General features: G+C 41.8%; 1 long non-coding RNA gene across 1 annotated transcript; it reads left to right on the top strand.

The window, feature by feature from the left end:
* Window positions 1-25,556: 25,556 nt before the first annotated feature.
* On the top strand, window positions 25,557-86,354 carry LOC309861810. Its single transcript, XR_014310214.1, has 3 exons — window positions 25,557-25,605; window positions 74,796-74,893; window positions 86,055-86,354. It is a non-coding gene; the product is annotated as an uncharacterized lncRNA (long non-coding RNA).
* The last annotated feature ends 57,825 nt before the right edge of the window (window positions 86,355-144,179 follow it).

Below are 144,179 nucleotides of genomic sequence, written 5' to 3'. Positions count from 1 at the left end.
GCCCCTTCCAGTGGGGCCACCTCCCATTTGGCCCAGCTTGCTGGTTTGCCCTATTGATGTTACCTGTGAAGACCGCTTACGTATTTGAGTTTGCTGCTCCTACTGCAGGCAGTCATTTTAGGAATACCTGTCATAGTCTTGGAATTGATGATCTCCAGAAATTTAAGCAGAAAGTCAAGTCCTTTGAAGATGGTTCTGTGTAGGTCATTGCTTTGTTGTTGATGCCATCTCGTAGAATTATTCATATCTTTATTACATCTTTAAGGAGGATGTTAACCATTTATTGAGTGCTTACTCCATTGTTCTAAGTTGTTTGGAGGTACTAACTTCTGGAAAATTACCTCATGAATTAGGCCATGTGTTGGTTTTCTACTGCTGCTTTAATGCCATTTTCCCACAGACTTAGTGGCTTAAAGCAACACAGATTTATTTTTCTAGAGCTCCATGGGTCAGAAGTCTGTTTCAACAGCTTTAAAATCAAGATGTTGGCAGGCCTGTGTTTCCTTTCTGTGAGTTCTCTGTCCTGTTTTATCGGGCGTTCTTCCCTAGCTTCTGGAGACTGCCTGCATTCCTCTCTCAGGACCCCCTTGTCCATCTTCAAGCCAGCAATGGTGGGCTGAGTCCTGATGTCTGCACTCCAACTTGCTCTTTGCTTTGCTTTGCTTCTTGGAAGGATTCAAGCAACTAGAAATCATCTCTGTCTTTATGCTATACCCTTCCATCTGTAAAGTCTCTTGGCATGAGATCCTACATCCGTAGGTTCTGGGAGCCAAGATGAGGATGTCTGTGGGGGTCATTCTACCAGTCTGCCCTCTTGCTCCCAGAAAGCCAGGTCCATTCTGTGTGTAAAGTAGATTGACCACATCCCAGGGTCAACTGAAAGTTCAATATTTTGCCCAAATCTTATCCTTTAGGTATGGATAAGACTCTGTTATAATCCATCTGGAACACCAATTGGTCCCCATATTTAGAACTGTTAAGCATGGTTTAGAAACTTACCAAATTTGGGGGGCCTGGGTGGCTCAGTGGGTCAAAGCCTCTGCTTTCGACTCAGGTCATGATCTCAGGGTTCTGGGATCAAGCCCCACGTCAGGCTCTCTGCTCGGAGGGGAGCCTGCTTCCCCCTTTCTCTGCCTGCCTCTCTGCCTACTTGTGATCTCTGTCTGTCAAATAAATAAATATTTATTTTTTAGACAGGAGTGGGGGGGCTTAGACTGGGGGCAGGGGCAGGCTCCCTGCTGAGCAGAGAGCCTGATGCGGGGCTCAATCCCAGGACCCTGGGATCATGACCTGAGCTGAAGGCAGAGGCTTTAACCCACTGAGCCACCCAGGCACCCCAAGGATCCTGTTTTTATAAAAGCCAGAGTCTTCTTTGACTGGGCCCACTTCAGTGGCTATCTTTTGGTGTAGCTTCATCAATCATGTCCTTAGACAAACCAGCTGATGGAGGAATAGCTTTTAGGTGTGTTTCATGGGAGGGGACAGCATTAGTGATTCCATTTAGCAATGGGGCTTCAGCCTTTTTTTTTCTTACTGACTTCACAGAGCACTTGGGAATGCTCAAGTTCAGGGCCAGCACATCACAAATTGGCATACAGTTTCAGAAAAGGTTCCTAGACCTCCACCTCATCAAGGTCCCTGGAAGTCCCAGTTAAAAAACCTCGTTTAAGTGAGCCTAAGAGCGTGGGCAGTAGTGGCCATTTCAGTTCATTTTGGAGGCGGGGAGGGCGTTTACCTTTTAAAAGTTACAAAGTGGTTTCCAGGAAACATCCGAAACCCGTGCTGCCTTGTCCCAGGCATGTCCACCTATTTCACAAGGTCTGTTGTTCTCTGTGTTCCTAACAACACGAAGGACACTTCAGACTTTCACAGTTTTAAGGATCCAGTTCGTAGATGTGTCCTTTAAAAAGTGTATAGGAGAAAATAATACATAAGTAAAAATTTTTTAAAAAAATTAAAGGGGGATATGGAAGCCAGCTACAGAAACACAAATACTGTATGATTCCACTGTTACATAAGGTACCTAGACTAGGCCAATTCATAGACTGGAGACTGGAGGGGAAGTTAGTGTTTCGTGTGTCTAGAATTGGGAGTCCTGAAAGTGATTTGGGTGTAGATCGTGGTGATGGGTATACAACATTGTGAAGGGTGTACCTGGTGTCATTGAATTGTACATTTGGGATGGTTAAAATGATATGTACATTTTTCCATAATTCCAATTACTTCTACTGGTGAAACTTACAAAATGCCCCATCATGAAAGAGGGGAAGGGGAATAAGAGCATCCTTGTCATGAAACAGAAGAGATGAACATTGGGGAAGGGAGAAAAACAGAAAAAGAGAGGGAGGTAAACCAAAAGAGACTCTTGACTGTAGAGAACAAACTGAGGGTTGATATAGGGAGGTGGGTAAGGGATGGGCTAGATGAGAAATGGACATTAAGGAGGGCACTCAAGATGAGCACTGGGTCTTGGATGAAAGTGATGAATTCTCCTGAAACCAGTATGTCAACTAACTAGAATTTAAGTAAAAACTTAAAACAAGCAAAAGAGAGTATACTTATGGCAAACAGTGGAGAGATTATTTCTGGGGAAAGGACAATGAAGGAGTGGGTTTTATTTTTTTTTCAAAGATTTTATTTATTTATTTGGCAGACAGAGATCACTAGCAGGCAGAGAGGCAAGTGGGGCTGAGGATGATGCAGGCTCCCCGCTGAGCAGAGAACCCAATGCGGGGCTCGATCCCAGGACCCTGAGACCATGACTTTAACCCACTGAGCCACCCAGACACCCCAAGGAGTGGATTTTTTAAAAAAGTTACACTCAGGGGCGCCTGGGTGGCTCAGTGGGTTAAGCCGCTGCCTTAGGCTCAGGTCATGATCTCAGGGTCCTGGGATCAAGTCCCGCATCGGGCTCTCTGCTCAGCAGGGAGCCTGCCTCCCTTCCTCTCTCTCTGCCTGCCTCTCCATCTACTTGTGATTTCTCTCTGTCAAATAAATAAATAAATAAATAAATCTTAAAAAAAAAAAAAAAGTTACACTCACCATGATGAGCCCTGAGCAATGTATAGAATTGTTGAATCATTGTATTGTACACCAGAAACCATGTTTATTAGTTATATTTGAGCTATATATAGTGAACTGTTAATTATACTGATTTTTTTTAATTTTTAAATTATTTTTATTAGAATTTATTTTTATACTTGAATTTTTAAAAAGATTTTATTTTTAAATAATCTCTAGACTTAACTTAAACTGGGGCTAAAACTCACAACCCCAAGGTCAAGAGTCAGATATTCTACTGACTAAGCCAGCCAGGTGCCCCTCTTCTTGAATTAAAAAAAAAAAAAAATCACTAAAGACAGAAGTTTACAGATAGACTCATGGGTGTTCCCCAAGGAAAGGTACAATACATTTTTTTTCTTTTGTTCAAGATTTAATTTAAATTCAATCTAGTTCACATATAGTGGAATATTAGTTTCAGGAGTATAGTGATTTCGTCTGTTGCCTATAACACCCAGCACTCATTACATCACATGCCCTCCTTAACGCCCATCACCCAATTACCGAATCCCCGCTGGGATTTAGCGAGTCCGCAATAAGAAGCAGGGCGGCCTTAGAGCCGGGATTTAGCAAGTCCGCAAGAAGAAGTGGGGTGGCTTTAGAGCCGGGATTAACTTGTACAAGTCCGCAATAAGAAGCCGGGGGGCCTTAGAGCCGAAATTTAGCGGTGAGTCTTTAACGTCCGCGTCTGTTGTCTGTGTATTCATAATGGGATCTGAAGTATCTAAAGTGCGGTTGGAAGGGTCTTTAGAAGACCTGCTGAAAGCCAATGGAACTCCACTAAAAGCAAAAACTGCTCGGGCCTTTTTGAATACAGTGGAAAAGGCGGCTCCATGGTTCCTAGATGAAGGCTTGCTAAACATACCTCAATGGGACCACTTAGGGGAGGATTTGAAGAAACAGGATGCTTTAACTCTTCGCCTCAAATTTAACATAAATTAGCACAGGCACAGGACATAGTAGTCTCCTGTAGAAATTGCGTGATCTTACTACCTGCACCGACCTTGGGGGTTAATCCTAAGGGTTTGTTACCTAATCATATATGGCAAATGGATGTCACACATGTTTCAGAATTTGGAAAGTTAAAATATGTTCATGTCTCTGTAGATACCTGCTCTGGAATAATTTTCGCCTCAGTGCATGGGGGGGGGGGGGGATCCAGAGATGTTATCGCCCATTGCCTACAGGCTTTCGCAGCATGGGGAAAGCCACGCCAATTAAAGACAGATAATGGTCCAGGCTACATCTCACAACCCTTTAAAGCCTTCCTACAACAACTTGACATTCACTTGATACATGGAATACCCTATAACCCACAAGGACAGGGTGTTGTGGAGCATGCACATCTTACAATAAAAAATGTGCTTTATAAACAAAAAGGGGGAAGAGGGGACACCTTCAGGTCCCCTAAAGATAGGCTCAACACCATTCTCTTTATTTTGAATTTTTTAACGTTGGACAAAACGGGTAAATCAGCTGCAGACAGACATGCAAGTGATGCTGCTGCTTCCCCTAAGCCTTTAGTACTTTGGAAGGACATCCTCACAGAAAAGTGAAATGGACCAGATCCAGTGTTAGTATGGAGTAGGGGGTCTGTATGTGTTTTTCCACAGGAAAAGGAGGCTCCAATCTGGATCTCAGAGCGGCTGGTGCGTGCAGCCTTGCCTCCAAACACCAGTCATGATGCTGAAGATGCTTATGATAACTCTGGGGATGCTAAACCTCCTGCGGCAGACTCAAGCCAGAGAGCTGTGAGCAGTAGTTAAAGCATGGCCATATCCTTTATCGGTGACTGACTCTTCTCTCATATTCCCTCCTCTCCCTCTGATGCATGGCAGGTCTGTAACTTGCTAGGAGCATGTACTGATATCTCAGCAGTGTCCATGTTAAATGGTGGCAAATTCCTCAACTGTTCTTATAAACAAAATGACTCTAGTATTTTTGAGACAACAGTTAATGTGTCTTGTCCCAATAATATTACTTATCAGCCCACTCCCATATGCGTCTGGCCACCGTTCCCTTTCCTCGTAACAAATGCTAGCGAGCTGAATGATACGTTGAATTGCACTAAGAATTGCTATCTTTCCCAGTGCTGGAATGTCACGGCCTTCAAGCTGGCTGTGATTATGCGTATCCCTACCCATGTTCCTATCCCAGTTTCCATTCCAGAGGACAAGTTACCGGTGGTGCTATCCAGAAAGAAGAGAGATTTTGGTATCACAGCTGCCATTGTGACAGCATTGGCTATATCTACAGCAGCTGCCACGGCAGCAGCAGTCTCGCTTGCTGCAACTATACCCACTGCGGAAGCTGTGAACACCCTTGCAGAAGGAACGGCGGCTGCCCTTCAAACACAGACTCAGATCAATGCACATCTGCAAGCAGGAATCCTGATAGTCAACCAGAGAGTGGATTTGGTTCAAGAACAAGTGGACATATGGGGGGGCCCTACTGGGACTGGGATGTATAGTACCCTTCCCGGCAATTTGTGTAACTCCCATAGCCTATACTAATATGAGTGACTAACAGAATGTGTCCCGACAGCTCTCCCAATACTTGCGGGGGAATTAGTCCACAGAATTCCAAAACTATACTCAGCACCTGCTACTAGGCATAACAAGGATAAATAACACCGGAGTTGAGCTTGCAACCCTCCCAGAGATAATCAAAACATTGCAAGATGTGTTAACCTTTACGAAACAATGGGCTAGCATAATTGGTCTGATGATAATCCTCGTAGTGGGCCTGATTCTGCTAGTATTTGGAGGCACAGCAACCTAGGCAACAGCAAGCCATGGTGCAGGCCTTGTTAGCCATCGAGGCTGGAACATCCCCCCAAGTGTGGCTAAGTATGCTGGATCGGTAGTCAACGACGGGTAAGATTGGTGGGGGAAATATACCAACCTAAGACAGGACGCAGATCATTGATATCTGCCGTCTGATGACGGGTAAGGATATTCCCCGCCACTGACAACCTAAGACAGGCACGATCCCTGCCATAAAAGAAAAAAGGGGGAGATGTCGGACGCAGGCCCCTGGCCAGGGCGGCCTCCGCCATTAAAAGATGGCGCCTGGCGAGCTGCCAGGTTAGGATTGCCTCGTGAGACTAAGGGGAACGCCCAAAGAGGAAGTAAACAGCATTGGTTGCTAGCGAAGTTGTTCGTTTAGGTGCACAGCCTGATTCGCTCCCTCCTGTACCCTGCTCGCTGATTGGTCATGTAAGTGTATATAAGTGTGTAGACTTGCGGAAATAAAGAGAGAGAAGATGCATCCGAACCAGGGCATCTTGTCGAACCAGGGCGTCTTGTTGTCCTTGCGGGGCGAGGGCGATAAATGGCACCCACCTCCCCTCCAGTACCCTTCAGTTTGTTCCCGAGAGTTAAGAATCTCTCCTGCTTTGTTTGCCTCCCTCTCTGCTTTATCTTATCTTTCCTTCCCTTCCCCTGGGTTCGTTTGTTTTGTTTTGTTGGTTTTTATTTTTAAGATTTTTACGTATTTATTTGTCAGATAGAGAGAGAGAGAGAGCACAAGCAGGCAGAGTGGCAGGCAGAGGCAGAGAAAGAAGCAGGCTCCCCACTGAGCAAGGAACCAGATGTGGGACTCCATCCCAGGAACCTGGGATTATGACCTGAGCCGAAGCCAGTGGCTTAACCAACTGAGCCACCCAGGTGTCCCATCTGTTTTGTTTTTTAAATCCCACATATGAGTGAAATCACAGGGTATTTTTCTTTCTCTGAAAGCTCCAATATCTTAAAAAAAAAAAAAATAGAAGTGTGCGGGGAGGATGGGAATGTGTGTGTGTGAGTGTGTGCGTGTTGCAATGGGTGACACATACAGTCTTAGAAAACACAAACAACATAAAAAGCATATGGTAGAGAGCATCCTTCCCGTTCTTGGACCCAGGCTCTCTCTTTCCCTCTCTAGAAGTAACCTCTATTACCACTCTCTGTGTTTGCCTATTTATTTTTATTATTTAGATGCAGGGTAATGTTCTGAAGTCCAGGCTGTGCACTTACGAGGAAAGCTTTCCATATCAGAATGCCAACACTTCCTTCTTTCTTTTCTACTGGTGGGGTCATGGTTTTCCACTGTATGAATGTACCATAGTGTAGCTCATCGTTGGTGGACTTTGACATGATTTGCAGACCTGTACAATTACAAACAACTCCGATGAATAACCGTGTGCAGAATGTCATTTCACAAACATCAGTTGACACATTCTGTTTTTACAAAACCAACAAGCTAGCTCAGCACCCCCACTCCGGGAAATGACATAACAGCACAAGGTCAGGGCCAGCTGCGCAGGCTGAAAAGTACCCCTCCCTGGTGGGACTGGGTCCCCTGATGTCATCCCTTTTCATTTTAGTGTTTCCGCCCTGTTCATTGGTCAGATGCGTTCACGGGAAGCCTCTGGCACTTCCAGAAGCTTGAAGCTTGCAGAGATTACTTATCATAAGTGAGAGAGCCTGGGGAAAGCCCACGTGTTCTTGAGAAAATGAATGATCTAATCATGGTCAATTTAGAATTCTGCTGCTCCACAGGAAAGTCAATGCTTTCCTGATGTCGCTTTCATCACCAAGGTTTTTTGGGTAGTGAAGATGGGAGACGATGTGATAGCTTCGAAAACATGCCTCACAGTTGCTTCATGGGGGGCATTTTGTTTGTTTTTCAAGGAACTCACAAAAAGTCATAAAGGAAGTGCAGAGACTTAGATCTACTGAATGTGGTTCTGAACACTGATTTAATCCTAAATTAGTGGTCTGAGGGACATCCTTATACAAACTCAGGAACTGATAGTTTAAAATCGTTGTATTTCAGGTGCCTGGGTGGCTCAGTCAGTTAAGCCTCTGCCTTCAGCTCAGGTCATGACCTCAGGGTCCTGTGATCGAGCCCCACCTCAGGCTCCCTGCTCAGAGGGGAGTCTGCTTCTCCCTCTCCCTCTTCCTGCTTCTTCTTCTCCCTCTGCCTGCTGCTCCCCCTGCTTCTACTCTGCCAAATGAATAAAATCTCAAAAAGCAATGTTTTAAAGTAAATAAACAAAATATTTATATTTATATATCCATACACTATAGTGATATGTATACTGTTTACCCAAAAGTGCAACCAGAAAAATTCCTTGCACAAGAGTGGTCAAAATATTATAGAATTAGAAATTAATGCAGTTGAGGATTGATGAGCTTTCAATGTCAAGGGCCCTCGTAAGCATGCCGTAGCTAAGATAAAAAGTGTCATTATAATTGTAGATCACCACAATGCAACTTCCTTTTTTTATTTTTTTTTAAGATTTTATTTGTTTATCTGACAGACAGAGATCACAAGTAGGCAGAGAGACAGGCAGAGAGAGGAAGGGAAGCAGTCTCCCTGCTGAGCAGAGAGCCCGATGTGGGGCTTAATCCCAGGACCCTGAGATCATGACAGGAGCCGAAGGCAGAGGCTCAACCAACTGAGCCACCCAGGCGCCCCTCACAATGCACCTTTCAGGAAAAGCCATACCATTGTAAATTTTTGCAAGATTTATCTAATGGATAAATATAAAATAATGAGATCATGCCATTATGAAGATGAAATGTACTTCGGTGAGCATTTATCCAAACAGGTCTTAGTATAAATGAAACCGAGTCAGATGAGACAAAGCTTGACCAGTATTCCTGAACAATGTCATGCCCGTACAGGTCCACACATGGGAGCTGAGACTCTGGAATTTTGCAAGCTAATTGGTGGATGAAAACTGACAAAAGTGGGAGTGTTCACACTGTGGGCAGCTGTCAATGCTGTAAATCAGGGTAGTAGTCTTCCCTGAGAGACCCTGTTAAACATTTGCTGACGGACCAAAGTGTGTAAGGTCGTTCAACCAATTCAAAATAAAAACAAGTTTTGCCTGGACTATGTGAGTATACATTTTCACCTTTTTGTTTTTATTACGCTTTACAATTTTTAAATCATGTTTGCAGATACAGACATATAATTTTCACTTCAGAGAAATCTTTGAAGTTAAGGCAGGAATATTGTGTCTCACCACCCCATTTCAGAGTTGAGGATATTTAGGCAAAACGGAGATGAAATATTTTGTCCAAGGACACACTGGTAGGTAATGGAAAAACCAAAACAGATGGTTCTGCTCAGGACACCTTGGCCCTCTGGCAAAAGAGAAAAACTATTGAGTAAGGACAGAAAATCAACAAGGTGCCCCATGCAATGGTGACCCTATGACTTTCCTGTCTGAAATCCGTCAACTTGTTGTGACGTTATAGTTAAAAAAAAAAAAAAAAAAACCAAACAACAGAAAAACACTGTTGAGGACCTCAGTTTGGATGGGCCAGGGAACCAGTCTTCTTTTTCCCAAGTGGATACAATGAGTTATCATGTCATAGCAAAGGCTGGGACCGGGCTGTGCTTTATTCTTATTTAGGGTTATAATTTTTAGGGCTGTGTTTATAGTGAGACCCTATGGCACCAGATCAGGATTCTAGGTTGTTTCCATTAAAATTCGTTCAAACACAAAAAAATAGAAAAACTAATAATAAATGAATAAATATATAAATAAATCATACTTCTTCAAATGCAACTGCCTAAATGTAACCCACACTGGCTTGAACAAAACAAGGTCATGGAACTGTGAGGTCCAGGAGTTCAGGCAAGGGTGTATCAAGGGATCCAAACTGATTTTTAGGACTCTGTCTTGCTCTCTCTATTTTTTTTTTTTTTTTTAATTCTCGAGTTCTCTCTTGTGGTGTTAATGTCTCCAGGCTTATGACTTCAGTTTCAATTTTGGAAGGATAAAGGGTTATTTCTTCATAGTCTCTCTGTAGCTGTTAAGAGACCCAGGTACATGGACTTTGATTGCATCATATGACCATCCCTGACCCATTTGCTAGGGTATGATCTCTGCCCTGGCCTGAGTCATGTGTTTGCCTCTGGAGTCAAGGATGGAACAAGTTCCACCAAATCAAACGTATTGGTGTGGGGGTTGAGGTCACCAAAGACAATTAGAATTCTGTTGAGAAGAAAGAAGGAAGAGGAGACTACATGCTAGGCAGAAAATCAACAGATTTCCACTACACAGGAGCTCAAGAGATGTGTTGAATTTATGAATGTAGGAATGACGGAAAGATCACAGCAACTAAAATCATCATCACCTTTCTACCCCTGATAATACCATTTTAATCAGTGCAAAACTAGTGATTTTTCTTTCTCTTCTTTTCCTGATGAAACTTGGAAAACACTCCATCGCTTCAAAGACAGAGGACTTTACAAATAGACTCATGGGTGTTTTCCAAAGAAAGCGCCAAGATCTAAATATCTTCCATCAAGCCCATGGCAAAATTCTTCCACCAGAATTACAGCCTTGTAATTCTTGTAATAGGAGGCAAGTGGGTCTTTATCCATCCTTCCAGAATCTAACTGAGTCTTAAGGCTGAGAACAAAAGATATCAAGAGCCCTCGTATTCTAAAGAGGACAGACAAGAGCCACTAAGAGGTTGGTGTCAGGCATCTCTGTTCAGAGCTCATCAGGTGTTGGCAGATACTGCTGTCCTAGCAGCAGCCCTATCCCATCTACACCCCAGTCTAGAGAAAATAAGGCAGAGGAGTTGGGAGTCTTTACACTGCCATCGTGGATTGGTCAACGCGCTCTTGGAAATGTTCATTGGGAATGTTCAATGTTCCTTGGGAATATTCTTTCCCAAACCAGGTCTGAAGTTAAGTCTGTTAGAAACACATCTGCCTTCGGCTCAGGTCACAATCTCGGGGTCCTGGGATCGAGACCCATGTTGGGCTCCCTGCTCAGTGGGGAGTCTGCTTCTCCCTCTTCCCCTGTTGAATAAATAAAATCTTTAAAAGGAAGGAAGGAAGGAAGGAAGAAAAGGAAGGAAACACATCCCAGCTCCTGTTGTGATCACAATGGCCCCTCACCCACCCAAGGAATCTTCTATTCAGATCTTGGGCCTCCCTGAGCTTTGGCCAAATCACACTTTCCTACCTCACTGGCTTTGTTCTTCTGTCTCTGGCCTGAAATGCACCGTGCCCCAGGACCCTGCCTTCTGGAAGAAATAGCAGCTCCTCTCCAAGGTGATACTCCTCTGGTCAAGGATCATGTCTTCCAGAAGGTGCCCCGGGGAGGGAATCTCTCCATCTCTGGGATTCCATCATGTTTCACTTTCACTTTCTGGCAGCTCTTGCCAGGTCAGCTCTGCCACAAGAATTTGTGTTTGATCTACTAGCAGATAAAAGACTCCTGAGGGCTGCCCGGCCCCTAAGGAAGAGCCTTATTCAGTGGGCCCCAGCTTACTCTTGTACTGAGTTGTAGCAAGACAATTTTTTTTTAAAAAATATTAATTTGTGTCTTGCTTATGCTACTTTAGAGAAATCAGAAAGAATGCCAGGAATTGGGTTTTTGTTTGTTTGTTTCTGATTATATTTTCCCTCCCTTATTCCAAGAAAGTAGCTGCCTTTGAAACTCTTGCCTCAGGGGCTAAAGAAGTGGCTTCCAGATAACCTCTCCTCCTGGCCTTTTTCTTCCGCTAAAGCCTAAATTGATGGAAGAGATGATGGTGGGTGTTCAGGGGTTGGGGAGGCTGGAGAGGCAGGCTCTTTAGAAGTTCTTTGTGGCTGGTAGCTGAGTGGGAAGGACACGATTCTTCTTCGTGGATGTTCCTCAAAAGGCTGAAAATAGAGCTACCCTATGACCCAGCAATTGCTCTCCTGGCTGTTTACCCCAAAGATACAAACGTAGTGATCCAAAAGGACACCTGCACCCCAATGTTTACAGCAGCAATGTCCACAATAACCAAACTATGGAAAGAGCCCCGATGTCCATCAACAGATGAATGGATAAAGGAGATGTGATACATATATACACACAATGGAATTATGCAGACATCAAAAAATGAAATCTTGCCATTTGCAATGATGTGGGTGAACTAGAGAGTTTATTATGCTAAGCAAAATAAGTGAATCAGAGAAAGACTTTTATCATATGATCTCACTGATATATGGAATTTGAGAAAGAAGGCAGAGGATCATAGGGGAAGAGAGGGGAAAATGAAACAAGATGAAACCACAGAGCGAGACAAACCATAAGAGACTCTTAATCTCAGGAGACAAACTGAGGGTTGTTGTGGCGGGGGACAGGGTGGTGGGGTGACGGGCATTAGGGAGGGTATGTGCTATGGTGAGGGCTGTGAATTCTGTATGACTGATGAATCACAGACCTGTACCCCTGAAACAAATAATACATTATATGTTAATAATAAGTGAACAAAAAATTAAATAAAGATATGCATTTGCAAATATCTTCCCATCCCAAAAAAAAAAAAAAAAAAAAGGATGTGGTTTCTTTTAGTAGGACCTGTGCTCATTCCCTACTAGTATTTCAAAAAAGAGTAGGTCTATAGTGCACCTAAAAAGGCCAGACTCGAGGAACTAGTGTCTTGAGCCTTGGCACAAAGCAGGATCTTTCCCCAGACTATACAGATTTAAGGAATAAGCCTATCAGTGACAAGCAAGATGAACAGAAGCCTGGAGATACTTGGTCCATCCGTATTTACCTTTTTCAGTTCTTCTACTGTCCTGAGATGGGAAGGAGCTCCCTCCAATAAAAACTAAAAGTCTGGTAGGATGTTGACCAAGAGTTGAAATTCACTTGCTCTATTAAAAAAATAAATAAATAGGGGCGCCTGGGCGGCTCAGTGGGTTAAGCGCTGCCTTCGGCTCAGGTCATGATCTCAGGGTCCTGGGATCGAGTCCCGCATCAGGCTCTCTGCTCAGCGGGGAGCCTGCTTCCTTCTCTCTCTGCCTGCCTCTCAGTGTACTTGTGATTTTTCTCTGTCAAATAAATAAATAAAATCTTAAAAATAAATAAATAAATAAATAAATAAAGTAACACAGCTTTCAATGTTGGGTACGATCTTGGCTGTTGAGCCGAATGCAGAATCGAAAGGGATTTTCTCCAAGCTGGGATCAGATTCATTGACTTGCACTGCCCTGGACCCCAGCCCGCTTCCTCCTCTCTCTCTCTCTGCCTACTTGTGATCTCTCTCTCTGTCAAGTAAATAAATAAAATCTTAAAAAAAAAAAAATAGAGGATGGTATCATTTAGGGATCAGGGGAGCTCCCGCAAGCTGTGGGGCTGAGAGATGCACTTTCGCTTCCTTCTGGAAAGGGGCATTTTGCAATATGGCAGCTCATAAAATAGCCAGTCTTGGTCCTTGGCAGGCAGGCAACAGGCACTTGTCAGAGGTTCCAAATGCGTATCATCATCATTCACAAACACAACGGTGGTTAAGTACTTTCCTATAAATACGTGTGACACATAGAACTTCCAATTTTTCTCAGGTAGAAGAGGAATACATGTTATGGGATGCCCTGGGGCTTTTTTAGAACTTTGATGACAAAAAACTGGGGGAAAAGTATGGTTTAAAGTTGTAAGCACTTGGGCAGCAGAGTAGCTCAGTCAGCTAAGTACCTGCTTTCGGCTTAGATCATGATCTGAGGGGCCTGGGATTGAGTCCCACATGGGGCTCCCTGCTCAGCGGGGAGTCTGCTTCCCCCTCCCCCTCTCCCTGCTGTTCCCCCTGCTTGTGATCTCTCGCTCTCTCTCTGTCAAATAAAGAAATAAAATTTTTAAAAAACAATAAAAATCAAAATAAAATAAAACGGAGTCTCCTGATTCTCCCTCTAATGCCAACATTGTGGGATGATTCAGAATGACTCTTTATTATTCTGGATTCTGAACCTTTGTGTGTCTATGTGCCAACTGCTGCTGTTCAATGAGCCTTTGAGGCAGCAGTTTGCTGCCTTCCAGGTGTTCTCCTTGCCCTTGGTGAAAACAGCTGCTGTGCCATTTTTTTCCCCTCTCCCCTTCCTCTTCATCTTGCTCCCAGAGCCTATGGGAGGCCAGATGCCAGAGAAGGATGTTGGCCTGGAGTGCAGTTGCAGAACCGTAACAGGGTGATGGTTAGAATGTTCTTCATTGTTAGGAGTGGTCTCTTAGGGTTGTTTCCATTTGAGATGTAAATATCGATTTGATGGAAAAGATAATCTCCTTTCATCCTGACAGCCCATGCTGGAATGTTCTTGTCCCTTGGTTTCCTGACTCACTCACTGCACAAAGAGGGGAAGCTCTAGAAGCCAGCCAGGCCACAGACATGGAAAACAGGAGCGTGAGAGCTGCAGAATGCCCTCTTGAACCAACTGACTCTCTTTGCCAAGAAGGAGCCACTGAGCTGAAGGTGAGGCCAGTGTTTCTCACCATTTCTTAGCAACTGTTCTGAAGTTCACCCTGTGCCTCTTTGACTTTCCTTCCCAGCTTATACCAAACGTAGATCTGTTCTGGAAGGAACAGAAAGAACACTCAGGAGCTGGGTTCTGGCTTTGCTCTGCTAGCAGTTGGTTCTAGGTTATTAGACTTCTAAGTTCTTCCGGCCTTGGTTTCCTCCTCTTTCAATTAAAGGAATCTTTTTTTTTTTCATCCTGAGCTGATTTTCCCCTAGACTTAATTAATTTATTTTTAAAGATTTGATTTAAAGATTGATGGATGGTTGGATTGAGTGTATGAGTGGGGGGAGGGGCAGAGAGAGAGAGAGAACCCCAAGTAGACGCAATGCAGAGTGAGGAGCCCAATGTGGGGCTTGATCTCACGACCCTGAGATCATGACCTAAGCTGAAATCAAGAGTTGGATGCTCAACCGACTAAGGCCCTCCCCAGACTTAATTTAATGATAAACAAAGATTTAATGAGGGGCGAAGGATAGGCTGGTGGTCTGGGATTAAGCACATCTTTCCTTCCCCCTGTACCTAACACACACACACACACACACACACACCACTCAACTCTGGGGTGCCTGGGTGGCTCTGTTGGTCAAGTATCTGCCTACTGCTCAGGTCATGATCCTAGGGTGCTGGGATTGAGTCCTAAGTCAGTCTCCCTGCTCAGCGGGGAGTCTGTTTCACCCTCTCCCCCCTGCCCTTCCCCCTCATGCACTCATGTGTGCTCTCTCTCTTTCTCTCTCAAATAAATAAATAAATAAAATCTTTCAAAACAAAATAACACCAAATTCCTCCGACAACCCAACCAGCTTGGCTTTGAAATTTTACTTTATATCTTGGAATTCTACTAGTGGTTTTGTTTGATCTGGGGAGAGAACTCACTGCTGATTTTTGGTTCTGTCTTGTTTTAATCCGTAGGACTTTAAAAAAGGTCTTTAAAGAATCCCTTTGCTCTCTGGTGTCTATGCTTCCAGAAACCCTAAATGGAATCCATGGCACTTGTTTGAGGGAGTCTTTTTTTTTTTTTTTTTTTTTTGGCCCATGCCATATCCGATTTTATTAAGCTGGAGAGAAAGGACTCAATTCTGGGAAGCATGTTGTATTAAGAGCCAAAGGCATGAGTGGGTGACATGGGCATTGTAACAATGTCCACTAGGAAGTCAGCTCATGAGTCCCTTACACCTACTCATCAGAGGACAAGTGTCTATTCAATTCTGCTCAGTCTCCAGCAGAGTTAGTGCTGCCCTTCCGTGTTACCCCCATCACAGTCATGTCCCTGATGACCCCCTTCAAGCAGTGGTGTGGACAAAGGCAACAGACAGTGAGCCGTTGACTGCCTGGGCATTTAAAAGCTACAGTTCCACTCCGAGAGGCATCGTATCATCTCAAAACAAGATAAGACAATCCCTCTGAGTTCTTTCTCTCTGTCCTAGGACACAGTGCTATTGCCCCAGCAACGAGGGCAGCAAACAAGGGAGACCTCCTCCCAGGCTGGGCAGCAGTGACCCCATCCACCGATGGCAACGTATTAACCAGTGAGGGTGAGGCACCGGCGAGGTGGAAAGAGTTCTTTCTTTGGCCAGAGGGACTGGAGGACTGAAGGGACGAGTGAGTTCCATGAATGGAAGAATCCGTAGGTATCCATCCCGTTCGTGTGTAGAAATGAGGACAGTGCAGTGTAAAGAAACACCTGCTATTTCTGGACATGATGGAAGGACACCGGTGGCACCTGCCCCGGGTTGTCAACGGTGTCATCTTTTGGGAAGGGCTCTGTCCTCCCCATGAAACACCTTCTCTGCAGAACACAGCCTGACAGCCACAAGCACCAACCTGATCCTGGGCTGATCCTGGGCTAACGGGTACACACACCATTCTGATCATCTCCTGGCCAAGAGGACATCAGTATTATAGGCAGCCCCCGAGTTGGCAGTTTGGATTGCCACCAATAGAAAAAAAAAAAATAGATCACTCCCACCAACCTATTAAAAAACCTTGCTTACCTATAATTAAAAGCTTTATGATGCAATAAACTTTGCCCAAATATCAGGGAACTCTATTAAGAAACTAAACGTGATTACATAAATGGCAGAAGGAACATCTGCTTTGGCAAAACCCAACTCAACCAACGAATTCATGGGTTCACTTATTCAATGGACATCTCTTGGCCCCTCTTGGGTGCCAGATGTTGTGTGAGAAGTTGCAGGAAATCTTGACAGAACACAGCTCCCATCCTGATACATTTACACACTCACAAAAAATATCAAACTGATAAGGATGATGTCATGACAGATACAAACCAAGCATGTGGAGACTGAGAAGGGGGAGGTCTTCTGTGCCAAGGATGGGTAGGAATTTTACAGGTAGACACAGAAGGTAATCTATTAGGGAGAAGAGAAGTCTCACAGTAGCCAAGGCTCACAGCCTTCTGAGTTGCATACATTTATATATATGCATACAGATATATATGCATACATATATATCTATGTGAGTCATGTGAGATGATCTCTTCTCAAGTCATTCTACCATTTAGGAGAATCCTGGACTCAACTGGACTACAGGGCAGGGTGGGAGTGGAGGAGCTGAAGTAAAGGCTGAGGACTTGGGGCTTCATTCTCAAAGCAATGGAGAAGTGATCTGAAAAGAATAGTTATGTGATCAGAGATGGGTAGTAGGACGTTTGACTGGGTTCTTGGTGTGGTGAGTTGGGGGAAGGAAAGAAGCGAAGAAGACAGGAAGGCCATTTTAGAGGGACCCTGCAGGAGCTCTGGCCAGGGAGGTCTGGATCAGGAGTTGGCCCTGGAAATAGACAGGAGGCTAGGGACAGAGGAGCCATTGCTCAGGCTGAATCCTCAGGACTTGGTCCTGGACTGGCTTGAGGAAGCCAAGTAATGAGAGGTGACAGGAACTCTCTACCAGGCTCCGGGGAGGAGGGACCTGATGTATTTAACACAGAGAAGTCAGGAAGAAACATATCTTGGGGAGATAAACTTGTTTGGTTTGGGGGAGTTGCTTAGGGGAAGAGAATGAGTGCAACTGCCCTGCCTTCTATTAATTCTCTTATCAAACTGAATTGCATTGCTGTTATCAGTAGAATAGAGCCTGAAGGGAAATGTGATTGAGCTTAGGGTGAGGGAAAATCCGTGCGCCCGCTGAAGGAATGAAAAATGCTTTATGGGGACAGCCTATTCTGGGTGATTGACCCAGATAAGAAAGTACAGATTCACTTAATTTGCTTTTTCGATTTTATTGATAACTATTTTTTTAAATTTTACTTAGATATAATTGATGAATACCACTGTAATATATTTAAAGTGTACATACGAGGGTGCCTAGGGGGCTTGGTCCCTTGGGCGCCTGACTCTCGATTTCGGCTCAGGTCATGGTCTCTGGGTCATGCGATCCAGCTCCGTGCTGTGCTCTGCATATGCTGGGGAGTCTGCTTGAGATGATCTCTTCTTCACCCCCTCCCCATCCCCCACCCTCTCCCTTTCTCTCTCTCTCTCTAAAATAAATAACTTAAATTTTTAAAAAAGATTTTACTTATTTATTTATTTGTCAGAGAGAGAGAGAGAGAACACAAGCAGGCAGAGGCAGAGAGAGAAGCAGGCTCCCCGCTGAGTGAGGAGCCTGATATGGAACTTGATCAGAGGACCCTGGGATCAGAACCCGAGCCGAAGGCAGTGGCTTAACCAACTGAGCCACTCAGGGGTCCCTAAATAAATTTAAAAATATATATATATCTATGTGAGTCATTAAAGTTGGTTTTAATGCTGCATGAAAATCTAGTTCTATTTATTTTGCTATGCCTCTTCTTCAAGATAGAAACTTGTCTGCATATTTTATTCGGCCATTATTTGCAAGACCCTCCACTTTTTTTTTCTTTTCTTTTCCATTTACGATAGTTTAAGATCAATGCAGTTAAACCACTTTGGATTCTGGTGTGCTCTTTCTTGACCCATCCCAAACACTGGCAGGAATTTGCCGTGATCTCAACAGGGAGAAAATAATTTGCCCTTAATTTACAGGTTTCGCTGTTAGTCTGGGAAGATCGAACCCAACTTCATGTTTTTAAACTTCAAAGGCCAAAATGGCTGGAAACAGAGCTCTTTTATTTTATAGAGTAATTTCCACATGGTTTTTCAAGAAGAACCACAAAATAAGCTTTTTTACTCTCTTTACCTTCACTCTACAAAAGGCAAATACACTGATGAAGAAATTCATCTAAAGATACATTTTTTTAAGATTTTATTTATTTGACAGAGATCACGAGCAGGCAGAGAGGCAGGCAGAGAGACAGGAGGAAGCAGGCTCCCCGCCAAGCAGAGAGCCCTTTGAGAGGCTGGATCCCAGGACCCTGAGATCATGACCTGAGCTGAAGGCAGAGGCTTAACCCACTGAACCACTCTGGCGCCCTCTAAAGATATTTCAAAGAGGGGCAAGTGAGTGGTTCAGTGAGTGGTTCTGCCCTCTGCTCAGATCCTGATCCCAGGGTCCTGGGATGGAGCCCCACATAATGCTCTCTGCTCAATGGAGAGCTTGCTTTTCCCTCTGCTGCTCCTCCTGCTTATGCTCTCTCTCTCCCCCTTTTCTCAATTAAATAAATAAAATCTTAAAAAAAAAAAAAAGTCCAAGGCAGGAGTTGAAAGCCTTGGGTCTCAGCATGAGAGGGTGGTTTGGGGTTGCTGAGCAAAATCATACACAGAAGCCAGCTAAAACAGGGCTTGTGGTCCTGGAACCAAAGCCCCTGGCTAAGCAGCGGCAGGGGTGGGGGTGGGCGCCCTGGACCCCCAGACTCCAGAGCATCTGTAGGCTGGGGTAATCCCAGGAAATAATAAAACCAAAAATAAAAGTCAGTATCATTACTTCTTGGGGCACTGGGATTCACAGTGGCGCTCCTCCCGTCCACAGCAGCCCTGGGAGGGTGAGGGTGGTGTTTCTCAATCACATTTCACAGATAAGGACATCAAAGGCTCCCAGCAAGCTGCAAAGTGGCAGATTTATGATCCCGACCGTTTTGTCTGACTCCAAATGGTGCGCCTGCCCCTCCGGCCAGTTTTTCTCATACACTTGAGCGGGAAGCCCGCTAAGAATCTGGGCTGTCCTGGGCTGGTTTAGAAGCTCCGGGTCAGCAAACCCAGCCCTTGGGCATAGAACGGAGACTCTTCCCACATTCTTCCAGGGAAGGGTTCTTCGCTTTAGAAGTTCTCACTTTTCCATTCATCTGGAGGTTTTTTCTACTTCCTCCTGCTCATAGCAAAATATTTTTCTTGGGTTCTATGAGAACAAGCCGCGGGATTCTGCAGTCCTTTGACTAATCCTCCCAATGGTTTTGCTGGCAGGCGAGGAGCTTTCAAATGCTACTCCTTTCCTGTGTCCCACTATCTCCCGATTGCTGCTGATTGAGATCGTCTGGCCATGTGTGTCTTCATTCTGAGACTCTTTGACACTTGGATTGCACGTTTCCAAGCTCTCCCCAGCAGCAAATTTAGCTCCGACAATGTGTGCTTTGGGACACTTGGGTGGCTCAGTTCACTAAGCATCCGCCTTTGGCTGGGGTCATCAATCCAAGATCTTGGGATCAAGCCCCACGTGGGGCTCTTTCCTCAGCACAGGTTGTGGGGCGGGGAGTCTGCTTCTCCTTCTGCCCCTCCCCCTGCTCATGCTCTCTCTCAAATAAATAAAATCTTTAAAAAAAAATTTAACAACGTGTGCTTTAAAGTGCAATGTTTATCACTCATGTATCTTCTCTTGAGCTTCCCTTAGCTTGAAATGCTCTTTGTCTGTTCCTCAGCTAGGACATGTGTGGCATATATCATCTAAACCAACACATATTTATCAGTATTTTTCTTGTCATTCTGGGAGGCAAAGGACATCTCAGCTAAGAGCAGACTATTTATTTATTTTTAAAGATTTTATTTATTTCAGAGAGAGAGAATGAGCACAAGCCTGGGGGAGAGGGAGAAGCAAAGCAGGCTCCCCATTGAGAAGGGAGCCCCATGTGAGCCTCGATCCCAGGACCCCGAGATCATGAGCTGAGCTGAAGGCAGACACTTAACGGACTGAGCCACCCAGGCGCCCCTGTTCCTTTCTTTTGAAAGGGTCCGTAGACAAAAGGACAAGACTGATACAAAGCGAAGGTCAAGCAAAGCTTTATTTCGCTCCAAGCATGGAGAATCAAACTGACCGGCCAGGGCGAGGCGACCCCTCCCAGCCTCACAGACTAACTTTTATAGAGTGAAGGCCATGTGGTTGAGCCTGGCCACACACAGGTGGCCAATTGAATTACAATTCACCCCATGATAGTCATTTAATTCAGCCTATGACCTTGGCTGGAATTGGTGCCTTTGTCTGGCGCCTGATAGGCGGGGCTCACACTCCTTGGCAGGTAATACGTGAACTTTCACTGATTGGATGTTTCCACCTGGCAGGACACGTCCTTGTATGTGGGCTCCATTATCAGGGGCTGGTCAGTCATATTTCACCAGTTCTGTTTCTAAGCGCTTTTCTCTTGGGGGGAAGGGGCAGGTTCAATCCAAGTTTACTGCATAAACAACAAAATGGCTCACTCTGGCTAAGTAGGCCCTTACACTTTCTACTTTTTTTTTTTTTTTTTAAAGATTTTATTTATTTATCAGAGAGAGAGAGGGGGAGAGAGTGAGCACAGGCAGACAGAATGGCAGGCAGAGGCAGAGGGAGAAGCAGGCTCCCTGCTGAGCAAGGAGCCCGATGTGGGACTCGATCCCAGGACGCTGGGATCATGACCTGAGCCGAAGGCAGCTGCTTAACCAACTGAGCCACCCAGGCGTCCCCGGCCCTTACACTTTCAATGCTCAATATTATTCCATGGTCTCCTGCCTTCTGTTGTTGCCATGGAGTCCTAGTCTAGGGCTGATCAGATACTCTGTCTTTTGTCCGGAAGCATGTAAAATTTCTCTTTATCCTTGCAACTCAGAAAACTAACCCAAAGATATCTAGGAATAGACATACTATTTCTCTAACCGTGCCTGGAACATGCTGAACCTTTTTTAAAAAAACATTTTATTTATTTATTTGAGAGACAGGAGAGAATGAGAGAAAGTAACCATGAGAAGCAGAAGGTCAGAGGGAGAAGTGGAACTCTGCTAAGCAGGAAGCCGGGTGTGGGACTTGATCACGGGACTCCAGAATCGTGACCTGAGAAGAAGGCAGTTGTTCAACTGACTGAGCCACACAGGTGCCCTTGCTAAATCTTTTCAAGGTGATGACTTGAGTTCACGTAAACCAGAACGTTTGTTCTTCGTTTTGAGATATTTCTTCTGCTTGGCCACCACACCATTAATTAGATTCTCAATTTCACGTTTTCTCCCTTTTTATGTTTTCACTGAATAACTTAGCTTCAAAATCATGCTTGTTCGACCCAGAGAGTGATCAAGTGAGTGCTTATTTATTATTATTATTAGGTTTTTTTTTTAAAGATTTTATTTATTTATTTGACAGACAGAGATCACAAGTAGGCAGAGAGGCAGGCAGAGAGAGAGGAGGAAGCAGGCTCCCTGCTGAGCAGAGAGCCCGATGCGGGGACTCGATCCCAGGATCCTGAGATCATGACCTGAGCCGAAGGCAGCGGCTTAACCCACTGAGCCACCCAGGCGCCCCTTGTTTTGTTTTTGATTAAAGCTAACTTCTGTCTCCTCTGGAAATCAGTGTAGCAGAAGCTAATCTAATTCTGGGTGTTTCTGTGGCTCTTTATTTTTTGGCTGCTGGATTGACTAGGACATTTCATTCTTTCCTTTTTAAATTCAAGTATAATGGACATACAGAGTTATATTGGTATATACAATGTATAATATAGTGTTTCGACAATTCTGTACATTTCTCAGTGCTCATCAAGATTCTAAGAGCAGGGCACCTGGGTGGCTCAGTTGGTTAAGCAGCTGCCTTCGGATCAGGTCACAATCCCAGGGTCATGGCATCAAGTCCCACATCGGGCTCCTTGCTCATCAGGAGGCTCCTTGCTCCTCCCCCCTCAAATAAATAGAAAAATCTTTAAAAAAAAAAAAAAGATTCTAAGACCATTTCTTTGTTTGCTCTTGGGTCTGTCTGCCCCTGAGGATATGTGTTAAGCAGAGGGAAAGCTGTTTGATACTGCAGAGGCAGGGGTAGACCTGTGATGAACAAGCAGGCAAACCGTTGTTAACAGGATTTTTTTCTCTGATGGTGCCCACGGTTCTTGGTCATGCTGCTTCCAAGAATGAAGAGGTGGACTAGACAGAGTGGGGAGCAAAGCAAGGTTTATTGAGCGATGGCAACGTGATAGTACAAGGCTTTCAAGGAGGGAGGGGACCCAAGAGGCTTGCCAATGGAATTTCTAAGTCTGGGGGTTTTTATGGGCTTGTTGGCGGGCTGTTTTAATCTTGTTAACTCTCCCTGTGCCTGTCTTCCACTCGGGTTTTTGTCACCTATCTATCAGCTGGGAAAGACTGGAGGGCTCCTTCCAGAGTGGTGTGAAATCCTTCAAAGGGTGGTTTCCTTTAAGGGTGGGTGCCCCTTGTCCCTGCCTGCCTGCTTTTCAACCAGCCTTCATCACCGTGACTCTTTCCTTGGGCCAGCACTAGAGATGACCTTCCTGCTTCCTTTCCTTTCACCAGTTAAGGTTCCTCAGGGAAAGAGAGAAGGACATGCACTGTTCAGCTGACCCAGACATTCCAGTCCTGAGTAACAACCTAAATGGAAACAACCCAAGTATCCGTCAACTAGTGAATGGATAAAATGTAATCTATCCATACAATGGAATATTATTTGACCATACAAAGGAATAAAGTACTAATACTTGCCACAGAATGGATGACCTTAAAAATATCATGCTAAGTGAAAGAATCTAGTTACAAAAGATCACATATAATCCTACTTATATAAAATGTCCAGAATTTGAAAATTTATAGAGACAGGAAATAGATTAGTGGTGCCCAGGGCTGGCTGTGGTTGGTGGTTGAAGGCCATGGAGGGGTAGAGGGAGAAGGAGGGGGCCAAAGGAATAGCTAAAGGGTAAATGTTTCTTTTGAAATGCTGAAAATGCTCTAAAATTGACTATGATTGTGGTTGTATATCTGTTTATCAGTGTATCTAAAATGCATGGAATTATATCTAGAATACATAGTATGTTAACATACTGTGTTCAAGCTCTTATAAAATATATCCTTTTATAAAAAAAATAATAATGTGGCTAATGATATTGCATAAGGACAAAGATTAAAATAACAACAAACCTATATAATCAATAAAAAGATAAGCAATGTTCTCAAGTCTTCAAAAATGGGCAAAAGTACAATGTACACATTGGTATACGAAGTGCTACAATTTGTTATAAACTGTATGAATATTATACATAAAAATAAAACTGAAAATTTAAATGTATCTAAATATAGAGTTTCAAATTTAGCAAATAAAAACTCAGGATGACCATTTAAATTTGATTTATGTCTAATTGCCTAGATGGATATATATATATTTAGATAAATGAAAAATGTTGCATGGGACACACCTTACTATATTTTTTATTTATCTGAAATAAATTACAAGCATCAAAATTACACACCACCTTCTTTAATTTTATTTCCCCGATGACTTGGCTCTTCTTCTTTTTATTTTTTTTAATTTTATTTATTTGACAGGCAGAGATCACAAGTAGGCAGAGACACTGAGAGGTGGAAGCAGGATCCCTGCTGAGCAGAGCGCCAGGATGCAGGGCTCCATCCCAGGACCCTGGGATCATGACCTGAGCCAAAGGCAGAGTCTTTAACCCACTGAGCCACCCAGGCGTCCCTCTTCTTAATATTTCCTTGCTTTGCCAAATTTGTTTATAAAATTCCTGTGGTTAGGGACACCAGGGTGGCTCAGTGGGTTAAGTGTCTGCCTTCAGCTCAGGTCATGATCCCAGGGTCTTGGGATGGAGTTCCATGTCTGGCTCCCTGCTTTGTGGGTAGCCTGCTACTCCCACTCCCTCTGCCCCTCCCCCTCATTTGTGTGTTCCCCCTCTCTCTCTCTTTCAGATAAATAAATAAATAATACCTTAAAACAAAAACAAAATTCCTGTGGTTACAGTCTATATTCCATTTACACCGTAACATACCATATACAGTGGTGGTCATATTCAGCTTTATTCTTTTGTCATACTCAATATTAGCATTAAAAGCCAGTATGCTAAATATATACCAGCATAAAGCTAAAATTCTGATAATTGCTCTTCAGCTTTCATTTGTTGAAGCACATGCCATCTTTCATGGAATAATTTGCTTTTATTTATATTTATATTCACTTATTTTTTTCTAGTAAGCTCTGCATTGGATTTGGGTCTTGAACTCATGCTCCACTGACTAAACTGCCAGGTGCCCCCATAATTTTTTTTATATTAAGATTATGCTGCATCTCTTGATTAGTAACTATTTGTTTTTAAAGATTTTATTTATTTGACAGAGAGAGAAGTTGCAAAGAAGCAGGCAGAGTGCAACAGACAGAGGGAGAGGGAGAAGAAGGCTTTCTCCTGCTGAGCAGGGAGCCCGATGTGGGACTCTATCCCTGGACCCTGGGATTATGACCCCAGCCCAAGGCAGACACTTAACCCACTGAACCACTCAGGTGCCCCTTGATCAATAACTTTTTAAAACACTGTCCCTTGATGTAAAAGAGGATTGTTGTTCATTTTTATTTCCTTCTTCTTTGACAATACACATGATTCCTCATATTCCCATGCTGGGGAGAAAGAACATTTCCTAATACCCAGTAAAAGAATCAAATTCTTCAAAGGATAATACCGACTTCAAAACCACGTTAGAACAAGGGCCCTCATAATTTTCTACTTCAAGGTGGAATTCCTCTTCCTGTTCAGAAGTCATGTTGCCCTTTTCAGGAACAGCCTTGGTAATGAAAGGGATACATTTGTCATCGATTCTTTCCTAAGACACCCAGCAAGTTCCTTTAAACAATGGACTACGCTGAAAACACTGTTGCTCTTTCACTTGGCATAATCGTCTAATTAAGGTGATTGAGGGCTATAAACAAGAAATTGGTAGCTTTCACTGGAGAAATGATGCTAGTTCCCCCGCCCCTGATCCGGGATTTGCCTTTCCACAGTTTTACTTCTGGGCAGTCAACCCCCACCGGAAGCAGAAGGTCCTCCTGGCGGGAGGTCAGAAGGTCACCAGGAGCCTAACGCCGCGTCCCTGACGTCACAGCGTCTGCGTCATTCCCCTCACGTCATCTTACCCCGCGGACGTTATATCATCTCGCATCCTCACAGGAAAGGTGAGTACAGTTCAATAAGATGTTTTGAGAGACGGAGACCGCATTCCTGTAACTTTTGTTATAGTGTATTGCTATCATTGTTCTATTTTATTACTAGTTATCGTTAATCTCTTCCCGTGCCTCGCTTATAAATTAAACTTCATCGTACCTATGGAGGTATAGGGAAAACATAGGATCGGGTACTATTTGCGGTTTCAGACTGGAGTTCTTGCCATGTGACCCCTGGGGATGGGGGGCGGGGGTGAACCTACTGTATTAAAACTCAACCACAATTGACAGGTCCCCGTCTTCATAATTAAGGTATGATGTTATGCTCTACATGATAAACGGAGAATTCCTTCAAATGCGTGTGTTAGAGAGCCAGGAGCTGTTTTGAGAGATTTAAATAATGCCAACAAAGTTATGTCTTTAATTGCTCAGTACCAAGAGCATAATGCTGCTAAGAGCATTAGTATAAATGCTGAGGTCAGAAAACATTTTCCCAGTAGTGCCGTGATAGTGTCATTAGAAAGAACCTCGCGTGCTGTGAGAGCAGCATTATTCAGAATACGGGCAGGACAGCCAATGCTTTCTATGGAATTGGTCTATGCTTTGCTTCAACTCTGAATAAACTTTTTCTGCACCTTTGCCCAGACAACTGCGGGGTCTACATCAAAAGCAATACAATGTATCTCATTAACTCCCGGCTTATAAGGGAGTCCCTGTTAAAATTTTCTAATGTTTCTAAGTCTCCTCTAGAAGGGGCTTTATTCACAAAGGCCTTATAAGCAAGCCTCTTGCTCAAGGGAAATACTGTGCAAGCGAAAGGAAAACGTTTTCTGATCTTGGTTATTTGCATTCCTGACTGTGCTGCAAAAAGTTGAGGCATTTAGATCTTTGGTAACCTATAGTAATGAATGTGATCGTTACACTTTTTAGTATTGCTATAGACTTTGTCCTGGCAGTTGAATATTTGCTCACCGTTTTGAAATCAGAAAATACTTCTGATAGCAGTACATTTAAAGACGCATTCAAGCTGAATGTCTGAGGATATAGACTGTGAAAGGTCATTACAACCTCTGTCATGACTGATTATTTTATCCTCACCTAAATTCCACTAAGTAAAAAAAAAAAAAATCATCTTATCATTTTCTTTGGTACAAATTGAGGAAATCATTCATGTTTTATATTCAGTATATGCTGCTTTATATCTGACAGTTTTTATATTGAATGAACAGTTGAATATTATATAAAAAGCTTCAAAGGACTTTTACTTTCCCATTTAATAAGCATCTGTGGTTCAGAAACTCATCATAAAAAGTTTGTGTTTTGGCATTTGGAGTTTCAAATATATGAAAATGACACATCACCAATTTGCTATTACAAACTGCTGCAAAATTTGATGGTTGAATTTGTTGAACCTATAGCTGTATCAATGCCATCGGTCACTCAAAAGTCTGAACTCTTATGACCTGTAAACAGAGCTGAAGGGTTGCAAGCTTGCCAACTAACAATAAATTGAACTTACTGACCTCTAATGAAGAAAAGGTAAACTTGCTATTTGCCTACAAGGGAGATCTATACGGTTAACCTTTGAACAACATGAGTTGGAACTGTATGTGTCTATTTACACGCAAATTTTTAAAGATCAATAATGTAGTGTACTATAAGTGTATTATCTCTTCCTTGTGGTTTTCTTTCTTTGTTTTTAAGATTTTATTTTTAAGTAATCTCTACACCCAACCTGGAGCTTGAACTCACAACCCCAAGATCAAGAGCCTCACCTTCTTCCGACTGAACTAGCCACATGCTGTCTTTAGTTGTCTTAATAGTTTTAGTTGTCTTAATAGTTTTAGTTGTCTTAATAGTTGTCTTAATAGTTGTCTATTTTAATATAAAATAATTTTTAATAGTTTTCTTAACTATAAAACTTTATAGTTTTCTTATTTTTTCTCTAACTTATTTTATTGTAAGATTATAGCATATAGTATGTATAACATAAAAATATATGCTAATCAACTAATGCCTTTTAATTTAAATTCAGGTAACATATAATGTATTATTGGTTTCAGAGGTAGAGGTCAGTGATTCTTATAATATCTAGTGCTCATTGCATCATGTGCCCTCCTTACTGCCCATCACCCAGCTAGCTACCCCATCCCCCTACCCCCTCTGTTTATGTTAACAGTAAAGCTTCTTGTCAACAGTGGACTATTAGCCATTATATTTTTTAGGGAGTCAAAAGTTATATACAGATTTTTAACTGCAGGGTCAGTGCCCCTAACCCCTAGATTGTTCAAATGTCAGCTGTGCTTGTGAAGATACTGTTTGCTTGAGAAAGCCCAAGTTGATCTTGCATAAGGTTTTGAGAAGCTTGGCTTTCAGGGATTGGTGGGCTTTCAGAAGCAGGAGTGTGTAGAGATGGAAGGATGTTCAGTTGCATTAGTGTGGTCATTGGAGAAAGGCTGTTGTTGACCAGCTAACCATGACCTTCAGGAGCATGTCTCCTGGAGTGAGGTCCTTTCTGAATGGCTCTAGTTGGGAAACTTGGGCTGTTACAGATGGTAGACTTTTGGAATGAAGGAAGGGGGTGGAGGGGAATGGTGGATGGAGGGCGCGGTTATCACTGAATGGCTTTCAGGAGCTTGGGGCTGCTCTTGATTTGCTATTTTAGACTCTTGGAATCAGGTTGTTGTTAACTGGCTGCTTTCCAGAAGCAGGGCCAAAGGAGGGAGGCTCTGGCTGTTTTGCTGGTTTTCTGAGCATGGGTATTGATACAAAGTTAACTTGAATTAACAGTGCTTACTTGTTCACAGTTTGGGAAGTCTTTCCTTGAGTATGAAAAATAAATACTTTTAATTCCGGGGTTCCCTGGTTGGTCTCCCTGAAGCCAAAGCTGCAGGAGAGACAGTAAGAAATTGTTCACATGTTTGCAAAGGTATGGTTTTTTCAGCTGGTCTTGCCATGGGAGTGATGGAAGCACCAATCACTGGGGCAGAAAAATAGCTCTAACTGCTGAATTTTGTAATTTCTTAAGTAAAGCTGAATACAGGGCACTTGAGGTATCATGACAAATATAGGACACAGGACAACATAATTAAGTATGGGGCATGTCCTATGTATATAGGATAACCAGCAACCCCACCTAAAAATAATATTCTAGCTCTAACAAACACAAAGCAGTTTACATAACAATAAAAAGATTTGCTCTCCAAAATTTAAGAAATTTAAAAAAATATATCATTTGAATGGTCTGGGTGTCTTTAAAAACATTAATTATATTGAGCTTTTGTCTTTTTCCCCCCTCTATCTCTCTCATTTAATCTCCCCAAACTATATAGAGACATTTAAGAGCTGTTTTGTAGAAGAAGGTGCTTAGTTTTTCCTTTTGTTGGTGATGGTAATAATTTCCCACTAAAAGATTCTTAAAATGAGGTCTGACTTTGCGTTTAACCCTTTTGCTTTTGCTTATCTCTTTGCTTTATTCAAGACTCTACCCTCTCTGTGATCAATAAATACCACCAGGCATGTGAATAATGGGTAGTGTTGCTTTTTAAAAAGTAAGAATTTCATATTTCTTTAGAATTCTCTTAAAGTAGCTTATGCAAATCATAAAGCAAAAGCATTTTTAAATAGTCTTCAAGAAATCTCTCATAGATCCCTTAATGGAGACCAAATCATAATAATACTGATATAAATGTGCTTTATTTTATTCTATATGTAAATATTCTAGAAGAATAGTTGTGGTTTAGAGGAAGTCTATTATAATTCATTTTCTGGGACCTAATTATAGTTCCAGGAACCTGCAAGCCCATTCAGCAGAGGCAATGGAGTCAAAGGAGGTCATGGTTATTAATTAGGGAATCTTGTGTGCAGAACAGGGCAAAGGTTGGCCTCTCCCCCTTTCCCCACTTACACAAAGCAGTGGCAACAGCTCTTGACCCCCATGATGGACCCTAGGTCTGAAACAGGAGAGCAGTGCCCCACACAGCTGCTGACTCACAAGAGGACTCTCACACAGAAGACATGTATTGGGACATCTCCAGCCACATGTCCTGCCCCACCCCACAATCCCTGGAGGCAAGATGTAGGAAACAGAAGCCAAATGCACAGACATGTATACACAGAACCTCAGATACAGAGTTAAGCACAAAACCAAGAATCACCATTTGAGTAATACTGGAAAACAAAAGCATTAGCCCCAATGAAAAACCAACACTTGGAGAGAAGATTCTAAGATAGTTCTAATGAATATCTTTGTGTAAGAGGAATACAGATATATATGTATACATATATATCTGTATTCCTCTTACACAAACATACATATACATATATATACACATATATATGTATTTCATATATAATATGTACACACATATATACATATATAGTATATGTACACATATATACATATACATATACACACATATACACATATATGTATATATACATATATGTATTTCATATATAATAAGATATGCAATTATGAATACAAACCATTCTTAGAAGTCAAGAACATAATCATAGAAAACTTGAAAACTCAGTCAATAAGTTCTATAGAAGAATTGACAGAAGTGAAGATTAAATGTTCATAAGAAGATCTATAACTTAGTTATAAGCAAACTTATATATATAAGTTATAAGTTTGCTTATAACTAAGTTTAGCACAGCCCAGAAGTCCTGATGTCTACCTCAGGGGAGGGAAGATGGGAGAGAAGGAAAAGAGGGGCTTGCCAGAGGGAGGAAGGCTCTAAAAAATAAAGTCTTTGAAGAAATATTTAAGTAAAGAATTGATTAAAATAGTTAAATAAGAAGTCTTTAGTAGATATTAACAAGTATTACTGCATTTTATATATTTATTCAAAGACCTCCTTGGAACACAACCTGTTACCCCTTCTCAGATAAATATAGTCAGATGACCAGACTTCTGCAGGAGTAGCATGTAAATTGAAGCATTTGGGGAGGTATGAGAAGATTCTGTCAAATTGTGCCTCTGTGACTTGTTGAGAGACATTGAAGTCTAAATTCATGCGGGGAATGAAGGCTTTCTTTGAATGGGAAAAACGCACTGGTCACATGAGGTGAGGGATATGTGTTGTGCGAGAACAGATTCCAGACCCTTGAGTGCTTACAGATGAAAGTTATTTCCTCAGCTTTGCCTTTTTGAGTTGATGATCTCATCCTATACTTCTGTTTAATGAGTTCTAGCATATTCTTTTCCTTTCCTTCTTTTTTGAAGAGGATTTTTTTTAATTTAAAGATGTATTTAGGGGCGCCTGGGTGGCTCAGTGGGTTAAACTGCTGCATTTGGCTCAGGTCATGATCTCAGGGTCCTGGGATCGAGCCCCGCATCGGGCTCTCCGCTCAACAGGGAGCCTGCTTCCTTCTCTCTCTCTGCCTGCCTCTCTCTGCCTGCTTGTGATCTCTGTCAAATAAATAAATAAAATCTTTTTTTTTTTAAAGATTTTATTTATTTATTTGACAGAGAGAAATCACAAGTAGATGGAGAGGCAGGAAGAGAGAGAGAGAGGGAAGCAGGTTCCCTGCTGAGCAGAGAGCCCGATGCGGGACTCGATCCCAGGACCCTGAGATCATGACCTGAGCCAAAGGCAGCGGCTTAACCCACTGAGCCACCCAGGTGCCCAATAAATAAAATCTTAAAAAAAAAAAAGATGTATTTATTTATTTTAGAGAGAGAGAGAGCACAGAGAGAGGGACAATGGGAGAGGGAAAACGAACTCCAAGCAGGTTGTACGCTTAGCCTGGAGCTTCACGGAGGACTTGATCTCATGACCCTGAGAGGATACTTTCCATATTATGAGGATATTGCATAATTTTAATGACATTATAATTTTAAATCTGTGTCTTTACAGAAAACAACAGGTATGGTAGAAAAAATAGAAAATCAAAATAGACCAGTATTTATGGGGAAAATAGGAAAAAAATTTCTAGAACCAAACATTTATCCACGAAAGTATCACCAAGCCACATTATTCTGTTGGCAAATTATCCCAAACATTCAAGAATAGATCATTCAGGTTCTAGAAAGTGACCCAGACATGGATGAGAAGTTCCCTACTTCATTCTGTTGGGCTGACCAAACAAAACCAAACAAAACTATAAGCCAACTTTAATCGGATACCCAGCTGTAAAAAGCACAAATGAAGTATTAGCAAATGAAATGCACCAGTGTATTAGCAAGTAGAGTTTATCTCAGGAGTGTAAGGATGGTTCCATATTAGAAGATATATTAATGTTATTTACAAAAATAAGAGATCAGAGAGAATAAATTTTATGATCTTGAGGTGAGAAAGACATCACTAGATGTCTTTCCTTTCCACACAAAACTAGGTGTCTTTCCTTTCCACACAAAACTCAAGAAAGACCGCTTTGGCAAATGCCTTTATGTCTAAAGGATAAGACATATCCTTTTATCCTTTAGAACAGAGTTGATTTTTTTTTCTTCTTTGGGGGGGGGAGCAATTTGGCTGAATCTATTAACACATTAAATGTGCATACTTCCCGAGTCACTAACTGTACTTATAGGGTTCTATCCTAAAGAAGTTCTAATTGCACAGGTTCTCAAAGATGTATAGTTCAGTGAGGTAACAGTTTGGAAACTGGGACTTTTTTTTAAAAGATTTTATTTATTTATTTGACAGAGAGAGAGATCACAAGTAGGCAGAGAAGCAGGCAGAGAGAGGAGGAAGCAGGCTCCCTGATGAGCAGAAAGCCCGATGCGGGACTCAATCCCAGGACCCTGAGATCATGACTTGAGCCAAAGGCAGCAGCTTAACCCACTGAGCCTCCCAAGGCACCCTGGAAACTTGGACATTTTGATTCAGTTTTTGCAATATCCGGAAAGCTACAGAGAAATTTGGGGAAGTGACTCCGGGTCAATTAGGGTGACTGAATGGTCTAAGAGTAATTCCCACTCCCTTGCCCTTGATTGGCTTAGAAATGGGCGGGTGACCTACACTTAGCCAATCAGATGTGAGGTATCTTTAGAGCCGATTTCTGGGAAAGTTCTTTTTCATTCTTAAGAACTAAGGGCAGCTAATCTCTTAACTCCATTTGGCTGTGCAAATAAGGAAGTATGTAATTCTGTCAGTCATTTTATGTGCAGAGGTGAGCCAGACTTGGGATGAAATCGATGCCGAGAATGGCAGGGTAGAGAGATGGAAAGCACCGGCTCCACGATGGCTTTGTTGAGCCAATGCATCAGCAAGAAAGCCTGCTTTGTGTCTCAGATTCTGGTTCCGTGAGCTAAGAACTTCTTTACTGTTATAAAGCGGTTTGAGTCAGAGTTTCTATTACCTTCAGCCAAATGTATCCTAACTGATGGAGTGTACAATGTAGAATAAGGAGACAGCCAAACAACCTAAATGCTTCTAAGCAGGAGAGTAGTTAAATAAATTATAGAATATTACTCATTGTGGGATATTAGGCAGTCACTAAAATAAGGGAGATCTGTGTGTATGGATTTGCAGAAGTCTTCAAGATATTAATAAGTGACTAAAGCAAATCTTGAAACAATACCTGTACATGATCCCATTGATATTTTGAAATCTATATACATGTAAACATTTGTTTTCAAATGTATACAAATAGAACTGAAAAGACGCATAACTCTGGAGAAGAAAGTGGAAGTATAGGGGTGGAAATGAAAGATCCAAGTTTTATGTTGTATTTTTCATCTTTATGTATTTTTTAATATTTTACAGTGTGAGAGAAGCCATACATTTATCTTGTGTTTAAGGAAAATGCTCTATTTATGGGCACCCAGGTGGCTCAGTTGGTTAAGCATCTGACTCTTGATTTTCGTTCAGGCCATGATCTCAGGCCTGTGTTAGGTTCCATGATGGATGTGGATTCTCTCTCTTCCTCTCCCTCTGCCCTTCCCACCTCTCAAAAAAAAAAGAAAGAAAGAAAGAAAAAAAGGAAAATGCACAGTTCATTGTATTACACAAAGCTGCATGATCCTTTTAATTCTACTTCTTTCATAACTTGCCTTAAGATCACGTAAGTCTAAAAATGTTTATTTTTCCTTTTCTTTCGATAAGTGGTGACAGAGAACACATCAGTGGTATTCACTGTATTTGACAATCACTAACACTTGTCTCCAGGAAAGGTTCCATGCTGTTAACTAACTGGAATTTAAATACCAACTTAAAAAGAGTAAGATTCCATGCTTTCTCTAAGTACAGGTGTCTGACTGTAAGATCTGTCTTTTCGGTGGCTGTGATCCAAATGGTTAATACTGTAGGCTAAGGAAGATAGGGCCTCCACACCTGTGGACTCTTTCACTGATCCATAGTGTGAGTGAAACCAGAAAACACTATGAATCAAAATTAACCTGGGAAATGTTCCAGAGCAAGTTGGAAGTGTCTAGCTAACTTTAGGAATAAATGAATTCCAGATTCCTCTGACTGTTGGGTCTCTTTACTAATCTCATAGCTAATAACTAAGAACTACTATTGAGGCTTTTGTGTATGTGACTTTGTTGGTCCCGCTTCAGGATACCATGGCCCTGACTATATCCCTTAGGACATCATAGTTGTTTTGCTATTTTGTAATAGTCTACTTATATATCTGCTGCTTGCAACATGTCTTATATAAAGAAATTCCCTGCAATAAATCCTCATATATGTGATATATAATCTCCTGTTGATTCTGTTCTCTGGAGGAAACCCAACTAACACCCATATGTATGATGTGATACATGTATGTATGTGATACAAGTATGATGTAACTCAGTGTTAAGCAAAACAAAGGTGGAATTGCAGTTTAGTGTTGGCAGAAATAGTAAATAGGTAAGCTGTATGTATTTTCAAGTGGTGTGTACCAAGAAGGAAAACAGACAGACAGGTTATTGAGTGGAAATTATAGAAAGGACCTAATTTAAACCAAGTGGTCAGGGATGGCCTCTCTAGGGAGGTGATGTAGAGGGAGAAATGTGAAACAGTATCAGGCTCAAAAAATGCAGAGAGGGTCATAGGCAGAGGGAACAAACAGTATGTGCAAAGGCCCTGGGAGCAGATGAGTGCTGGCCTTCTTCCTGGGATTACCAGAAGATTGGAAAGTACTAAGTATTCTGACCTCTCCCTTGAGACTCTGATACTACACCAATCATCTGTTTGACATACCTGTGTAAATGGATTTTTTGTTTCTTTCCCCTCCACTAAATGAAAGTTCCATAAAGGCCGGGATTTTTGTCTGTCTTGTTTTACTGCACTGTCTTCAACTATGTTGGAAAATTCATGCCTGGGATGCCTGGGTGGCTCGGTCAGTTAACTGGCTTCCTTCAGCTCAGGTCATGATCCCAGGATCCTGGGATTGAGGCCCAGTCGGCTTCTTGCTTAGCGGGAAGCCTGCTTCTCCCTCTGCCTGCCTCTCCCCCTGCTTGGGCATTCATTCTCTCTCTCTCTCTCTCTGACAAAAAATAAATAAAAACAAGCTTTAAAAAGAAAAAAAAAAAAATAAAAGTTCCTGCTACTTAGAAGGTACCCATAAATATTGAATGAATGATGGGTGGATGGGTGCATGGATGGATGGGTGGATGGTTAGGACAGTTAGAAAAAATCGCAAGGGTCCAGATTAGTTAACATGGAAGTGATGAGGATAGAGAAGGGTCAACATGTTTGAGGTACCTTTTGGGGCTCATCAGTAGCACTGGCTGACAGGTGGGAAGTATGATAAAGAAAAGGAAGAAGTCCAGTGGCTCATAGGTTTCCAGCCTGAATGGATGAAATGGTGAATTTAATTGCCATCAATGTGTTGAACAAAAGTCAGTTGCCTTAATGTTCACTGATTTTCAAGTCTTTATTTCAGGTTTACTTTTTCCTTTATGTATTTTTCCCCCCATAGGCTTTAGCTTTTTCTAGAAAAAAAATTTGTTTCTTTCATGGTATAAAGTAAGCATCTTCATAGTTTGAAGAACTGTGTTTGGATGACTTTAAGGGACTTTTAGCTATAGTGATATCTAATGAACAGGAAAATTCCACATGTCACCAAGAATACTCGTTCTTGGTGCAATAAGCACAGAATGTTATTTGATTATTTCATATTCATTCTCCCATGGATGTGCAGTAGTTTTCCAGAGGTCAGATGATGAGTGATCTCACAACAAACTGAATGCAGAAGCAGACAGGAGGACCCAGATTTCTTCTATTAAGCCAGACATTAAAGAGATTTTCAGGGCGCCTGGGTGGCTCAGTGGGTTAGGCCGCTGCCTTCGGCTCAGGTCATGATCTCAGGGTTCTGGGATTGAGCCCCACATCGGGCTCTCTGCTCAGCAGGGAGCCTGCTTCCTCCTCTCTCTCTGCCTGCCTCTCTGCTTACTTGTGATCTCTGTCTGTCAAATAAATAAATAAAATCTTAAAAAAAAGAGATTTTCAAAATATAAAACAATGCCACTCTCCTCATTATGTATTTTTTGTTTTAAAAAACACAGTTTTCAGAAAAATGCTGTTGATGTTAACATGTAATGCATTTTACTGTTATTTTAAAATAAGTTAATACATGTTTTTAAAATCACTGTTTTAACTTCTATACAACAAATATCAATAGATACAATTTATATACACAAAACCTGTTTGGGGCATTCAGTTTTTTTTGAGTAGGAGAGGGGCAAAGGGAGTTGGAGAGAGAGAGTCTTAAGCAGGCTCCACACTCAGCACGGAGTCCCACCCAGGGCTCCATTTTCACAACCCTGAGATTGTGACCCAAACTGAAATCAAGAGTTGGGCTCTTAACTGAGTGAGGCACCCCAGGTGTTCAATAATTTTTAAGACAGTTTTCTTTTCCTTTTTTTTTTTTTTTTAAGATTTTATCTATTTATTTGACAGAGAGAGACCCAACAAGAGAGGGAACACAAGCAGGGGGAATGGGAGAGGGGGAAGAAAGCTTCCTGCTGGGCAGGGAGCCTGATGTGGGACACTCTATCCCAGGACCCTGGAATCATGAACTGAGCTGAAGGCAGACGTTTAGCGACTGAGCCACCCAGGCACCCCTAAGACCATTTCTTTGAGCCAAAAAGTTCGAGAATTGTCCCAGGTTTATTTTTCCTCTATAAAAGAATCTTATGGGATCTGAGTGAGTACTCTTTCTTGCTTCCCAATCTCCCGTGCATTTCAATTCTGTGTGGCTTATAACCAACCAAGCTTGACCAGGTGGACAAATATACTGTTAGGACTTTGGAGAAGCCTTTTGTCTATTCAAGGGTAAACAGTGGTGGTTTCCATGAAGACTAAGTAAAAAACTGGAAAAACAAGCTCTCAGAATTCCATTCGAGTAGCCGAGTCTAGTCAACACTGAAAGAGGAACAGATGGGGCATTATTAAAACAAAGATGTTTTAGGCATGCATAATATGACACAGTAAAAACAGCATTGTCCTTGAAGCAAGCATTCTTGGACTTAAGATTTCTATTTCTTGCTCTCTGTTTTTTCTTGGGAAAAAAAAGAAATCAAACCTCTCTGGGCTGTAACTTGCTCATCTGGAGTTTATAGTGGAATCTAACATTCATTCATTCATTCATTCATTCATACATTTCTTTCTTTTTTTTTTAATTCAACAAATATTTACTAATTATCTGCTTGGATCCAGGCACATTAAGTACTGGCGATACAGAGGTAAATAATTTAATATCTGATGCTGAGGTTTTCACAGGCTACAAGGAAGATAAATGTATTTAAATTATTTAAGTTACTCTGACTTTAAAACAGCTCCCTGTATCCACAACTGTTTATCTCTTTACCTCCCCAGGTATTTCTTCATAGCCTTCATCATCACATGATACATGTTTCTGTATTTATTTTGAGGGGAGGATGCTTCTTATCTTCCTCCTCACCAAACTGTAAGTTACAGGAAGATAGGCACTTTATCTTGTTGACCAATCTTCTTCCCAGTACATGAGTGACATTCGATAACTATTTGTTGAATAGTTGAATAGAATGTTGAATAGAATAGAATGAATGAAAGTTGAATAGAATAGAATGAATGAAAGAAAATACTGGGGAAAGGAAGAGAAAAGAGAATGCATAGGAAAACAAATCAATGTATTTATTGAGAAAAGAAGGAGAAGTTGATATTATATGATGTTTCAGAGAGACAGAAAATGTTCCAGGCAGAGGGAAGAGCATGTATGTACAAAGAGCATGTACATCAAAATGTGGGACGTTCAATAAAGACAGCTCAAGCACGCGATCTGTAGGGCAGGGAGCAGCGTGTGAGAGATGGGAGGCTCTAACATTCTGTTAATCTATCAAGGAATGAGTGGCTCTCTACCATCCTTCTACGTGCCTACCAAGGCAAGGTGGACTTGACTGTGAACTGGACTGAGAGATCCAGTGTTTGTGTGGGGGAGGTTATTAGCCATAAAAGGAAAAAACTGTTGTTTCCCTTCTCACACTCAGTACTCTGAATATCTCACTTCTAGTCACTGAACATACGGAGTTTTTTCTCACACTGACCAGTTCTCCAACACCAGCCGGCATCCTACAATTTAACTCCATTCTGACACTGTCTGCCTGGAGGTAGGGTCAGATCCTGCAAGTTAGAGATCCACCCCCACAAGACTGCCCCCCACTTCAGACGCCAGCTGCAAGGCTGCTTTGTCACCTTGCTTTGGATGGCTATAAATTGGAAGTTCCCACAGCCTCCTCCTCAGGTTTGATAATTTGCTAGAATGGCTCACAGAATTCAGAAAAACAAAACAAAACAAAAAACAAAAAAACAGTTTTACTTAGTGAGTTACTGGTTTACTATCAAAGAATACAACTCAGGAACAGATGAATGTAGGAGAGATGCATGCAAGGGCCAGCTATGGGGGAAGGAGGCAGAGCCCCATATCCCCTCAGTCATACCATCCTCCCAACACCTCCACGTCTTCACCAACCCAGAAGCTCTCTGAACTCCAGCTTTCATACTTCGGGGTTTTTTTTGTTTGTTTGTTTTGTTTTATGAAGGCTTCTTTATTTAAGCATGATTGATTAAATCATTGTCCTTTGGTGACTAAGTCAACCTCCAGACCCTCCCACTCCGTGGTGATTAGAGGTCAGGTTGAAAGTTCAAACTCTCTAGTCACAAAGTTGGTTTCCCTGGAAACCAGCCCCCATTCTTGTTATCTGAGGGCTTTCCAAAATCCACTCCAGGAACTCTAAACTCAGAGGGGTTGATAGGGGATACTTGTAAATAACAAAAGACACTCCTTTTACCTTTATGCTCTGGAGCTGTTTTGGGAAGTAGTACCAAAGAACAAAGGTGCTCTAATTTCTCTGATTATTTAGGAAATGACAAAAGTTTTAGAAGTTGTGTGTAGGAGTGGAAGACCAAATTTATATTTCTTATTAACAATCACAGTATCACAGCCATCATCTAACAATGTTGATAACGTTGTTGTGATTATGGCTCATGCATACTGGGTTCTTACTAAGTGAAAAGCACTTGACATATATTATATAATTTTCAAGCACCTTCAGGAGTTGGGAGACTATTATGAATTCCCATTGTATAGATAAGGGTGTCAGTGCAAAGACTGACACCTTCAGTCTCTGGGAACTATGGGACCTTCTCAAAGTCAGTGGGGAACTATGATGGCCGGCCAGTGTGTCTATAAAGGCTCTCAGTGATCTAACCCCAGGCATTCCCACCCTTCTGTTGTTTACTCCCATCTTAAAATCAGACCTGATCTGAATAAAATCAATAGAACATGATATAAGTGAGAGTGTATGACTTCAGAGGCTAACTGAACTCAAGGGGTTTGTCCCCATCATATTGAACGAAATACAAGAAGTGTTGAAAGCAAAGAATTTTGTATTAACTTGTTACAGGTAAGGAGACAGGCAGCCAACTCTCAGAATACTTGTCTCCTCATGAGGTTAGGACAGGAAGATTTATTCAGTGCATTGGGCTGGGGCAGGAAGCTCGCATAGGCTCTTTGGTTCAATTGTGCACGATTAGCCTGCCCACAGATAAGTACATATCATATGTTCAAAAAATGGGAAAAACTCTGCCCAGAGGAGGCGATCTTAGTATTATAATGAGATAAAGTTAACTTCAGAACAATTCAGGGGGGCTTTTGCCTGGATCCTCAGCTCCAGTCCAGCTCAAACTGGCTCCCATGAGGGGTTATCAGGTGAAACACCTAGCTAGCTAGCTGGGTATCTCCTTGGCTGGGACTGCTGGTTCTCCAAACCAAAACACATTCCTTCCCTGCTTTTGTCCCTTGCCTTCCTTTCTGCAGATAGCTTTCAGCCCTCTTATTTGAGTGACTTCCTGCTGCAACCCAGCTAACAATTATAGCTTCAAGCTTGATCTTTTGAATTAGTCTGGATGAAACCATGCCGTGAAGACACTTGAGCAGCCCTGTGAAGAAGAACTGAGATCTCCCATGAAAAGCCAGCATCAACCAAAGGACCCACCTCACAAGAGGCTAAACACAATCCAAAAGCAAGCCAAAAGCACATATTCACATGACAGCAGGCCTGCATTGTTTTGCATTCCTTCAGTATGGGTGTACTTACCTGACTGTCAAAATTTAACCACTTACTGTATGGTTTTGACAAATAATATTAAAAGACTTGCTTACAAGAAGGTTTAATTATAATTCTGTGGTCATATTCCCAGGAATAATGACTAAATCTTTGTTAATTTATTTTCCTCCTTTGTGTTTGAGTGCATCAGGGACCCTCTGTAGGCTGCCAATATTAGTATTGATGCAGCACTTACCCAGATAATACTTCATTTTCCAAATTGAAACACCTGCGATAAGACCTTAGAGTAGAAAGACTTTGTGAAATCTGAAATGTGAGGCAACTTCCTCTTTTCTGATGATCCTTAACTTCTACTTAGGCATTGATAAGCATCAGAATAAGTCTGTGAGACTGGTATTCTGGATCTAGGTGGAGTCAACAGTACAGAGTTTGGCCTGAGCAAGGGTTTCTCTCTTTCTAAGCAGGGTGGCTTCCTTGGGGACAGAAATTAAAGGTCAAGTTAAAAGGAAAAATGCAGGGCACCTGGGTGGCTCAGTGAGTTAAAGCCTCTGCCTCCGGCTCAGGTCATGATCCCAGAGTCCTGGGTCCTGGGATGGAGCCCCGAGTCGGGCTCTCTGCTCAGCAGGGAGCCTGCTTCTCTTCCCCTCTCTGCCTGCCTCTCTGCCTACTTGTGATCTCTGTCAAATAAATAAATAAAATCTTTTTTTAAAAAATGGAAAAATGCTCTTGGACTTTGAGATAAAAGTCCTAATGCAGAGGCAGTTTTCTAGAGAAGCAGCTGAATTCAATTTATGGGGACAACAGCCCGATAGAGGCTGGGTCTTCATTTCAGCATAAAGGCAACTGGATGGAAAGTGCTAGGAGAATGGGAGTTTCCTTCCAAAAACTTTGGGCTTTGTGTTTCTAGAGTAGCATGAGGTGGGACTGTAGTTATTCATTTGGGAGTTATTGGACAAGTTGACCCTAGAACACTGAAGGATTGGGGAGGGACTGGGGTTTTATCTGGAAAATCACCTAGCACCTGTATCTGGCATATGGTAGAGATCCACTGTAGGCTTGTCATATGTGAACCCACGTTTGTTTGACTCTACCCAAGGTAGGTTCTTAGTAATAGAAAAGCTTATCCAGAATCTAATTCAAAGCAACCATCTTGTCAAGACAAGTGCTCTGTGTAAATCTCCCCAATTTGAATTGAGGATTCAGTGTAAACACATAGGGAGCCTCTGCTTTGTGCCCGACACCGTGTTCTGTACTTTTATGTACATGTTTACCTGTTCCTTGCACCAGTCCTCACCTTAGAGCTTTACTCTGCTCTGCCAGCAGAAACAGAAGCCCCACTGCTGCTCGCCGGCAAGACCTCCAGTGCTGATGGAGCCCAGAATGTTCTACCTCTGTAGAGGAGCTGACCCATGGGCTCTGAGTTCCCTGTCTCCCTTTCCCCACAAACCTTCTGGGTAAGAACAAATTGTTTGCTTCTCTGTGGTACTGTTAATTGCTGCTCAAGAACTACTTTTAAGCCTAAAAAAATTGATACCCTATGTTAAATCCATATCTTTCCACAGAAAAGAGCAGTAACCTATTCATTTCCCCTGATTTTACATATCATTTAAAGAGAATGATTTCCCACTCATTTTGTGGAGAAACTGAGATAAAGGGAGACTAATCCCAAATTATACTTAGATTTTGTAATTAAAAAAATGTTTTAATGTACTAAATTGATATTTCTCAAATTTAAGAATTATATTAATCTTTTTAAGGGGAAAGAATTCTCATAAAATCCCAAGAATATGCCTACTTATTTCAGTGGGAAAAACACTATCTTACAAAACAAGTCCTGGGACGCCTGGGTGGCTCAGTCGGTTAAGCATCTGCCTTCGGCTCAGGTCATGATCTCAGGGTCTTGGGATCAAGTCCCATATCCGGCTCCTTGTTCGTGGGGAGCCTGCTTCTCCCTCTGCTTGCAGCTCCCCCTTCTTGTGCTCTGTCTCTCTCTCTCTCTCTCAAGTAAATAAATAAAATCAGAAGAAAGAAGGAAAGGAAGGAAGGAAGAGAAGCTCTTAGTATGCAAAATATATGAAGAACTTATACAACTCCATATTCCAAATCTACAAATAATCCTTTAAAAATGTGCAGAAGACACAAACAGATATTTCTCCAAAGAAGACGTATCGATGGCCAACAGATGCAACAAAATGGTCAACCATCATTCATCATCCAGAAAATTCAAATCAAAACTACAGAGAGATATCACCTCCAAAGCTTAAGAAACAAGTTTTGGCAAGGATGTGGAGGACAAGGAACCCTCATGCACTGTGGGCAGGAGTGCAGACTGGCACAGCCACTCTGGAAAACAGTATGGAGGTACCTCAAGAAGTTAAAAATAGAGGGGTGCCTGGGTAGCTCAGTGGGTTAAAGCCTCTGCCTTTGGCCTGGTCATGATCTCAGGGTCCTGGGATCGAGCCCTGCATCAGGCTCTCTGCTTAGCAGGGAGCCTGCTTTCCTTCCCCTCTCTCTGCCTACTTGTGATGTCTCTCTGTTAAATAAATAAATAAATAAAATATTTTTTAAAAAGAAGTTAAAAATAGAGCTACCCTACAATCCAATAATCACACTATTGAGTCTTTAACCAAAGAATACAGAAACACTAATTTGAAAAGCTATATGCACTGCTGTAGTTATTGCAAAATTATTGACAATAGCCAAATTATGGAAGCAGCCCAAGGCTCCATCAACTGATGAACGGATAAAGAAGATGTACTAACTATATATATACAGGGAAATATTATTCAGCCATAAAAAGAATGACATCTTGCTGTTTGCAATAACATAGATGGAATTAAAGGATATAATACTAAGTAAAATATGCCAGCCAGAGAAAGACTAATACCATATGATTTCACTCACATATGGAATTTAAGAAACAAACACATGAACAAAGAAAAAAAAAAGAAGTCTGAAAAAAAGGAACAAAAGTTTTCTCCAAAAGAAGTTTTTCATATATGAATTATCACTGCAAATGGATGATCTCTTTATAGCCAATAAAGGATTTTTTATACCATCTTTAAAATGGAAACTCACCATTTAGACTTCTTCACAAAACACTCAAGCCCTTAGGAATGCTGCTAAGTCCCTCCCCTCTACCTCCCAGTTTGAGAAAACCTATACCAACAGCAAGATTATTTCTATACAAAACCATTCCCAATCACACATGGGTCTTTGGAGGCCGTGACAGGGTAAGGCACCACACCCATTTTCTTCTATGTGGATTTAAAGGGAAAAAAAATCCCAGCACAATGCTCTCGATTTATTCCTGTAAAATACAGGTAGTCTGCATTCCATTTTCCAGCTTTGCTGGGTGTGTGGGTGGCTGATGTCATAGCAACAGGCAAGGTCTTCATCTCTCTTTTGCATGAGATTTCAAGCCACACTTGCATTTTCAAGTGTCAGACACCCTCTAGGGTAGACTCTGTTATGTGGAGATGCTCATTCCAGCAATTACCAGTGGTACAAGAGCTCCAAGGCCATGGGAGAGCCTTGTCCTCTGCAGACTGGCTGCCCAGAAATCTGCTTTTGTGATGACATACAGTTACCTGCCATATGGGGTCACAATGGGTCTGGGATCTTTTCCTTCAAGAATTCAGCAGAATTGCTGAATTCCATGACCTTGGTACTGAAACACATGAATGCGTGACCTTCAGAAGCACCATGTGGAAATGGGGCAATCCGTGTGGAGGAAGGCATGGAATCACCCATTATGGGGCAAAAGCAAGGGAAAAACTGGCTGGGATTCCCAACCACAAGTGGGTGGTTGAGAAGACTCATCATAGGACTGTTCAAAAATGTTGGACAGAAATTTCATTTATATGTATTAACAGTTCTATTTGGTTCTTATAAAAACTATTGCTTCGGGCGCCTGGGTGGCTCAGTGGGTTAAGCCGCTGCCTTCGGCTCGGGTCATGATCTCAGGGTCCTGGGATCGAGTCCCGCATCAGGCTCTCTGCTCAGCGGGGAGCCTGCTTCCCTCTCTCTCTCTCTCTGCCTGCCTCTCCGACTACTTGTGATTTCTCTCTGTCAAATAAATAAATAAAATCTTTAAAAAAAAAAACTGTCTGATGATATTAAAAAAAAAAAAAACTATTGCTTCAAAAAATACCAATGATTAAAAAAAAAAACCTCATTGAAAATGTATTGTCATTCTTATTACCAGAAGGAACAGTATTAAATCTGTGATGTTGTTTTTCACTTTTTAAAAAATATTTTATTTACTTATTTGAGAGAAAGGGAGAGAGAGTGCGCACGAGCGTGAGCTGGGGTGAGTGGCAAAGGGAGAGGGACAAGGAGGCTCCCCACTGAGCAAAGAGGCCAATGTGGGGCTCAGTCCCAGGACCCTGAGTTCATGACCTGAGCCGAAGGCAGACGCTTGACCGACTGAGCCACCCAGGCGCCCTGTGATGTTGTTTTTCAGTGGTAGGATAACAAGTAATTTTTGTTTCCTGCTTCTGTATATTTTCTGTACTTTCCAGATGAGCTGTAATGATGCCAAAAGCATAGACTCAAACAGTTGGCCCCACCCCACTCTCCAAAGCCCACAGAGCCTGGGGCAAGTTACTAATCCCACTCTTCTGCATTTCCTTCTGTAAAAAGGGGCTAATAGCAGTAAGACTATCTGCCTCCACAAGGCTCTTATGGGGATTAAACAAGAAAATATAAGAGTATGAACAGTGCCTGGCACATAGTAGCCACCCCCAAATCTTATAGCCATCATTACTATTACCTTTCATTGATTCTAAGACTTGCTTTTTTCCTCTTTCTAATTTACAACTTCTTCTAATTAGGATGGATCTTACACTTGATGACATGAATGGCTTACTGGACTGCATTTTTTTTTTTTAATCTTGGTGATACATAAAACAGAAATGCATCATCAGCTGATTACTCTGTGTTTGGTCATAATTCTTGCCCATTCTTATACATCCCGTGAAGGATATGAAGACCTAGCTTTCAGCCCCGATGCTTCTGGTCTTGCATCTGGCCCCCATGAAGTGGTGTGGTTAGAGCAGGCCTGCAGAGACTCACCTCTTTCTTGCCTGGTCCTCATGGGACTGCAGTTTGGAGAGGGCAAGCCCCATGCAGTCAAGTGTTTGCAGCAGACCTGGAAGAGGAGCTAAGAAGTAGAACTAATCTGGGGAGCCAAGTGGCCGTCTTAGAGGGACACTTTAGGTGAAGGCAGATCACGGACATTTTTCACCATGGGGGTTTGCCACAGTGTATTTGAACAACTATACAACAAACTTTTAATGCTACACTCGGGTCAGCCTTCTTTTTTCTGGTGCATTTTGAACTTGCAGGTTCCTGCTCTCCAGGAGGCTCTAGACACAAGCCAGTGGTTGTCTGGTGCAGAGGAGAGCTCAGCACGACCTCAGCAGACAGCCATGAGGGTGCTGGTGGGCAAGAAGACCCTGGCCCTGCGATCCTCAGGGAGTGTCCTGTGTCCACATGGTGGCTTCACTCTGCAGGCTGCAGCTGGTCCTGTGATTACACAGGCATCCGTGTTCTGCCTCCTGCGCTTTCTTGCGATTTCAGTAGGTCGCAGAGGGATTCAGAGCTGGAGTTGCTGAGGCAGTGGTCCAGTTTGAGGAGAAGAGATTCTTTGGTCATACTTTGAAAGTGGCGTTCTACTGCTGATTTGAAGTGCATTGCCGCGGAGTTGCGCGGGGGTGTGCATGTATGCCGTCGAGAGTCCCAAGTATCCCAGACCTTTGCAAGGAGCTCTAGCAGAGTTGCCTCAACTCCATCCCGCCTCCTGGACCAAGGAAGTATCCATGAAGGAGCTACCCTCAGATTAACAGGCCTCGTGCTTCAGATTCTAGACCCACTCCTCACCATGGGATCCTAATACACCTCAGATTAGAAAGCAGAGTTCTTAGGACTAATGATCTGATCAGGCAGCAGGAGGTAGGACAAATAGCTTCTTAAAGGCCAAAGACAGAAAAATTCTGCTCATCTGTAAATGTGAATGCCCTATAACTGGCTGGGGCCAACATTCAATTCAATGTTGACATGCTACTGAGGAAAAATGGACAGTCCAAACTATGCAAACCATACCACAGTTCTTGTCTCTCCTCATGGAAATAATTACCCTTACCTCTTATCCTGTGCCGAACCCAGTTTTGCATCTGTGCGTTCGTGTCAACATTCCCGACTCCATAAACATTCGAGCTCCTTTGACTTCTCATTTGAACCAGATGCCTGGTCCTTCAATTTAATCCAGGAGTTAAATAAGATCTTTAAGACCTGTTAATTTTATATCTGTACTTCAGTCAAGATGTTGCTTTTTTTCAAAATAGCCTTTAACACTCCGAAACATGGAGTTCACAGGAGAAATGACAAAGTTTTTAACATACTGGATGGGAAAGAAATGTACCTTAAATAAGACTGGGGATACCACTGGGTCAAATTTCTAGGCTTTCCTCAAAGCAGCAATATCTTAAGTGCTCGTCTTTGTCAGAAGATGGTTTGCATCAGCAGATTTTTTCTCCCCATCTAGAAAATTCGTAGTTGCAAAATTAATCTCTTGCCAAGAGATATTTCCCAATTGATTTGAAGATCACAGGGCACATCTTTTGGACAAGAGGCATAAATTCTGGTACAGCTCAACCCAAGGAGATCTACTCCTCCTTTCAAGGCCCCTGAATTTCTGTGGCGATCCTTGCCAGCTCTCTTTGGTTTAAGCAAAATATTGAGAGTTCAGGGAACATAATTTGGCTCTGGGCTAACTGCCCTAGGGACTAGAGATTGAGTCATTTTCTAAATTTGGTAGATGTGGGGCCAGTGCTATGGTAATCTTGTGTGTCCTGCTAATAATTAACTGGACTCTTTTTGTGGGTGGTTTGTGAAAGATTTAGCATTAAGTGGTACCAAGTCTTATGATCTACATTATTTATTGTAGAAAACAGCCTAAGATTAGCTGCTGGAAGGGCCCTCACTTTACGGAAGAAGGGAAATCTATCTAAACTGAACAAAATAAGAAATTGGGAGAGGTGCACTGTGAACATTAATGTCTTTGAACTTTTTCTTTGGAAGATTTTAGGGGGCACCTGGGTGGCTCAGTCCGCTAATGTCTGCCTTTGGCTCAGGTCATGATCTCGGGGTCCTGGGAGAGAGCCCCATATCGTGCTCCCAGTTCAGTGGGGGAGTCTGCTTCTGCCTTTCCCCCTGCTTGTGCTCTTTTTCTCTCAAATGAATAAATTTTTTAAAAAAATCTTTAAAAAAAAGATTTATTTATTTGAGAGAGAGTGAGGGAGAGATCCTGAGTTGGGGGCGGGTAGAGGGAGAAGCAGACTCCCCACTGAGCAGGGAGCCTGACACATGGCTCGATCCCAGGACCCTGGGATCATGACCTGAGCCAAAGGCAGAGCTCAACCAACGAAGTCCCCCAGGCATCCCTAATGTCTTTGAACTTTAACACTGAAAGTCATGGAAGGGAGTTTATATTCATGTGACTGTGGTGACCATTTTCTGTTGGACCGTACTAATGTCATCTGCTGTTGTTGTGAACTGCTAACAAGCTGTGCTGGACAGTAAGGCTGCTCAGAATTTGTGATGGGAAACAGAACAGGGAGTTAACTGGTGTAATTGGGTGGCAAGTGGTCTCAGCCCCAATATACCAAATGTATTGTTCTGACGCATTTATGAGCCTTCTGGAGGCAAAATCAAAACTGCCCGTAGGTGGTCCCAGCATGCTCTTTACAAATATCATATCAATCCCTTTGGGATTGAGGTGCTCATTTACCACTTGTGGGACTCCATGGGCAGACTGTTGGTATTTTCCCCTGAGGGGGTGGCTGTACCCTAGGATTCATGGTAATAAAACCCCAAAAGAGAGAGTATGTTTGGAAAATGCCCCTGATGTTTCCTTCCATGTGAAGGATATTTATTAGGTACCTCTCCACTCCAGACCCATGAGTTTGGAAGGAGAAAATGGGCATGATAGCGCAGTGTCCTTTTTCCCTTCCTCCTGAGGGTGAACTGCCAAAAGAGAACACGCGTCTTCCTCTTTCCTGTGCAGAGGACAGCCTGATCCACTTCTAAGATCAGGAAGCTTGCTCCTGCACAGATACATGCTCCCTTTTCCAGCTTCACTTTTATCAGTGATGAAAGGGATTTGGGGATCTCCTATCTGGTGATTGTTGTTTGTAATCTTATTTCAAAACTCAAGGAGAAGAGTGGCATTTTAGGGCTGTTCTCCAAATCCCAGTATTGTACATTACTGTTTTTCATGGTAAATACATTTTATTTAAAATTATCTCTTAATTATTCAAAACTAACTGATCACATTCCAAAGAGTAAACGGGCTCTGCTGAAAAACAATGGGGTTTTCCCATAACTGCATGACCTTGAGTGAATCTGGAGAGTCTTCATTTTGGGCTCTTTGTCTCAGCTACTCTGATGCCTTTGTGATTTAGCTCTTGGGTGACAGTTCAATTTCCTTTGGGTCTGATTTTTCCATGACAGTCCTGATGTTCTGAAGAAATATATTAATAGTGTCCTCTTTCATTCTCAGAATTGTTCCAGATAGGATCATAGATTAAATGGTCACCTTACAGATGAGTGACCATATCCGCATGACTAAACAGTGTATGCTAGTTTCTTTTTCGAGAGATCTATGTATCAGGATTATACTAAGGTTCATAAAAAAATTAAAAAGAAAATATAAAAATATAATCATGTTCACTTTAAATATTCCTAGATTTGTCTGCCTAATAGAAATATATATTTATATATAAATAATAATGTGTAGTAAATATATTATAAATAATTTATTTATTATGAATTCATCATAAATATGTTCACATATAAATAAATATATCTATATAAATACAAATATATAAATATATTTATTTAAATACATTTAATTATTAACTATATTTAATATCATTAAAATATTAAATTATTAAACATAAACCATCAATAATTGATACCCAATAGTAATATTATTAAATAAATAATATTAATATAATTATAATATCATTGATGTTATTAATAACCATTAAATTAATATTATTAATAATATTATACTAATAATATTTATTCAATAACATTATTTATTAATGATTTAATAATAATTAAATATATTTAATATTGTTAAATTATTAAAAAATTTTAAAAGATTTTATTTATTTACTTAACAGACAGAGATCACAAGTAGGCAGAGAGGCAGGCAGAGAGAGAGGAGGAAGCAGGCTCCCTGCTAAGCAGAGAGCCCGATGCAGGGCTCAATCCCAGGACCCTGGGATCATGACCTGAGCTGAAGGCAGAGGCTTTAACCCACTGAGCCACCCAGGCGCTCCAAATTATTTAAATTATTAATCATTATCTTGGTAAATATAAATAACTGATAATTTATTTAAACATATTTAAATAAATATATTTTTATATATTTGTTTAAAGATTTTATTTTTTTATTTGAGTGAGAGAGAGAGACAGACATGAGTTGGGGGAGGGGTGGAGGGAGAAGCAGACTCCCTGCTGAGCAGGGAGCCTGAAGCAGATCTTGATCCCAGGACCCAGGGATCATTCATGACCAGAGCCAAAGGTAGCTGCTTGACCCACTGAGCCACCCAGGTTCCCAAACTAATATATTTTTTGAAAGATTTATTTACTTATTTTCAGAGAGCGTGAGAGAGTAGGGAGGAGGGGCAGAGGGAGAGGAGAGAGAGAATCTTAAGTAGGCACTGTGCTGAGTGTGAGCCTGAAGTGAGTTTTGATCTCACAACCCCGAGGTCATGACCTGAGTCAAAATCAGAGTGAGAGGCTTAACTGACCAAGCCACCCAGATGCCTCAAAATGCAAACTAATATTAATACCCACTGTTGACTCAGATCTATGTTAAACACATTCACATTTACCAAACTTGTTTAATTCTCAAGATAGATATAATTCCCTTTTGTGGGAAACGAGTCTTCAAGATTTAGCTCATAAACCTCAGGGATGACAGAAGAAAAGGAAAGAAAAATTTTGTGCTGCGGATGGATTTAGGTCAGATTCTTTCATTTCTTCCCAACCACAAAGAACCTCTTCCTGGTAACATTGTAACATCTTCATATTTGGTTAAAGGGCAGAGGTAGGGTGGGGGGAACAGGCTTCATTTCATTCTGAAATGTTTGGAAAGCCTTGATTTGAGGAGGTGTTGAATATTATAGCTTTAGTTAACTGTAAACCCTCCCAGTCTAATTACTGCTCTAGTTTCTAAGCCATGTGTCTTTGAAGAACATTTTCAAGCATGTAATGAGGCAATGGAATGGAAAATTTTGGGGGGAAAAATGGGACTTTACCCATTCTGGGTGTATCAGAGAATGTAAGCATTCATTTGAACAAATGAAAGTTTAGGGCACAAAATAATAGGATTCTAAGGAATATGGGCTAGTACCCAGTCAATACATAAACATGTTGCAAAATGTATTGGTATGCTAGGTCACAAGCCCTTGTGTTTTTTGTATTTTTTTTTCCCATTTCCCTGTCTTCTTTTTTCTGCCTTTCTGCAGATTATTTGAACATTTTTGGAATTCCATTTTGATTTATCTAGCATTTTTTAGTGCATATTTATATTATAGCTTTTTTCACAGTTGACATTATAGGTGCATAAATGATCAGAGTCTACTGGTATCAGCATTTTACTGGTTCTAGTGAAGTGTAGTTCTAGTTTCTTCCATTTATAATATAATCACCATAAGTATTTTCCTCTATAAACAGTGAAAACCATATCACACACTGTCATAATTTTTGCTTCAGTGGTTGAACATAATTAAGGAGCTCAAGAGAAGGAGTGTCTATTGTATGTACCCATATTTGTACCCTTTGTATTGTTCTTCCTTCCTGATATTCCGAGATTCCTTTTTCTCCCCTTTTCCTTTCTGTATCAAGAACCTCCTGTAGACATTTGTTAAGGGTAGTTTTGTTGGTAACAAATCCTCCTCGTTTTCCTTCATTTGAGAATCTCTTGATTTCCCTATCATTGCTGAAGGATATTTTTCTGAGTAGAGGATTCTGGGTTGACAGCCTTTTAGCACTTGAGAAACATTAGCCACTTCCTTCGGGCCTCCTTGGTTCTGTTGCAAAATCTCCTATCAGTCAAATTGTGTTTCTTTTATTGGTGAGCATTGCTTCTTTCTGGTTGATTTCAAGATTTCGCCTTGTCCTTGGGTTTTAGAAGTTTGAATATGATGTCCTGTTGGGGTTTTCTTTAGGTTTATCCTATTTGGAATTCATGTAGCTTCTTGAATGGTCCATGTGGATGCCAATCTCTCTTGCCAAATTTGGGGAAATTTTCAGCCATTATTTCTTCAAATACTTTTTTGTTCCCATCCTTTCTTTTCTCACCTTCTAGGACTCCAGTGACACAAATGTTAGCAATTTTGTTGTGGTCACATGGGTCCCTGAGGCTCTATTCTTTTCTTTTCCCTTTTTCTTTTTGTTTTCTCTCTGCATAGCACTGAGTAATTCCATTGTTCTATCTTTAAGTTTACTAATTCTTTCCTCTTTCCTCTTCATTGTGCCATTGAGCCCATATATTGAGTATTTAATTTTAGTGATTGTATGTATTTTAAATATCTCTTTGGTTCTAGCTGGAACAAATAATCCTAAAATTTGTATGGAATCAGAAGAGACTCCGATTGCTAAGGAAATGTTGAAAAAGAAAAATGAAACTGGGGGCATCATGTTACTTGATTTCAAGGTTTACTACAAAGCTGTGATCACCAAGACAGCATGGTACTGGCATAAAAACAGACACACAGAGTAGAGAGCCCAGATATGGACCCTCAACTCTATGGTCAAGTAATCTTCGACAAAGCAGGAAAAAATATACAGTGGAAAAAAGACAGTCTCTTTAATAAATGGTGCTGGGAAAATTGGACAGCTATATGTAGAAGAATGAAACTCGACCAATCTCTTACATCGTACACAAAGATAAACTCAAAATGGATAAAAGAACTTCAATTTGAGACAGGAATCCATCAGAATCCTAGAGGAGAACATAGGCAGTAACCTCTTTGATATCAGCCACAGCAATTTCTTTCAAGATATGTCTCCAAAGGCAAAGGAAACAAAAGCAAATATGAACTTTTGGGACTTCATTAAGATCAAAAGCTTCTGCATAGCAAAGGAAACAGTCAGCAAAACAAAGAGGCAACCCACAGAATGGGAGAAGGTATTTGCAAATGCCAGTACAGACAAAAGGTTGATATCCAGGATCTATCGAGAACTTCTCAAACTCAACACACACAAAACAGATAATCATGTCAAAAAATGGGCAGAAGATATGAACAGACACTTCTCCAATGAAGACATGCAAATGGCTAACAGACACATGAAAAAATGTTCATCATCACTAGCCATCGGGGAGATTCAAATTAAAACCACATTGAGATACCACCTTACACCAGTTAGAATGGCCAAAATTAGCAAGACAGGAAACAACGTGTGTTGGAGAGGATGTGGAGAAAGGGGAACCCTCTTACACTGTTGGTGGGAATGCAAGTTGGTGCAGCCACTTTGGAGAACAGTGTGGAGATTCCTCAAGAAATTAAAAATAGAGCTTCCCTATGACCCTGCAATTGCACTACTGGGTATTTACCCCAAAGATACAGATGTAGTGAAAAGAAGGGCCATTTGTACCCCAATGTTTATAGCAGCAATGGTCACAGTTGCCAAACTGTGGAAAGAACCAAGATGCCCTTCAACGGATGAATGGATAAGGAAGATGTGGTCCATATACACTATGGAGTGTATATTCATCCTTTCTGATGGAAATACCCAACTTTTGTATCAACATGGACTGGACTGGTAGAGATTATGCTGAGTGAAATAAGTCAAGTAGAGGGAGTCAATTATCATATGGTTTCACTTATTTGTGGAGCATAACAAATAACATGGAGGACATAGGGAGATGGAGAGGAGAAGGGAGTTGAGGGAAATTGGAAGGGGAGATGAACCATGAGAGACTATGGACTCTGAAAAACAATCTGAGGGTTTTGAAGGGTGGGGAGGAGTGGGAGGTTGGGGGAGCCAGGTGGTGAGTATTAGGGAGGGGACAGTATTGCATGGAGCACTAGGTGTGGTGCATAAACAATTCTGTTATACCGAAAAGAAATTTTAAAAATCTCTTTGGTTCTTTTTTTTAAAAGATTTTATTTATTTATTGACAGACAGAGATCACAAGTAGGCAGAGTCAGGCAGAGAGAGAAGAGGAAGCAGGCTCCCTGCTGCACAGAGAGCTGGATCGATGCGGGGCTCCATCCCAGGACCCTGAGACCATGACCTGAACCGAAGGCAGAGGCTTTAACCCACTGAGCCACACAGGCACTCCTCTTTGATTCTTTTTTATATCTCCCCCCACAAGACTTTCTCTTTTTTTCTATTTGTTTCAACTATGTTTGTAAATCTCATCAATACAATGTTATGAAAGCTGTTTTAAAATTCTTGTCATATAATTCAAACAACATTGGTGTCGTGTCAGTCTTGGCATGTGTTTACTGCTCTTTCCCATTAAGTTGAGATTTTCCTTATTTGGGTAAGAAGAGTCATTTTTTACTGGGTGTTTTGGACATTTTGGATATTATGAGAATCTGGATCTTAAGTCTTCTGCTTTGGCAAGCCTCCCCTGACATCACACCAGTTGGGCAAAGGGAGGAAGTTCTGGGTAGGGTTGGAGATCTAGGTTCTCAATTCAGTCTCTTGTGAAATCCTCAGAAGTAGAGGGCACCTTATTACAGCTGGGTGAGGATGGAAGTGTTAGACACCCCACCTGGTCTTTGCTGACAAGAGTAGGGTAGAACTCTAGTTTTTTTTCATGGTATTTGGCTGGAGTTGGGTGGCTGTCAAAAATTTTCCATCTTGGGGCACCTGGGTGGCTCAGTGGGTTAAAGCCTCTGCTTTCAGCTCAGGTCATGATCTCAGGGCCCTGGGATCGAGCCCCAAATCAGGCTCTCTGCTCAGCAGAGAACCTGCTTCTTTCTCTGTCTCTGCCTGTGCCTGCCTACTTGTGATCTCTCTCTCTGTCAAATAAATAAATAAAATATTTAAAAAAATATTTCCGTCTTGCTGGCCTGGCGCTTTCTTGATTCTTTGGCTGGGGTAAAGAAGATTTTTCTAGGCTTTCTTTTCTTTTTTGGGGGGGGGGTGGCATTTGTGCCTGATGGTATTTCTGTTTCCAGGCTTCTCCAGTACCCAGTCCAGAATATGAAAGGCCAAAAAGGAAATCTAGAGAGTTGACTTCCGTGTTGTTTCTAAGGTTTCTAGGTCTCTAGCGGATCTGTCTTCTTCTCTCAATCTTTTCAGCTCTTCTTTTTTCTTGAGATTTTATTTATTTGAGAGAGGGTGAAGGAGAGCATGAGTAGGGAGTGAGGTGGAGGGAGAGGGAGAAGCAAACTCCCTACTGAGTGGGGAGCCTGGCAATGTGGGGCTCCATCCCAGGACCCTCGGCTCATCACCTGAGCTGAAGGCAAACACTTAAGCAACTGAGCCGCCCATGCGCCCCTCCTTCCAATTATTCTTCTGTTTGTTTTATATGCAATGTATAGATATAGGATTCCTTTTCTTTCTGGTTCTTGGTCACACTCCTTTGAAGAATGAAGTAGACCGGATGAAGAATGGTGGGCAGCAAAACAAAGTTTATTGAGTGACAGTAAAACTTTTTGAGTGAGAGTAGAAAGCTCAGGAAGAGGGAGGGGACCCAAAAAGTTTGCTATGGTAGTTTCTAAGTCTAGAGACCTTTATGGGCTTGCTGACACCCATTGTTTTAATATGATTAGCCCTCCTACACCTACCTATTATGTGGGAAAGGGTGGAGGCATCATTCCAGGGTGATGTAAAATCCTTTTAAGGGTGGCTTGCTCTTAGGGTGGGAGACCCATGTCCCTGCCTGTCTTTCTTCCAACTGTCCTTCTTCACAGGGATCTAGCTGTATACCTAGAAGAAGGAATAGGAAGAAGTGTGTCTGCTGTCTTCTAGCCATAATCTTTTAACTCGGTTTCACGCACCCCCAGGGTCCAGATATTTTGAAGCAACTGTGAGCTCTTCCAAGTTCTATTACCAAGGTGGATCTATAGATCCCTGTCAGCTGGTCCCACCAAATATTCATATATATTGGAGATGTCGTTATGACTGGAGATATTAATTTAGGGGACAACTTATATTGGCTGACTTAACTGGGTCTAATTTGCCTTTTCAAATTGCATTCTGCCAGATTACTTTTGGCCATATTTCCCCTCCCCCACCCCCCAAATCATAGGGCAAAGTCTTACCTCCTGAGTGAATATTGACTTTTTTCCTGATTGGTGAAGCAATTTCAGGAAAGTTTGTTTGGGTTTAGAAGTGAAACTGAAAAGGTCTCTAGCTGCCTCCATTTTGATCTCAAGCTTTCTAGTTGGGTTCTTTTTCCAGCTTGTCTCTTGGCTCAGGTAGAAGATGTGAGGGCAAAGCATCTGCTGCTGGGAAGGGAAACTAACCCTTGAAGGAGTAAGTACTGCCTTGAGCCAGCAAGACCCCATGTGACTGACACCAAGACAATGATCAATTGCACTACAGGGTATTTACCCCAAAGATACAGATGTAGTGAAAAGAAGGGCCATCTGTACCCCAATGTTTATAGCAGCAATGGTCACGGTTGCCAAACTGTGGAAAGAACCAAGATGCCCTTCAACGGACGAACGGATAAGGAAGATGTGGTCCATATACACTATGGAGTATTATGCCTCCATCAGAAAGGATGAATACCCAACTTTTGTATCAACATGGACGGGACTGGTAGAGATTATGCTGAGTGAAATAAGTCAAGCAGAGAAAGTCAATTATCATATGGTTTCACTTATTTGTGGAGCATAACAAATAACACTGAGGACATAGGGAGATGGAGAGGAGAAGGGAGTTGAGGGAAATTGGAAGGGGAGATGAACCATGAGAGACTATGGACTCTGAAAAACAATCTGAGAGTTTTGAAGGGGCGGGGGGGGGGGGTAGGAAGTTGGTGGAGCCAGGTGGTGGGTATTAGGGAGGGGACAGTATGGCATGGAGCACTGGGTGTGGTGCATAAACAATTAATTCTGTTAAGCCAGGAAAAAAAAAAAAAGACAGTGATCAGCTTCACCTTCTCTGCCGACCTGCAAGATCTTATGAAGGATAATTAGAAGGCAGGCAAGCAGGGACAAGCCCCCACCCCCATCCTGACCCCACCCCAAGAGAAAACCACCCTTAAAAGGATTTTACACCACCCTGGAAGGAGCCCTCCAGCCTTTTGCATGTAACAAAAACCTGATTGGATGACAGGCACAGGGAGGGTTAATCAGATTAAAACAGCCAGCCAACAAGCCCATAAAAACCCCTATACTTAGACACTCCCTGGGCAACCCTCTTTGGTCCCCTATCTCATTAGGGGCTTTGTGCTCTCACCTTGGTATTGCTCAATAAATCTCGCTTTACTGCCTACCACTCTGTCTGGTCGACCTCTTAATTCTTTGAAGCAGCGTGAGCAAAAATCTGGTAGTAGCCTCACTGAAATAAATCTGTTTCTCGATTCTCTACCACTTTGTCTCTCTGCTGTTGGCTTTTGTCACTGGCCGTTAGCTAAACCTGGTCTGTTTGGGACCACCGAGCCAAGGGTTCTTGTGTCCCTGCAACAGATCTGCTTTCTGAATCTCAAAGTTCATTTCGAATATGGTCTCCATTTACAGAGTTTACCTGTGAGGTATGGTTGTCGAGTAAATTGCAGAATGTTGTAAATTCCTTGTCAAGGGATCGTAAGTCTTGATACAGCAATAAGCATTCTGGAGTAAGCCCTGTCCAGACGGAGGACATAGATGACACGCCTGGAGGGCATCTCCAGAGGCAAAGGGGATCGCAGAAGAGCGCAGAAGAGCCTTGAGGGATGGCAAAGGGAGGGAAGGGCGTAGCATAAGCCTCAATGGGAGAACCAGTAATGTGGGAGAAACCCCAAAGGTTACAGAGAGGAGCCCACCCAAGGTGGCATATTCCTAAATTAGTCAACGTGACTGATTTTGCCTATCCAGATTGAGGAAGCCAGGTTATTTTGTTATGTATTATGATAATAAGAAAAACCACATGCCAGGAATTGCAAATTCAGATGGCCACAGGCACCGTGGTGATGACACGGTTATAAAGAATATTTCCCTTCCTTCTTAGCTCTCCCATAATAACTGCAGCCTTTTTATCACTGACAAAACTCTACAAAGGCGTCCCGTCTCACCCAATAAATGACAGATTTCTGTCAGTAATCTGGGAGACCGTATCCTACCTCTTCCATAGTATCTCTCCAATCTCTTATTTTATGTTTTCTGCTCCGAAGCAGAGTTGCTTTTTGTTGAAGACATGGGGTAAGCTCCCCTGGGCGGGGAATCTGAATCTTTCTCCCCTACCTTTTTTCCGGGTGGGGCTGTTGCCTCTGGCTAGAGCACTGTTCCCAGGATGTGCACACGGCTCCCCCCCGCCCCCCCCCCCCCCCCCCGTTCAGGTTTCTTCCCAAAAGTCTCCTCTGACTGAGGGTCCCTGGCTCCATAGGTAACATATTAGCCCTGGATTGCTCTCTACTTCTTCCTGGACTTTTTTACTTGGTACTTATCTCATCCAATAAACTATATATTTTACTTATTACATTGTGTGATATCTGTCTCTTTCCAACCCCACTAAACAGAAACCGCACAAAACCTCGTGATGGTTAGGCATTTTTGCCTGTTGAGTCCCTGCTTTATCTCCAGTACCTAGAATGAGGTACTGTACTAGGTCTGCCTGCACTAGGTTCTCAGTAGATGGACAAGTGTTAAGTGAATGACATGGAGCACGTTGTGAGTGTTGGGTAAAGAATAGTGAGTGGGAAACCTGCAGCAAAGCAGAAAGGGGGTGTGTGTCCCATTTCCTGTGATTTGAGGGCACATGAAAATCCAGATCAAATGATGCCAGACATTTGGATTTTCAGGAAAAGCTAAATGTCTCAAGTCATATGTAAATGTTCCTAATTTTCAATTTTTCTATTTTATTGGGGTATTCTTGATGTATAATAAAGTGCATTTATTTAAGTGTTCAATTGATGAGCGTTTTTAAAAGATTTTTTATTTTTTTTTTAAGTTTTTATTTATTTATTTGACAGAGAGAAATCACAAGTAGATGGAGAGGCAGGCAGAGAGAGAGAGAGAGAGAGAGAGAGAGGGAAGCAGGCTCCCTGCCGAGCAGAGAGCCCGATGCGGGACTCGATCCCAGGACCCTGAGATCATGACCTGAGCCGAAGGCAGCAGCTTAACCCACTGAGCCACCCAGGCGCCCCTTAAAAGATTTTTTAAAAAGATTTTATGTATTTATCTGTCAGAGAGAGAGCGTGCATAATGCATTGGGAGCGGCAGATGGAGAGGGGGAAGCAGGTTCTCCACTGAACAGGGAGTCCAATGTGGGACTCAGTCTCAGAACCCTGGGATCCTGACCTGAGCTGAAGGCAGATGCTTAACTCACTAAACCACCTAGGTGTCCAAAGATTTTATTTTTAAGTAATCTCTACACCAACGTGGGACTCAAACTTATACTCCCCAGATCAAGATTTGCACACTCCACCCCTCCATGAGTTTGGCTGTGTGTGTATGCAACCATCGTCACAAGTAAGAAACAGAATATTTCCATGGCCCCAAATGTTTTCTTGTGCAGCTCTGTGGTCCTTTCCTGCCACCTCTCCATCCCTGAGCCACTTATCTGCTTTCTGTCAATGCATACTGGTTTGCATATCCTTGAACATTATACAGATGGAATCATGCAGTGTATGCTTTTGTTTTCTGGCCTCTTGCACTTAGCATAATGACCTAGAAAGTTAATCATAATGTGTATATAATTCTTTTTTTTTAATTGTCAAGTAGTGCTTTCTGGGATGAATATGCCACAATTTGCGTATCTGTTCACCTGGTGATGGACATCCGGGTTGTTTCGGTTTGGGCAATGACAAAGCTGCTGTGAATATTCATGCACAAATGTTAGAGGGGAACTGGGTTTTCATTTCTCTGTAATTCTCCTGATTTTTAAATATTGGTCACTAGTGTAAAAAAATTTTTTTTGAACCCAAGCAGGTCAATAATGAGTGGTTCAAACAAAACACAGCTGCCAGCCAGATCCAGCCTGTGGCTGGCTGATTTGCAGTAGGTACTAGTGTTGTATGCTTTTCTTTTTTTTTTTTTTTTTTAAGATTTTATTAATTTATTTGAGAGAGCGTGAGAGAGCACAAGCAAGGGGAGGGGCAGAAGGAGAAGCAAACTCTCCATTGAGCAGGGAGCCTGATGTGGGACTCGATCCCAGGATCCTGGGATCATGATCTGAGCCAAAGGCAGACGCTTAACTGACTGAGCCACTCAGGCACCTCTATGCTTTGTTTTGGTGACACATATATCCTGTGGTTTTTTAATTACACTGGCTTGAGACTGTAGCCTAGATGTCCGCATTCACCATCCAGAGGTTAGGTCATGGGGATGCCATGAGAGGAGACCATCATTTATGACCTTGGCAGTGCTCCTCTGCCTGGGAAGCCTCCACGGGGCCAGCTGTAAGGAGTTGATCCTTCCACAGGGTTCTAGGGACAGGACCCATCAGGACAGTTGTCATAAGTATGTTTGGGGTACTTACTTGGGGTACCTCTGTCTGTCCCCTCACCATTCCACCCAAAAAGCAGCCTGGGAGTCAGACATGCCTCTTTCCTTTCTGTGTGGGTGACCTGCCAGTTCCTTAGCTCCGGCAGGTGGCCTCCTAAGGGCCAGCAGTGAGATTTCCAGGAAGGCCGAATACAGGGATCTTTTGTTCTCTTTGACATGAGGAGGAGGGAACATTGCAGGACTGGGCTGAACATGAAGCTCTGTTTATTTATTTTTTATTTCCTTTCTATCAGAGGTAGAAAGAGGGGAAAAGAGGTCACTCCCAGCTCTGGAAGGTAGCAGAGTCCTCCGTGCAAAGGGAAAGTCAATAGAGGAAGGTCAGTTTGGGCAAAGATAGGGGATGGTGGCCTCTTGAGAGCTTCAGTCCCTTGGCTGAGATGCTGTCAGGAACCCACCAGCAATAGGGCAGAGATCTCTGAGGACCACGTGAGGACGGCTTCCTGCTGGGGTACTGGCAGGGGACATTGCCACAGGGGAGGTGGCAAATGGGAGACCCCATGGTGGCCGAGACGGTGCTTTCAGGGTACACGCAGGACACCCCCTGCAGACTCCTCAGTGTGGGATGAACTTGAAGGGGCTGGATTCTGCAGATCAGGTGTGAACAGGCCCAGAGGAATATTGCTTTGTTATCAGTTTTATGCCTCTATCCTTGAAAATTAAAAAAAAAAAAACCCACACAATTTCACTTTCTTCTTTTATTATAACAATAGTACACACTTGTAAAAATTTCAAAACATTTAGAAAAGTATGAAGAATCATGTAAAAGTCATTGGAGTTTCCACTATGTAGAGATACCCATTGTTAAGTTCTGAAGAATATCTCCCTAGATTTTTCATTATTCAGGGAGCCAGGATATATCACATCTGCATTATAACATATATAGTATGTAATATGTAATACACTGTATATTGTATACACACATATATGTATACATGCATACACATACATAAGCATACACATATTTCACGATGAAAACGTCTTATTCTGTTCCCTTCCTCTCAGGGCTGGATGTGGGCTCACACCAAGCCTTCCTGGGAATCAGGCAGGAAAAAGGCTGAGGGAATCTAAGGGCTCACCACAGTACCTCTGAAGCCTTGAATAAAGCCAGCAAAAACTCAGTAAAGGCTTACGGGGACTGGAGTTACGGTGAAGGACTAAGTTTCACATTGGAGTTCGAGGTGAAGTAAGACCCCTGCATGTGGGTACAGAGGTGCAGTGGCAGGTGGAAGGGTAAAGTAAACCACCAGGAAGGAGCCAAACTCTCAAAGGCCTTGGCCTTGGTGTTAATCTAATCCACTGTCACCAGGTCCAAAGCCAGTTCAACCCCAGTGGGGCACTTAGCTACTATGTGGCATTCTCTCTCTCTTCCCATGCATATGTATATATTAATACCTGTGTATGAATATGTATCAGTACATACATATGTATGTGTCCACAAACATATATAGATATAGATGTCTATATAAAACTTTAAAAGGAGTTATCATACAATCTATTATGTAGAGTGATGTACTTTTTTAAAAAATTATTTTTATTAACATATAATGTATTATTTGCCCCAGGGGCACAGGTCTGTGAATCATCAGGCTTACACATTTTATAGCACTCACCATATGTGCTTTTTTTTTTTTTAATTATCATGCAAGTTGTATCATGAGATCTTTTTCACTTAGCCTATCTTAAATAACTTTCTACAGAAATGAGAAATCTCCAGTTGCTGACTTTTTCATGGTAAAATGATATTCTACTATATGATTGGATCAAAATATGAACTCTTCTGTGATTGAACAGAAGATTATCTATCTTATTAGATTATTTCAGTTTTTCACAATAAATGTTTGGCATATATATTGATGCATATTTTGTCTAATAATTTTTTAGGATACATTCCTAGAAGTAGGATTGATGGGTCATGGAGTATGTCCCTTTTGAAGGCTTTGTGGTACAGATTACCAAAGGCCTCTCCCAAAAATAGTAGTAACTGTTTGCCAACTAATTCTGTATGTGGGCTCATTTTCCTAGATGTATGCTTATCAGTGGATAAGGTGATTCTTTTTCTTTTTTTAATTTTTTATTTTTTATAAACATATATTTTTATCCCCAGGGGTACAGGTCTGTGAATCGCCAGGTTTACACACTTCACAGCACTCACCAAAGCACATACCCTCCCCAATGTCCATAATCCCATCCCCCTTCTCCCAACTCCCCTCCCCTCAGCAACCTTCAGTTTGTTTTGTGAGATTAAGAGTCACTTATGGTTTGTTTCCCTCCCAATCCCATCTTGTTTCATTTATTCTTCTCCTACTGATTCTTAAATATTTTTAACAATCTGTTGGCTAAGAAATTTTAGAGGTTTTTTTTAATCTATTTTTATTTTTATTATTATTTTTTAGGATTATTTATTTATTTATTTATTTATTTGACAGACAGATCACAAGTAGGCAAAGAGGCAGGCAGAGAGAGAGGAGGAAGCAGGGTCCCCACGGAGCAGAGAGCCTGATGCAGGGCTCCATCCCAGGACCCTGGGATCATGACCTGAGCTGAAGGCAGAGGCCTTAACCCACTGAGCCACCCAGGTGCCCCTATTTTTATTTTTAAATTAAACTCTTTGCCCAGCATGAGGCTTAGACTCGTGACCCTGAGATCAAGAATTGCACGCTCTATGGACTGAGTCAGCCAGGTGCCCTGAATTTTAGGTCTTTTTAAAAAAATTGTTATACTTACCTGATTATAGCGAGGATGCATTTCCCCTGTTTTGAATTGGCTGACTGTTAAAATATAAATTCTTCATCACATATATTTTAAATATGTTCTTTCAGTTGTTGTTTTTTTAATTTTGACATTGCTTTATTGCACTTATTTTGGGCAGTATAAAAGTTTTTCCTTTTTGGGACGCCTGGGTGGCTCAGTTGGTTAAGCGGCTGCCTTCGGCTCAGGTCACGATCGAGTCCCACATCGGGCTCGTTGCTTGGCGGAGAGCCTGCTTCTCCTTTCTGCCTCTGCCTGCCACTCTGTCTGCCTGTGCTTGCTCTCACTTCTCTCTCTATGACAAATAAATAAATAAAATCTTTAAAAAAAAAAAAGTTTTTCCTTTTTGACCATATTTACGTATGATCTAATTTTTTTTTAATTTATTTGACACAGAGAGATCACAAGTAGGCAGAGAGGCAGGCAGAGAGAGAGGAGGGAAGCAGGCTCCCCACTGAGCAGAGAGCCCAATGCAGGACTCGATCCCAGGACCCTGAGATCATGACCTGAGCAGAAGGCAGAGGCTTAACCCACTGAGCCACCCAGGTGCCCTGATCTAATGTTTCATGGTTCTGTCTGCTATTATGCTGCAAAGATCTTTATTTCCCCTACGAGTATAAAATTATCCACCTATTTCATGTTTTTTCTAGGACTTTTATATTATATTTTACACAAATATTTAAATAGACCTGATATATTTTTTCTTAGACCTTTAAGGGATGATTTAACTTTATTTTTCATATTTTGCAAATAGCTAGCCAGTTGCCATAGCACTTTTATTTCGTCTGACTTCCAATATCTAACTGATGACAATCTTAATTTGGCCCCCATATTGGTGGTAACAGACAAGTATAACAAACACATTTGGAGGCTGCCTGTCCATGGGTAATGCTACCCTTATCCTATTCACGTTTTGCATTCCAGGAGCTGCATTCCACACTAACCCCTCTAGAACACTTGCTTGCTATTTTTATTATACCCTAGAGCAGCCTTGCAAAACTTTTGAGGATGCCAGCCATATACTCTATTCCCTTAGCAGCCAGAAGATCATGCCCAGTTTTTCTTCTGTTTTGTGATAAGGACTTCGAGCATGAAAAATTATAAGACCTACATTGTTTGTTTTCTTGAGGCCAAAGGAAAAAAAAATTCACTTCCCTTTCTTCTAAGCCATAGAGAAGTTTCCGTCTCTGAACCAGCTTGTAAAAGACAAACCTTCTGGGGATACTGTTTCTGCTCTTGTCAGAGAGCCCTTAAGACTTGCTCCCAGGGGCTGAGCTCCAAGGCTCAGTCGGTAAAGCATCTGCCTTCAGCTCTGTTCGTGATCTTGGGGTCCTGGGATTGAGTCCCATGTCGGGCTCCCTGCTCCGCATGGAGTCTGCTTCTCCCTCTGCCTCTGTTGCTCCCCCTGCTTCTGCTCTCTTCCTCTCTCTCTGACAAATAAATAAAATTTTTCAAAAAAAAATATTTCGTTTCTAAGCATCTCAGATCTGGTTTTAGCCTGGGGACTGTACTAGAATCTCCATTCACTTGGGCCTCTGGGAAGGATATGTTTGGAGAATCTTTTTTGCTTGTATTTCAAGACTCTTGTTGTCAATCATGTCAACCACAAGTCCCCAGGGGAAAGGAGAGCCTTCTGTCTGAACACTGTTTACTAACTTATTTTATTCTGTCACATACTCTTTATTTACCCAGGAGCTAGGTACTGATCAAATCTTTTTAGAAAATGGGAACTCGTGACTACACCCTACTTTATATTATAATGATTTGTATATGTTTCTCCCTTACTGAATTATGGAGAACTTGAGGGTAGATTCCTTGTTTTGTATATATTTGTCTCTTTCTGGGGCAAGATACAAGATAAAATAATGAATAGCATAGGAATGGACTTCATTCTCTTGGGATTTCTTTAAGATTAGGCAGGGTGACAAGAATGGCATGGCAACGGAATATAATATGAGACAGATAAATGAGAGATGGATAGGAGGGGCTCGGCGTTGCTCCATAAATGAATGCTCATAGAGAAAGGAAATGGGATTCTTCTTAAAAAGCATGCTTGGTCACCCTTGAAAGAGAAGGAGAGGGGCGTTTGGGTGGCTCAGTTGGTTGGCTATCTGTCTTTGGCTCAGGTCATGATCTCAGTGTCCTGGAATCAAGCCCCACATCGGGCCCCCTGCTTAGCATGAGAGTCCGTTTCTCCCTCTGCCTCTAACCCTCTGCCTGCTTGTGCACATGCTCTCTTGCTCTCAAATGAATAAATAAAATCTTTTAAAAAAAGAGAGGGAGGGGTGCCTGGGTTGCTCAGTGGTTAAGCATCTGCCTTCAGCTCAGCTCATGGTCTCAGCGTCCTGGATCGAGCCCCATATCGGGCTCCTTGTTCAGCTGGGAGCCTGCTTCTCCCTCTCCAACTCCCCCATGCTTGTGTTCCCTCTATCACTATCTCTCTCTGTCATAAATAAATAAAAATCTAAAAAAAAGAGAGAGAGAGAGAGAGAGAGAGAGGGAGAGAAAGAGAAAAACATGAAGAAAGGAGATAAGAGGGCACCTGGGCGGCTCAGTGGGTTAAGCCGCTGCCTTCAGCTCAGGTCATGATCTCAGGGTCCTGGGATCGAGTCCTGCATCGGGCTCTCTGCTCAGCAGGGAGCCTGCTTCCTCCTCTCTCTCTCTGCCTGCCTCTCTGTGCCTGCCTCTCTGCCTACTTGTAATCTCTCTCTGTCAAATAAATAAATAAATAATCTTTAAAAAAAAAAAAAAAAGAAAGGAGATAAGAAAGGAATCAAAAGAAATGGGATGTGTAGATGCATATGAAAATTGAGAGAGGAAGAAGAGAAGGGGGAGGTGAAGAATAGGCAGGAGTTTAAGCCAGTGGGTTAGCTGAGGGATATTGAGAATATCAGCACTAGATTGTAGTAAAAGTGTAGTACAAGCGTCACTAGACTGTAGCTGGATACTTGTTCAGCAAATCTCACAGTAGAACCAACTCCCTTGCCACTGAATCCTGCAAGGCCCCTTTCCTGTCCTTCTCAGAATTTAGTGATGGGATGGGAAGGGACAGAAGAAGCTAAGGATAGCTCAAGATAGTCATGATGACACCATTCATAGTAATAAGAGGTGGGCAAAGAAATTTGTTAGGTCTTAGGTTGCTTTCACACTTGAGTTCCAGGTGTGAGCAGCTTGTCCAGATGGAAATAACTAGTGGAATGTACACTGGAGAAAAGGTCCCATTGGGAAGAAGCCATGAAATTGGATAATTCCTGAGGGAAAGGACAAAGAGGAAGATAAGTTAAAGAATTAATACTGAATTTGAGGGTCATCACCTCGGTGGTTCCTTCAGGTGGCAAGAGAAGGAAAAGGCACAGTCAAAGGAAACTGGAGTTGTCTGGGGAAGAAGAGCCCCCAAAATGTGGTGTCAGCCAACCCAAGAGAAGAAAATGTCAAGAGACGTGCAGTAGGTGACCAATGGTGATAAGAAGTTGAGGACAAAGATTGGATTTGGGGATAAGAAGATCAGTGGCCATGTTTAAGAACCATTTTAGTGAGGTAGAAACAATGGACATCCCCCGATAGGGAATGAGGGAACCATTGAGAGAAGATACTGGGGAGTCCTCTAGCATGGCTGTGTCCCCTGGGGCCTCAGTAGAAATGCAGATTCTCGGGCCTTAATGACTCAGAATCTGTGTACTAACATCATTGCCCAGGTGATCCACACGCACAATGGTTTTTGAGAAGCTGCAGGGGATTGGTTCAAGGTGATGGGTAGGGACCGAACATTGATAGTAGTATCTGGAGGTGACGGCGTATTGTAAAGAAGCATTTTTCAGAATAGGGGAGAGATGCGCAGGTTTGGGGTCAGAAAGGAAGGGATGGGAGATGGGGAATGTAGTCAAAGGAGAGACTTAAAGAAAGGAGATGGATGGATCCAGGAGCAGGAGGAGAGAAGCTTCTCTCTGCAGGAAGGAAGGAGGATGGAAGGGACATGGAAGGTGGAGAAAAGGTCATCATTTCTCATGTAATGCACAGCCTTGGGCCAGGGGCTGGCCTGGGTCGTCTGTCTTTGGACCATCCTAAGACATTGCTGTCCCTTAGTCATGATTCATGGAAGGAAAACCGGTGTGCAGGGCGAACCGCGACAGAAGCAGAATTCCCCATTGTCATCGTTGCGATTCCGAGGGCATCGGAAGGAGACCCTTCCCCAGAGTTATTTCCTCAATCTTAACTTTTTTTGTTGTTGTTGTTAAATGGCTTTATTGCATCTTAAGTGATATTTTATTTTTTTATTTATTTTTTAAAAAATGTTATTTATTTATTTGACAGAGTGGTCACAAGCAGGCAGAGAGGCAGGCAGAGGGAGAGGGGGGAAGCACGCTCCCCGCTGAGCAGAGAGCCCGATGTGGGGCTTGATCCCAGGACCCTGGGATCATGACCTGAGCCGAAGACAGAGGCTTTAACCCCCTGAGCCACCCAGGTGCCCCTAGAACCAGAACTTTTTAAAAAAGATCAAGAAGTTTCCTGTGTCTTCCTATTGGCCCATATTTTGATACAGGGAGTTGGAAGTGTGGGAGACTGTGATCATAGGATGTATGTGGTGAGCAGGGAAGAGAACGTGCCAAAGGTGAAGGAAAATAAAGAGATATTGCATACCAAAGAGAAATTTCCCCCAGTTCACAAATGTTCTCGGAGTCTCCCTAAAATAAATTTCCCTCCAATTCATGTGGGGTTAGCATTCAAGTTATAAGAATAGCCCAGTACTTGTTTCCAAACGTGTTTTAAAAATAGTTCTCATATTTTAATCCACGGTATTCATTTCTACTAACATCAAAGTTCAACTTTCCTATACATCACTCAGAGTTAAGATTGAAAATATGCTCTACTCTTTCTTTTTCTTTTTTTTCAGCTGATTATGAAATAATGCAGAGATACAATGTACTCCATACACTAGGAAGGGTTTGAGGGTTTTAAATCCAGTGCAAAGAGTCAGTGGGTGGAAATATATCCAGATTCCTATATTCTTTGTCAAACATTCATGGCGTATCTGCTTCAAAGTCACCGTGCTCCCAGCTCGGTTCATTTTATAGCAAAACTGGTTTCATGCAATTTCAAAGTTGGGATTTTTACATAAGGTGAAGTTGATAATTCTTTTCCTTTTTTGAAGATTTATTTGTTTGAGAGAAAGAGCATGAGTGGGGACACAGAGAGAGAGAATCTCAAGCAGACTTGGTCTTTGAGTGCTGAGCCCATACCGGGGCTTGATCTCATGACCTAAGCCGAAACCACGAGCTGGACATTCAACCAACGAAGCCACTCAGGCACCCTGATGTTGAGAAATCTTAATTCATTCTCACCTACTTGGCTTCAGTTTAAAATCTTGTTATGGGGGCGCCTGGGTGGCTCAGTGGGTTAAAGCCTCTGCCAGGGGGCAGGGTCCTGGGATCGAGCTCCACATCGGGCTCTCTGCTCAGCAGGGAGCCTGCTTCCTCCTCTCTCTCTCTCTCTGCCTGCCTCTCTGCCTACTTGTGATCTGTCAAATAAATAAATAAACAATTGAAAAATAAAAATAATAATAAAATCTTTTTATGATTTAGGCAGAGGGTTGCAGAAACCAAAATACATCTAAACTGTAGAAATCAGGAGAGCTTGTTGCCATGACAATGTGCCTTTGCCTCCCTTGGCACGTTGGGAATGGCGCTCTCTCATCACCTCACTTCTGCTGCCGCTATCTTCCACCTTGGATTTTTTCCTCAGGTAGTTTCAGTGAATGGTTTGGGCCTCTCCCCAAGGTGGAAAATTCCTGTTGTTGACATAAGCCAGCAGGTAGGTGAGGTCCCTAAGACCTGTGACTGCTTGTTGTCTTGAAACTCTACTGATGCAGAAAAATGATGCCTGGCATACCCCAGATTTTATTTATTTATTATTTTTTTTCTTTTGCTCAAAAAAAAAAGGGGGACTGGTGGAAAGTTAGAACATGTCTGGATAAGGATTGCAGGGTTTTAACACACTTCTGGGAATATCTGTCATTGTGCAAGAGAGCAGCCCCAGGGTATCTGTGTCCTGCCCCCTCCCCTACCCCCCTACCCCTTTTAGCAGCCAGGTAAACAGCATTCGTCTCTGGAGTCCAGCTTCAAGGCCTTCCTTGCCTCCCTAGTGGAAATGACTTCACTGTCGTCTGGTGAGCTGACTTATTGCAACAGTCACCCAGCCTCTGAGTTACTGAGTAGAGGGAGGGTGGCAGCCTTTGAGGTCTCTCTGCAGGATTCCAGCCAAAGTTTGCAATCTCAACTGTTTACAGGGACAGATAGGTGATACAAATTGAGCAAGGCAGGTGCGTGGAGATGCAGAGAACCGCAGAGCTCTTGCCCAATAGGAAGACCTTGGCTTGGTTTAAAGTGGCCAGCGCCTCTTTGCTCCATGTAGTTTCTGTCTCCTGGGAATGTGACTCCATGTTGCAAGCTCTTCAGATTTGTCAAGAGAGGCCAGATATTTATGGAAAATCAATTCATCATAAACTGTTGGCACCAGAGTCATAAAATATTCATCAAAGGTTCAAAAACATGTTGCCTCCTTCAAGTCCTCGCTCAAATGCCACCTTGTCAGTAAGGATCTCCCTGATTACTCATTTTTTTTCTTAAATTAATACAACGACCCATGAGATCATGACCTGAGCCAAAAGCACGAGTGAGAGACTCAACTGACTGAGCCACCCAGGTGCCCCCTGAGGACACTATTTTAAATGACACTCCTTGCCTTGCTCTGCATGTCCTTGTTCTCTTTCTGTCTCATCAGCAACTGTGTTTGGCCTACAGTAGGTACTTGGGAGTATTATTGAATAAATACAGGTCAGGTACACAGAGACAGGACTAGAGGAAGGTGAGTGAGGCCCCCAGGGTGCAGGGAGCTTGCAGAACAGCAAAGGGAGCACCTCCCTAAATTTCGTGTCACAGCTGTCACCCCCTCCTCCCCTCAGCCATTGCCCTGCTGATGCACTGGCCACAGTGGTCCCTGACATGATTTTGAGGGTAGGGTAAGAAACAGGAGAATGGATTGGAGCATTTAGGAATTCATATGCTGCTCTTGTTAAAAACATAATAGCCCCAATAAATCTCGAAAGTGCACAGGTGGTACTGGCTAGGAACAGTGCATGATCTCCAGCGGGAATGCATTTCTTCTGGGGATTGGGAATTGGAGTTTATGCTCTCTTCTGTATTTTTACATAGAAAAAACATAAAATCTGAGGAGCTCATGTGAAAATTTTCATCCGCGAGGAGAGACAGAATTGATTTCAAGGCTAGGCCCAGGATGATGAGAGTTGAGAGTGCCTATGTTTTGAAAAGCACGAAACTGTGGAACAAATAGAAAAGAGAAGGAATGTCTGTGGCCGAGAAAAGTATGACCAATTTCAAATAACCCATATAATCCGTTTCAAACTGAAGTCAAGGCAAAGCTTTGAATGAGAAGTAGTAATCATAGGAAAATTTTCAGATCCTGCCACAGGGGCCAATCAGCATTTTTTATGTATAAGCTCTGCTGGCTGAAAGGGATGTCATTCTGCCCTCAGACCCACCAGAGGGCCATTCTATAGGATTAATGTTGTGGGTTGGGTTGTTTTTTTTTTTAAGATTTTATTTATTTATTTTAGAGAGAGAGAGCATGAGAGTAGAGAGGTCAGCAGGAGATGCAGACTCCCCGCCGAGCAGGGAGCCTGATGTGGGGCTCGATCCCGGGACTCCAGGATCATGACCTGAGCCGAAGGCAGTCGCTCAACCAACTGAGCGACCCAGGCGCCCTTCTGTGCATTGTTAAATGGGAGATTTGGACTGAGGTGCTGAGATAGGATAGCTACCAGGTAGCCACGGGGTTAATGAGGCCAATCAAAATGCAGACTGCTCAAGGAACCACTGGAGAACTGGTTTGTCCAACAGAGTGTGGGGAGGGGGTGGGGGGGTGGGGGGGAGGAACCCATCAAGGGCACTTTGAAAGCATTCACGATAGTCTTCATAGAAGGATCATTTGTAGGCATCCATCTTGCCGGACAGTGCAAAGCCTTTCAGGATGACTTCAGTCAAGAAAGAACTCTCTGTACTCCTTTGCCTTCTTCCCTCCAACCCCAGGGGTCTAGGAGTCTTGTTTAGCAGGTGGAGAGATGAAGAAATGCCCACTTCACTCCTTGACAGCTTACCCTTGCTCAGACTGTGAAAAGAACCAATGAATCACAGAAAGTTCTGCATATTGCATGGGACTCAGCCAGCTCATTATCAAACGAAAATTGCTTTGTGACCTAAAGGGACCCAGGACAGCCTATTTCCTAAGAGGGAGCAGGAAAGTCATAGAACAGGCTGGATTTTGTTAAGGAGGACGGGAAACAAAACACATTTAAAGAGACAGTGGGAGACAAACCTTGCTTTTAAAAAAAAAAAAAAATCACATCTCACGAAAGTGCTTGTTTGGTGTCCTAATCAACCAGAGCTAAAGCAGACCCTGCAGTGATCCTATGACCAAGTCTCGGCCATTCTTGTTAAATTACCTAGAAAACTTGCTCTTAAGAAGGAAAACTAATGAGGATAGCTTAATAAGAGTGGGGAGGGGGATCAGGTGTGGCTGTAAATGCATTTGTATGGCAGTCGCTGGGAGTTAAAGAAGTTTCTTAGCTCAGGCTGCTATAACCATTCAAAGAGTGGTTCGAAGAACAAATAGTTATTTTTCACAGTTGTGGAGACTGAGAAGTCCAAGATCAAGGCACTGGTAGATCTGGAGTTCTGGTGCGGATGTTCTTTCTGGTTTGTAGATGACCATCTCCTCTTTGTATCTTCACATAGCAGGGACAGCAGAGAGGAAGCTAGTTTTCTCATGTCTGTCCTTAAAAGGTCCCTGATCCCAACATAGGGTTCCACCCTCACAAAGGCCCCATCTCCAAATCAGATTGAGGATTAGGGTTTCAACCCAGGAGTTCTGGGGTCGGTGGGGAGGGCACAAACCTTCAGTCTAGAGTAAGAAGCGAAGGAGCTCTCAGTAAAGGTCTTGGAAGGAAGAAAGGGGACCCCTGCAGTCCTGGGGAGCTTGGTGGTGGGGTTTTATCCCCTCATTAAAGATTTAACCCCTCACCAGTTCCAAAAGACGAGATTCTCCCTTGCAAAATAGAATCCATGTTCTTCATCCAGACTTTTTTTTTTCATCCAGACTTTTCAATCCAGATGTTGTAAAAGGAGATTTTGAATCACGATGAACAAGCTCTAGTAACGAGAGAGCTAGCGATTTTATTGTCGAATCACATAAGCAAGTGGAAGGAGGGCAATCTCAGAAGGCAGATCTCCTGCTTAAGGCTCTATGCGTCTCCATTTTCTCCCCTGTAAAAAATAGGGACATTAAGACTGCTTTTAGGATTGTCAGGGTATGAAATGAGAACATAAATAGAGTGTCTTGCACATTGTTGGACTGCAGCCAACATTCAATAAATGAGAGCTATCATTATTAAAGTAGAAGATGAGCCACCTATATTGAGAAGAAAGTCACTTACAGCATTACATTACTTATCTCTCGGGTCATCATTATTGTGCAATGGAAGTTTTATGAACATTCTCATGGAAATTTTATAAAGGAAGAAATGTATGTATTGAGTGTAATCTGCTTGCCTTCCTTAGACTACAAGGAAGCACGTGACCAAAGACTTGTATAATGGCCAGAGAAAAGCTTCCACATGTATCCTCCTAGAAAATGGTCACTTTTATTTCACACCCTAAAGATATGTTTGGAGGGTTTCAACAATAACTTCCAAATGCTTTAGGAAGATTAGAAGGGCTGTTCCACAGTGAGTTTTTTAGAGGGAAAAGACTGAATTATTCACACTATTAGTTACACTATTACAGCTAAAGTGACGACTCTTTATGCAAATAGTTTCATGTTTTTTTTTTTTTTTTCTTAAGCCATATTGGTAAATATTTGTAGGACCTGACCAACCAAACTGGGATGAGTTCCCAGAGTCTCAGGGTAAAACTGTTAAAAGTTTTTGTCTGTAGTTTTTAGAAGTTTCAACAACATACAGCTTAAGTTGTGGCTCATAGAACAAATATCGTTCCTCCCCATGCCAATATGGTTAGCAGTGTGCATGCCATCGGCCAATAAGAATGGATGATGAGATTCTGGCCCTTTCTTGACGAGTAAGAAGTTGTGACCTTGAGGCTGGTGACATAAATGATTGCACAGGCAGATATTTGAAGACTCCTATTAGACTGTTCATGTATGGCTCACATCTGTGCCCAAGTCCCTGATTTTCGATATGCCATCCCTTTGTCTACCTAAACTTTGTTGGGAACCATTCTCCCTCATCTGAGCTCAGGTCCTGGGACCCTCAGTGAAATGCTGGTGCACCTGTTAGCCCAGAGTAGGGCTCTTGCGGATGGGAAAATAGGATGTGCGATTTTGGAATTTCCTACTACCCCAATTTTTTTTTTAAAGATTTATTTATTTGACAGAGAGAAATCACAAGTAGACAGAGAGGCAGCCAGAGAGAGAGAGAGAGGGAAGCAAGCTCCCTGCTGAGCAGAGAGCCCGATGCAGGACTCGATCCCAGGACCCTGAGATCATGACCTGAGCCGAAGGCAGCGGCTTAATCCACTGAGCCACCCAGGCGCCCTACCCAAATTTTTTTTTAAAGATTTTATTTATTTATTTGACAGAGAGATCACAAGTAGGCAGAGAGGCAGGCAGAGAGAGAGAGAGGAAGGGAAGCAGGCTCCCCACTGTGCACAGAGCCTGATGCGGGGCTTGATCCCAGGACCCTGGGATCATGACCTGAGCTGAAGGCAGAGGCTTTAACCCACTGAACCACCCAGGTGCCCCTCTACTACCCAAATTGCATCTTGATTGCAGTAGTACTTACATGTGTGTATCACACACACACACTTCAAAACTCACTGAACTGTGTACTTTAAAGGGATGTACTTAATTATATCTCAACACGACTGATTAAAAAACTGTAGAATAAAATAGTTATGCTACAGTTAGATTATTATTCACTTCTCCATAAAGTAATCATTGACATTAACAACAAAACCCTTTGAGTGCTTCGGTGGCTCAGTCATTGAGCGTCTGCCGTCAGCTCAGGTCATGATCCTGGGCTCCTGGGATAGAGTCCCACATTGGGCTCCCTGTTTGGTGGCAAGCCTGCTTCTCCCTCTCCCCTGCTTGTGTTTCCTCTCTCTCTGTGTCTCTCTCTATCATATAAATAAAATCTTAAAACAAAAGCAAAAACAAAAAAAACCCTTCAGTGGCTCCCATTTATCTATAAGATTAAATTCACAGTGCTACAGTAGATATTTAAATCTCTGTTCTGTATGGTCTCAAGCTACCTTCAGCAAAGGTATTTAACCTGTTTTGTGTAACGGGTGGTCTGGTAAAAACTATGGACTCCTTCACAGAGTAACGTTCTTAAACACATAAAACAAAACACATAGGAGAACAAAGGAAACTGATTCTGTGGAAATGGTAGCAAAATACCTGTGCAGTTTGTGATAGAGTAGTATATGTTCTTTCTTATGACCTAACAAGATCTAGCATAAGTCTCCTAACTACCATAATTTCTTTCTTTTTTTTTTTTAGATTTTATTTATTTATTTGACAGACAGAGATCACAAGTAGGCAGAGAGGCAGGCAGAGAGAGAGAGGAGGAAGCAGGCACCCCACTGAGCAAGAGAGCCCGATGCGGGGCTCGATCCCAGGACCCTGGGATCATGACCTGAGCTGAAGGCAGCGGCTTTAACCCACTGAGCCACCCAGGCGCCGCCTAACTACCATAATTTCAAAGTACCGACGAACCACCAGTGAGCATAAATCATAGTTTAAGATGTCTGCAACGGCGGCGCCTGGGTGGCTCAGTGGGTTAAGCCGCTGCCTTCGGCTCAGGTCATGATCTCAGGGTCCTGGGATCGAGTCCCGCATCGGGCTCTCTGCTCAGCGGGGAGCCTGCTTCCCCCCCCCTCTGCCTGCCTCTCCATCTACTTGTGATTTCTCTCTGTCAAATAAAAAAAAAAAAAAGATGTCTGCAACATTCAGGTGAAAAGAAATAATCTGTGAGTGTTAATGTTGAAGGAGTAACATATACTGCTAATAGTCTTATGGGTTTTTGTTGTTGTTCTTGTTCTTGTTGTTTTCCCCACATTCATGATGGAAGGAAATGCTAAATTTCAGTGAAAGGTCAATGAAAATAAAGGTGCATTTTTTCCCCCTATTACATTCAGCCTCCCTCCATACACACTATCCCCACCCTAACTCCTTCCCTGCCTTCTTTCCAGGTTAAAAATGCCTGCCTATTCCCGAGCTCCCTGACAGGCCCCAAGACACCCCTTGCTTGAGTGCAGAGGTCCCCATCCTAAAGACGCAGAGACAGCAGGTAACATGAATATGTTAACAGGTGGGAAAGCCAGGCAATGGAGGACAGGACCATAAAGACTGATACACAAAGCCTGTGTCTTTGCTCAGGGCATTCTCATAAAACTTTTCTCTTTCTTTCTTTCTTTCCTTTCTTTCCTTTCTTTTCTTTCTTTTTTCTTTTCTCTCTTTCTTTCTTTATACAGTAATGTACTCGCCAAATAAAGATTAGCCTGGAGTTGGCCAGTGTGTAACTACTGCTTAATCAACCAGAATGAACTGCCAGTTCTCTTCCCTCTGCCCTCCCCTGCCGCATCTCCAGAGAGTTTCCCTTCTGCACAAATTTCTTCCCTCTAATCTCTGTTAATCAAAACACAGCTAGTTCAGAAGTTGGCATTTCCTGCTTCCCCTTGCTGGAAGTCATCTGGTCCTTGTTTGGGCTCCCAGAACACTGGGTTCGAATCTTTGTCTGTGTTCTGTTCTGTTTTGTTTTGTTTTTGTTTTTTTAAGGACAGGTCACATTTTGGCTTGTACTGTGTTGATTGATGTGCTCATTTCATCTGCTCCAATCCATCCCAAGCTCCTAGATGGCAGGACACAGCCCTGTTTCTCTTTGCAGCTCCCCCCTATGTATCCCCCTCCCCGACCTGCACTCTCTATGCACAGAGCTGAGCAGACATAGGAGTCAGGATAGTTGTATGGAGTCAGCCCCTGCCTCCCTGCCTCTTTCTGCCTCTGTCTCTGTCTCTTTTCTCCCACCATTAGAACTAAAGCCCTGATATAACCTTTCTTTCATGGAAGGGCTTACAGTGTAGCCACAAACCTCTCAGCCAGAAAAGTAATTGATGTTACTTAAAGCCTTCCTCCAGGAATGGATATTCCTTTACTAAATCACCCATTCTTATAACCCCTTAGAGATCAAGTGAGCACTTACTGTATGAAATACATCAGGTCGGATCACATCTTGATCCAAGTTTGTGAAACTGATTCTTAGTAGCCTGGAGACTTCTTCCTGAAGGGTACTCATTCCTCTTCTCATGAGGGGGACATGCCCGAAGACCGTTCTGCTACCATGGTTGGTCAGCAAGTGCCCAAGGTCCCCTTAAATCCCTGTCTGTGTGGACTCCATGAAGTTTGTTTAAAGGCATGAAAAATGAAAAAATCTTACTTTGCATCCTGGTATTTATAATTATTTAGAGTGTGACCTTGAGTAAATTACTGAAGACCTCTGAGCCTCCATTCTGTCGTCTGTGATAACATCTACCCCCCAGGGGTTTGTGGGTTACATGAATTACTACATGTACAGAGCCTAGAACAGAGCCTGGCATGTGGTAAGTGCTCAGTGAAGGTCACCAGCACTAGCTAAAACAAAACACCCCCAAATACCTGCTTCCCATTTAAGCACCTGCTGTGAGCTAGCCCCAGCTTAGCCATCAGGTTATATGAAGCTGAACAAAACATAGGAAGGAGTTCATAACGTAAATGGAATGGTTTTCAATCTGTAGACTAGAGATTCCTTGGGGAGACATTTTTCTGAGAATCTATTTGTTCATCAGACTGAATAAATCATCTGGCTCAGACCTATATGTTTTATTTTTTAAAGACATATGCAGTGACTTTGGGATTAATACATGTCAAAATCATTTAGAAGAATGCCTTATTTCATGTTTTGTCATTCTGTGTTACCTCAACCATAAATGTGATCATATGGTGGTTCCCAACACTTTTTTTGAGAGAGAATGAGAGAGAGAGAGAGAGAACATGAGAGGGGGGGAGAGTCAGCAGGAGAACCAGACTCCCTGCTGAGTGGGGAGCCCAATGCGGACTCAATCCTGGGACTCCATCCTGGGACTCCAGGATCATGACCTGAACTGAAGGCAGTTACCTAACCAACTGAACCACCCAGGCACCCAGTTCCCAACATTTTTTGGAGGATACTAAAAATAGCTACTGGGGCACCTGCGTGGCTCAATCATTTTAAGCATTAAGCCTTCGGCTTAGGTCATGATCTCAGAGTCCTGGGATCAGGCCCCACATTGGGCTCCCTGCTCACCGGGGAGTCTGCTTCCCCCTCTCCCACTCCCCCTGCTTGTGTTCCCTCTCTTGCTGTGTCTCTCTTGGTCAAATAAATAAACAAAATCTTAAAAATAAATAAATAAAAATATAAAAAAATTAAAATAACTTCTTATGGCTAAACTGTTTGGATCTATCAACTGAGTGGACGGTGTGGTGTGGTAGAAACCCGAAAAATCATGTCAGCTTAGGCAGAGGAAATTCTGCCCCTGAAGAGTGGCAGTCAGGACCCATATAATGCAGGATAGAGACCGACTTTCAAAGACTATTTCACCACAAGTCTTCAGGTGCTTCCCAAAAAAGTTGGGAACCCTTCACATAGAAGAAAGAAGTAGAGGGAATCTCTCCAAATGGCCACACACAGTGGGCTTCTGTTCAAGAGCAAACTCTTTCTTCAATCCAGCTGACAAGGGAGAAGGTCTCTCAGATTCCTGGCATCAGAGGGAGCCATTCGGGGTTGCTAATGCAGAGCTTCTGTGGGTGCCTCATGGCCATGGCTACTGATGGAGGGTCCCCCCTTAAGAGCCTAAGTTTGCAGAGAAGCATTTGAATCCCTTCCTCCTGCTGCTGTTCTGGTCCTCTGGGAACTTAGGAATTGTACATCCCCATGGGGTCAGTTGCTAATAAGCAGGTTTAAGTTCTTAGATCACCTCTTTTTATAATAGATGACACTATGTGGTGGGGGTGGGAGAAGCAGAAGAGAGTTGGATTCTGGTCCCCTTTGCAGTTTGAATTTTCTGTGTTGGCAGTCCTCCTAGGTAAAGTCTTTAAAAGACCGCAATGACTTTTCTGGCAAAATTACTGGGAACCGCTGCCAAGACTAAGAAACCCACAGTCAGAAACTCAGAGATTGGATATGAGCAAACCTCCTCCCTTTTTCTTTAAAGTCCCATGCCTGAAAAATAGTCATGGTGCTACTTTGTTGTGTAAAGAAGATCGTTAATATTTCCACCCTGATCCAGAGGAAAAGGTCAGTATGCTTTTATGCAGGCAGGTCTTGGTGACCCCTGGATAGTTACTTCATTTTCAAGGCACTTGGTGATCTCTATGGAAAAAGAAACCTCCCTGGTTTTGTGTTCTGTTTTGCTTTGTTTGATTTTTGTTTTTCTTGTCTGGGAACTAATGTCTTTGGTTACTCCCAGAATTATTGTAATGAGGTACCAAGTATATTGGCTGGCAGAGAGCAGATACTCACTATAAGTCTACTGATTGACTAAAGAAAGGACTTTTTTCCCTTAATCACATTCCCATATGTGAGGTGTTTCCCTTCAAGCACTTACCTTCTTTCATTCAAAAAGCTGCTACAGGCCTGATGAAGAAGTGGTATTGTTTTGTAGTTACGAGCATAAGCTTTGCAGCCAAATATACCAACCTATGAATTCTGGTTCTGCAAATATCAAGATGGGTGATCTTGAACAAACAACTCTGGAGCCTCAGTTTCTTCTTTGTTAGCATGGGTTCATCAACAAAACTAACAGGCAGCTTACCAAATGGGAGAGGATATTTGCAAATGACATATGTGATAGAGGGTTAGTATCCAAAGTATATAAAGAACTTCTACAATTCAACATCCCCCAAAACAAATAATCCAATTAAAAATTGGACAGAAGACATGAAGAGACATTTCTCTAGAGAAGACATCCAGATGGCCAATGGACACATGAAAAGATGCTCCATGTAACCATCAGGGAAATGCAAATCAAAAGTACAATGAGATATCACCTCACATTTGTCAGAATGGCTAAAGTCAACAAAATAAGAAACAATGGGTGTTAGCAAGGATGTGGAGAAAAAGGAGCCCTCATGCACTGTTGGTAGGAAGGCAAACTGACAAAGCCACTGTGGAAAATAGTATGGTGCTTCCTCAAAAAGTTAAAAATACAGGGCTGGCTGGCTGGCTCAGTCAGCGCAATATACATCTCGATCTCAGGGCTGTATGTTCAAGCCCCACAATGGGTATAGAGAATACTTAAAAATAAGATCTTTTTTTTAAAAAAAAAGAGTTAAAAAAATAAATTAAAAAGAGTTAAAATAAAAAAGGTAAAACTACCTCATGATCCAGCAATATACTATGAGGTATATGCCCAAAGAATATAAGAACATGAATTCAAAGAAATAAAGTGCACCTCTATGTTTATAGCAATATTATTTACAGTAGCCAAGATATGGGAGCAGCTAAGGGTCCATCAGCAGATGAATGGATAATGAAGATGTGATATCTCTCTCTCTCTCTATATATATATATATATATGTATGTATATATATATATATATATAATGGAATACAACTCAGCCATCAAGAAGAATGAAATCTTGCCATTTGCAATGACAGGGATAGAGCTAGCGCGTATAACACTAAGCAAAATAATTCAGTCAGAGAAAGACAAATACCATATGATTTCACCCGTGGAATTTAAGAAATAAAACAAACTAGCAAAGAGAAAGAAATGAGAGAGAGAGTGAGACCAAGCAAGAAACAGATTCTTAACTGTGGAGAACAAACCGATAGTTACCAGAACGGAGGTGGGTGGGGAATGGGGAAACAGGTGATGGGGATGGCATGTGCTGGTGACGAGCCCGGGGGGATGTAGGGAAGGGTTGAATCACTATATTGTACACCTGAAACTGATATGATGCTGATTGGAATAAAAGAAACACTTAATGGAAAAAAATCCCATGTGTTCAATAAAACCTACCTTATAAATTTGTTGGAAGGATTAAATGAGATAGAGCAGGTTTATCCAAATTTCAGTCCCTTGCAATTTGCTGTGTTCAAATATCACCTATCATTATTCCCTAATGTTTTCTTTAAGCTAATTCAATTTTTTAAAATACAGATCAATTTCAAAAGGTAAATGGACACTTATCACCTCCCTGGTGATAGAATTTAAGTGTAAATATAAACATAATGGAGACTAAACAGTAGTATTAAGTTCGGCCTGGTTATTTTTGCCAGTCGGCTCTCTTTGTCTGAAAGAAAGACTATTGTCAAGTGTTAACGCTCTATCAGCCCTGACCTGATACTTTCTTTTGTATTTAACCCAAAGAACTGTAAAGTGATCAAAAGGAACTTTTTCACTATTTGATTAGAAGTAACTTAACACTGTGCTTTTGTGTGGCACGTAATACTGTCTCAGTATCACCAATGACCCGGGCATCACATTTTAGAAAGCTGGGACAAAATTTATGAAGACTTTGTGTTTCTTAGCAAAGATCCCATGTCGGAAAAATTCCGCTGAGAAAGGGCAGTTTGACATAGAACAGAGGGAAGGAGACACCGGTCTGGAACCCCTCCGATGATCCCTGAGCTGCCACACTGGACCTAGAGGGCAGTTCCTAACCTGACAGTGGGTTCTCAACCTTGGAAGTCACTCATGGTCTCAGGGGAGACTGGGAACCTTCAGGCATTTACAGACTTCTCGGCGGCTGCGGGGGTTTTCTGCAGATAATGGAAGGAATCTGAAGTGGTAGAAGCACCTTTCAGGTTTTCAAAACTCAAAATCCATCCTGGTCTCCATGTCCCTACAGGCCATCTTGGGCTGAACACCCCCACCCAGTACCTCATGTCGTGACTGTGTGTGGAGATAGGTCTTTGCAAAGTTCATTTAGGTAAAATGAGGTCATCAGGGTGGGTCCTACTCTAATAGAAGTTGTGTCTTCTAAGAAAGGATTAGGACAGGGAAGGGGTTCACCAGCAGGCCAAGGAGAGAGGCAAGAAACCAAGCTTGCAGACATCTGACTTTGGACTTTGAGCTTCCAGAAATTTCTGTCATGGAAGCCCTGCCCCCACCCCCAGTCGGGGCACTTAGTGACAGCAGCCACAGTGAACTGTTGTATAGAATGCGTGCGTCCCATCTGAATAAAGGGGATACGTGCTAAATAGTGCATTGTCCCCCGGCAGTGACCGGTGTGTCACCCACAGGCTGGTGTGTGTGAGAGTCAGGACTGTCCACCTTCATACATATGTTCTTCCATTTACCATCTCCTAAATCTGCCCATCCAAATTCTTCCGTGCCAAGAAAATAAAAGGTGGGTGGGTGGGTGTCCAGAAAGACTTGGTCATTCTTTCCGCTGGGAGCACAGATTTTCGGGACGTTTTATGTAATCCTGGCAAGAGATTGGTAAATTGGATTATCTTACACGCCACGACAGAAATCTGTCTCCTAGCCCACTCGAGTCCCAAATAAGCATGTTTTTCCCTCTGTTGACCTTTCCCTCCCTTGCATTTATTAAGCACAAAAAGAGCATTTCCACTTTGCTATAGGTCTGTCCTGTGCCTAAGTCCCAAGGTGACAGCCGTATACCATCTCTGTGTTCTTCCCTCTTCCCTGCTTTTTCCTCCCCCTCCTTTGTGTCAGCTGAAGCTGACGCTCGTCTCCTCTCCTCACTTTCGTGCCTTTCCGAGCATCTAGAGCATGCACGAAGCTCTGGTCAAGGACCAGTTAATATTTAAGCCCATTGAGCTCATTATATATTCTTTCTGCTCATGGTGTACCCAAAGAATGCGGCACAGCCAGAAATCTCAAAGGCTTTGGGAAATCTCAGACTCAAAATCTAGAGTTAAGGGGACATTCTCTTGGGGACCATGTAACCTTTGCAGCTTGCCTCAGGAATTCGAACTGTCCCCAGTTAGGTCTGTGACATCTTGGCCGTGGTACATTCCGTTTCTTGAGAAAAGTTCTCCTAGCCCCGTGCATTCAAATAAATTTCAAACACGACTTCTTTGAATATCATCTGTAATCCCGAACGTTGGCCAGAGAAGCCCAGCCCTCGAGGAGGCTCTCAATGCTTCTGGGCTCCCTACTCGGTTAGCTGGGAGAGGAAGATGTTTGAGTATTTGACCCAGGCAGGTGTTTTGAGGCCTTCCGTCCAACCAGTTCATCCAGGAGTATATGGGAGCATGTTAGAAATAAACAATGAATACTGTTACACTGAAAAGAAAGAAAGAAAGAAAAAAGAAATATATATATATATATATACACATATATATATATATAAAAGAAATAAGCAGTTTAGCTCATCCTCAGTCACCCGGTAGGGACAGGAGAAAAAGGAAGAAGATTAAGGAAAAGGAACAAGATTTAAAAAAATATATACCCTCAGAGCAGCAGATAAACAGTGGATCAGTCAATCCCAGGAGCCTCTTCCTAATTTAGTGTGCTCTGCCAGGGACTCAGAGGGCAAGGATTGCACGTTAGAACCCCCAACCCCACCCCACCCCGGGTGCTAAACAGCAGCTTCGCATCATGGGTGGGAAGGCCACAGGGGTTACTCACTGCTGCTTTTGTTTTTTGTTTTCTATGGCCACTGTTTCTCTTTGGGAATCAGTCCCTCCCTCTGAGAGTGTTTCCTGGCCTGATGGAGGAGCCTATCTCTTAGTTATACAATGTGTTCTGATTCATAGGTTTTTGTGAAGGCTCCGCCTTTGAAGAGATCCTTTATCCAGTTTGCAAGTTTCTGTGCACTTGGAGTGTAGAAAATCTGCGGAGCTCTGTTCTCTGTGTTTGGTCTCAAGCACCTTGGGTTGCTGTGCGGGAACAATCCAGTGTTTTCCTTCTTAATGAGCTCCTCATCTCTCTCCTTCATAATTCTGCAATTTATGGAAAGTGTTGCTGGACATGCCTTTCCTGATTGCCATATCTTCTCCCATGCACACACACTTACTTGCACATGGACACGCTGACAGCCAGGGCTTTTGAACATCAGACTGTGTCTAGTTTGTCAACCGAGCTGTGTCTCGTGTTTGCGTGCTTTTTTTCTTATTTGTTTATTGGAGAGAGAGAGATCACAAGTAGACAGAGAGGCAGGCAGAGAGAAAAAGTTCCCTTGTCATTTCAATCTGTCTTTCCTCTTCTTTTCTCTCTCTCTCTCTTTTTTAAAAAATATTTTGTTTATTTATTTGTCAGAGAGGGAGAAAGAGAGCACAACCAAGCAGGGGGAACCCAGTGTAGGACTCAGTCCCAGGACCCTGCATTACCTGAGCTGAAGGCAGAAGCTTAACCGACAGAGACACCCAAGCATCCCAAAGATTTAATTAATTAATTAATTAATTAATTAATGTTATTATTTGACAGAGAGAGAGATCACAAGTAGGCAGAGAGGCAGGCAGAGAGACGGGGGGGGGGGTGCGGGAAGCAGGCGCCCTGCTGAGCAGGACCCTGAGATCATGACCTGAGCCAAAGGCAGATGTTTAACCCACTGAGCCACTCAGGTGCCCCACATTTCTAAAATTTCTGAAGAGCAGAGCCAGCGACAGCAACCCGGGCACCTGGGCATCAGGCCCATCTGAGAGCAGATTGGGTTTCTGTCCACTGAAAAAGATGTCCTCACGCAAGGTTTTTTTCCCTCCTCCCTTATCTACTGGCTCAATTTTCTAAACAATTCCTCGCCATGACCTTCTGTCATAGAAAACAGATGAGTTAACTAGGAGTGAGTAGTAGTGAAGAGCCAGGCTTTACCCATCACAATAAAGGCAAGCCTGTCTCCTAGCCTCATGCCCGCCTGTCAAGTTTTTTCCCTTTCTTTACAACAGGCGTGAAACCAGAGCCATTCAGTCATTCATTCATGGGGAGATATTAGTCAAGGAGGGGACACTTTTAGGCTCAAGATGTCTCTAGAGCAGGTAGGCTGGGGCCTTTTATCTCACCCGCTTACACACTGGGTGCACTTAACAGCTCTCTCTGACCTCATGGGGTTCCCTCCAAGAGGCTCCTGTGGCAGATGGGCTGACGTGGTCCCCAGCAAACCCATCTTCTGGAGCTCATGTCCTCAGCTCGCATGTGGTTGGGCCTATAACCTCTAGCAAAGGTAATGGAATGTCCCTGTGGGGATTAGGGTAGGATACACAAGATTCTGTCTTGCTGGCATCCTCACTCTAGAAACCTCCTAACTGACTTTGAAGAGGTAAGGGGGTGGCCCATGTGTGGGCAGCTGAGGGCAGCTGTCTGCCAACAGCCGTCAAACAGCCGGGGTCCTTGGGCCTGCAGCTGTCTGGCGCTGAATTCTGCCGGCCACCTGATGTGAGCCAGGAGGTAGAGCCTTCCCCGGTCAGGCCTCCAGATGGGAATGCAGGCTGCCCCACACTCTAACTCTAGCCTTGTGAGATCCAGATAAGCCATTCCTAGGCTCCTGACTCACAGAAACTGTGAGATAATATATAAATGTTGTTTTAAGCTGCTAGGTTTGTGGTCATTTGCTAAGTAGCAAACTCCTAGGACAAAAAGAGTCACCTGGCCCAGCATGACCCCACAGACTCCAAGAGCTGGTTAGGTTGGCTTCCTCTATTCATCTCTCCTATCTCCCTTAGGATCCTTGGTATGCAGAGCTGTAACCCTTCCACATAACCTCCCTGAGCTGGGCAAATGTGTTTACTCTTCAAAATCAGAGAAATGACGGATTTCTCAAACTCTTTAAAATCAGAGAAATGATGGATCAGAGTTGTTTGAAGCAAGACCATAAAGAGGGATAGGGTTGAGTGCTGAAAAACTATATAGATTGAGCGCTGCATCATGGAAGGGGTTTAAGACGTGTCCTCTCCCATCTGCCCCCCACTCCCAAGTACCTTTCCAGAACCCATATTCCCACTGTTGTAAGACTTGTCTCAGGGTAGTCCATTTAATTACATTACAAGAATTCCATTCTTTCATTCATGAAGCTCAACAGATTTCATTTCCTCATTTGTAAAATGTCATAATAGTGCTTGCTTCATCTAGTTGTGAGAGGAAATGAATTAATTTATATAAATTGTATAATAATTGCTTAACACCTTGTAAATACTATCTAAATGGACATTATTATGATAATGTTATTATTATTGATGTCGTTCATGGTGTCGTTTATTATTATTGCCAGGCGGGGACGTAGACACAAGGAATGTAGATAAGAATAAGACATGACTCTACTCTGTAGCAGGTTCCTTACCTGTTAGTGAGCTAAGTTCTGAAAAGAGAGGTAAACAGGACAGGAAGTTTATGAAATAGGGGCTTGAAATTAGCAATATAAATTCCAAAACCAGGGGCACTTGGGTAGCTCAGTCAGTTAAGTGTCTGCCTTCAGCTCAGGTCATGATCCTGGGGTCCTGGGATTGAGCCTTGTGTCGGGCTCCCTGCTCAGTGGGAAGCCTGTTTCACTCTCTCCCACTCCCCTTGCTTATGTTTCCTCTCTTGCCACGTCTGTCTCTGTCAAATAAATACATCAAATCTTTTCTAAAAAAAAAATGAAAAACAGGGGCACCTGGGAGGCTCAGTGGGTTAAGTCTCTGCCTTAGGCTCAGGTCATGATCTCAGGGTCCTGGGATGGAGCCCCATATCAGGCTCCTTGCTCAGTGGGGAGCCTGCTCCCCACCCCCGTCGCCCCCACCACCTGCCTCTCTGTCTGTCAAATAAATAAATAAAATCTTTTTTTTTTTTAAATCGAAAACAAACAAAAAAACCGAAAACCAAATTCCAGAACCACATAAGGCATCCTGAGAAAACACATTCTAGGAGGGCTGGAGCCTAGAAGTGGGAGTTACAAAAAATGCATCCAGTAGCATCCTATGTACTCTTGGTTTCTTAGAAGTCAGTCAATGCTGAAAGAGAAGAGATTGATGAGAGAATGTCATCCATGTTATCATTTTCACAGGGTCAGTGTGGCTAATGCAAAAAGAAAAGAAATTTAAAGATTTAAAAATAAAAAAAGAATTAGGGGCGCCTGGGTGGCTCAGTGGTTGGGCCGCTGCCTTCGGCTCAGGTCATGATCTCAGGGTCCTGGGATCGAGCCCCACATCAGGCTCTCTGCTCAGCAGGGAGCCTGCTTCCTCCTCTCTCTCTGCCTGCCTCTCTGCCTGCTTGTGATCTCTCTCTGTCAAATAAATAAATAAAATCTTTAAAAAAAAAAATTAAATCGCAAAAACCATAGCCGTGGGATTATAACTCATAGCAAATTATATATGTGGTTATATGAATAAATATTAGATATATTTATACATAAATACTATATATTGTTATATTAATTAATTATATGGTATAATATTAAATATTATATATAAAAATATTAGAGTAAGTGTAATGATAATATTAATAATAAATAATATGTAATATACAAATATAATTATTATTTATTCAATTACAGGTTAAGTATCAGGAAAGTTAGAGTTGCTGGCTCTTGTTTCCAGAAAGCTCGTGGAGAGTCTCAGGGTCAACAGTCTTTGCTGGTAGGCAGGAGCAGAGTGCTGGTGCCACAGTCTGTTCCTGTTCTCTGGGAGCGTAGTTGTTCCTTTTCACGAATGGAACATGAGGAACCCTAGGGGACATGAGCTGCCCTGCCCTGCATGGGACAGTTGTGAAAAATGAATCCCTTGGGGCCAAGACTTGGCCTCCAAACAAAGAAGATATTCAGAGGTTAATCCGTGTTTTCCTTGGGGTTTCTTGATCAAGGTCTCATCCAGGATGAGAATAAAAAGGAGACTGTATCCTTAGGAGATCGTGTCATGTCGTAATTGGCTGCTGGTGAGTGTGTCTCAGCCTGTGCTTGAACCTTGTATTGCTTCTTTTTACCTCTGTTCCTAGCATGCTGTCTGTAAATAGCCAGATAGTCTATCTGTATTTACAAATAATGAGTCACTGGATTAATAGAACTAGACAGGAACAGTTAAGCATGCAGAAGAGGGGCAAAACAACTCATTATGCAATAGTTCTATAGTTCTCCTTTCCATTTGTGGGCTCCCACACCGAGGGTACATTTTGGCCAATTTAGATATGATCCTGCTAGGGACATACTTTCAATCTAGAAGTGAGAGGCCATTTTCAAATATTGCATCTCCAGCAATAACCGGTTTCTTGAGACCTTCCCGAGACTTTTCCCTAACTACTTCATCCAACTAGTGCTTTGTTTTTCTGGCTCAGAAAGGATGAAAAAGAATTCTCCAGTGCTTTTCTCCTAAACTGCAACTCTGCCAGGTTTTATAAATATTTGTGTACCGAGCGAAACTAGGTGTTTTGATTTCCTCCCCTGGTCTGTCACAAGAGGACAGGATCGTCACCATTGGGGTTCTTGAGAGCTTGAAATCTTGTTATAAAAGTTCCTGTCACAGTCTCCTATGCTGAGGGGACTGTGTTGAGGCCCAAGTAGCGAAGCATTGTATCTGGGTGTGTCTGAGAGGCTGTTTCTGGAAGAGCTTAGCGTTTGAATGGGTAGACTGAGCCAAGAGAACCTTCACCAGTGTGGTCAGGCCCCGTCCAAGTGAGGGCCTGAATAGAACAAAATGGTGGAGGAAAGATTTGCTCATTTTGCTTGAGCTGGGACATTCACCTTCTGCCCTCAGACATTGGTGCTCCTGGTTCTCCCAGAGTGTGGGCATTTAGACTCTGTCTGTGATTTATGTCATCAGCCCCCATGAATCTCAGGTCTTTGGATTGGGACTGAATGACACCACTGGCATTCCTGATTCCCCAGTTTGCTGATTTTTTTTTCATGCATATTGTGTATCTCCAAGACAGCTTGAGCCAGTCCCTATAATGAGTCTTCTCTTGTGTATCTGTAACTATCTATCTCCTATTGGTTCTGTTTCTCTGGAGAACCCTGACTCATACACACTTCTTCACAGATCAGCAAGTGTACACATAGCTTTGCTGTATGAAGATCTGAACTTGAATTAGCTTTGCGGTTTATTTCTTGGAGTGGAGGTAACATGAAAATGAAGTGCCACATGGAGGTAGGGTTTGGAATGATTAAAAAGAGGGCCTTGTGATGGAGTCTAAGCTCTACTGTTTATGCTCTTGAATGGGGTAAACTTTCTAAGTCTCTTCTTCCTCTAAAATGAGAATACAACTACTTCATTGAGATCCTCCAATTCGATGAGATGGTTTATGTGAAAATGGCATAGAAGTAAAGCAATCAGTAATTACTAACTCTTCCTGTGGTTTTTTTTTTTAATATTTTATTTATTTGACAGACAGAGATCACCAGTAGGCAGAGAGGCATGCAGAGAGAGGAGGAAGCAGGCTCCCCGCTGAGCAGAGAGTCCGATGTGGGGCTCAATCCCAGGACCCTGAGATAATGACCTGAGCTGAAGTCAGAGGCTTTAACCTACTGAGCCACCCAGGAGCCCCTTCCTGTGGTGTTTTGATTGGGAGTCAGGACAAGGAAAGAGGAGGAAAGGTTAGGAACTCAGGTGCTGTCTGACACTAATGGAGGGAGGGGGTGTAGGAGGCAGTGTTTTAAAAATGGTGACATGACGAGCACCTGGGTGGTGTTTTTGTAGCAATATGAAACTAACACATGAAGGTAAAGATGAAAGTTTCATTTAATTCCATTTATGCATTTATTTGCTCATTTATTACATTATTTTTTTAAGCAATCGTGAGCAGCTCTAGTGAACGAGAGCACTGAACCCATTGCTGGTAATAAAAGCACGAGTAATACCCAGTCCCGACTGTCAGCATATTCAGAAAGTCGGTGGGAAGACTAGAAGAATGTTTCAGATTTCCTAAACTACTTGTTGTGCCTTAATTCTCTGAACTACTCAACCTCTCCTCTTGCCTACAATTTTCAAAACAATTAGTCACAGTGGGGGTGTGTTATGTTTTGCAAACTCGTTGGCATGAATGTAGTATAGGCAAGTTCAAGAAAAGCTAATGGATTTTTCCCCGTTGGTCTAGGTCCAATGAGATCATGCCTTTGGTGCCCTTAGTTGTAGGGCTGTGACCGTTTGAGCAACACCCACATCACACTCCCGCTACCCACTGACACAGTGGCATCTTCCCTGCTCAGAAGACCTACCTGCAGAGGGTTGCCTAGAACAGGGCTTCCCAAAACCCTGGCATGCCTAAAAATCATCTGGGGCATATTAAAACACAGAGTCCTGGGCCCCAACCCCAGAGAATCCAGTTCAGTAGCTTTGGGTTGGGCCTGAGCATCTGAATATCTAATAATTAATTGCCCAGATTGGGCTGCCTGTCCACTGCGCATGCTCTGAGACTCTTTGGTGGATCCCTCCTTATTTATTGAGAAATATGGCTCATGGAGCTAGGAGGGGCAGAAGCAGACAAACTCAAAACCATGTCGCATATTGGCCCCATACTTTGGAATACCTGCACCCTGACAGTCCTCCATCCTGGTACCTTCCATTTTTGTCCCCAGACAGAACTTCTTTGCCCTCCTGTGGTAGTCTGGGATGCCCTGTAGCTTGCCAAAAACTCAGAAGGAAGGGAGAGGAAGGGAGAATGAGTGGTGTTTCCAGACACCAGGGACCTGGTGCCCTTGCCATCATAGCCAGCATCCTATCCTCACTGATGAGGTCAAAACAAAATAAAATGTTGAAATCTCTGATTGGGCAATTTGGCCTAAGAACAGAGTGAGTGTCCCACTGAGGGGTAAGCACTGTGATTGCACAGTGTGCTCTGTGTTCACAGGAGGCATCACGTGATATGGCCGCCTCTCCCTTCCCCATCTTCTAATATCCATTCACCCAATGCTGTTGTCCTTTTTTTCCCCTCACTGCTGTCCTTCCGTGAACTCTTTAAAGCCAAAAGGCACACCGGGATGTGCTGACACCCACTGCTTGGTCCTCTGGCATGGTCCTTTGACAGATCTTTGATGCGAGCCATGACATGGCCATAAGCCTCCACATGGCAATTTCAGGTGATAATCTTAAACCCCTCCATTGAGTACATGCACCTGTCACATCCCTTTGATTGGCATTATGGATCCCAGGTCCTCTTTTTTAAGATTCAGGAAGATAAAAGGGAGTTGGGGTCCACTGTTTGGAGAAATCCAATTGGAGTTCCAAAGTATCCTCTCCATCATTTGAAAGACTATTTATATTTTGACACTATTTTTCTATAGTGTCATAAATCAAAACTTTGTCAAGTACTGCTTGCTTGATTAAAAGGAAAAATATCATCCTTGTTGTCAAAAATGGTTTTTGCTGAGGTCCTCTTTCTAAACGAAAGATCCTTCTAGAGCTTGAGGAAGATGGTGTATCTTGATGACTATGGTGAAATTATTTCCTTTCTGGCAGGTCTCTGCAAAATGAAAAAAAGACTTGTTTGGTGTGTGAACTTTTCCACATCTATAAATCTTTTTTCTTTTAATGAGTAAAAGACCATGATTGCTTTTATTTGTTAAGTGATTACTTTTGTTTCGCTCTAAAGTTCTAAAATAAAGAGACACTTATTCCCTTCCAGGTATATGGTCTCCATGAATCCATAACCATTCTTGGAGATCATTGGATCATGGGTTGAGAAAATCTGCCTAAAACACCACTGGCTTTATTTTATTTTATTTTACTGAAGTTTATTTACTTATTTACTTACTAATCTCTATACTCAGCTTGGGGCTGAAACTCACAACCCTAAGATCAAGGTCGTGTGCTCTTCCAACTGGGCCAGCCAGGTGTAAAGCACCTCAACTTTAATGTCTCCTTTCCCTCTGAGCTTCCTTTCATCAACTCTCAATTTCAATGAATTCAAGAAAAAGATTTCTGTGAATCAGCCAGCCTGGGAGAAGTGAAAGTATAATGGATCATATCACATGATGCCTTCTTGTGGGGAACATTCCAAAGCTTCCAATGCAATTCCAGAAAGTGTAAGGATCAAAGTATAAGAATCAAAACTCCCTCATGCAGTTTTAATTATTCAGACAACAAATTGATCCAATGTCTTTGAAAATTTTCTAAACAACATTGAAATATATATACTAAATGTGAAAAAAAAAAAAAAAAAAAGAAATTTATTCTCCCTGCCCCCACCTTCCACTCTTGCCCAGAGGGGAATCTCTGTTGACAATGAATTTATGTGATATATGCTTTATAGTTCTCTGATCTTCATACGTCAATGGGAGCCTGGGTGCATTATTATACTTCTCTAGTTATTACTGAGAAAAAAGAAAGTATTCAGTTTACTTGAGCAAGTTTAATATTTGATGGTTCAGGCCCCCCAAAAGAGAATAATTCTGTTTTCTCTCACATGCTCCAAATCCCAGGGAAGCTTTCTCAGAACTCCCCTGGGTCAGATACATTCCTGGTACAGTCAGCTGGCTGGGATGGGTGTCATGTTGATCCAGCTAATTCACGGGCGCTTCTGCCACAACCATGTACATATGTGGGTTGAGCAATTTTCTTTTTCAAGAAGAACTGAGCAGGTGCCTCCACTAGCCAACCTTTAGAAGGCTGGTAGTGTTTGTCCTCAGCCTAAAACAGAGTGGAGTCGTACAGGAAATGAGAGCACTTTCTTTGTATGATGAACAAGGATTCATTCTTTTTCTTCAATATATTTTTTTCTGAATAACAAGAAATGCACAAGAAACAGAATTGGAATTTTTGTAAGTGCAAATGCAGTAAAATGTCTCCCATCTTTTTACGATAAGCCCCGCCAACTATGGGGACTAGCTTTTCTTCTTGCCTCTGTCCTTTGGCCCTTTGGGTTTAAATGTCTAAGTCAGTGGTAATTACCCTTGATTACCTATTAGAATCACCTGGGGAATTCCTAAAACTACTCATGCCTGGGTCCCCTCCTGGAGATTCTGGTGCAATTGATTTTGGGTGTGACTGGTCATTGCATTTTTTTTTTTTTAATTCTTTAGGCGATTCTTTTTTTTTTTTTTTTTTTTTTTTAAAGATTTTATTTATTTATTTGACAGAGAGAAATCACAAGTAGGCAGAGAGGCAGGCAGAGAGAGAGAGGAGGAAGCAGGCTCCCTGCCGAGCAGAGAGCCCGATGCGGGACTCGATCCCAGGACCCTGAGATCATGACCTGAGCCGAAGGCAGCGGCTCAACCACTGAGCCACCCAGGCGCCCCTCTTTAGGCGATTCTTATATCTAGACAAAGTTGAGAACCACTGAACTAGGCTGTTCTGCAACTCTTTTTTATGTATGCAAGTAATGCACAAATACGTTCTTTTTCTTTTCCAAACATGGTTCTTAGTATTTAAAACAATTTTCAAAGTCCATGGAGAAAGGGTTCTTAAACTCTGATGTGCAGCAGAATTATCTGGGAGCATAGACAACAGGCTCATTTCCATCCTTGATCAGATTCATTAAGTATGAGGTAGGATCCATAAATGTGTATTTTTTACAAGCTTCTCATTTTCTCTCTTTCTTAAAAGTCTTTAATTTGAAATAAGTTTGTTCATTTATTTATTTACTTACTTATTTAAGTCCTCACTATACCCAGCGTGAGACTTGAACTCACAACCTGAAGATCGAAAGCTGCTTGCTCTTCAAACTGAGCCAGCCAGGGTCCCCCTGAAATAAGGTTATGTTTACATAAGAGTGGCAGAGAATTCCCCTCTATCCTGCCTCTGGCTTCAAACATCTTATATAACCATGGTATACTTAATCAAAACTAAGAAATTAACATTAATGCAATTAAATAAACTACAGACTGTATTTGGATTTTACATTTTTTTTAAAGATTTTATTTATTGGGGCACCTGGGTGCCTCAGTGGGTTAAAGCCTCTACCTTCGGCTCAGGCCATGATCCCAGTGTGTGGGGATTGAGCCCCGCATCCGGTTCTCTGCTCAATGGGGAGCCTGATTCCTCCTCTCTCTCTCTCTTTCTCTCTCTGCCTGCCTCTCTGCCTACTTGTGATCTCTGTCTGTCAAATAAATAAATAAAATATTTTTTTAAAAAAAGATATTATTTATTGAGAGAGAGAGTGAGAGAGCACAAGCAGGGGGAACAGCAGAGGGAGAACCAGACTCCCCGCTGAGCAGGAAGCCTGATGCAGGCTGGATCCCCAAGACTCTGGAATCGGGACCTGAGCCAAAGGCAGATGCTTAACCCAGGCACCCTTTACTATGGAATTGAAAAAGAAATTTTCTTTTACACTTAGCCTCAAATTTTAGTACCCTCCTTTGAGATAACTACTCATAACTCTTCTCTATCCTTCCAGGTTTTTTCCTAGTTAAAAACATGCACATACCAACACATACATTATATAACAATATAAATATTGTTGAGTACCTTGCTTTTAGTCATGCAACAATTTGATAGGGCGATTTTTTAAATGATAGAATGTAGACCATCTAATTTAGCATTTATATAACTTGGGAAAGATAAAGTGTGTTCTTTTTTTTTTTTTTTTTAAGATTTTATTTATTTATTTGACAGGCAGAGATTACAAGTAGGCAGAGAGAGAAGGAAGCAGGCTCCCTGCTGAGCAGAGAACAGGATGCGGGGCTCAATCCCAGGACCCTGGGATCATGACCTGAGCGGAAGGCAGAGGCTTTAACCCACTGAGCCACCCAGGCGCCCTGATAAAGTGTATTCTAAACAGAAAACCTTCTGTAGTTGATGTTCAAATCAACAAACCAAAATCCTGGGGCATGGTAAGGCAGAGAAGACATTCTCCTGATTTTGTTTCATAATGCTTCTACAAACCTGGAAATGAATAGAAGGGAGGTACATAGCAAATGGAAATGGTAATAGTCTTCTGAACTTTACTGTCCGAACATGTATTTTAAATGCAAACAACAAGAGAAAGAAAACAACAGGCTAGAAATGAAGTCTTATTGCTCTGGGTGCTGAGAGGAACTGAGAGATAGAAATCCTTTGTTCGTCTTTGAAACTGTTTCTGGGCAAGTTATTCAAACTTGCTCCCTTTCTTTCTTGTGTTTAGTGGAATTCACTAACCGCACAACACTGTTGTGAGAAAAGGTTCCCACATCTTTTTTTATGCAAAGGCTTTGAATACACATGAATATGAACTTGAAAAATCTTCATCTGCTGAAAACAGAGGAAGTAGCATTTTAGCGTGTGTTGATGGTGGAAGCAGAAATAGATGTGGTCTCCAAAAGAAGGTAAAACTGCCTTGTGGTCATGTATGCTTATGATTTTAAAACAAATGAATTTTTTCCAATTCTGTCTCGCTGACATTGGAATGCTTGTTTGTCTGGAGCTTTTGGTATTTGGAGAGAGATCTGATAACATAAAATAAGGTCCACTCCTGGTGGGTGATACATCGAACAGCCTCACCTGTCACTGGAAAAGTTGTCTGGTCAGCAATGAACATTTGAGGCAAAGAGAGTTCCTCTGGGCTAACTCATGGTATTCTGAATTCTCATATTCAGACCTTGAAACAAATATATACATATAATTTATTTAAAGAACAGAAAGCTTTATTTAAAAAAGGGGGAGGTCTTGGGGCATCTGAGTGGCTTAGTCGGTTAAGTATCTGACTTTGGCTCAGGTCATGATCCCGGGGTCCTGGGATCAAGTCCTGCATCGGGGTCTGTACTTAAGACATGAACAGACACTTATCCAATGAAGACATACAAATGGCTATCAGACACATGAAAAAATGTTCATCATCACTAGCCATCAGGGAGATTCAAATTAAAACCACATTGAGATACCACCTTACACCAGTTAGAATGGCCAAAATTAGCAAGACAGGAAACAACGTGTGTTGGAGAGGATGTGGAGAAAGGGGAATCCTCTTACACTGTTGGTGGGAATGCAAGTTGGTGCAGCCACTTTGGAGAACAGTGTGGAGATTCCTCAAGAAATTAAAAATAGAGCTTCCATATGACCCTGCAATTGCACTCCTGGGTATTTACCCCAAAGATACAGATATAGTGAAAAGAAGGGCCATCTGTACCCCAAAGTTTATAGCAGCAATGACCATGGTCGCCAAACTGTGGAAAGAACCAAGATGCCCTTCAATGGACGAATGGATAAGGAAGATGTGGTCCAGATACACTACGGAATGCCTCCATCAGAAAGGATGAATACCCAACTTTTGTAGCAACATGGACGGGACTGGTAGAGATTATGCTGAGTGAAATAAGTCAAGCAGAGAGAGTCAATTATCATATGGTTTCACTTATTTGTGGAGCATAACAAATAGCATGGAGGACAAGGGGAGATGGAGAAGAGAAGGGAGTTGAGGGGAGGTGAACCATGAGAGACTATGGACTCTAAAAAACAATCTGAGGGTTTTAAAGGGGGGGTGGGAGGTTGGGGGAACCAGGTGGTGGGTATTGGAGAGGGCACGGATTGCATGGAGCACTGGGTGTGGTGCAAAAACAATGAATACTGTTAGGCTGAAATAAATAAATAAATAAAAATAATGGAGTCCGCTTGTCCCTCTCCCTCAGCCCCTCCCACCACCCCACATGTGCTTTCTCTCACTGTCCAATAAATAAATAAATAAATAAATAAATATTTAAAAATTAAAATGAAATTTTAAAAACTTTATAAAAAGGGTCTTGGTCTAGGCTCATCACTTCGGATCCATATTGTTCACCATGGTGGTCTTACAGGGATCAAGTTCATAGATCCGATTTTTTAAATGGCTTCAGTCAGCTTTCTCTCTTCTTTTTTTCAATGAACACATAGTATATGATTAGTTTCCGAGGTAGAGTTCAGTGATTCATCAGTTGTACTTAACACCCAGAGCTCATAACATCACATGCCCATCACCCAGTTACCCCATCCTTCCACCTCCCTCCCCTCCAGCAACCCTCAGTTTGTTTCCTATGATCCAGTCAGCTTTCTCTATGGAAATATTACATTCATAATAATTTACCTGCATATAATTAACCTACAAAGGTCACGTGTTTTTTATTTGAGAGGTTTTTTTTCCCATAATATGAGATTGACAACAGGATGGCTATCACTATCATATAGAGATAATTTTAAATATAGCTCTGCATGATCCACAATTCACATACAACACATATTCTTAGTCATTTGTAGTAGTATTCATTTTTATAAATTCCAGGAACAAATTTTTGGCATGTCCTAGAAGCCTCCTGGGAAACCCCCAAAGTAGACAAAATAACATTTTTATTCAAGATCCAGAGTGATGAACCCAGACCAAGACCTTTTTTTTTTAAAATGAAGCATTTTTCCCCTTAAATAAATGACGTATATCTGTTCCAAGGTCAGAATATGAGAACTAGGAACGCCATGAGTTAGCACAGTGGAGTTCTCTTTACCCCAAAAGACAAAATAACATCCTTAGACAAAATAATATCTTAGCATTTTCATTATGCAATATTTGGAGCCAAGATTTGGGAAAATCAGTATCAAAAATAATTATCAGAACATTTCATAGCAGGTAAGTTATTGGTTTCTAAAGAAAATAATCATTAGTTTTACCCATACAAATAATCAGAAAGAACAATTGAGTCACAGAAATAAAGTAACAATTGATAGATTTAAAAAAAAAAAAATCTTATTTTTTTATTTGAGGGAGAGAGAGAGTAAGAGAAAGAGAAAGAGAGAGTGCACAGAAGTGGAGTAGGGGTGGTAGGGAGGAGGGGCAGAGGGAGGGAGAGAAGCAGGCTTCCCCACTGAGCAGGGAGCCAGACTCTGGTGTGGATCCCAGGACCCTGGGGTCATGACCTGAACTGAAGGCAGACACTTAACTGTCTGAGCCACCCAGGCTCCCCCAATTGATAGACTTTTAACCTTTTTTTCAGAAATGAGATTTTGTAGTCAAAAAGTGAATCAAGGGGTGCCTGGGTGGCTCAGTTGGTTAAGCATCTGCCTTTAGCTCAGGTCATGATTCCAGGGTCTTGGGATCCAGGCCTGCATCAGGCTCCTTGCTCGGAGGGGAGCCTACTTCTCCCTCTGCCTCCGTCCCTCCCCCCACTCCTGCGCGTGCACGCGCGCAGTCTCTCTCTCTCTCTCTCTCTCTCTCTCTCAAACAAATAAATAAAATCTTTTAAAAAAAAGTGAATCAAGAAATCAGCAGGAAACCACAAAGATTTAGAAGCCTCTCCAGAAGTTCTCTCTCTATGAGATAAAGAAAGTTTTGTTCTTCATAAAAGCCACAAAAGAAGACGTATTTTTTTTTTTCTTAAAGAACAGACTAAATATTCAGGAAGCATTTCCCCCTCAGCTGTTGTTTTTTTCCTCTTTATTATTCATAAGATTCTGTTTTCACATTTCTAATATAACTCTCCATGCGGGTTTAAACATACACAAATACATATAAACAAGATGAATATTTTAAAGCTTTAATTTTGGTGTCCAGATATATTAACTGTGTCTTTGACTTATATAAGATTGGGAATGCACAATACCATTTTTTAATTTATTTTTTATTTTAATTTTAGATAGTGAACATACAGTGCGCTATTGGTTTCTGGACTAGGAGTCAGTGATTCATCACTTACATGTTAACACCCAGTGCTCATCACAAGTGCCCTCCTTACTGCCCATCCCCCATCTAGCCCATCCCCCACCCACCTCCCTCCAGCAACCCTCAGTTTGTTTTCTACCATCAAGAGTCTCTTATGGTTTGTTTCCCTCTCTCCTTTTCTTCTTTTCCCTCTTCCCATGTGTTCATCCGTTTTCTTTCTTAAATTCTATGTATGACTGAGATCATAAGTTATTTGTCTTTCTCTGACTTATTTAACTTACATAATACACTCTAGCTCCATCCACATCATTGCAAATGGCAAGATTTCTCTTTTTTGATGGCTATTATATTCTGAGATATATATATATATATATATTCTCTTTTTTGATGGCTATTATATTCCACTATATATCTATACCACATCTTCTTTATGCATTCATCAGTTGATGGACATTTGGTATCTTTTCCATAATTTGGTTATTGTTGATAAAGCTGCTATAAACATCAGGGTGCATGTACCCCTTCGAATCTATATTTTTATATCCTTTGGTTTGTCATCTTAATCACACCTTTACCAAGACCAAATATAAATTACTTTTGTGTACTGCTTTTGTACTTTTTCGGTTTATAACTTTTAATCTCTTTAGAAGTAACCAAAGATTTCAGATAACTGAAGTTTATCTGTAAGTTAATTTCATATTAGTCCAAGCTCTAAGGATCTTGGTAACATATTTGAGTTGGGACGGTGTAGAGTAATAGAATTGCAGTTGGTCTTAACATTTAGATGGATGGTATTTAAAAGTTTTCAGTAAGTGAAACATTTAAGTCAAAATTATCTGCACTATTGTCTGATGTTTATAAGACACAATCCTTTTATGTGCTCACTTCGGCAGCACATATATAAGACACAATCCTTTTAAAATATAATAATTATTACGATTTAATTTAGTCAAACACTTACATTTATATCTTTGTGACCTTAACTATTTTATGGAAGAAACAACTTATCTGATCCATTAAATCACAAGAAATTTTAGAAAGTTTAATCAGTCTTCTTTAAAAGTAACCAAATCCTAAGTCCTACAGAAAGGAGAATGTACATTTTAACCTTGTTTCACATTTTATTGCAATTAAATCCGCAAGAGGATATTCAGTTTTCTTTAACATCTTTATTCAGATTTAATTCATGTAACATGTAGTTCTCTAGTTGAAAGCTTATCATTCAGTGGTTTGTAATATATTCACAGATATGCGTAACCATCATCATAGCCAATTTTAGAATATTTTCATTATTTTAAAATGAAACCCCAACCCTTTATTTATTCATTCATTCATTCACTCATTCATTTATTTATGAGAGAGAGAGTGAGCAGTGTTGGAGAGGGGCAGGGAGAGGGAGAGAGAGAGAATCTTAAGCAGGCTCCACGCCCAGCGCAGAGCCTGACATAGGGCTCAGTCCTTCGACCCTGAGATCAAAATCATGAGTTGTATACTTAACCAACTGAGCCACCCAGGAACCCCTAAACCCCAAACCCTTTAGTTACCTCCCTGCCTGCTGCCTTCACTCATTCCTCCCAAGATCTAAGCAACCACTAATCTACTTCATGTCTCTATGGATTTTCCCATTCTGGACTTTTTGGATAATTAGAATTATAAAATATGTGGTCTTTTGTGGTTGGTTTATTTCTCTTAGCCTAAGTTTTTTGAAAATCTTTATTTTTTTTAAGATTTTATTTATTTATTTGACAGACAGAGATCATAAGTAGGCAGAGAGGCAGGCAGGGAGAGACGAGGGGAAGCTGGCTCCCCGTGGAGTGGAGAGCCCGATGTGGTGCTCGATCCCAGGATCCTGAGATCATGACCTGAGCTAAAGGCAAAGGCTTTAACCCACTGAGCCACCCAGGTGCCCCCAAATCTTTATTTTTTAGAGACGATTTAGTTCATGGAAAAATTGAAAGGGAATTACAGAGATTTCCCATATATGCCTGTACCGACCTACATAGCCTTCACTGCCACCAACATCTGCCACCAGAGTGGAACATATGTCATAACTGATGAACCTACATCGACACCTTATTTTCATGCCAAATTTCATAGTTTACAATTAGGGTTTTCTCTTGATGTACATTCTATGGGTTTGGACAAATGGATGATGACATATATCCATCAGTACAGTATCATACGAAGCATCAGTCCCCTAGAAATCCTTTGTGTTCTCCCATTCATCCCTCTCTCCAACCTAACTACTGACAACCATTTATCTTTTTATTTTCTTTGTAGTTTTGCTTTTTCAAGAGTGTCAGATAATTGGAATCCTTATAGCCTATAGGTTTTTCAGATTGATTTTTTTTCCATGTAGTAATATACATTGTTTTAAAGATTTTACTTATTTATTTAAAAAGAGAGCTCCATCAGGGGGAGAGGCAAAAGGAGAGGGAGGAAGAATTCCAAGCAGACTCAGTACTGAGCATTGAGCCCAATGCGGGGTTCAGTCTCACGACCCTGAGATCCTGGCCTGAGGCAAAATTAAGAGTTCGATGTTTAACCCACTGAGCCACCCACATGTCCCAGTGATATACATTTAATTTTCCCTCATGTCTCCTTGTGACTTGATAGCTCATTTCTTTTAATGGCTGAATGATGTTTCATTGTCTGGGTGTACCACAGTTTATCTATCCATTCACCATTGAAGAGCATCTAGGTTGCGTCCAAGTCCTGGAAATTCTGAGTAAAACTGCTAGACACAATCATGTGCAGGTGTCTGTATGGACATGTCTGTGACTCCTTTGGGTAAACACCAAGGAGCATGATTGCTGGATCATATGATAAGAGGATATTTAGTTTTGTAGGAAACTACCTGACTGTCTTCCAAAAAGGCTGTAACATTTTGCATTCCCACCAGCAAATGAATGAAACTTCCTATTTCTCCACATTCTCACCCTCATTTGGTGTTGTCAGTGTCTTCGATTTTACTTTTTCTAGTAAGTGTGGCATAATGTTTTCAAGGTTAATTCATATTATAGAATGTACCCATATTTTGTTCATTTTTTTAATAGATTGTATTTATTTATTTGACAGAGAGGGAGATCACAAGTAGGCAGAAAGTCAGGCCGAGCAGAGAGCCTGATGCGGGGCTCGATCCCAAGATCCTGAGATCATGAGTAATGCTACAGTGGACATTCATGTATAAGTGTTTATATGGACACGTGTTTTGATTTCTCTTTGGCATATACCTAGGAGGAGAATTTCTGTGTCATGAGGTGATTCTATGTTTAACTATTTGTGGACCTGCCAAATTGTTTCCAAAGTGGCTGCACCATTTTTCATCTGATGTAGTCAAAGAAACAGACAATAAAGTAAGTCAATAATAAATGCAATGGAGAAAAAAATGAAGAGACATGGAAGGCTAGACCATGACTGGGTCTTGTTGAAGTGAGAGGACCATTCTGTGTATAAGCTGAACTACACATAGTATTATCTCAGTCTAAAAGAATGAGACTGAGAGTTTGATCATCGTGAGGGTACCTAGATTCACAGAGGTTAGACTTTGTGCCCAAGATTACAGGGCGGGTAAAGGGTGAGCTGGAACTTCAATCCAGATTGCTTTGAACTCACAACTCAAGCTCTTCTCACTCTACCACATTTTCTGAAGTGTTTTCTAGAGGAAGAACTTATTCCTTAAAATGGAAGCATAATACATTTGGGACAAAACTGACAGTTCATGTTTGGAGCTCATTTTCCTTAAGAAATAGTCTCAGTGGAAAATAAGAACATACTCAAAAAGAGTATGTTCTTTGACCTGATTGATGCATAACTAAGATCATAAATATGATGTAGCCTAGAGAAATGTCTCTCCTACTATCTCCAGGAGCCTCTTCTGGGGTACAACATTGCATATAAATCTTGAGGAGTTCCTACACTGTCACATTTCTAGCTGAAAAATAAAAATGTCCTCATTTTAACAAAATATCATCATGTAGCCAGATTTAATACTTTTGAATCCTGACATAGCTTCAGGCCATGCAGTTGAGGAGGCCTGAATTTCATAGGGCAGGAGGCTGTTAGGTTGGAGACCCAGGGAAGAGGTGATGTTGCAGTCTTGAACTAAAGGCAGTGTGGAGGCAGAATTCTTTCTCAGTTCTTTTTTTTTTTTTTATAAGGCCTTCAACTGATTGGATGAGGCCCACCTTTACCATGGAATGGAGGATAATCTGCTTTATTCATAGTTCACTGATTTAAATGTTAATCACATCTCAAAAATGCCCTCCGAGCAACATCTAGACCAGCGTTTGACCAAACACTTGGGCACCATAGTCTAGCGATGCCAACACATAAAATTAACCATCCTATTTCCTTACCCTAGGAAACCAACCTGATTCCACCTGGGGTATATCCACTTCAGTTTGGAGAATTTTCTGGATTGCTTGAGTAGGGCTTTAATGATTCAGCAATCTGTGGGTCAACTCTAAACAAGGTGTGCCTGTGTGAGTTTAGTGAGAATGACCGGCAAGTGGGGAAATAATGATTTTCTGAACCCCTCCTCTAGGCCCTGAGACTGTAGTCATGAATGAGACAGATGATACCTTACAGAATTTATTTTGCAGCAGGTAAAATTAAAAAAAGAAAAAAAATCTACCTACATAACACAAAATCATCTATATGCCATGGGAAAGGAAAAAACAAAAGGGTGGTATCTGGGCCAGGCTTTGAAGAACAGATATGCTTTTAACAAATGAGAATGGAGAAGAGGTGTGGGAAGTATAAATTGGATACTGAATGAATGCTGTTGAATTACTTTCTAGGAAACAACAGCAACAAAAATTCTTCGGAATCATCCTATGTGATCATTTCCCTTTTTATTCTGAGCCAGTGGAGGAGCCACTGTTGGTAAACCCTAGATTAAAAATATGAGATTATTCTACATGCTGGACATGGAAATCATGGTGGATTGACTTGGTTGGAAATGGAAATTTCCATCCAAATGGAAATGGAAATCATGAATAGGAAATGGATGAATAGGAAATGGAAACGGATTTCCATGGAAATGGAAATCATGAATAAGAGTGCTTTTTCTGTATCCAGAATTTTCCAAATGAGCTGGTACCTCAGTTAAAAAGTTAGCCCTCAGATGTTTTAGAGCCCTCGTATCCCCCTTCTTAAAGACACACTGTGTTTGCTGTGTCCATGCACCCAGTTCCCAAACCCTTTTAACAAATAAATGTTCTGATCCAGTTGTTTCTGCACAAAAGTTCTCTCACTGCCTTGAGCAACACTTTTTCTCTATCAGCTTCTCAGAGTGGCTGGTTACTGACTAACCATTGACTTCTTCAGGGCTTGGGTTGGGAATTATGTAATTAAAAAAAACATCCAGCACAGCCAAACCCAGGCCTGATAGCCGGAGGGCAGGCAGGCAGAACAAGTAGGTTCTGAGGACTTTAGTATGGCAAAAAGTTGTACATTAAGCAACTAAAACACTGACGGTCAGTATGCAGCCAAGCATCTGGTTTGAGTTCTGCCACAGTTTGCCTTTAGTTAAAAATAGATGTGATGTTTGCCAGTAACTCTCCCTGAGGGATGAAAGTGGCATGCTTCACATGGAAGGAGGAAATACCAAGCCATCTCAACATGTATATTTTCATCATATAAGACTGTATAAGCGTGGTATCTAGTATTTTAGAACAACATTAAAAATGAGAGCTTTTTTTTTCACATTTTCGTAGGACATCAGCAACTCTTGCCTCAAGTTGTCTTTTCTTTCCTTTTTTTTTTTTTTAAGGTTTTATTTATTTGACACAGAGAGAGAAAGAGAGAACAAGCAGGGAGAGTAGCAGGCAGAGGCAGAAGGAGAAGCAGGCTTCCTGTGGGAGCAAGGAGCCTGATGTGGGACTGGATCCCAGCACCTGGGATCATGACCTGAGCCAAAGGCAGTCATTTAATCAACTGAGCCACCCAGGCGCCCTGTCAGCTTGTCTTTAAAACTATTTTTGTGGGTGACAGGCATTTGCAGTTGTCCTCATTACATCACTGAAACCAGACGTTGTCAGCCAAGGTCAGATCAACCCATCATGGACGCTGTGATGGTCAGCTCACCAAACGACAAACTGTTGGACAAGAAAAGGACATTACTGAGATGAGTGCCAGAGTGTCCAGCTCTCAGTTGCAGACTGCTTTGATGTTTTGCCTCTGCTGCCCTGGCTTATCCCTCTCGCCTCCATGCTGTTAGCTCAGGAGGACAGCTTTGAAATATCACACCTGTTTGCTCGTACCTTCTTTTGTGAACACTCTACTTTTTTCTTATGAGTCCATCTTGTCCTGTTTGGTAGAAGTTTTCTGAAGGCATTATTTAGCTCCAAGAGCAAGAATGCCCAGTATGAGACGCCTGGGTTGCTCAGTCAATTAAGCATCTATCTTCAGCTCAGGTCATGATCCTGGGGTGTTGGGATTGAGTCCTGCATCGGGCTCCTTGTTTAGTGGGGAGCCCTCCTTTAGCCTGCCGTTACCCCTGCTTGTGTGCTCTCTCTCTCTCTGATAAGTAAATAAATAATATCTTAAAAAAAAAAAAAAAAAGAGTGCCCAGTGTTTGGACCATTTCCCAATGCTGAAGATTTTAGGACCCTCTATATATGGTCACCATTATATCCAAATGCCTGGTGGAGTTCCTGACACATCACAAACACTTAGTAGTATTTGTTAAGTTAATAAATATAACACACAAGGGTGTGTGTGTGTATTTAATCCAGGCTGCTGATACAGCTTTTAGAAAGTAAAGCTTTTCCAATCCCATCCATGCTGAGTGAAATAAGTTAAGCAGAGAGAGTCAATTATCATATGGTTTCACTTATTTGTGGAGCATAACAAATAGCATGGAGGACAGGGGGAGATAGAGAGGAGAAGGGAGTTGGGGGAAATTGGAAGGGGAGGTGAACCATGAGAGACTATGGACTCTGAAATACAATCTGAGGGTTTTGAAGGGGCGGGGGGTGGGAGGTCGGGGTGCCAGGTGGTGGGTATTAGAGAGGGCACGGATTGCATGGAGCACTGGGTGTGGTGCAAAAACAATGAATACTGTTATGCTGAAAATAAATTAAAAATAAATTAAAAAAAAAAAGAAAAAGAAAAAGAAAGTAAAGCTTTCCCCCAATACACGTATTCTTTATTCCACTTCTTTAAGATTTTTTTTAACCTCTTTTAGAAAGACAAATAGTAAAGATGGTCATGATCATGTTGCTCTATTCCCTACAATAGTGGAACAACTCAGAGAACAAAAAAGTTTTTCTCCTTAAGTTTCACTTGTATTACAGACTGTGTAGGTCTTCTCTTTTCACTTGGAAATACATGTTTCCCAGGCAGTGAGAAGAAATGGTTCAGTTTTGGGGCATCCTGGAGTTGTTTTCTCTTGTGGATAGGTAGGGGGAAAAAAATAGGCATCAGTATTGTGTGTTGGATTCTAGACCCCAGTTCCCCTGATGGAGAACTGAATGATGACATGTTAAAGCTGGCAAGGCACTGAGAAAGCTTTGTGTCCAGGCTTGTGGTTTTAATGAGGAAGAAACAAGCAGTTGCGAGAGACGAGGAATTTCCCAGTTAGCCATGACAGGCCCATTGATGGAAATTGAGTCCCTTGTCCCAAAATAGGTGGTGCAAGGCTCTTCCTTCCCATTTCCTGTCTCAGCAGTCCTCATGTGAATGCTCTCCAATTTCTGTTCCAATCTAAGGTTTCAAACGCTGGTGGAATCAGTGTTCTAAACTTTCAGATTTCTGGAGTTGTGGGTGGAGTTGTTGTTTCTTCTGGATTACAAGAGAGTGGAAAATTGAATGATTGAAGAAACAGTAACATAACTATGTGTTTACAGCCATGGCAAGACATTAGGTCAAAACAGCAAGTTGCAGAAAAATAGATAGCAATCAAGGCCATTTTGCACACGTGGAGTTTAAAAAGAAATCTGAGCTAAAATTGTTAAAAATGGTTACTTTGGGGAGCATAAATGAGATCAGATTGTGGGGCTTGAAAAGGAGTTCCCTATTTTTCTGGTAGATGCTGTTCTGTTGTATTACTTTTGCAGTGAAAAAGTAATCATGTATTTCATGAGTAACATGCTAGAAGTTACTTGAACTCAACAAAGGACTAGATTCTAGAATACATAAAGCACTCTGAAAAGTCAACAGTAAAAGCAATAACCAGTCCAGTTAGAAAATACACAAAAGGCATGATAGACCTTTTGCTGCCATTCAGATGATAGTAACACATGAAAAGGTATCCGATGGGGGCGCCTGGGTGGCTCAGTGGCTTAAACCTCTGCCTTTGGCTCAGGTCATGATCTCAGGGTCCTGGGATCAAGCCCCACATTGGGCTCTCTGCTCCGTGGGGAGCCTGCTTCCTCCTCTCTCTCTCTGCCTGCCTCTCTGCCTACTTGTGATCTCTGTGAAATAAATAAATGAAATCTTAAAAAAAAAAAAGGTATTCAATGTCATTAGACATAAGAAAAATAGAAATTAAAACTGCAGCTCAATGTCCTTAGACAACTCTCAGAGTGGCTAAAATAAAGAAGAATGAAAATTTCGACAAGGATGTGGTATAATTGGGCTCCTTTGCTGGTGGGAATATAAAACAGCTACACTGGAAAATAATTTAGTGATGTCTTATGACACTGAACCTTATGATCCAGGAATTGTACTTTTTTTTTTAAGATTTTATTCATTTATTTATTTGTGTGTGTGTGTGTGAGAGAGAGAGATCACACAAGCGGGCAGAGTGGCAGGCAGAGGCGGAGAGAGAAGCAGGCTCCTTGCTGGGTAAGGAGCCTGATGCAGGACTCAATCCCGGAACCTTGGGATCATGACCTGAGCTGAAGGCAGCAGCTTAACCTACTTAACAGCAGCTTAACCTGAGCCACCCAGGCACCCCTGCAGCACTTGTACTCTCGAGTATTTATTCCAAATACATGAAAACTTAATGCTCGCAAAAAACCGAATGCTCCTAGCAGTCCTGTTCATAAGAACTAAGATGTGGAAGGAGTCCAGAGATTCCTCAGTGGGTGAAGAGCTCAATGTGATGAAGTTCTTGAACCTAGGTGAGGTTTGGTGGGCTGAGGTCTGGAGCCAATGACCAAGAAAGAATTCTTGAGACATCTTTGGTGCAAAATGGTGGTTTATTAAAGCACGGGGACAGGACCCGTGGGCAGAAAGAGCTGCTGCCCGGGGGATGTGAGGAGTGGCTGGTTATATACACAGGAGTTGGGTAGGTGAGGACAAAGGGGTGTTCAGAAGGGCTATTGGGGTAAAGAAGACTGTCAGGATGTTGAAGGCCTGGTTACTATCAAGCCAAGGCCGCTTTCCCTCCAATGAGGCACTAACATAAAGAAATTGGGAGTCTCCTGGAGCATCCTTGTTAATGAGATTCAGGTTTAGAAGAAATTTAACTTTATTTACTTTTCCTTCTACTTCCACCTCCTTCGTTTTTTTTATGGAGGGGAGGGTGACATTAGGGCTTGAGGAACTGAGTTGTGGGCCTCTGGAAATTGGGCTATTGATAAGGTAACTTCTTTGCTGTAAATCTCAAGGACATTTGTAAAACCAAGGGAGACTCCTGCCTTGCAGGATTGTGATCTCTGCAAGTTAACTATTTGTTTTTCTTTTAGGGCAGTCAGGGGTGCCTGAGGAATGTCACACATATTACCAAGGGCAGTGGGTGGAGAGGGGGTGCAAGGTGCCAGCTTTTGCTTTGTCCTCAGCCAGCCTCCTGCTCCCTCATCAAATGCACTGTGGCGTGCGTGTACCATGGAACACTGACTATTGACACATGTGACAACTTGGATGACTCCAGGGAATTATACTGATGAGTCAATGCCAAGAGGTTACATAATGGATGACTCCATTTATAGATGATCTTGAAATGACAAAGTTTTAGAAATGGAGAACAGCCTAGCGGTTGCCAGGAGTGAGGAGTAGAAAGGGCTGCGGGGGTGTGGATGGGATCGTCAAAGGGGGCTACATGGGGATCCTTCTGGGAGTAGAAGGGTTTTGCTCGTTGACTGTGGTCAGACACATGAATTTACATGTGATACAGTTGGATACAGCTGACACACACACAGTACAAGGAAACCTGGGGAGATATGAATAAGAGTGGCAGATTACAGATTGGTGTACAGATTTAGGTACTATAGTGTTGCAAGATGTTCTCTTGGAGGAAAACTAGGTAAAGGTTTCATGGAATCGCCCTGCTTCATTTCTTACAACTGCATGGGAACCCATAATGATCTCAGTGAAACTTTCAATTTAAAAAAAAAAAGAATTGTGGGGCACCTGGGTGGCTCAGTGGGTTAAAGCCTCTGCCTTAGGCTCAGGTCCTGATCCCAGGGTCCTGGGATCGAGCCCCGCATAGGGCTCTCTGCTCAGCAGGGAGCCTGCTTCCTGCCTGTCTCTCTGCCTACTTGTGATCTCTCTCTCTCTGTCAATAAATAAATACAATCTTTAAAAAAAGAAAAGAATTGTTACATGTTGAATCATTTAAATACATGAGTCAACTCCTTCCTGTAGAGCTTTGGGCAGACAGTGGCATAAGCCCCTTCTACCTCCCCAGCAGGTACAGTCTTCCCAAACACGTCTCCCTCATTCTTTCCCCAGGCACAAGTGGGAAAACAGGAATGGCTATCACTTCAGTGCACTGCTTTCTATGACTGTAAAATCTGATCTGATAGTGGTCTAGGTCTGCATCAGAGGCTGTTGGCCTTGGCTACGGATTAGAATCCCCCGTGGCAATTTAATGTGGTTCAGTAACCTACCCCTGCCAACACCCCACCCCGGACTGATTAAATCTGAGTCTTGGGGATTAGATCCTGGCATAGTTTTTTGTTTGGTGTTTAAGCTGCTGATAGTAACATGCTTCCAGGACTGAGAACCACCCCTCCTGGTCAGAGTGGTTGTTGCTATCATGGCATTTAAAACACCACCCCATGTTCCCATTTCTCACTATCCCAGACTATATGCTACTGGGGTCAGAAGGCTCTGTTTTCCGGGGTTCACCTCCCCTCTGCAGTGAAAGCTGACACTGAGGAAAACTCAGGAAGAGGGGTGCTCGGGGAAGCCAGATGAGGGCAAGCCGGGGTGGGGGGTGAGTTCTAGAACACACATAGGCATGCTTAGTACTCTCCAGGCTGTGTACTTGGCTGAGTTCCTCCACGCACTACTGAAACTTTGCTGGTTTTCTCTGCTGGCTGCTTCTGAGGCTGTTGAGAGACTGAGCAGATTGTGGGCAGACCCCCGAGGAATGGGAAGGATAAAAGAGGCAGAGGTCATTGGAACGACAAAGGCTTCTTGGACCTAGCTCAGCCTCCAGCTGAAAGCCCCTAGTCATGCCACAGAAGACTGGAACCTCTCTCCGGGTCTGGCTGGCACGTAAATGGAGCCTGGGGATTAACCTCGGTGCCCCCAGAGTAGAAAAGAGATTGCAGATTTAGTGCTTCCCCTTCCCCCCGGAGCATACTTTTTTTTTTTTTTAAAGATTTTATTTATTTATTTGACAGACAGAGATCACAAGTAGGCAGAGAAACAGGCAGAGAGAGAGGAGGAAGCAGGCTCACTGCTGAGCAGAGAGCCCGATGCAGGGTTCGATCCCAGAACGCTGGGATCATGACCTGAGCTGAAGGCAGAGGCTTTAACCCACTGAGCCACCCAGGCACCCCCGGAGCATACTCCTTGACAGGGTACCCGCTTCCAAACACCCCCAGAGACCAAGGGGAAAGGAAACCGCATTTAAAATGGCCTGAAAGCACGTGGCATCCAGAGGTCATTAGCATCTGGAAGGCATGCAGAGCTATGAAAAACCCTGCCTGACTTTATCAAGAATCTCTCCAATAACCCAAACGCATTCCACAGACTCTGCTAAAAGCCAAGTCGAGCAAGAAGAGCACTCTGGCCCTTTGTGCTCCCCCGCCCAACCCCATCGTTCTGTACGAATTCCAGACATTTTCTGGATTGTCCCAGAGGACAGCAAAGTTAGTTTCTCCCTCCATCCAACTGTGTCGCCTTTTTCACACTCATCACCATTCCCATTCCGTTCCTAGGCTGCCGATAAGGATCCATTCATCGGGTTCCAAAAAAGCCACACTCTGCTTGACCCAGGATTCATTGTGTTTACAGAATCCCAAGGGCAACTATTGAAACAGATGCTGTTCATCTGTGTGCCATGGTCGTTTAATTCAGTCCTCTCCTATGTCCATCCTCCGTGTCTCGTGGCGAGCAAGGAAGAAAATAAAGTCTTCTCTCTCATCTCTGTTCTTTGTTTACAACTGCCGACACTCCTGCAGAAAGACCTCTCTGAGAAGTCATTGTCAAGAGAAACGGAAGATTGAAAAGGCAAAGCCACTAGCACCTGACCCCTCAGTACTAGCATCTGGGCTGAGGGCGTGCTGTCAGGTTTTGAGAGCACCGCTGCCTGGGACCTTCACGGACTCAATTCCTAACTTCTTCATCTTTCCTCTCTCTGGTCTTGACTGAAAGTGAGGAGACCATTTATGTTTTCCATAAAGCAGCTCCAAACCTACATGAAAAATCCACTGAGTCTTTAGCAGATTTCTGGGGGTTCTTTTTCCTCTTTAGATCAAAGGCACTCAGCTCTTAAGATAAAACTTAAAAGGTCAGCTACTCTGGCACTCAACTCCAGTTCATTCGTGGACTTCTCCTGGACTCTGTCCCAGGCACCTCTTGTCTTAGCTGACTCTACTGTGTATCCTTTTGTTGGAACAAACCATAACCAGAAATAAAACAGCCTCCGGTGAATTCCATGAGCCCTTCCAGGGAACTGTCAAACCTGAGACCACTGAACTTGCAGTTGCCATCAGAAGTGGTTTTGGGGGGACACGTGGGTGGCTCAGGGGGTTAAGCATCTACCTTCAGCTCAGTTCATGATCCCAGGGTCCTGGGATTGAGTCCCACATTGGTCTCCTTGCTCAGTGGAGAGACTGCTTCCTCTGCCTGCTGCTCTCTCTCTGAAAAATAAATATATAAAATCTAAAAAATAAAAAGGAAGTGGTCTTGGGGGACTTCCTTAATTGTGCAGTTCCCATGAATAATTCTGGGAAAGTAAGGGGCACCTGGGTGGCTCAGTGGGTTAAGCCTCTGCCTTTGGCTCAGGTCATGATCTCAGGGTCCTGGAATGGAGCCCCCCATTGGGCTCTCTGCTCGGCGGGGAGCCTGCTTCCTCCTCTCTCTCTGCCTTCTTGTTATCTCTGCCCGTCAAATAAATAAATACAATCTTAAAAAAAAAAATTCCAGAAAAGTCAGATGACTTTTCTGGTCTTTCATGAACTCACTGGAAAGTGGGGACATGATTTTATCTGACCTTCTAGCCTTCATATAAAGAATAAGACAACTAAACCAACAGATCTGAAAGCACTTTGTGAACCGTGAGGCAGTTTGTAAATGACAAGGATTATTATCACCACAGCCGCAGGCTGTCTCAAAGAGTTCCCCGTGAGAGGTGACATAGCTGTAGAGGTTAATGGTTCAGGCTTTGGAGTCACCTAGGTTTGGCTTTGATTGTCATGTCCACCAACTACCAAGGCTGCTTACTCTCTACATTTCACACTCTTCATCTACAACACGGAGGTTTATTTAGTTCATACACTTATATTAACAACTTAAAAAGACTCTAAGGACTCAGCACCTGTACAGATGGCCTTCAACGAAGCAATGGCTTGACTCACGGGTTTTCGCCTATACGATGGGGCGAGAACCATACACATTTAGTAGAAACCATACTTGAGATTTTGAGTTTTGATCTTTTCCTGGGCTAGCGATATGCGAACGATATTCCCTCACGATGCTGGGCAGCAGCAGTGAACCAAGGCTCCCAGGCAGCTACCCAAACACAAGGGCAGACAACCAATACACTTACAACCATCCTGCACCATAAAACCGTTTATTTGTCATTTTCAGTCCAGTATCCAATAAATTACAGAAGGTATTCAACCCTTTATGGTAAAATGGGCTTTGTGTTAGATGCTGTTGCCTAACTGTAGACCAACGCAAGTGCTCAGAGCATGTTTAAGTTAAGTTGGGCTAAGCTATGATGTTTGGTAGATTAGGTGTATTAAATGTATTTTGACATTCAATATTTTCAACTTATGATGGGTTTATCAGGGTAGAACCTCATCGTGAATCAAGGAACAGATTTATTATTGTTGCTGTGATTGTTTTTGCTTATTTTTGCTTATTCTGTGGCTAACCGGCTGCGGATGTGGATACAGGATGATGGGGATACATTTCCATATTTTTGTGTAAAACTCAACATGTTCTTCCTCTTTGCTTCATAGTATTAGCCTGGTATTGGTTAGTAAGTTATTGCTTTAGAATATGAAGTAGCTACTGATATTAATATAGTAATATAACTTCAAACCTCTAACTTACTACTAAGGTATAATCAAGATTGGATTTTATATGCCATTTTGGTTTTATTGAAGGATGTATATTAATTGGCTTGTTGTGGGTTGGTTGATTAGTGTACTAATTAATATTCTTCTTTACTATATTAGTAATCAGGAGTGGGTCTTAACAAGAACTCATAAAAACATATAATAAACACAGGCATAGGTATTAGAATAAGGTTGGGGGAAATAGTGCAAGGCCAACGTGTTTAAGAATAGCTTTAGGGGCACCTGTGTGGCTCAGTTCATTAAAGTCTGATTTCAGCTCCCGTCATGATCCCAGGGTCCTGGGATAGAACACCGGGTCTGTCACGCTCCCTGCTCAGTGGGGAGCCTGCTTCTCCCTCTCCTTCTGCCCCTCCCCCTGCTTGTGCATGCTCTCTCTCTCTCAAATAAATAAATAAACATCTTTTAAAAAGAGAGAGAGAATGGCTTTAAAACTTTACCAATGTTTCCTCTCTTGGCTTGAAAACATGATTTCTTTTCCTGACCTCTGTCCCTCCTTGAAGGACAACATACGGTTTCCTTCTTGCCTAGAATGATTTCTGTCAGAGCTTCCTTGTGCTCTTCCCCTTTTGTCCAGGCCTGACCCCCTGCTGAGGGCTTGGCATCGTGCCATGCCAGGCAGTGCTCTCATCTTCCTCCGAAGGATACCCGAAATATGCTTTTGAACATCCAGGGGTCCACTGACAAGGATGTGGCTTTACTGCCTTGAAACTGGAATGGGAGGTGACATTTTGATTATCACTGCCAGGGCAGCCTTATCCAAAGGTGGGCCAAAAACATAAAGTTTTTTTTTGTTTTTGTTTTCTAGTGATGAAGCTGTGTGTGATGCAGAGCTCAGTGAGTGTGTCAAAGAGATGTGTTTGCACACATCTCTTCTCTTCACCAGTTCCGCTTCTGTCGCCATCTCTCCACCCCCGAGCCCCACCCCGTCTCTGAGATTCACATGCCCCCATCTCTGAGCCTCCTTGTTTCTTACTCTCAACTTACAGCCATCAGGAGCTAGGGTGGCATGCTGCACCCCTTTAAAAAAACGAACACTGGAGGGGTGCCTAGGTGGCTCAGTCAGTTAAGCATCTGCCTTCGGCTCAGGCCATGATCTCAGGGTCCTGGGATCGAGTCCCACATCAGGCTCCTTCTTTGGCAGTGAGTCTGCTTCTCCCTCCCCTGGCTCATGCTCTCTCTTTCACTCATTCTCTCTCTTCCAAATATGTAAAATCTTAAGAAAAAAAAAAGACCACTGGAAAAGGCACACACCTCTTTTTTATGTTCCATGAACCACACTGGAGTGACATGACCACATCTAACTGTGAAAGCCTGTATTCAAGAAACTGTGCCCACCTTCTGCCACTACCACTTTGCCTGGCTTATAGTGATTTGCAACATCCTTGTAAAATATTTTGGTTTGTTCCCTAGCATTTTACACCATTTTTCTTTCTTTTTTTTTTTAAGATTTTATTTATTTATTTGACAGAGATAGAGAGATCACAAGTAGGTGGAGAGGCAGGCAGAGAGAGAGAGGAGGAAGCAGGCTCCCTGCTGAGCAGAAAGCCCGATGAGATCATGACCCGAGCCGAAGGCAGAGGCCTAACCCACTGAGGCACCCAGGTGCCTGACCATTTTTATTTCTTGATGATCAAAGCCATATGGCTGTGGTAGAAAATTGGGAAGTACCTCATGCTGCTAAGAGGCAGTAAAAATCTTAGCCACAATCCCATCATCCAAGAGGAACATTCATTCATAGTCATAGTCATAGTCATATTATACTCATATTCATATTAAATATTCATATTCATATTAAAGTTCTTTCCAGAATTTTCTGTCCGTTCCTTTTCTATACCTAGTGCAGATGAAATCGCAAATGCAATTTGTGCTTCAAGTTGTGTTCTCATTTGTGAGTAATGGTATTATCCAATTGGGTTGGGTTTTCGCCTAAATTAAGCAGTGTCTCTGATTCCTAGGAGAGGAAGATAGTACTTCAGTCCTCAGAGCCTGGAAGAGGGAAGTGAAGTTGATAGAACTGTTGTTCTGAATACTTAAGATGGCAGCCACCCATTCTCATTGTAATCTAAACAAACTGGTAGGAGCTGGGCCCTGGGGAAATGACTGTGAGCATGAATAATTCAAAAAAAGAGCAAGGCTGGGACGCCTGGGTGGCTCAGTTGGTTAAGCAGCTGCCTTCGGCTCGGGTCATGATCCCAGCGTCCTGGAATCGAGTCCCATATCGGGCTCCTTGCTCCGCAGGGAGCCTGCTTCTCTGTCTGACTCTGCCTTCCACTCTGTCTGCCTGTGCTCGCTCTCGCTCACTCTCTCTGACAAATAAATAAAATCTTTAAAAAAAAAAAAAAAAAAAAAAGAGCAAGGCTAAGCCCAGACCCTTGATAAGTGGACATCAGAGATCTTGGAACCAAAAGACTGTAGGCAAAGGTGGAAGGAACCATGGCCCATGACTTTGTGCAGGAACAGAGTTCGAGGGACTTGTGGATGAGATCCAGGTGTCCGCATAAGATTTGAGTCGATGAGTGGACAAGGATGTGTCAGTTTACCAGATGTCAAACGCCAACATTCAGGCAGTTAGAAGTCTTAGCCAAAATAGAACAGCAAAACAGGACAGAGGAGACTTTTCCAGTTTCCTGATGAATCTACCAAGGGTAGATGATGGGCAGGACCCAGTAGAAGAAGGGCCTTCTCGCAGTAGAAACCAGACCTCAAAGGGAGCTTTGCAGAACAAGTGTTCACAGGTCCCTCCAGCACCGAGTGCTGAGGGCTAGCTACCACATGGGACCCCAGTCACAAAGAGGACAGGTTTGAGGGCAAGCTGGCATCATAATGGACCTCCCCAAAATAACGGTAAGTGCAACCCATCCTCTTCCAGTACCACTCTACCCAATGGGCAGTGATAAAATACTTAGAAAGGAGTAACTTTAAGTTATGATATCAGATCCATATTCTCAAACTTTTCTTACCTTTAATCAACTCTGTTTTGATAAGGGAGCCCCTTGTTTACCTACAACTACTTCCCCCTGGGAAAAGAACTTGGGGATTACAAAGCATTAAAAGAAAGCCAAGATTATAATGAACATGGTCTTATTGCAGTAATCAGGGAAAAATAACAAAATGATCAACAAAAGTAAAACATCCATAATTCTACCAATCTATGATTAATATAAACCTTACAAATTAATTGAAACCCTTGGTCCATGCAAGCCAACATTGATGATGTGATCAAGTGTGTCTCATCTAAAAACTGTGGTAATCTCAACTCTGTGTAAAAAGCTTTGGAACTTGGGGCGCCTTGGTGGCTCAGTGGGTTAAGCCGCTGCCTTCGGCTCAGGTCATGATCTCAGGGTTCTGGGATCGAGTCCCACATTGGGCTCTCTGCTCAGCAGGGAGCCTGCTTCCCTCTCTCTCTCTCTGCCTGCCTCTCCATCTACTTGTGATTTCTCTCTGTCAATAAATAAATAAAATCTTAAAAAAAAAAAAAAAAAAGCTTTGGAACTAAAGAATCACCACTAAGCATTTGGTATAAATGTAAATTACCAAATACTGTGCTTAATAGAAACCCTTGTCCTCAATTCCTAGTTGTATCCCCGACCCTCCCAGGAATCCCTGATTCTGGCCTAGCTCTTGCTTCTCAAATCCCACCCCCATTCTTGAGCCTCACGGTAGCCCTAAGCCCCCATTTAATAACTCGATCACCTTGAAAAGGTGAAAGTAGAATCTTCTTTTTAGCATCACGAGCCAGGAAATGAATGTAAAACATCACGCGTTCACGACTACAGTGGCTTACTATGCCCCGTCCTGTGTTACTTAATGAAAGGTCATCTTTAGATGCAGACTCCAGCCCAATAATTCAGACATTGTGATAACAGAGACCCAAATGTGAGAAGCATGAAAAAAAAAAAATCTACCTTCAAGTATTAACTATGTCGGCAAGAGCTAAGGAAATTGATCGTTCAGCCGACGGAATCAGTGGCATTAGGATGGTTTTATGCACCCTAACGTGAACAGCTTGCAGAATTAGAATTGGACATCTGTTGGGATGACTGGGTGGCTCAGTTGGTTAAGCGTCTGCCTTCGGCTCAGGTCATGATCCTGGGGTCCTGGGATCGAGCTCTGCATTGGGCTCTCTGCTCGATAGGTGGCCCGCTTCTCCCACTCCCACTGCCTGCCGCTCCCCTGGCTCATTTTCTCTCTCTCTCTCTGACAAATAAATAAAACCTTTAAGAAAATAAAAATAATTTGGGGGGTTTCCTTTTTTTCTAATTTAAATTCCATTAATTAATGTATAGTGTTAGTTTCAGAGGTAGAATTTAGTGATTCATCAGTTGCACAGAACACCCACTGCCCCTTCCATCAATTGCCCCCCTTAATTTCCATCACCCCGTTACCCCATCCTCCAACCTGCCTCCCCTCCGGCAACCCGCAGTTTGTTTCCTGGGCTTAAGAGTCTCTTATGGTTTATCTCCCTTTTAAAGAAAATTTAAAAATTTTTAAAAAGATTCACTTATTAAGAAAAAGAATTGGGCATCTGTCATTGTACAGGCATCAGTTTGGTAAATACAGTGTGACTCAAAGCAGAGTCAACAGTGTTGACCAGGGATATTCTTGCACACCCATAAGTCACCTCAAGTCATCTAGGAAGCAGATGCTGATGCAATTCCAGAGATTTGCTGGGGGAAGTAAGTGCCTGTGATGGCTAAAAGGGAAAGGGAGGTAGAGGATGCAGGGAGAGACTCCAGGCTGCAGGGCAGGTCCAGCACCTGTGACAGGAGACAGGGAAGGAAGATGGGGAGGAAGAGTCTTAGACTGGGGCCCAGCATTCAGAAAATCAGCTCTAGACAGGAAGGTTCCCCATTAGATGAGTCCTGCATCAGGCAGAAGTAGACTGTCTCTATTACCACACTATGCCCAGTCACTTCCTGGTGCAGCCTGGGGAGAGCGTTGCCCCAGCATGGACAGTTAGAAACACCTGCCACAGCAGGTTTTCATGAAGGATGATCTGAGAGGCACATCTTCATAAATACCCCAGTCCACCACCTCGTGCTGCTCAGATCCTCTGCTCTTATATTCGAGGAGCTGTGGACCTCTCTTCTTGAGGGAAAGTCTTACTGACTTACTTGGTGCTCTGACTCAACCCCTCATTTCTGCCGGGTTTGAGCCCTTGGTAATCGTACCCGATTCAAGCCGGGGTTGCTACACATGTCCATTCACTGTTTCAACCAGGCAAGTTCTGCTAAGAAGTACCAGAATGGATTACCTCAGCTGTACCTTATTCTGCACTGCTCTGCTGTATGAGCAGGAGATGGGCAGTCCTACCTCATGCATCTGCTGGTTGGGCTCAGTTATCCCTGTCCTGATGGTGACTCTTCATCTCACCCGCTGGAACATGGTCATGGGGAATCCAGGGTTCCCTGCCAATAGCCATAGCATATAGTTCAATGGAACCCTGGCTGTGTGCCCTGGTAAGAGTGTGCCCCCACTGGATACGAGGACCTCTAACCCCTGTGATCCCAGAGTTGCCCAGGAAGCACCTAGTCCCTGAGGGGTCACTGAGAGTAATGATAAGTGAGGCCTCTCTTGCTTCCACTTCTTGGGTCTCAGATACTTCTATGTTTCCTGTAGAAGACACATCACTACACAAAGTTCTCTGACTCTATGTCTCTAGTGCATCCCAAAGGAAAGCACCCCATATTGCCAGCAAGATAGCGCCTCAGTTGCACCTCTGGAAGGCCACCAATGGAAGGCCACTTCTGTCAGATGGTTCTGGATATGATATAAGGAGATGCTATGGTCATGGCCCACTGCCACATCTCCTTTGCTCTGAAATGGGTCCCCTGGCTGGCTGCAGTGATGTGTGAGATTATATGCCGGTGAATCAGGCATTCTGCAAGTCCCTAGATAGTAGTGTTGGCTGAGGCTCTGTGAACGAGAAAAACAAGCCCATTCCCCAGACAGTTATCGTTCCCTCTGAAGATGAACCACTGGCTTTTCCAGCATGAAAGGGGCCCAACAGAGTTTACTTGCCATAAAATGATAGACTGGCCTCCTCAAACAATTGTGCCATTTAAGGGATTCAGTTGGGTCTGTTGCTGGCAGGTCAGAACTTCAGAGGGCGTGGTAGCTCAATCAGCCTTGGTAATGGGCATGTATCCTGTTGAGTTCATGGGCAGCCTCTATCTCTGCCCCTGTCTAGCCCATTCCATTCATATGCACAATGTATCAATTCTGGGATGAAGGTTAATATCAGCTGGCTACATCCTTGTGTCTAGTTGGGTATTGAGTATCTTCTATGGATGGTTTCTGATGGACGTTAGTATGTGATCTGAAAGTCTTCACACTTGATGCCCATACCATCCAGTGCTGTTACCCCAGACCTCCTTGACTCTAACCCTCCAGTTGTTGTTTTTTTTTTTCCTTCCAGATCCCTGGAACTGCATCCTCAGAATCTATATATTCTCACCTGGGCTACATTTCCTTCCACACAAAGTCAGTGACAGGGTGCCCTCTTCCAGCTTTGCACATTGGAAGATTTTTGTCTCCAGTGTCTTTCAAGGCCGACTCTAAATGTGGCCATACTGTAGCCACTGTCCATTTTCGGCTTGCATTCACAGACCAGGTCAACTCATGGCAAAGTCTGGCTTCTTCCTCCTCCTTCATCCAGTTATATGAGATTCCTACATAGGTGTTTATATGTACAAGCTGAAGGAGGGTCACTGGTGTGACCAGGGTGCATGACATAGGTGTCTGGGCTAGTGGTCATGCAGCTTATTCACGGCTTCCAGTCTTGCTTGGCCTCAATCCCAGACATTCCATTTCCATCTTCCTGTGGACTTCTGCTGGACCTGTTTCACTTTAGGACTTGGTGGGATTAACAAAAGCCACCTCATAATGGGCCTTTGTGTATGCACAGTCACTCGGTGCCCTATGGTCAAGCATTCTGGCTCTAATAGGGCCCAGGAACATGCCAGCAGCTATTTCTCAAAGGACAAAGGCAAATAATTCTCTGCAGCCTAGATTCACTACAGAGCTCCCCCACACAACTCCCCTCCAGCCACCCTCAGTTTGTTTCCTAGAGTTAAGAGTCTCTCATGGGGGGCGCCTGGGTGGCTCAGTGGATTAAGCTTCTGCCTTCAGCTCAGGCCATGATCCCATGGTCTTGGGATCAAGCCCCACACTGGGCTCTCTGCTCAGCAGGGATCCTACTTCCTCCTTTCTCACTGCCTGCGTCTCTGCCTACTTATGATCTCTGTCTGTCAAGTAAAAAAAAAAAAAAAAAAAAAGGAGTCTCTCATGGTTTGTCTCCTCTCTGATGACTTTCCATTCAGTTTTCTCTCCCTTCCCCTATGGTCTTCTGTTTCTTACCTTCCACAGGTGAGTGAAACCATATGATAATTGTCTTTCTCTGTTTGACTTATTTCACTCAGCATTATTTCCCCCAGTTCCATCCACAGCAATGTAAGTGGTAAGTAGTCATCTTTTCTGATGGCTGTGTAATATACCATTGTATATATGAACCACATCTTCTTTATTCCATCTGTCAACGGAATCTTGGCTCTTTCCACAGTTTAACCACTGTGGACATTTTTGCTGTGAACATTGGGGTGCAGGTGCCCCCTTCAGATCACTACATTTGTATCTTTGGGGTAAATACCTAGTAGTGCAATTGCTGGGTCATAGGGTAGCTCTATTTTTAACTTCTTGAGGAACCTCCATGCTGTTTTCCAGAGTGGCTGCACCAGATTGCATTTCCACCAACAGTGTAAGAGGGTCCCCTTTAGCCGCATCTTCACCAACATTTGTTCTTTCCTGACTTGTTAATTTTAGCCATTCTGACTGGTGTGAGCTGGTATCTCATTGTGGATTTGATTTGTATTTCCCTGATGGCTAGTGATGTGGAACATTTTTTCATGTGTCTGTTTTGTATGTCTTCTTTGGAAAAATGTCTGATCATGTCTTCTTCTCATTTCTTGATTGGATGATTTGTTCTTTGGGTATTGAGTTTGATAAGTTCTTTATAAGTTCTTTATAGATTTTGGATACTAGCCCTTTATCTGATAGATCATTTGCAAATATCTTCTCCCAATCTGTAGGTTGCCTTTTAGTTTTGTTGACTATTTCCTTTGCTGGGCAAAAAGCTTTTATCTTGATGAAGCCTCAAGAGTTCATTTTTGCTTTTATTTCCCTTGACTTTGTAGATGTGTCTAGCAAGAAATTGCTGTAGCCAAGGCCAAAGAGGTTTCTATCTGTATTCTCCTCAAGGATTTTGATGGATTTCTATCTCATCTTTAGGTCTTTCATCCATTTTGAGTTTATCTTTGTGTATGGTGTAAGAAAATGGTCCTGTTTCATTCTTCTGCATGTGGCTGTCCAGTTTTCCCAGCACCACTTATTTAAGAGGCTGTGCTTTTTCCACTGGATGTTCTTTCCTGCTTTGTTGAAGATTAGTTGACCATATAATTGAGGATCTATTTCTGATTTCTTTATTCTGTTCCATTGATCTATATATCCCTTCTGTGCCAGTACCATACTGTCTTGATGATTACAGCTTTGTAATAGATCTTGGAGCCCAGCATTGTGATGCCATCAGTTTTGGGTTTGGTGTTTCCCCACCCCCCCAACATTTCTCTAGATATTCAGGGTCTTTGCTGGTGTTATACAAATTTTAGGATTATCTTTTCCATCTCAGTGAAAAATGTCTATAGTATTTTGCTAGGGATTATATTGAATATATAGATTGCTCTGGGTAGTATAAATATTTCATATATTTTTTAAATATTTTATTTATTTATTTGACAGAGAGAGATCATAAGTAGGCAGAGAGAGAGGGGAAAGCAGGCTCCATGTGGGCCTCGATCGCAGGACCCTGAGATCATGACCTGAGCCAAAGGCTGAGTCTTAACCCACTGAGCCACCTAGGTGCCCTAGTATAAACATTTTAACAATACTTATTCTTCCAATCCATGAGCATGGAATGTTTTTGCATTTCCTTGTGTATTCCTCAACTTCTTTCATGAGTGTTTTATAGTTTTCTGAGTACAGATCCTTTGCTTCTTTGGTGAGGTTTATTCCTGGGTATCTTATGGTTTTTAGTGCAGTTGAAATGGGATTGATTCCTTAATTTCTCTTTTTTCTGTCTTATTGGTAGTGTATAGAAATAGAACTTATGTCTTGCACTGATTGTATATCCTGCCTAGTTGCTGAATTGCTGCATGAACTCTAGCAATTTTGGGGTGGAGTCTTTTGGGTTTTCCACATAAAGTATCATGTCATCTGCAGAGAGTGAGAGTTTGACTTGCTCTTTGCCAATTAGAATATTTTAAATTTATTTTTGTTGTCTGATTCCTGAGGCTAGGACTTCTAGCCCTGTGTTGAAAAACAGCGGTGAGAATGGACATCCCTGTCATGTTCCTGACCTTAAGGTAAAAGCTCTCAGTTTTCCCCACTGAGAATGATATTTGCTGTGGGCTTTTCATAGATGGCTTCTATAATACTGAAGTATGTACCCTCTTTCCCTACACTGTGAGAGTTTTAATCAAGAAAGGATGCTGTACTTTGTCAAATGCCTTTTCTACATCAGTTGAGAGGATCCTATGGTTCTTGTCCTTTCTTTTAGTAATGTGATGTGTCATGATTGACTTGCAAATGTTAAAGCACCCTTGCAGCCCAGGAATAAATCCCACTTGGTCATGGTCAATAATCTTTTTAATGTACTCTTGTATCTTATTGGCTAGTATCTTGGTGAAAATTTTTGTATCCACATTCATCAGGGATACTGGTCTGCAGTTCTCCTTTTTAGTGGGGTCTTTGTTGGCTTGGGGATCAAGGTAATGCTAGTCTCTTAGAACAAGTTTCAAAGTTTTCCTTCTATTTCTATTTTTTGAAACAGCTTCAGAAGAATAGTATTAATTCCTCTTTAAATATTCGGTAGAATTCCTCTGGGAAGCCCTCCATTACTGCTTCAGTTTCCTTGGTGGCTATAGGTTTGTCCAGGTCTTCTATTTCTTCTTATTTCAATTTTGATAGTTTTTAAGTTTCCAGGAATACATCTGTTTCTTTCAGATTGCCTAATTTATTGGCAATATAATTGCTCATAATACATTCTTAAAATTGTTTATACTTCTTTGGTATTGGTCATGGTCTCTCCTCTTTCATTCATAATTTTATTAATTTGGCTCCTTTTTCTTTTCTTTTTGATAAGTCTGGCTAGGGGTTTATCAATCTGCTTAGTTCTTTCAAAGAACCAACTTCTAGTTTCATTGATCTGTTCTACTGGTTTTTTTGTTTGTTTGTTTCTATTTCATTGATTTCTGCTCTGATCTTTATTACTTCTCTTCTCCAGCTTGGTTTAGTCTTTATTTGCTGCTCTTTGTCCAGCTCCTATAGAAAAGAAATCTCCTTTTGAGATTTTTCTAATTTTTTGAGAAAGGCTTATATTGCTATATATGTCCCTCTTAGGACCACCTTTGCTGCATCCTAAAAGTTTTGAACTGTTTGTTTTCATTTTTATTTGTTGCATGAATTTCTTAAAATCTTTAATTTCCTGGTTGACCAATTCATTCTTTAGTAGGATGCTCTTTAACCTCCAAGTCTTTGAACTTCTTCCAAATTTTCTATTGTGATTGAGTTCAAGTTTCAAAGCAGTAGTCTGAAAATAAGCAGGGAATAATCCCAATCTTTGGGTACTGGTTGAGACCTGATTTGTGACCCAGGATGTGATCTATTCTGGGGAATGTTCCATGTGCACTAGAGAAGAATGTGTATTCCATTACTTTAGGATGGAATGCTCTGAATATATCTGTGAAGTCCGTGTGGTCCAGAGTGTTATTCAAAGTCCTTGTTTCCTTGTTGATTTTCTGCTTAGGTCATCTGTCCATTGCTGTGAGTAGGGTGTTGTAGTCCCCTGCTATTATTGTATTATTATCAATATGATTCTTTAATTTTACTATTAATTGGTTTATATAATTGACTCCTCCCCAGTTAAGAGCATAAATACTTATAGTTGTTAAACTTCTGGTTTGATGCCATTTTAATCTTCTTTATAAATTTTAATGCTGTAACTTCGGAGAGGTTCTTTGTATTTTGCCTTATTTTTTTTCTCACTGTTAAAATAATATGTTAATTTTTTTAAATGTGGAAAATTATATAACTTAGTAAAGAAGTGCTTAGAAATATTATCCCAAATCTTACCATCCTTGGACAAATCATTCTAGTGTTCTGGTGTATTTTCCATTAAGCTTTTCTCTTACTTTTTTCCCTTTAAAAAAAAAAAACTGATGTCAAAGTATGCCTTTTTTTTTTTTTGCATAATTTTTTCCCTCCCCAAATGTTTCATTTAATGGGGTAGTATTACCCTTTAAAAAAAGTGTCACTCCCTTAGAAAAATGAAATTGGTGTGGGCCTAGGAGTTACAGAGATAAGATTACCGCCAGGTCAGAGTGCAGAGAGAAATGGTGGCTAAAGTGTGGCTCTCCTACATGAAACAGGACATGTGCAGACCTAAACCACCTCATCTGTTGAGATGACAGGCTTATGCTCAGAGGAGAGACAGGGAGGTAGTGAAATGGTAAAATGCTGAATTCTTTGAGAAGAAAGAAGAGTCAAGGCCCATAGGGAGTGAATTCCTTCACATTTGTACCACAGTCATGCTCAATGTCATAAGGGGAGGGCATGACTATGTATTTATTTATAATGAGTTTTTAGGTCTACTTCCTATGTCTAGAATTAACTGCATGGTGATAATCATGCCCTAAGGCCAGGATCATACTAAGTTCTTGGGTTGTCAAGTTAAATTTCATTTCCCCAATTTATCCTGCAGTGGGAGCAAGACACCAGAGAAGAAAGCCAATGCAATTTTCTAATGGCTCTCTATGCATGTTTGGATGATTAAGCCTTGGCTACTCCTGGGCTTCTCATGAGAGCCTGGCCTACTGAGAAAAATAAAAAGCTATTTTCATGATGCCAGAGATAGAAGAATTAAGAACTATTTTCTGATTTTTAAAATCCCAAACCAGAGAAGGTATTCATATAAGCTAAAATCAAAGCATCTTTACTGCACCCTTCAACAAGTCTTTAAGTACAGAAGTTACAAATCAAATAAGTTTGCCCATGTGTTAATAATTGTTAAACCAAATAATAGGAATACTGCAGTTTCTCCCTGCTTTTGGATGTTTGACATTTTTTCATAATAATAAAAATCCCCCCAAAACTATTTGTCACAACTTTCATGATTTTATAACATTAACTCATAAAAACCTCATGAACTCTTTGTCCATCTTGTTCACCAGTTTATCTCCAGTACCTAGAACAATCCTCCATTAACTTCTCAATTGATTAATTAATTAATTGAGATAAGTGAGTTTCCTCAAAAACAGAGACTCTTTAAATATATTCCAACCCCTCCATGTGTGGATAAATTTCAGGATTCATCTGTATCCTTAACCTAATTAAGAGTAGAAAGTGGAGGATTTTTTCTTTTCTTTTCTTTTCTTTTCTTTTCTTTTCTTTTCTTTTCTTTTCTTTTCTTTTCTTTTCTTTCTTTCTTTCTTTCTTTCTTTCTTTCTTTCTTTCTTTCTAAGTTTCTTCTTTCCTTTCTTTCTTTTTTTAAAAGAGCAAGAAAGAGCAAGGTGGGAAGGGGCAGAGAGAGGGGGAGAGAAAGAATCTTAAGCAGGCTCCATGCTCAGCCCAATTCAGGGCTTGATCTCATGAACCTGAGACCATGACTTGAGCCAAAATCAAGAGTCAGATCCTTAACTGACCCAGGCACCCAAAAGTGAAGGATTTCTACTGTAGTTACAGGTATGTCTTCTTTGTAGAAAACACTAGTGTAGCTATGTCCAGAGTAACAAAGCAGTCAGAGAAAGGAGGGCTGAGGCAGGGAGGTTGGAGGCAAAATAATGGAGGATAACATGTACACCAGAAATAAACTTCAGAAACTCCAACCTCTTTTCTTTCATCATACTCTTCTCCACCCTTCATTTTGCACAGAGAATGCCATCAAAATATTGTGTGCACATAGGCCACCCTTAATTTCCATACAATAAATCATGTATCCTAAAGGATGTGGTTCCCCAGCCAGAGTTCTCCGGAAAACTTCGTGGTTCCTGTAGATTCAGGCTCAAGTGTAATATTAGAGTCCTCTGAAATTCTTTATTGTAGTTTCTAGGGGAAGAAAATAACATTTAAGCTTCCTTTGTGGTGTTTCTTTGCTAAAGAAGGCTTCTTCTGATATAAATCATAGCAATAGTTCTCATTTGCTGACTATTTACTGATGTGAAAAGCAGTGTACAAAAAGCACCTTATTTAATCTTCACAGTGATCCTATAAGAAAAATCCTGACTCCATTTAAAGATGAGAAAACTGAGATTGAATTAAATTAATCAGTTGCCCAAGGCCACAAAACTGGAAAACAGTACAGTAAATTTTGTCTCTAAAACATACACTCTTTACTTATGGAGGGATAATACCCATAAGAGCTCAGTCTGGACACTTCAAGACAAGAACATTTTCTCTTAAATCATTTGTAAAGTTCAAATGGAAACTATGGGATTCCTGAGTACATGATCAGAATTAATTAACTTTATATTCTGTATCTTCTTCTGGGGATGTTAACACAATTATTGAGCAAAGACAGTCCTTTTGACAAATGGTGCTGGAGCAACTGGACATCCATATGCAAAAAAAAAAAAAAAAGAAAGAAAGAAAGAAAGAAAAAAATTATTTATTTATTTATTTATTTATTTATTTATTTATTTATTTATTTTAGAGAGGGAGAGAGAGGGGTAGAGGGAAAGGGAATCTCAAGGAGACTCTGTGCTGAGTACAGAGTCCATCACAGGGTTTGATCTCATGACATTGGGGTCATGACCTGAGCCAAATCCACCACGCAGGCACCCCAGAAAAAGAAAATATGAATTTAGACACAGACCTTGTACTCTTCATAAACATTAAGTCAAATGGGTCAGAGACCTAAAGTTAAAGTATAAAACTACAAAATTCCTAGAGGAAAATATAAATAATAGATAAATATATAAAACATATAGATAATAGATCAAACAGAAGCATGTAATATATTCTATTAAATAATACAGAAGAATATATGGATAATAGATGAAGTATAAAACTCAAATGACCTCAGGTATGGTGATGACTTTTTATTTTTATTTTTTTTATTTATTTATTTATTTTTTTTTTAAAGATTTTATTTATTTATTTGACAGAGAGAGATCACAAGTAGGCAGAGAGGCAGGCAGAGAGAGAGAGAGGAGGAAGCAGGCTCCCTGCTGAGCAGAGAGCCCGATGCGGGACTCGATCCCAGGACCCTGAGATCATGGCCTGAGCCGAAGGCAGCGGCTTAACCCACTGAGCCACCCAGGCGCCCCTGGTGATGACTTTTTAGATACAGCACCAAAGACACAATCCTTGGAAGAAATAATCGAAAAGCTGAACTTTATTAAAATTAAAAATTTGTGCTCTGAAAGACAATGTCAAGATAATGAGAAAACAGAATTGGGAGAAAATAAATTGCAAAAGATGCAACTGATAAAATATACAAAGAACTCTCAAAACTCAACAGTAAGAAAACAAACAACTTAATTTAAACATGGGCCAAAGACCCAATAGACACCTTACTCAAGAAGATATATACACAGGTGGCAAACAAGCATATGAAGAGATGCTCCACACCATATGTCATCAGGGTATTGCAAATGAAATCAACAGGGCCATACCACTACATACCTACCAAAACTGCCAAAATCCAAAACACAGACACCACCAAATTCTGGTGTGGATGTGGAGCAATAGGAACTCTCACTCCTTACTGGTAGAAACAGAATGGTAATGCCACCTTGGAAAATAGTTGTCAGTTTCTTGTATAATGAAATATACTGTATGATCTTGCAGTTGCACTCCTTGATGTGTACCGAAAGGAGCTGAAAACTTATGTCCATACAGACACCTGCACACAGATGTTTATTGCAGCTTTATCAATAATTACCAAAACTTACAGAACAACCAAGATGTCCTTCAGTAGGTGAATAGATAAATAAATGTTTGTATATCCAGACAATGGAATATCACTCAGCACTAAAAAGAAATGAGCTTGAAAAGTTCATGCCATAAAAATGCAATATATTTGAGAATAATAGCTCAAAAAACACAGGTAGGAGGAAAGCTGTATTGGAATAAGATAATAATACCAGATGGTAACTCAAATCCACAAGAACAAATGATAAATAAGAAAGTTGACATAACAAACTATAAATATAAACTTTCAACATTTTAAAAAGACATAAAATTATTGAAAGTAATGATTATGACAATGTAATATTGGATTTGTAACACATATGAATATAATATATATAACCATGATAACACAAGGAGGGAAGAAGAATAGAATTATATAGGGTAACCTTTTTTTATATCTCAGTGGAATTAAATTAGAATAAATCTGTAGTAGATGCTGAGAGTTAAAACATATATGGTAAGTCTGCCATTATGAAAATAATTCCCAAAATTGTGGAAAAATTATTAAAGGAATAAAAACATACCAAAGGTATTCCCTTAATACAAAAGAAAGCAGTAAAAGAGAACAGTGGAACAAAGAAGACATGAAGCATATAGAAAACATAGAGCAAAATATCTGATATAAATCTAACTATATCAATAATGACATTCAGTGCAAATGGGTTAAACAATCCAATCAAAAGGCAGAAATTGTCAAATTGGATTTAAAAAACTGAGATTCAACTATGTGGTATCTATGGTAAACATACTTCCTTTTTTTTTTTCACCTATTTCAAGTTTCATTTAAATTCTAGTAAGTAGCATATCATGTAATATTAGTTTCAGGAGTAAGTAAAGATACGTTAGTTTCAAAGATACAAATAGGTTGAAAGTAAAAGGACATTAGATATACAAGCAAATAGCAATGAAAGAAAGCTAGAGTGCCCATAATATCAGGCAAAATAGACAGTTAAGATAAGATGGGTATTCTATAATGACAAATAGGTCCATCCATCAGGAAGAGATAAAATTATGAACATCTGGGGCGCCTGGGTGGCTCAGTGGGGTAAGCCACTGCCTTGGGCTCGGGTCATTATCTCAGGGTCCTGGGATCGAGTCCCGCATCGGGCTCTCTGTTCGGCAGGGAGCCTGCTTCCCTCTCTCTCTCTCTCTCTCTCTCTCTCTGCCTGCCTCTCCGTCTACTTGTGATCTCTCTCTATCAAATAAATAAATAAAATCCTTAAAAAAAATTATGAACATCTGTACACCAAACCACAAAATACCTGGAGCAAACACTGAAAGGATTGAAGGGAGAAATAGACAATTCAATAATAATAGATAGAAACTTCAATATCTTATTTTCAAATATGGGTACAACCCAAGAGAATTGAAATTTACATTGCCATAAAAATCTGTACACAAATGTTCATAGCAGCATTATTCATAACAGCCAAAAGAGTGGAAACAACACAAGTATCCATCAAGTTATGGGTCGATAAACAAAAGTTTGTGTATACATAAGGTGCAATGTTACTCAGCCATAAAGAGGAATGAATATCTACACATGTTATTTCAATGAACTTTGAAAGCATCTTGCAAAATGAAACAAGCCAGCCGAAAAAGACCATATCTATATATTGCATGATTCTAGAATTGTCCAGAATAGGCAAATCCATAGAGACAGGAAGGAGATAAGTCATGTCTGAGGCTAAGGGTAGGAGTCTTGGGATTGAGCCCCGCATCGGGCTCTCTGCTCAGTAGGGAGCCTGCTTCCTCCTCTCTCTCTCTGCCTGCCTCTCTGTCTACTTGTGATCTCTCTATCAAATAAATAAATAAATAAAACCTTTAAAATAAATAAATAAATGAAAAGACTGACTACTCCTAAGTCAGGGGATTTCTTTTTGGATGAAGGAAATGTTCTTCAATTAGTGTTGGTAATTGTACCATATAGTAAATATACTAAGAACCACAAAATTGTACATTTTAAAAGGTAAATTTTTGATATGCGACTTGTATCTCAGTAGAAGGAGAGAAGTAGAACAAGGAGGAGGGAGAAGAGAAGAAGGGTGCAGAGAGTTCACTTTAGAAAAGCAAGGCAGGGGCACCTGGATGACTCAGTGGGTTAAAGCCTCTGCCTTCTGCTCAGGACATGACCCCATGGTCCTGGGATCAAGCCCCAAATTGGGCTCTCTGCTCGGCAGGGAGTCTGCTCCCCACCCTCTGCCTTTCTCTCTGTCTACTTGTGATCTCTGTCAAATAAATACATAAAATATTTTTTAAAAAATAAAGAAAAGAAAAGCAAGACAAAGAAAAAGTCTTAAGAAGGAGGGAGTGGTCATAAGTTAAACAAGTTAGATGAAAATGGCAAAGGGTCTCTTGTATTCAGGAGTGGCAATGAAATTCAAAATACAGTGGCTTCAGAAGTGACTGGGTGATGGCAAAATGGAAACATTGAGATATTTCGTTGTGGAAGAAAGTGTAGTAAATAGAGGGGCGAAGGAAACAGGGAGTGTTTTCTTTTTTAGTGTTGAGAAAGATTTAGGTTAGTGTTGAGAAACAATTCTTCATGGATCTCTTGCATTTTCACATACCTTGCATAGGTAAGGATTGCTTTTCTGCAGAACTCCCCTCTTGAGAATGTTTATGTAGTGAAAAGTCTTGGAAGATAGAGATAATGTTTTCCTTGGAGCAAAAGGCAGATTTATTTACTCTCCAGTAAACAAGATAATGTCTCCCTTTGGGGCAAAATTCAGACAGACATAATGTCCATTATAAAAGATGCAGGTTCCCTAGGTTGGGGCTCCTCTCTCTATAGTGCATTTTATTATCTCTGTGGATATCACCTGACACTCCTCACATTGTCCTTTGGGAAATGGGACTCAGGGAACCCCAATTCCCTGATGCTTATTCTGCTTGTTGCGTGTTGTAAATGATGAAGTCATTTGTCTCCAAAAAAAAAAAAAAAAAAAAAAAAAGGACAGAACAACTCAGCAGAAGATCAACAAAAAATAAAAGACTTGAATGATAATAAAAACCACTATACCTACTAGATATCTATTGACTCCACCCAACAACTGTGGGATATATATTTTTCTCAAGTGTCCACAGACTATCCTCTAGTCTAACCACATGCTGGGCCATAAAAAAAACCTTCAATGAATTTAAAAAGATTGAAATCATATGAAGTATGTACTTTAATCATGGTGGAATTAAAGTAGAAGTCAATAATAGAAAAATAGGGGAAATTCATAAAAACATGAACATTTAAGAACATGGTCATAAATAGTCAATAGGTCAAAAAAGTCACAGGGGAAGTTAGAAATAATTTGATATGAATGAAAATGAAGACATGAAACCCTAAAACTTAAGAGACACCACTAACATAGTACCTAGATATTTACAGGTATAAATGTCTGTTAAAAAAAAAAAGAAAGAAAGAGGGCGCCTGGGTGGCTCAGTGGGTTAAGCCGCTGCCTTCGGCTCAGGTCTTGATCTCAGGGTCCTGGGATCGAGTCCCGCATCAGGCTCTCTGCTCAGCAGGGAGCCTGCTTCCTCCTCTCTCTCTCTGCCTGCCTCTCTGCCTACTGTGATCTCTCTCTGTCAAATAAATAAATAAAGTCTTTAAAAAAAAAAAGAAAGAAAGAAAGAAAGAAAGAAAGAAAGAAAGAAAGAAAGAAAGAAAGAAAGAAAGAAGGCTCTGAACAGAACATTCACAACAGCCATGTTTTGGTGTCCAAAAGGAAAGAAAACTTTTATTATTATTATTATTATTATTATTGAAACCTAATAGAAACAGAAGAAAAAAGGAATCTACACACACAGATGAAAGTCATAGTGGGCAATAAATGAGAATAAGGCAAAGTTACATCGAACTGGGTACTTAAATCATCCAACCTTGTTAGCTGTGGAAGCCCTGTGGAAATACTCTTTTTTTTTTTTTAAAGATTTTATTTATTTATTTGACAGACAGAGATCACAAGTAGGCAGAGAGGCAGGCAGAGAGAGAGAGAGAAAGGGAAGCAGGCTCCCTGTGGAGCAGAGAGCCCAATGCGGGGCTCAATCCCAGGACGCTGAGATCACGACCTGAGCCGAAGGCAGCGGCTTAACCCACTGAGCCACCCAGGCACCCCGGAAGCCCTGTGGAAATAACCAGGCCAGAATCACAGTTGAGAGGCCCGGAAGGAGCGTCATTCCTTCAGGTGAGACTGACCATCCCCATAAGGGCCATATGTATAGGACAAATGATGGGAAGTTAGACATTTGTTCACATACGTGCAGTTTGGAGCAAGCTGCATTTGTGTGTTATCATATTTTTGTATTTTCAGGGAGACTGAGCTATGTGGGTCTGCCTCCCCTCCCAGATTCCATTCTGGGTAGCCAGCCCAGCCTAGAGCAGGAGGAGATGTGAGACAAGATTTGTAGCTTTTGGCATCCAGAACAGAAGGATCAGTTCTGACCTGGAGGTCAGATAATACATTTCAAACAACCAGGCTCCCAAGGCTATTCATGTAGCATGAGTCTCACAAATAACATTTCTTAGCCTGTTGCGTATGTGCAAGTCCGGGGTGGTCAGATATGCAGAGCAAATCACAGAAATGTCAGTCCTTATAGAACAACGCCTACATCAAAAAATAGGTAAGATCTCACATCAATAGCCTAACCTTCCACTTTAAGACATTTATAAGCATAGTCTACCTAAAGCAAGCAGAAGGAAGGAAATAATAAAATTAGAATAGAAATTAGTGAAAAAGAGAATTAAAAACCCAATAAAATCAATGAAACCAAAAGTTGGTTCTTTGAAAAGTTTTAAAAAATGGTAAATTTTTAGCTAGACTGATCAAGAAAAGAACAGAGAAGATTTAGATTACTAAAGTTAGGAATAAAAGCAGAGGCATCACTACAGACCCTAGAGAAACTCAAATAAAAGGATGCATCATCTTCCCAAAAGTGAAAGTGAGCACAACTTTCCTATATGTTAAGATCTGTCTCTTCAAAACATAAAATGAAAAACTTCTTGCAAAGGCATTAATGAAAGCCCCTATACTCAGGACTTGTAAAATTTATTGGACTTTTGCCAACATAGGATAAGAGGCACTGCAGACTACTTACCCAAGCCATGCCCACCTCCCACTGGAAAAAAGAACTTGGTAATAACCAAGGCTTAGATAGGGCCCAAATTAAAATAAAAATGGTAACATTTCAGCAGTTACACAAAAAGTTACCACCACATAAAAACAAAGTGATCCACAAACATAAAACACCATTAAATTATATTAATTATTTCAGGAACAGCAGCAGTTGAAACCATGACCCACTGCTGTCAGCATTGATGGTGCAGATAATACATGGCAGTCTGAGAATTAATGGAAATTCCTCTCTTTTTGTGCATCAAGGGCAATGGGAATCTTACAGCACTCAGTGACAGCTAGATGTCTTGTATTAGTCTTCAATAAACTCTGCTCACTGGCTAATTTTAGTCTTTGCTTAAAGTAAAATTAGTCTATATAATTGTGCATGAGTCACCCATAATAATTTTTTAAAGGGGCTTGCACAAAGAGGCGTCCCAAATCCCATCAGTGTTTGGCAAATCTTCTTTTAGGAATCATTGCTTTGTAACTGCATATTGATTACCATATATGGATTTGGGCATATAATACATAACCCATTGTCAGCAGGACCTTCTTCCTGTCTTCAGATAAAACAAATGGTAAAGCTGACTTGGATCCCAGTCACATGGAAGTCCAACACTCTTCCATAATTTCTGTCAGTTTCAGGGATGGGAAATAGGTGGGCACATTGCACAATCTTAAGATCTCTTTTTTGGAATCCTCTCTTCTATGTAAGAGGTCTCTGTGCTGCATCACAGCAACACAGATGTGAGAGTCAGGCCCCTCTTTACATCTCAACCTCAACAACAAAATCTCCTTGAGAGATGTTTTGGGAAGATAAGCGGGAAGATGGGGCAGGTGGTGGTGAGAGGACAGCAACACAAACACCTTCCCATGCTTAAAATAGCCTTCCCCTTCCTCACCCTCCATTTCCTTCTCTCCCCTCTGCCTGCCCTTTCCCCCCAACTTTGGAGCTTCACCAGCTTTCCTCACCTAGTCCCAAGGAGGTCTCCATCTTGTTTGCTCATCCTAATTCTCCTGTGCCGTCTGCTTTTGGTTTTCTTCTCTCCCTGGTTTAGAATAACAAACAAACTCTGGTCTCAGAGAAAAGAGCATTACTACTTCTCTACTACTTCTCTAAAGATATGACCCCTGTGAGTGCACACCCAGGTCTTTGGGATCTCACCTTGAACTTATTCCCAGGGCTGAGCTTTCCCTTGAGAACTTATTCCCAGGGCTGGGCTTTCCCTTGAGAATCAGCTATAATGGGCATGGAGGATTGTGTGAGAATGTGGGATGGTGTTGCTGAGCTACCTGGGTTGAGAGGAGGCTAGAAGCATTTCTTAAGGAAAGCAGTGATTTTTTTTCCCCAGGAGAGGGTGATGGGAACATAGGGAAAGCAAGAGCTAAGTGTGTAGTAAATATTTGCTGAGGAAGAAAGAGCAAAGAGCTGGTGAGCGAAGAGAAAGTGAGGGTAATGAGATAGGATAAAAACTAAAGTGAGGTGGTAACCCTTTTTTAGGAGAAAGGGTGCCTCTTTTACTGAGACAGCATGAAAAGAGATGAGGCAATACAGTTAAGGATCATTTGTAGGTTTGTATGTAGGTGGCAAGGGTGGTCAGTTGTGGGTGTGCTTGTTCAAGGGACTTGCAGTTTCTCAACGAAATCAGGAGTAAAGTCATTTGCTGATGGTCACAAGTGATAGCCCCGCACTGTGATTGGAGATCATTAGTTACTACTTTTTTTCCAGGTTACACTGTTGTACAATCTTGTCACACCATATGCACCCCCTGATGGATAGGAGCTGATAAGAAATATGGCTTGGGGGCGCCTGGGTGGCTCAGTGGGTTAAAGCCTCTGCCTTCCGCTCGGGTTGTGATCCCAGGATCCTGGGATGGAGCCCCACATCGGGCTCTCTGCTCTGCGGAGAGCTTGCTTCCTCCTCTCTCTCTGCCTACCTCTCCGCCTACCTATGATCTCTGTCTGTCAAACAAATAAATAAAATCTTTTTAAAAAAAAAAAAAAGGAAAGAAATATGGCATGGCTCTTGGGCTGTGGTTTTGTGAATTCAGTAAAACAGAAGGATGTGAAGACAAGTCAGCAAATACAGTGAAGGACCAAAAATGTCATCTAATGGCCTGTGGTAGATTGGAAGAAAATTAAGTGGCCCAAAGGACTGGATATGGCTAAGATTAAACATATTGAGAGCAACAGAGGGAGCCGGAAGAGTAAGAGGGTGCTGACAAAAGCTCCACTTTTAATGGTTAGGATATCAGGTGAAGATCAGCTTTAACTTATGATGTAGCCCGGAGTGTGGCCCATGGGAATCGATTTTGCAGACTGTGGATGAAAATCCATGGCGTTGGGGCGCCTGGGTGGCTCAGTTAGTTAAGCAACTGCCTTTGGCTCAGGTCATGATCCCAGAGTTCCAGGATTGAGTCCCGCATCGGGCTCCCAGCTCCATGGGAAGGCTGCTTTTCCCTCTGACCCTCTCCCCTTCTCATGCTCTCTCTCACTGTCTCTCTCTCGAATAATAAATAAATAAAATCTTAAAAAAAAAAAAAAAAGAAAGAAAGAAAGAAAATCCACGGAGTTGAGAAGGTCAAGGGGCTCCGAAGCTAGGATGCGTCATTGACAATGCTTAGTTAGATGTTTCAGGATGTGGCTAGCTGGGGATAAATAGGAAAACTGAGACAAATGTCCAGACCCCTCGGCCAGGAGGCTGGAATCCAGCAGTAATAACGTTGTGGAGAAGAAAAACACTCCAGGAGTTCACCAAATACTAAATTTTAACTCTTGAAGTGAAGTCATAATTTACATGGAATAAATACCAAAAATCACTCGTTGCATATAGGCCTCAGAGTCGATCCTCAAGGGAGAACAGGTGAGAGAAAAAATAGAATGAGTGACACAGCAGCAGAGAAAAAAGTTGACTACAACTTCTCAAAACGTTATGCTTCATAAAGTCAAGGCATACTCCAAAGCCCAAGAGGTTGGTGTGTCCAGATTTGGGATTTTTTTTTTTTTTAATATAGGTTAGAAAGACAGTGGGTTGAGTCCCTGTTCTCGAAAATTGAGCTCTTGGAAAACCCAGTAGTGACCAATATTGGAAGTTATTGACATAGTTAAAGCAAGAGATGCTTCTCTAAAACCAAGAAAACAGATGCCTTCAGTGAAAACCATACACATTCGCACACACCACCACAGGCATAATCTTCACGCTAAAAGGCAATCACCATGCAAAAGAGACAGATGATTGAAAAAATAACTTACGAGTGCTTGACAGAAGTTTTCTTTCTGTACTAAACATTCACAGTGAAATTCCCGAGATACATGAGGGAGGAGATCATCCGTAGCCACCACATGTAGAGCAGTATAAAAGCTCTGGAGACTTTTTGCTCTGTTTCTTCAGAACACATTGGCCCCTTTGTTGATTTTGCAGATCAGCATCTTCCGAAGAAATATTTATTACCTGTCCTTGGGCGCCTGGGTGGTTCAGTTGGTTGAGGGACTGCCTTCAGCTCAGGTCATGATCTTGGAGTCCTGGGATCGAGTCCCACATCAGGCTCTCTGCTCAGCCTGGAGTGGGCTTCTCCCTCTGACCTTCCCCCTCTCATGCTCATTTGCTCTCATTCTCTCTCTCTCTCTCAAATAAATACATAAATTCTTAAAACAAACAAACAAAAAAAACGAAGTTCCACTGACCAGTGAACTAGGAAAATCTGTCACGGCTGTGTGATTCCTGGCCAGTCCTAAGAAGGAAGATGAATATTGTATTTTGCGTCTCAGTCACTACTCAAGGTTTCTGGGACAAAAGCTAAGGAAGAAACAATTCCTGAAAAGAATGATATCCAGACACTTGATAAACCCAAAACCTCTACTCAGGACCTCAAGTAGGTTTAATTTAATTGTGAACTATTTGACAGCAAAGTTGTTAAAATTGATTAAATAATGAAAAATTTGTTTTCAGTGCCAGCGTTTGGTTAAAAAAGAAAGAAGGAGGGGCACTGGCTGGCTCAGTGCCGGGAGCATGCAACTCAATCTCAGAACTGTGAATTCAACGCCTATGTTGGGTGTAGAGATTACTCAAAAATAAAATCTTTTTTTAAAAAGAAGGAAGCATAGGGGCACCTGGTGGGCTCAGTGGGTTAAGCCTCTGCCTTCAGCTCAGGTCATGATCTCGGGGTCCTGGGATCGAGCCCCACACCAAGCTCTCCACCCAGCGGGGAGCTGCTTCCTCCTCTCTCTCTGCCTGCCTCTCTGCCTACTTGTGATCTCCGTCTGTCAAATAAATAGATAAAATCTTAAAAAAAAAAAAAAAAGAAGCACAATGAACTAGAATTTATCTGTTCTTTTACTCACTTATTCAAGATGTATTTAAGCTAGACACGAGAGATAGATACACTGGTGAGCATAATGAAAAGAAAAAAAGTGTTTTTAGCAAAAGTTACTTGCAGGTATTAAGATTTTGATACCCCTGGTAGGAGGCAGACATGTTTCTTGTTTTTCATTTCTTTGGAAAACTTTAGATGGTGGTTTTATCTGTATATACTGCAGTCGTTAAATATTTGTAAATCAGATATGGTGTATCGCCTTACACTAATATAACACTATCAATGTTTAGAAACAAAACAAAACAAGGCAGCAAGCCAAAGGAAATACTCCTGTTGCTTGTTTGCTGAAAAGTGCTTTGTTTTCAGCATTTCTTAAAATGGGAATGCATCTCGCTTAATTTAGCCGGAAGGGGGAAATGTACAACGTGAAAACCATCAAAGCCATTGTGAGACAACTTGTCTGCTTGAGACCTGCAGGGCTGTTGTCTGAATAGCCTCCTTTGGGAAGCTGTACATTTCATCAGTAAAGATGCCAGTTTAGAGGCAAGAATAATCCAGTCCTCTGTAGTGATTAACCACTGATTAGCATGAACTCAGAAGAAAGATCTCCTGTCAAAATTCATTCCATTAGAGTGGGCATTGAAACCACCATGGTGAGAGCTGCAAGCTTTCTGAGCTCCATCCCTTGCCCTTTGAAAGCACCAGGGAATTTTTCTGCATTTATGGTGTAGGAATGCAGGCTTTTTTCTCTGGAGGAGAGCGCAGTCTTGAAAGAGGGCACACAGAGAGTATCAGCCAAGGGCTGGGGCTCAGAGCCGATCCGACGGTGGAATGAAAATTAGCTCAGCACTCATTCTTCTGGATCTGTTGATACTGCTGAAATCTTATTCCTTCCACTCGTGGACTCTGTGGGGAAATTGAGAATAACGCTCAGAAGGGTTGAAGTCCAACGATTTGAAAGCTTCTGAGAGTTCCACGCGCTTTCTGAGAATCCTGATCTTTCTGAGTATTTCGATCGCGCCACTAATTGTAAATCTCACTTCGGCTGCCTACGTCCAGCAGGCTCCACAGAAAAGAACAATCCTACAGGGAAGGCGTATTTCTTTTGCAGCTGCTGAATGTACATGAACTCTGCCAAATGACTTGATTCACCTCCCAAATTTAAATTTAAACCACTGGCTGAGTCTTCTAAATGTTCCAATGAAAACCTAGGCAATTAGCAAATATTTTACATGTTACATATTATACAGAAACCATCTTACAGGCACTCATTCGAAAGGAGAAAACTTAGTGTCACATGAAAGGAAAACCTATCTAGACATCCTTGGGGTTGCTGAAGGAGCAATGATAGATTTTTTTTCTAGAAGTAGTTGAGATAGATTTTTTTGTATCAGTCAGCTCTTGCTAGTAGGACATTGGATGGCAAATGCAGAAATCTAAAACAAAGCAGTTTAGGCAAAAAAGCAATTGCTTTTGCATCTAGCTGCTACTGGATCCAGGACCCGCAATGATCTTGCTAGCAATCTTTCTTATACCTTCTCTCATTCTCCATCTCTGCTCTGCTTTCCTCTATGCTGGATTCAACCTCAGGCAAGGCATTCTTCCCTGTGTAGGAAAGATGGTCGTCAGTAACTACAGGCTTAATTCAACCAGGCTAATAACCTTAAGGAAGGAGATCACCATTCTCCCAATAGTTTCTTCTCAAATCATGGGAATGACCCTGGTTGGCCTGCCCAGGGCAGGTGCCTATCGCTGTTCCAGCCTCCTGAAGGTTGTGCTATATTTAGCCATGCCTGGCTCATGGGCCCAATGTAGAACTGGGGGATGGGTCAGCATCTCAGGGAACAAACCCATAGATAATCAGGACACATGAGGAATGGTTCCCAGAAGGCTACATGGCAGGCACCTATCAAAACAAGCGAGAAAGGATGTCGGTCTGGTAAACACAACAGGTTGCAAGAATCGAGAGACAAGGTCAAGTTACCTCTCATAATAAGTTTGTATTTCAAGGGGCACCTGAGTGGCTCAGTAGTTAAGCGTCTGCCTTTGGCTCAGGTCAAGATCCTGGGGTCCTGGGATGGAGCCTCTCACTGGGCTCCCTGCTCAGTTGGGGAGCCTGCTTCTCCCTCTCCCACTCCCCCTGCTTATGTTCCCTCTCTGGCTGTGTGTCTCTCTGTCAAATAAATAAATAAAATCTTTTTAAAAAAAGATTATATTTCTAGAATTCCTGTGGAGATAAGGGAGGTCAGGAAACAAGCTTCAAGAGTCTTCATGGGAAGCGAAGCACAGTTCCTGATATAGGGCCTCCTCCAGGAGCCAGTCTGACTGTAGATCTAGAACAAAACATCCGCTCTAGAAATTGCCATTTGACAGTCATACAACAGATGAAGCTATGCTCCCTCTCATAGGTCTGGTTCATTTTGATGCTTCCTTTTTTTCTGTCTCTGTAACTACTAACTCATTACTGCTGTTCATTTTCTTCTCTCTAATGCCTTTTAATGCCTTGTGGCTTCTGTTTATTGCTTTCTTTACATGCATTTCTCTTCTGAGCTACTATTTTTCCCCATTATATTAATTTCTGCTTTTACCATATTTCTGCCAGTTTTCTTGAGCACTTCTCTGCTATTCTTGTCCTAGCATTTTTTCCAGTTGGATAGCTCGTTAATTTCCCATCTTTCCTGTTTTCTGATACATACAATCAAGGCTATAAAAGGCCCTCTGAACTCTGCATGATCAGTATCCCCCAAATTTTGATATGCAGGGCTTTCTGTGTCCTTCAGCTCCAAGTATTGTAGAATTCTCATTATAATTTCTTCTTTATCCTGTGACTGTAAAAAATCTGTTGGGGGAAGGGGGCACCTGGGTAGCTCTGTGGGTTAAGCCTCTGCCTTCACCTCAGGTCATGATCCCAGGGTCCTGGGATCGAGCCCCACATCGGCTCTCTGCTCCGTGGGGAGCCTGCTTCCCCCTCTCTCTATGCCTGCCTCTCTGCCTACTTGTGATCTCCGTCTGTCAAATAAATAAATAAAAACTTAGAAAAAAGAAAAAAGAAATCTGTTGTGGTAGTATAGTATACATAAACTGCATAACTCTTGAAGTGAGCAGGCTAATGAATGTTATATATGTTTTATACCTGTGGAGCCTAGATCAAGTTATAGAACATGTCCCCCTGGTATTCCGAAGAGCTCCTTTATGCCCCTTCCTGATGACTACTGCCCTAGAAGTCAGCACTGTCGACTTTTAGTATCATGGATTCATTTTACCTCTCCTTGAACATCCTCTCAATTGGCATCGCACCCCCCATCTCATTCCTGTGAGAGCAATTCACGTTGTAGCATCTCTTTCCCACCCTCTCTTCATTACTGGCAGGGAATGCATTTATTCATTCATACTACCCTTGGTGCATATTTGGTTTGTTTCTAGTTTGGGGGTATTATGGATAAAACTACTATGGGTGTTCTTGGGGCACCTGGGTAGTTAAGTCGGCTAAAAGTTTGCCTTTGGCTCAGCTCATGATCCCGGAATCCTGGGATCGAGCCCCACATCAGAGGGGAGCCTGCTTCTCCCTCTCCCTCTACCCTCCCCTTGCTCATGTTTTCTCTCTCTCTCCCTCACACATTTTCTCTCAAATAAATGAATGCAATCTTGGAAAAAAACCTACTATGAATGTTCCTAAAAATGTGTTTTGCTGGATATATGTCCTCATTTCTCATGTATATACCACTAGCAGAGTGGCTGGGTCTTCTGGTAGGCATATGATCAACCTTATGAGGTACTTCCAAACTTTTTTTCCATTGCGGCTTAACCAGCTTTTACTCTCACTCGTCATGTGTGAGTTCTGATCATTCTACATCGCTTCAATATTTGATATAGTTAATTTTCTTTTCTTTCCTTTCCTTCCCTTCTCATCTCTTTCTTTCTTTGAGAGAGACAAGAGGTGGGGAAAGGCCAGAAGGAGGGAGACAGAGAACTTAGTTAAGCAGGCTCCACACTTAACACAGAGCCTGATGTGGGGCTCAATCTTGCAATCCTGAGATCATGACCTGAACTGAAATCAGCAGTTGACTGCTTAACCAACTGAGCCACCCAGCCACCCCCTTTTCTTTTCTTTTTTAAATTTTAGCTATTCTGGCTATGTGCCTAGTATCGTAAAGTCCTTTTAGTCTGCATTTCCCTGAAATTTCCATGAAATGCATTTCATTTAATATTGAATACCTTTATTATATGCTTGCCGGCTACTTGTCTATTTTCTTTTATGACTGTTCATTCAAACCCTTTGCCTATTTCTGAGCTGGGTTGTCTTCTTATGATCGAGCTATAAGAGTTTTTTTCCATACTCAGGATAAGTCCTTCACAGATGGGTGGATTGTGAATTTCTCCTCCCAGTCTCAGGCTTGCCTTTTCACTCTCCAAATGAACTCTTTTGATGAATAAAACTGAGTAACAATGAAATCTAATTTTTTGTCTTTCACTGGTTGTGTAAGAAATCCTTGCCTACCCCCAAGGGCATGAAGATATTCTCTTATATTTTCTCTTAAAAGCTTTCTTGTTTTATCATTTACATTGAATTTCATGTTAATATTTGCATATGGTATTATACAGGAATCAAAGTTCATCTTCCTTTTCACATGGCTATCCAACAGACCCAGCATCATTTATTGAAAAGAGTGTTGGGAAGATAATCCTTTCCTCTTAGTGAACTGCAGTGACTTTTTGCTGGGAGTCTGTTTCCGGACTCTGTTTTATTCCATTGGCTAGTCTTGTGCCTGTATCACATTGTCTTATTTAATGCAGCTTTATGATAAGCCTTAAAATCTGGTAGTCTAGGGGCGCCTGGGTGGCTCAGTGGATTAAAGCCTCTGCCTTCGGCTCGGGTCATGGTCCCAGGGTCCTGGGATCGACCCCTGCATCGGGCTCTCTGCTCAGCGGGGAGCCTGCTTCCTCCTCTCTCTCTGCCTGCCTCTCTGCCTCCTTGTGATCTCTGTCTGTCAAATAAATAAATAAAATCTTAAAAAAAAAAAATCTGGTAGTCTAAATCCTCAAACGTTTTTCTTCTTCAAAATTGATTTGGTCATTCTCAAGTCTTTGCATTACCATATGAATGTTTAAATCAGTTTATCAGTTTTCCACAAACAAAAAAAACCTGCTGGGATTTTGATTGGGATTATATGAAAGCTATAGATAAATACAGAGAGAAATGACCTTTAATCAACAGTGAATCTTTCAATCCATGAAAGTAGCATATCTCTCCTTTACTCAAGTCTGCTTTAATTTTCTTATTTTTTCATCTAGAGTTTATTTCTGGATATTTGATTATTTAGCTATCAAAAATGCTATTTTAAAAACTGTTATGTTCTGATATTTACTGCTAGTATATAGAAATACAGTTGATTTTTGCATGTTGACCTTGTATCCAGAGACCCTAATTTCATCTATGAATCAATTTTTTTTATTTTTTTAGATTTATTTATTTATTTATTTGACAGAGAGAGAATTTATAAGTAGGCAGAAATAGGCAGAGAGGCAGGCAGAGAGAGAGGAGGAAGCAGGCTCCCCACTGAGCAGAGAGCCCGATGAGGGCTGGATCCCAGGACCCCGGGATCCTGACCTGAGCTAAAGGCAGAGGCTTTAACCCACTGAACCACCCAGGTGTCCCTCATCTATGAATTTAAATAGGTGTGGAATTTTGTTTTGTTTTGTTTGTTGTGAGATGGAGATAGTTTGGATTTCCTACATATGCTTTCATGTTATGTGGACAGAATGGCAATTTTATTACTCCCCTTCCTAAGTCCATGCCATTTGTTTATTCTTCTTGCCTGAGAGCACCCGTGCATTTTTTTTTTTCTGGCATGCTTTTAAGATCTTCAGAGCCTTTGAGGGTTTCTGCTCTCTTTATTGTTAGGTTCTCTAATTTTGCTGCCCTCTGCTGTAGGGAAAAATCAGAGAGTGGGGTAACAGAAGACAAGGAAAACGTGTTTCTAGAAGATTGCTCACACTTCTGATAATCACGTAGTTCATAAAGAGAGAGAATGTTCATTACTTCTCCCCTGCCACATCATGTGCTGTATAGGACCACCCTTAGATCTCCTGTCCTGGTTCCATGCTCTGGAAGGGTCCACAAATCACACACACACACACACACACACACACACACACACACACACTACACTTATCAGTTGATACCTGGGATTTTTCCATTTCTAAGGAAAGTCTTCTCCTCTTCTCTTACCCTTTGTGTTTGAAACAGAAAGTGACTGGGCCAGACCCTTGAAGGTGTGTGGGTTGCACCGTTGTTGGCACCAAAGAAATGTACTGCTTTAGAATGAAGTTCTTCAACTGTATAACCTTTTTGTAACACCTAAGTTACAAACAAGAAGACAAATTGATTAACTTTTCACACTTTCCTCTTGGTAGCGTGAATACAATAGATGCTTTCATAAGGAAGTATCCATTCCCAGGAATGTTATGCAACATCCGTTTTCTTCCTTCTTAATATCTTTCAGTGCCCGATTTCAGAAATACCATGAATCAGGACATTCACAATAGTTTCACAGAGCAACTGAGATTGCTTTACCAAATTAAAAATTTATATTCACTTACATTGTATATTTTTAGGTTTGATCTGTAACGCCTTTGATGAATGATGTAAATTGTCAATTTAACGGGTATTGAATATTAAAACTCCAAGTCATCCTATTTTTATAACAAGAGTTAATAAAATGTAATTAAGCTTTCAAAGTACTAAATGAAAAATTTGGTTCTATTAAATGATTTTGATTTAAGTTTTTCACATTACCCATACATTCTATTCTCCTTCACATTTTAATAGATCATTTTGAATATTTTAGGAGAAAATAACTTTTAAAATAAGAGTGATTTAAAATTTAAATCGTGGGATTTTACATTTGTTTTAATTCACTTATATCAAAATATTTTCTAATTTTGTACACTTCGAATACATATACATGTTTAACTTCAGAATCATTGCTTTCAATAGGACATAAATTATATGAATATATTAATTTCATAGTAGAATTAAACAATTTTGCTAAAATGACAGAAAAAATACATTTTACGAAATAAATATATTTTCTAAATTATTTATGTCATACATCAATGAGTAGTTTTAAAACTTTATTGTCTTTAGTGTTTTACCAACTTGCAATTACATAAGATCACACTTCATGAAAATTTTTGTTTTGTTTTTCTGAAGTTATGTCTGAAATAAGAAAATGGAACATATTTTACTTTACACTTTCTAGTTTGACTTATTGATTTCTAACCATTCTTTGCATGTTCTAGACACAACATGTATGGTTTGCAAACATCACATGTATGGTTTGCAAATGTTCTCTCACATTTGGTGGGTTGTCTTTTCACTTTCTCGATAGTGTCCTTTTAAGGACAAAAGTTTCTAATTTTGAAATCCAGTTTATTTATATGTTCTTTGGTGGTTTGTGCTTTTGGCGTCATATATAAAAAACCATCGTCTGATCAAAAGTTGTAAAGAAAAAAAAAGTTGTAAGGATTTTGCCTGTGTTTTCTCATGAGAGGTTTACACTTTCAGCTCGTACATTTAGGTCTTTGATCCATTTTGAGTTGATTTATTTTTACCTGTGAGCAAGTGGTCTGACTCCTTTGTTTGTATGGGGATGTCCAGTCTTGGCAGTCCTGTCAAAAAAATCAATTGAATTGTCTTGGTACTCCTGTCAAGAAAACCAACTGCCCATAAACATGAGGCTTTATTTCTCAACTTTATTTATTGATTCGCATGTCTGTCCTTATGCCAGTATTACATACTGTCTTAATTACTGTAGCTCTATAGTAAATTTTGAAATTGAGAAGTGTCAGTCCCCCAGTTTGTTTGTTTGTTTTGTCCAAGATTGTTTTGGCCATTGTAGGTCCTCTGCTCTTCCCCCATGAACTTCAGGATCACCTTGACAATTTCTGGGGTCCCTGGGTGGCTAAGTCGATTAAATGTCCAGCTCTTGATCTCAGGGTCAGGAGTTTAAGCTTAATGTTGGGCTCCATGCTGGGAATGAAGCCTCCTTAAAAAAAGAAAAACAGAACAAAACCAAACCTTGTCCATTTTTGCAAAGAAAGCAACTGGAATTTTGATAGATTTTGCATCTCCTCAGTAACTAATTTTAATTAAACTTTTTAACATTTCTACATATGATATGTAGATCTTCAGCTCCCACAAATATAAAGTTGGGCATGACTTTATTTATGTTATTTTCATAACTCACACTGACCCTATGGGGAAGATATTATAAAGGAACTTTCT

This window comes from Mustela nivalis (assembly GCF_964662115.1).
Source record: "Mustela nivalis genome assembly, chromosome: 3".
NCBI classification, from domain to species: Eukaryota; Metazoa; Chordata; class Mammalia; order Carnivora; family Mustelidae; genus Mustela; species Mustela nivalis.
Note: the sequence above shows the minus strand (reverse complement) of the source record. Positions and strands in the feature narration are given on the sequence as shown.